The sequence below is a fragment of the Scyliorhinus canicula genome, chromosome 3, assembly GCF_902713615.1.
Source record: "Scyliorhinus canicula chromosome 3, sScyCan1.1, whole genome shotgun sequence".
Classification (NCBI taxonomy): domain Eukaryota; kingdom Metazoa; phylum Chordata; class Chondrichthyes; order Carcharhiniformes; family Scyliorhinidae; genus Scyliorhinus; species Scyliorhinus canicula.
In genome coordinates, this window is record NC_052148.1 from 239956617 (window position 1) to 240100795 (window position 144179).

General features: G+C 47.1%; 1 protein-coding gene across 3 annotated transcripts; it reads right to left on the reverse strand.

The window, feature by feature from the left end:
* Positions 1 to 47186: 47186 nt before the first annotated feature.
* Positions 47187 to 113750, reverse strand: LOC119963391 (interleukin-15-like). 3 transcript variants are annotated; one of them, XM_038792448.1, is made up of 9 exons: positions 113190 to 113750; positions 91297 to 91407; positions 84768 to 84877; positions 67709 to 67811; positions 67588 to 67614; positions 56360 to 56392; positions 54238 to 54270; positions 51840 to 51980; positions 47187 to 50577 (listed from the first exon to the last, which is right to left on the reverse strand). In XM_038792448.1, the coding sequence occupies exons 1-9, from the start codon at positions 113262 to 113264 to the stop codon at positions 50473 to 50475; spliced, it is 738 nt and encodes a 245-aa protein (XP_038648376.1). In that variant the 5' UTR covers positions 113265 to 113750; the 3' UTR covers positions 47187 to 50472. The 3 variants fall into 3 exon arrangements, with proteins under 3 accessions (XP_038648376.1, XP_038648378.1, XP_038648377.1); XM_038792450.1 differs by lacking the exon at positions 91297 to 91407 and having other exon boundaries at positions 67588 to 67637; positions 67717 to 67811; XM_038792449.1 differs by lacking the exon at positions 67588 to 67614.
* Between the last annotated feature and the right edge of the window lie 30429 nt (positions 113751 to 144179).

Consider the following 144179-nt stretch of genomic DNA (forward strand, 5'->3'; position numbering starts at 1 on the left):
CCTTCTCCTCTCTAACGAAAACAACCTCAATTCCCTGAGCCTTTCCTCGTAAGACCTTACCTCCATACCAGGCAACATCCTAGTAAATCTCCTCTGAACCCTTTCCAAAGCTTCCACATCCTTCCTATAATGTGGTGACCAGAACTGCACGCAGTACTCCAGGTGCGGCCGCACCAGAGTTATGTACAGCTGCAGCATGACCTTGTGGTTCCGAAACTCAATCCCCCTGCTTATAAAGGCTAGCACACCATATGCCTTCTTAACAGCCCTATTAACCTGGGTGGCAACTTTCAGGGATTTATGTACCTGGATGCCGAGATCTCTCTGTTCATCTACACTACCAAGAATCTTGCCATTAGCCCAGTACTCTGCATTCCTGTTACTCCTTCCAAAGTGAACCACCTCACATTTTTCCGCATTAAACTCCATCTGCCACCTCTCAGCCCAGCTCTGCAGCTTATCTATGTCCCTCTGTATCCTATAACACTATCAGCACTATCCACAACTCCACCGACCTTCGTGTCATCTGCAAATTTACTAACCCATCCTTCTACACCCTCTTCCAGGTCATTTATAAAAATGACAAACAGCAGTGGCCCCAAAACAGATCCTTGCGGTACACCACTAGTAACTGAACTCCAGGATGAACATTTGCCATCAACCACCACCCTCTGTCTTCTTTCAGCTAGCCAATTACTGATCCAAACCGCTAAATCACCTTCAATTCCATACTTCCTTATTTTCTGCAATAGCCTACCGTGGGGAACCTTATCAAACGCCTTACTGAAATCCATATACACCACATCAACAGCTTTACCCTGATCCACCTGTTTGGTCACCTTCTCAAAAAACTCAATAAGGTTTGTGAGGCATGACCTACCCTTCACAAAACCGTGTTGAGTATCGCTAATCAACTTGTTCTTTTCAAGATGATTATAAACCCTATCTCTTATAACCTTTTCCAACATTTTACCCACAACCGAAGTAAGGCTCACAGGTCTATAATTACCAGGGTTGTCTCTACTCCCCTTCTTGAACAAGGGGACAACATTTGCTATCCTCCAGTCTTCCGGCACTATTCCTGTCGACAAAGACGACATAAAGATCAAGGACAAAGGCTCTGCAATCTCCTCCCTGGCTTCCCAGAGAATCCTAGGATAAATCCCATCTGGCCCAGGGGACTTATCTATTTTGACATTTTCTAAAATTGCTAACACCTCCTCCTTTTGAACCTCAATTCCATCTAGCCTGGTCGACTGAACCTGAGTATTCTCCTCGACAACATTGTCTTTCTCCAGTGTAAACACTGACGAAAAATATCCATTTAGCACAGCCAATCCTCTTAACCCGCAGATCTCTGGACTGTGGGAGGAAACCGGACTGGCACCCGGAGGAAACCCACACAGACACAGGGAGAAAGTGCAAACTCCGCACAGACAGTCACCCAAGGCTAGAATTGAACCCGGGACCCTGGAGCTGTGAGGCAGAAGTGCTAATCACTGTGCCACCGTGCCGCGCTGTTGCACGTCATACAATGGTGTGTACATAGTTTCCTAAGGCGCTCACTGTTACATCTCATGTGACCGGGTGTTCCAACTAAACAGGAAAGATGTAAGCTGAGTGGTGACATGAAGACACGATGGCGCGGTTATATAGGAGGTCACATGGCGGGAGCGCGTGAGTCATCGCCGGGATCTCAGGCACAGCACAACCACTTCTTTTTGCTGTTGAGCTTAGTAATCAACCACATTTATTTGAAGTCCTTGATGTCAGTAATTTGAGGAACCCAGAGCATTCTACAGCAATGAAATCAGCAACCTGTTTGCAATTCTCACGTTCTTTAATACTTAGGTTGGATGAAGTGTAAACCAAGCTGATGATTCGTGATTGCATACTTTGCACCAGATAGTACAAATTATAATTGGTCTGTAGCCTTGGATGCTATGGTCTTTCAAGTGCTCATCTAAATGCTTCTTAAATGTTGTGAGACTTTCCGCTTCTACCACCCTTTCAGGTCCCCCTACTCTCTGGGTGCAAAGGTTTTTCTTCAAATCCCCTCTAAATCTGCACATTACCTAAAATCTATGCCCCTGGCTACTAACCTCTCAACTAAGGGAAAAGGTTTATTTGTTTCCACCCAACTATGTCCTTCATAATTTTGTTCTCCTCAATCAGGTCCTCCCTCAACTTTTTCTGCTCTAAGGAAAACAATCTCAGCCAAACCAGCCTCTCTTAATAGCTGAAATGCTCTAGCCGGATGAATCTCCTCTGCACCCTTTCTAGTGCAATCACATTCTTCCTATAGTATGCCGACGAGAACTGCACGCTCTACTCTAGCTGTGGCCAAACAAGCTCCCTCATAACCTCCCTGCTGTTATAGTCTATACCTCAGCTGATAAAGGCAAGTATCCAATATGTCTTCTTAACCACCTTACCTACCTGTTCTGCTGCCTTCAGGGACTTATGGATATGCACCAGAGGCCCCTCTGATCCCTGATAATTCCTAGTGTCCTATTGTTCATTGTGTATTCCCTTACCCTGTTAGTCCTCCTAAAATGCATCACATTTTTCAGGGTTAAATTCGATTTTCCGCTTTTCTGTCCATCTGACTAGTCTCTCGATATTGGCCCGTAATTTAAGGCTTTCCTCCTCTCCATTTACCACATCACCAATTATGCTACTTACTGCTGAAGTGCAGTTTATCTTAGTTCAATACACTGTTGCCCCTGAATCAGAAGGTTATCAGCTCTAGGCATATTTTAGGATTTGGTCACAAAGTCTGGGTGGTATTTAATGGCGGCTTCATGGGTCTCACCTGCCCTTGCTGGCGAGGAAGACATCGACAGTCCGTGTCACCTCTTTGAGGGAAGGCCCACCTAATGAGCTGCCTTTTAGGCACTTAACTGGACAAGAGTAGGCCCTCCCCAGGTTAAAGGATTTCAGGGGCTGAAGTCGACTGAAGTTCCCAATAACATCACAGTCAAACCGGTCCCTGTAGTCCAGCGTCTCTGCAGGTTCTTGTTGCTGTAAGATATGCACATTCTGCCTGAGGTGGATCAGTCTGAGTGCAGTGCTGTCATGGAGACGCAGCTGTGGTTAAATGTCCTGGTCAACTACATGGAATTGAAACTTGCCTTCCGTGCAGTCCAAGGTGACTGTGGCTTCTGTGAGTACCGTCTCTCCACAATGTGCAACAAAGGTTTACTTTGTTGGTAGAATCGAGTCAGCACAGGACTCTATTTTCTTCAGCAGCGACCTCAACAAATCATTACATTTTGCCCCGGTATCAATCCTGACTTTCTGTTTGGCGTCGTTGTTACCAATGTTGAATATTATGAATATTTCACCTTTTTCAGTGATGAGGTCAACACTTTCGCAGTAGAATTAAGGTTTTGATTCACCTCCAGCTCATTCACTTTGGAGTGCTGGCTGGCCACTGCATGTCTTGTGACAGGAGCTGGTTGACATGACTTTGATCTGCAACACTGGGCAAAGTGATTCCATTTACTTTGCTGTTGCTGCACCTGTTGAGTGCAAAGCATGTTTATTTCTTTGTAGGTGCTGACTGTTGCAGTTTGAGCATGTAGGGGGCGATTCTCCGAGCCCTGTGCCAGGCCAGAGAATCGCGGCAACCGCGCCACGACACCCTGACGCCGGCACACGATTCTCTGAGGTGCGGAGAATCGGCGCCATTTGCGCTGGTGCGTTTGGGGGGCTGCTGGAATCGGCGGGGCTGCCGATTCTCCGGCCCGGATGGGCCGAGCGGTCGCTCCGATACGATAGAGTCCCGCCGGCGCCGTTCACCACTGGTCGCTGCCGGCGGGAACGGCCGAGGGTGGCCTGTGGGGGGGGGGGGGGGGGGGAATGGGGCTCCTTCACCGGGGGTGGGGCCTCCGTCGGTGTCCAGCACGCGATCGGGGCCCACTAATCGACGGGTCGGCCTCTCCCACCACCGGGCCTACTTCTTGGCGCGGCCGGCCCCTGAAAACCAACCCCATGTTGGTCGGGGCCTGCGTGCAAAAGAAGTCCCCCGCGCATGCGCAGGTTGGCGCGGCCCAACTGTGCATGCATGGGTTAGCGTGGCGCCTATTTGGTGCCGCATAAGGAAGCTGGAGTGGCATGAACCGTTCCAGCGCCATGCTGGCCCCTGTGGGGGCTAGAATCGTACGTGACTGGGCCCAGTTTGCGTTCATGACGACCCAAACTCTTGGGCCCAATATTGGAGAACCCCCCCCACCACCACGTGTTTTGAGCTGAAAAGACTCCAGTTTCTCTGCTTAATTCTTTAGTGTACCTCTCAGACTGTTCAGTCAACATGCAAATATTAATGGCAGATTCTAACCTCAAGTTTTTTACGTGGAGCAACTGCTTGCGAACACTGTTGCTGTGTATTCCACGCACTATGGGTCTCTTACAACTTTGTCAATGAGAGCACCGAATTTACACTTTTTTGCCAGAATTTCTAGTGTTAGGATATACGACTGTATCGATTCATCGGGTTTCTGACTAGCAGTGCTGAACACATGTCTAACCATGATTACATATTTTACAGGCATGCAGATCTGTTCAAATTTCTTTAGTGGGAAGGCAAATGGTGAGGGTGGCACCAAAGGCCGGAATTCTCCGTCCGTTCAGCGGGATCCTCCAGTCCCCCTGCTGTGAATGGGGTTTTTTGCTGAGCGCCAAATTCTCCGTTGTCGCTGGCAGCGGTGGTGGGGTTAACTCGGATCAGAGAATCCTGGACACGGAGTCTTCACAGGGATATAGGCAGGTTGGGTGAGTGGGCAAAAGCTTGGCAGATAGAATATAATGCAGGAAAATGTGAAGTTATACACTTTGGTAGGAAGAATAAAGGAGCTGAATATTATTTAAATGGAGAAAGACTGCGGAAACTTGCAGGACATAGTGATTTGGGGGTTCTTGTGCATAAATCACAAAAGGCTAACATGCAAGGTAATAGGGAAGGCAAATGGAATGTTGGCTTTATTCAAAATGGAATAAAGTCTAAAAATAGGGAGTCTTGCTAGAACTATACAAGGCACTAATTAAACCATACCTGGAATACTGTGAACAGCTTTGGTCCCCTTAACTAAGGAAAGATACACTGGCATTGGAGGAAGTTCAGAGAAGGTTCACGAGTGAGATCCCGGGTATGGAGGGATTTTTTAATGAGGAGAGGTTGAGTAGATTGGGCCTGTGCTCATTGGAATTCAGAAGAATGAAAGATGACCTTATTGAGACATATAAGATTCTCAGGGGCTTGACAGGGTAGATGCTAAGAGGATGCTTCCTCTTGTGGGCGGGTCTAGGACCAGAGGACATAATCAGAGGGTAAAACCAGAGGGTGGCATGGTGACCCAGTGATTATTACTGCTCTCTCACAGCACCAGGGACCCAGGTTCGATTCCAATCTTCGGTGACTGTCTGTGTGGAGTTTGCACATTCTCCCGTGTCTGCGTGGGTTTCCTCTGGGTGCTCCGCTTTCCTCCCACAATCCAAAGATGTGCAGGTTAGGTGGATTGGCCATGGCAAATCGCCCCTTCATGTCTAAAGGTTAGCTGGGGTTCGGACATAGGGCGGGGAATGGGCCTAGGTAGGCTGCTCTTTCAGTTGCTACAGACTCAATGGGCCAAATGGCCTCCTTCTGGACTGTAAGGATTCTATGATTCTAAGGGGTCATTCATTTAAGACAGAGATAAGGAGGGATTTCTTCTCTCAGAAGGTCGTAAATCAGTGGAATTCTATACCGCAGACAGCTGTAGACGTTGGATCATTGACTATGTTCAAGGCTGAGCTGAACAGCATTTTAATCAGTAAGGGAAACAAGGATTATGGGGATACGGCAGGAGAATGGAGTTGAGGTTTACCAGATCAGCCACAATCTCATTGAATGGTGGAGCAGACTCAATAGGCTGAATGACTGACTTCTGCTCCAACGTCTTATGGTCCAGTACCTCAGGTCCTCTTGGTCTTCTTCTTCCTGGAATATGAAAGATTCCATTTCTCCACAACCTCTGGGCCTGCCAAGTTCAGCAACATGTAGGATTGGGCTTACTTTGACTTGGTGGACAAGCCGGTTTAGCAGTAAATGCGTCTTTCCTTCTCAAAATTGTTTCAGTTGGCAGCAATGTTTGCATTAAAAGTAAGTGGGTTGATGCACTGGAGGCCATGTGCCATCTCAGACAGCTTCTGTCACCATTTAGTACTGCGTGGTTGTGCGGGAGTAATGATACAGGTGATAACTTCAGCAGTTAAATACAAATGTGCTCTACTGCGTTTACATTTTATGCCTCCAGCCACATGGGGGTAACGTCTGGTCATAGAGGTCATATGGCAATCTGTGAATGGATGCACATTGTACAGACTTCCCTTGCTCGTAAAACCTGACAGTCTTGTTAAGTGGCCATCAATAGGCCAAGTCTGTTGGGCAGTTTGCTGAACCAATACTGTTCCACAGTTGGGAATATACTCTGTTGACACCATTTTAAAAGCCTTCCCGTGTCAAGATACTGTCCCGTATTTTTAAATCCCTGCATGGCCTTGGCCCTCCCTAACTCTGTAATCTCCTCCAGAGATTAGCCTCTGAGGCATCTGCACTTGTCTAATTCTAGCCTCTTTAACATCCCAATACCAATTGCTCCACCATTGGTGCTGTGCCGAGGCCTAAAGCTGTGGAATTACCTCCCTAAACCACTCTGCCTCTCTTTCTTCTTTATGTCGCTCCTTAAAACCTATGTCTTTAACCAACCGTTTGGCCTTCTGCCCTACTTTCTGCTTTTCTGGCTCAGTTTCCTCATGTTCTTCTGAAGCACCTTGGAACAGTTTACTAGGTTAAAGGCAGTAAATGAATACGAGTTGCTGTCGCTGAATGCAAAGGACAGCAGTGATCCCAGAGTAGGAGAGATATGCTGAACATGAAAGAGAGCTGCAAAAAGAGAACAGAAAAGAGTAGTCCTAAAGTTTATACCAGTACATTAAGGGAAAGAGGGAGTAAGTAAAGGGTAATGTGAGTTCCTGAAAAATCGATGAGGGTGATATTGTAATTGAAAACGAAGATATTCCAGTCTTGCTCGATACTTACTTTCTGTCAATCTTCACAGTATAAGGTGAGGATCAGGCACCAGAGATACAATCAAAATTAAAACTAAACCATGGGGAGGAATTGCTACATTTAATGTAAGTGAAATAATATGTGAAGAAGAAAATAATGTGACTCAAGATGCACTGTGGGTGTAGCAACACTACATGGATTGCAGTGATTCAAGGAGGCAGCTCACCATCACGTTCACAAGGGTGATTGGTAATGAATGTTAGCCTTGCCAGTGATTCCCACATCCTGTGGAAGAATTTTGTAAAAGACAAGTCTCCAGTATCTGCTGTTTCCATTCCATTCGAATAAGTAGGAGAGGAAATTGTAGAGTTCTAGCCACATTCTAAACTCTCCCGATTCAAAAATGATCCCTTTTGATTGGATAATTGCCTAAGTCACTCTATTATTTAAGAAGGGAAAGAGACATAAAGTAGGAAATGAGTGACCATTTGTGTTAATGTGTGTTGTGGTGTGATATATTTTCAGGACTGAAAGTGTGCCGCATGGAAAGTCAAGTGCCCAACAAACTAGTTTATTCTGGTTTGACTGTATATACACAAATGCCTACAAGAGGCTGATATGACACTATTACAGTAGGGAAGCTGCTAAAATCTGTTACTAGGGCATAGAGAATGAGGACTGGTATAAATGTAAACTGATCAGAATCAGGCAACATGGATTTAAGGGTAAGTCTTGTCTAAAGGACCAGTTTAAATTTATTGCGCATGTAACAAGCGTGACATATAAGGAGATATCTATGAAAGTTATTTACAGGAACTGCTGGAAGAGTTATTATTCCACTATGGAAATAAACTTTTGACAAAAATTAGAGCACATGGAAATTGAGATACTTGATTGGCATGGGTATGGAATTGGTTAGGAGGTAGGCAACAGAGAGTATGGATAATGGGTAAAGAACCATAAAATCATAGAATGATATGACAGAAGGAAGCCACGCAATCCAACATGTCTGTCTCTTTATTAGCGCTATCCAACTAGGCCCACTCTCCAGCACTTTGCCCATGACCCTGTAATTTTATCCCTATGAGTAGTCATTCAAATCGCTTTTAAATGTTGCAGTCAGATAATGCTGTTTGATCCAGATTCCAGCATATTTTATTAAGTTTACACTGAAGGGTTGGGATCTCTTTAGTTGACATCTGTGAAGGCTCCTTCCTAATGGTTTCTATCATGAATTATATGGGCAGCATGGTAGCATAGTGGTTAGCACAGTTGCTTCGCAGCTCTAGGGTCCCAGGTTCAATTCCCAGCTGGGTCACTGTCCGTGTGGAGTCTGCACGTTCTCCCGGTGTCAGCGTAGGTTTCCTCCGGGGGCTCCGGTTTCTTCCCACAGTCCAAAGATGTGCGGATTAGGTGGATTGGCCATGCTAAATTACCCTTAGTGTCCAAAAAAGGTTAAGTGGGGGTTACTGGGTTACGGGGTTAGGGTAGGTATGTGGGCTTCAATAGGGTTCTCTTTTGAAGAGCCGTGGCAGACTCGATGGGCCGAATGGCCTCCTTCTGCACTGTAAATTCTATGATAATAAATCTCCTTATATAGTTTGTTCTCAAATGTTTTGTTTCATAAAGCTCCTGTGAAGCGTCTTGGGACATTTTATTACATTAAAGATGTAAGTTGTTGTTTTAATACTGATAAAGTAACAGTGCTTGTTGCAATGGCAGAATGGTTATAATGGGTCACACAGACTGGGAGGGAACAAAGCTGCTCAAGTCTCAAGAGTTTTCAACAAACTTTGGCAATCATTCAAGAAGGAGAAGGAAATGAAGATCATATGAGATCAGTGTACAATTTTTCACATGACACTGAAAAAGCTGGGCCTTTGGATGCTTTTTAGGGACACAAAATTCACTCTGTGAGTGGCGTAAAACAGCTTAATCCATTGTCTCTCAATGAATACTCAATGGGCAAGATTCTCTGTTTCTCGACTTCGTAATCGGTGATCGGGCATCAAATCCCTTTTTACAATGGAGGTGTCTGCTTTTGCCTGCATCCCCCCCCCCCCCCCCCCAACAAAATGATAAAATTATGCGAGTGGTCCAATCCAGGGTTCCACTGGGAATCATTACAGGATTTGTCAAGCATCTGCCAACAAATACATTCAAGAGGTTACAGACGCCCTATTTAGCCAGATGTACAATTATGTTCCGTTCTCTTTAGATTAAGCTAGCCAGACTGCCAGAGCAGTGGATTTGCAGCGATCTCTGATTCCCGCAGGTGCAAGGTGCCATTGACTGCACACATGGGGCTTTACGAGCTCCCTGGGTACAGTTACTACAATTCGTCAATAGGAAAGTGTTCCACTCTCTCAATGTGCAGCTGGTCTGTAACCATCAGAAGCAGGTAACGCAGATATGTGTGAGATATCCTGCACACTCCCATACCTCATACATCTTGAGTCACTCACAAATGTCACAGCTCTTTGAGGGCCTTCAACACTGCCAGGAGATGACTCCTCGGTGTCAAAAGCATACTTACAAAAAATGCAGTTGATGTCGCCCATTTTTCAGCCACAAAGTATCTGAGCAGAGAGTCATATAATTCTGCTGATTCTGCAACATGTTTATTGACCGAGCAGACCATGGCATTTTGAAGATGCATTTTTGAAGTCCGGACAGGTCAGGCAGCGTTTTTCGGTACCCTCACCGGAGGATCTTCCACATCATCGTGACCTGCCAGAACAAAAGATGGAGGAGTTCTGTGTCTCTTCCAATGATAAGTGGGCAGCACGGTAGCATGGTGGTTAGCATAAATGCTTCACAGCTCCAGGGTCCCAGGTTCGATTCCCGGCTGGGTCACTGTCTGTGCGGAGTCTGCACGTCCTCCCCGTGTGTGCGTGGGTTTCCTCCGGGTGCTCCGGTTTCCTCCCACAGTCCAAAGATGTGCGGGTTAGGTGGATTGGCCATGCTAAATTGCCCGTAGTGTCCTAAAAAGTAAGGTTAAGGGGGGGGGGGGGTTGTGGGTTACGGGTATAGGGGGGATACGTGGGTATGAGTAGGGTGATCATTGCTCAGCACAACATCGAGGGCCGAAGGGCCTGTTCTGTGCTGTACTGTTCTATGTTCTATGTTCTATAAGGACATATAAGAGGGCTGAGCTCGATGAAGGTGTGCAAACTGAGGCTCCAGAGAAAGAGGCCATAGCATGGGCCAAATGACACAGGTATGGTGGTGACATGCTTATAGCCACCAGTTTCCTGGACAAGGGTGAAGAATTTTCAGACAAACCTTTTTCAGAGACCTCCATGCTAAGTTCACTTTAACAACAGTTTTTGCGATCCTATTCAAGTAAATACAGCAAATCGATCTCCGAATGAGGAGTTATAATCTTGTGTCACAATGTCTACATCCTTGGCCTAGAGTTCCCCAGCCTTCCTTGGGTCACCTGCTGTGGGCCAGGCGCATCTTCCTTGGCCTGTGAAGCAGCAGATATTGGGGTCACGGGCAGCGAGGACTGGGATTGGCTGGACACTCGGAGTGACTAATTTGGGTGCCGCTGGGGTGTCCAGCTAATGGTCCTCCTCCCTATGAGTGCCCAAGGGGCCTTGCCTGAGTCCATAAAGAGAAGGGGAACCTTGAATGAGGTTGAGTTGCCTTGTCCCCCTCATTTAACTGCAGTGGAATGAAGATCCGGCTGTATATCAGGCACAGTATTCTGGACAAAGGCCTCCATGATGGCCTTGCGGTGCGGGGGATTGGGGTTTGGACTGATATCCGGGGTGGGTGGATGGCACGGGATTTTGCTATCGGGCCCCCGCTCAAAATAGCGGCTCAGTAGCGGGATTCCCTCGGGAATCACTCGTATTCCAGACCATGTATACATTTTCACGGCAAGGAATACGGAATTTCATCCCGACTTGCGTTCCTAGGGGATGGTAAAATGGATGTAATTCTCCTCTGGCGGAAGAAAATAGTCTCCAAAGTGGAGAATAGTGCTTGTTCCGTGCCTTTATTATGTGCTGAAGAGATAATGTTGATGTTCATAAAAAATTGTGGATATTACATCCAGTGATAAATAATAGAAACTTTTACAAACCGTGCACTTAAAGGCCTGAAAGACTGACGAATCCTTTAAAGGCCTTTCTACCTGTGATCCTACCGTGGCTTCCTTCCTACCTGGTCTGCATTTCCAGCCTTCCTCTGACCACCTATAAATATCTGAAGGAAACTGCTGTCAGTTTCAGATGGAAAAAGCCTGAAACAATTAGAGTGTCCAAAACCAACATTAAATTCCAGGGGCCAAATCCTAACACAGATATGTTTATCTAATTCAGATTCACACAGAATAGTGCAGAGAGTCCTACTGTCCATTTTGCTGAACTTTGTAATATACAATCTTCTCAAGTTCCAAACTCTGAATGCTGGGATCAGTAACTAATGAATAACTGTTTGGACAGCAACACCTTAAGAAAATGATGTGGAATCGAAGTTATAGGGTAGAATTTTCCTAAAGAATGGCAGTGTCAAGTTCTGACTGAAAAGCAACGTGGTTCTCTCCAGGAACACAGCCAGGTTTTCTGTCCACATCCTCATTGTCAGAAAAAATTTGGTGGCCGTGTTTAGCACTGTCACTCTGATGGGGTGGAGCCTGGTACATGTAGGCAAGCCCGGATCAAGAGAGATAGAGCCGCAATCTATAAAGGGAACCCCAATCAGCAAGACCACTGAATTCTCTTCCACCCACCTCCCCACCTCAATGCCCATGAATGAACCTCCCCCTACAAGCTTTAGGGTGACCCCCCTCCACGGGAGTATCGGGGGGCACTGTACTTCCCCTCCCGCCTGCAGGCTCTCCAGCATGTACCCCTCTTACCCCCCCCCCCAATCACACATTAGGGAGGCCCCTCTTCCCCCATTAGAGAAGGGTTTGCCCCCTCTTAGTGCCCCCTCTTAGTGCCCCTTCTCAGTGCCCCTTCTCAGTGCCTCCAGGCGCCGCTCAGCCTTTGCCCTCAAACTCAAAAAACCATGCCCATAACTGGTAAAGCGTAACTTTAAACATCTCTCAAGCATAGTTGGCCTTGACTTCATGCTGAATCCCAATGACATGAAAACATTTCGCAATAAGGCTTCTCTACAAAAATAGCTTAGTTGAACAAGATGTCATGATTATTGTGTATCGCATCAGTCATGTCCAGTTCCTACTAGTTATTTCAAACATCTTGAACTACATATGGGGCTGGTTTAGCACAATGGGCTAAAACAGCTGGCTTGTAATGCAGAGTAAGACCACCAGCGCGGGTTCAATTCCCGTACCAGCCTCCCGGAAGAGGCGCCGGAATGTGGCGACCAGGGGTTTTTCACAGTAACTTCATTGAAGCCTACTTGTGACAATAAGCATTTATTATTGTTATTATTATATCCTCTGCCAATGGATGAAACATAGCCAAAACTAGAGTAGAATCTGTTACAATCATTCGTGCCATTTCAAACTAACTCCAATAAGTCACAAACCTATTCAGACATGCAGTTTTGAGCAAATCATTCAAAATGATAAATCTCAGAGTCTTGTGGATTAAAGCTGACCAAACTTGTTCCAATCGAGGTAATGCAGCAATTCCATGGCGTTTGTTCCATAAAGTAACAGGGTGTAGGTTTGTTCCTCAAACAGTATGTTTAGGATCTCTGCCATATCACTCAGGGAAGGAACCAAGCAAAAGCTGGCATCTGCTATAGAATTGACAGATAGCCCTGAATGGAGGTTAATATTTACCAGGGTGTTAATACAAGGATAGCTGCTGAAGCAGCCACTTTCGCACTTACGGTGAGTAAGGTGAAAATGATCTTTTCTGCTTCCAAAGCGATTAAGCAATTACATTGAGCAGGTGATAGAAGAAGCTGATGCAAGGAGTAATTTGCAGTCTGGGGAAATTTCAGGGGCACAGGGGCAACGTTCCGAAATTGAAATCAATCCTAATTGTTCTCAATGAGGCTTTCAACATATATTCCATAGAACGTGTATGAACATGGGAATTGTGAGCAGGAGGTGCCCATTCGGCCCCTCGGGCCCTGTGGCAAAATCTGATTGTGGTCTCAACTCCACTTTCCTGTCTGCATCCCATCCCTGCCATAGTCCTTGACTCCCTCGCCAATCAGTAATTGTACCTAACCGAGCCCTGAGTATATTCAATTGCCTGGCCTCCACTGCTCTCTAGGGAAGAGAATCTCACAGACTAACAGACCTCTGAGAGAAAGAAATCCTCCTCCCTTCTGCCTCAGTTGGGAGATCCCTAATTTTTAAACAATGTCCCCCAGACCTGGATTCCCCCCGCAAGGACACAGGATCTGTCAGCATCCACCCTGTCAAGTCTTCTCGGGGTATTTGTTTATGTTTTGAATAACAAAATCTTGTGGACATATGGGGCCACTGAAACTTATTACACTCTTCTTAGTGTAAGTGAAGTTCATCTGTAGCCTTTTGGGTGTTTTTTTTAATAGTAAAGAGCATGAATGAGGAATGCAGCATGAGTAGGGACTGCAGAGCTTTGATCTCATCTGTTGGTTGCGGAATGGCTTGGCTCTGTGTGTCTCATGCTGCTTCCACTCGTTGCGTGCATGTTGTTCTGTATTATAGCTTCTCCAAATTGGTGTCACATTTTTTAGGTATGCCTGGGGCGCCTAACATTCTCTCCTTCATTTCTCATTGAACCAGAGCTAGTCCCCTGGTTCAATACTAATGGCAAAGTGAGGGATGTTCCAGCCCACAGATTGTGGTTGAGTACAATTCTGCTGCTGCTGACGGCCAACATTGCCTCAATTTCGCGTTGCTAGATTTGTTCTGAATCTATCCCATTTAGCAAATTGGTTACACTACACATGGAGCATAGGAAAACAGAAAATGTTGGAAACGCCCAGCACGCCAGACAGCATCTGTGGAGAGAGAAACAGAGTTTGGTCAATGACGCTTCATCAGAACTTGATGGAGGGTATCCTCGGAGTGAGAACAAGACTTTGTCTCCACAAGGACTGTGCGGTGGCCATGCCAAGAAATATTTTCATGGAAAGCTCCAAATGTGACTGGTAGATTGCTGAGGGAGAGGTCAAGAAGGTTTTCCCTCTTGATGGTTATCTCACCACCTGATATAGGCAGAGGGCCGGATTTTCCATTCCTTCCCTCCGGTGGGATCTTCAGGTCCTGCTGAAGACATGCCCCCCCCCCCCCCCCCCCCCCCACCCCACCACCACAACCACCACCATGGCAGGTTCCCTGGTGGTGGGATGGGCCAGATACACGATATATTGTAGACATCGGCAGGACCAGAAGATCCCGCCGTTGGTGAACTGCCTCTGCTGCCGGGAAACGTTGCGGTGGGACAGGAAATCCCAGAGCACGGTAGAACTTCAGGAGCAGTCTTGGAACTCAGCCAGTGGTGGTGATCCCAAGCTACTCTTGGTTATGGGCATTGAAGCAACTCAGCCAGAATATATTCTGTGCTGTTGCCACCCTCAGAGGCTCTTCCTAATGGTGTTCAACATGGAGAAGCACTGATTCATTTTCTGAAGGAGGGCAGTAGGGTGATAATCAATAGGAGGTTTCCTTGTCCATGTTTGACCTGATGGCATGAAACTTGTTGACGGGTTCCAAAATCAACGTTGAGGACTCCATGGGGCAGCACCCAACCCCTCCCCTGCCACCCTTCCACCTATATACCACCGTGTAATGAGTTAGGTGAGTCTGTCCTGTCAGCAGTAATAGAGAAGTCTGGAAGATAGGTTTTAAGGTATGATAAGAAAGCATAAGAACATAGGAAATAGGAGCAAGTGACCATATGGCCCGTTGAGCTGGCTCCGCTATTCAATATGACGATAGCTGATCTTGGGCTTTAACTCTGCTTTCCTAGGACCCGAGTTCAAATACTGGCCCCGGGTCACTGTCCGTGTGGAGTTTGCACATTCTCCCCGTGTCTGCATGGGTTTCACCCCCACAACCCAAAGATGTGCAGGGTTAGATGGATTGGGCACGCTAAATTGCCCCTTAATTGGAAATTTTTTTATTTTTTTTTTAAATTCTGCTTTCCTGCCCTCTCCCAATATCTCTTCATTCGCTCTCCGAACAAAATTCTATTGACATCAACGTAAAATATATTCAATGATGGCAAAAACACAGCCCTCTGGGGTAGAGAATTCCAAAGATTCACAACGCTTTTGAGCGAAGACATTTCTCCTCATCTCTGTCCTGGAACCGTGTTTCTAAGTTCTAGATTCCCCAGCCTGCAGAAACGATCGGCGGAATTCTCCCATCTGGGTACTCAGTCCCGTGGCAGAGGCGGGAAGGTGGAGTGTTCACTGCTGCAGAGGCCGGTGGGAAAACACGCCGCATCTTCCGGGCCTGATCTCATTAATTATGCACTGAGGTATTTGCAGCGTGTGGCAGGGCGGGCCGGGATGGCACGTAGTCCGTCGTCCTATCCAGGCACCATCTTGAAAAAACGCCCAACATCACTGACCCACTATTGAAGAAAGAAGACAGACTTCCTGAGAATGAAGATTGGTCTCCAGGAACACTCTGAGACCAGAAATGGACCCCCTCCAGGGCACCGAATCTGGAAGGTCAACCTGTAGATGCTCCCCCCACTCGGTGCCGTGGTATCCTTGGGCCCAGGGTTGCCATCAGCCACCATCCCGAACTTCAGAGGCAGTCCCAGGCATTGTTCAGGTGAGTTCTGACATCTGCACGCCACATTATTCCCAACGCTTTTTGCTCCATCATATTTTTCCGCCGTGAAGAATCAAGCATAGGTAGTCAGCTCTTCCTCTGTGTCACATTAGCGGGATGCAAATACATTTCACACCTTCCTCCAGCAGATTTCCAGAGCCGCAGTGGTTGGTACCAGTGGAAAATCCACGAGAAATTCACTCTGGCATAAAGCTGACCAACTTCTTCCTCCGATTTAATCAACCTCTCATTCCAGGGCCAATCAATTAAACCTTCACTGTACCGCCTATCAGCAACCAGTGCTCCAAGAAGCCTTTCTCTGATTGGCCTACTTGCTTTCTCTAATTATTTTTAAATGTGGCAAGTTCAAACCAGCGTTTGCCAGTCACGTGGCGGCCGCCAGCTTTGCAGACCCATGGGGGGGGGGGATCCGCAGGCTCCAGTTTGGGAGTCTCTAATATCGAACAATAGGTTTGAAATACAGATTTTTCAGCAACCAAAGTTAGTAAAGTTTTCAGTGGTTCATACCTTAGTCTGTCAATTCATAATATTGTGCATCATATTTTGAATTACCTGAGATAGAATCATAGAATTATAGAATTTACAGTGCAGAAGGAGGCCATTAGGCCCATGGAGTCTGCACCAGCTCTTGGAAAGAGCACCCTACACAAGCCCACACCTCCACCCTATCCCCACACCTCCACCCTGTCCCTGTAACCCCACCTAATCTTTTTTGGACGCTAAGGGCAATTTAGCATAGCCAATCCACCTAAGCTGCATATATTTGAACTGTGGGAGGAAACTGGAGTACCCGGAGGAAACCCACGCAGACACGGGGAGAGCGTGCAGACTCCGCACAGCCAATGACCTAAGCTGGGAATCAAACCTGGGACCCTGGAGCTGTGACGCAACTGTGCTACTATGCCACCCACTTGCATTGATACTTGTGCACCTGATTCTGTTTGAATTTGGCCATCAACATGTTCAGGTACAGACTTGGTTCCTACTGGAGCCTTTTCCTGGAAATGGTGAAGGAAATTAACAGTAGCTGTATCTCTAACTGCTGGCTTGAGGTGGGGGTTCAGCTCGGAGTGGGACATCTTTCCATTGTGCTGCTGGGTCCCTTCAGAGCCACCGATCTGAGCAGGGTTTCTAGCGAAGGCCTCGTTGGCAGTTTCCTGGCACAACAGGAATGCCCCAACCTGGTTTGCATTGACACATTAGCCGCACCTATTCCCTGTTCCACCCTGGCACAACGGGTAAAGTGGGTGAGGACTCAGCTCAAAGCGTCTCCACCCTATTTTTCTAACCGTTCAGCCTAGGAATAGATGTTCTGTTGGCAAAGATCGATAAAATTGATCCCTATTAACACCGGTTTCACAATTATCACACTTGTGAGGTTATTACTATTTTATTCACTTGGGGCCATGTATGTAATGGAAGAGGGAGAATGATAATTTCTTATAGATCATATAATTGTATGCAGAAGGAGGCCATTCAGCCCATCGAGTCTGTACCGGCCCTTACAAAGAGCACCCTACTGAAGCCCATGTATCTACCCTATCCCCGTAACCCAGTAACCCACACTTAAAATTTTTTGGACAGTAAGGGCAATTTAGCGTGGCCAATCCACCTAACCCGCACATCTTTGGACTGTGGGAGGAAACCGGAGCACCCGGAGGAAACCATCGCAGACACAGGGAGAACGTGCAGACTCCGCACAGACAGTGATCCAGCCAGGAATCGAACCTGGGACCCGAGAGCAGTGAAGCAACTGTGCTAACCACTATACTGCCGTGCTGCCTATTCTGTTCTGTAACAACTGAAACGCATACGTCCACACAATGCAGCATCAATATCTGATCACCAAAACAAGAATGTTGGAAACGTCTTAGTTTAGTTCCATTACAGAATATTGGAATTAACTACCAAATCCTGTCATTCCTTTGCACCTATTAAGTGACACATGCGGATATAATTGTTTACCTGCAGAGAATATATTTTGGTAAAACATTGTTCCCTTTGTTCTCTCCGTTCACTGACACATTCTGGGGTGTGACTCACCAGTCACTCTCCTCTGGTATCTAACCTCAGTTGGACAGTCTTTATATGTACACAGACAGTAACAGTTGCCAGGTTATTCAACAGGGTGTGTGTAACAGCTACGTTGCATCTCCAACAAGCAAATATTCCCAGATTCCAGCAGAAGTGGGTGGGTCATGAACAGGACTGACAAACCTGCCTGATGCTCTTCCTCCCTCATCAATACCTCCAAACCAGGTGTTAATGTTTTTCTTCCAAATCGCCAAAAAGTATATAATTTTTAAAAATTCAAGCGTGAAAAATATTCAGCAAAGTGATTTTTTGCTTGACTGATTTAGCACACAGTACCAGAATACCTGGCATACAGATTGTGTAGGCTGTGAGCCAGTATCGTACTAGATTTATTATATACTCTAAAGGGCTTGAGCAAAAAATTCAAAGCGGGCACTTTAGTGTAATACTGAAGGATTATTGCACTGTCGGTACTTCCGTCTTTCAGAAGAGAAGTTAAACCAAAGTCCCATCTCCCTGTTCGTGTGGATGTAAAATATTACATGTCACAATTCTGAGGAAGATCACAGGAGTTATCTCTGATGTCCTGGTGATTATTTACCCCTCAATCAGCATCGCAAGAAACTTCTGGTCATTATCTCATTGTTACTTGTGGGAGTTTGCTGACTGAAAACTGGCTGCTGCTTTTCCTACATTACAGCAGTGACTACCTCAAATAAAAGTACTTTGATGGCTATAAAAGTGTTTTGAGACATTGGGTGATCATAAAAAGTGCTACATGGGCAGCACGGTGGCCTAGTGGTTAGCACAACCGCCTCACGGCGCTGAGGTCCCAGGTTCGGTCCCGGCTCTGGGTCACTGTCCGTGTGGAGTTTGCACATTCTCCCCGTGTCTGCGTGGGTTTCGCCCCCACAACCCAAAAATGTGCAGAGTAGGTGGATTGGCCACGCTAAATTGCCCCTTAATTGGAAAAAATAATTGGGTAATCTAAATTTAACAAAAAAAAAGTACTACATAAATGCAACTCTTTCGCCAAGACTTTCTGGTCCCTCTGCGGCAGGTTTTCTCATGGAGGATGTGGTGATCCATTCAAATCCCCGTTTAATTTGGCAGCACTGGAAAACCCTGCCAATGGGAGAGACTGGAAAACCCTTTCTTTCTATTGTTATGAGCCAGGGTTTGAAAACACCAACGTATATTATGGAGTTCACCTGATCTATAACTGTTTATTGATTTTGGTTACGATGAGCACAAGAGCCTGTCTTTCAGCTATTATTCTACAGAGTTCTTAGGCGCTTTTAATCAAAAAATAACCTTTATTCTATGAATTTAGTTAACCTTTGTATAAACACACACATGCAAGAATTTTTATCAACTACAAACATAAAGACCCCACACAGCTACAGTAATCTATGTATGAGCCATAATGAATTCCCCCTTAACTGTTCCAATTCAAAAACAAAATTCGAGTAAAACCAGAAACCCCTTTTCAAAGGTATGGCCCAGCACACAGCATTTTTACTGGTATAGGACTTGTTAGTGACACTCTGTTTCCCTCTTCAAACAGCAGGTTTGAATTGCTTCCAGAAAGCAATTATCTCTTTTAAGTTACCAAGTAGTCTGGAAACAGCTTTTAAAATGAAGATAGAGGAACACTTCTTTCAACCTGTGCAGTTCAAACCGTCCATACTTAAAGCAAAAGTAAAAACTCACAGAGCCACAGCCCAGCTCCACCCAAATAATGACATCACTGAAGCCATGTGACAAGACTAATACATTTTTTAAAGTGACACTTCCATGACACTTTTAAGATGCAAAGTTAGAATTATGTCCGCAACATTTGTGTTCCACAAAATATTGTTTTATTTCTAATCTCAACAATTTATCATGTGGTTTATCAATCAATGCTATTTCCATTATTTGCGTGAGCCCTTCATTTTACCCACATAGAAGGCCATTACCATTTCTGAAGGTCATAGTTTGTCTTTAATCAACTTTCAGTTTTGATCTCCAAACTTGTAGAGAGAGAACATCTGTGCAAACAATTTTGGAACTCATTGACTTCATGAGCTCAATCGTTCCTGTTTTCACAGGTCCACAAATAATGTACTCTGAGAGCTGAGTGTGGTGCATAGATGGAAAATAAAAGCGAAGTCTGCATGAATAAGGAATGGTCAAAGAAAGCAAATCATTTAAATAGTAGACTGGAATGGAATATTGCACCACTAAAGTGTGAGACCAAAGTAATGTAATACACCACCCCAACTCCCCCTCCAGAGAGCCTCCGCGGGGGTATGCATTCCGCTGGTGGTGAAGATGTCATGGCAACCAGAATCACAATCACAGTGTGAGAAAAAGCTATATTTTTTGAAAACTGTTGAGTGATAGGGATTCCCAGAAGAGGTCAGACACAGAGAGTTGTTGAGAGGTTTGCTACCATAGACAGAGCAGTGACATTGAAGATGGCTGCGGGTCAAGTGTCATGTTCCTCTAAACCTCACAGGACGTATGGTTTGAGTAACTTGTTTGTTATTCTTCAGATAGGCACGTGGAAGAGACTTTACCTGTACTGTCCCCTTTCCGGATAACCCCACACGTTCCCCAATTACCAGATGTGGAGTTAGGACCATGCAGTCCAAACAATTCCATTGGAACTGTACCACTTAGGGACGCTGAGTGAATTCAGTGAGATGACACCCTGTACTCTGTGGCACACAATGATTTACAATGCAGCAATGAGGAAAGTCGAGAAGGTCATTTATTTTTGCTATTCACTTTTTGTCATTTCATGGAGGGCTTGTGGCGCATTGGTCACGTCCCTGCCTCTGAGCTGTGGTGATACGTGCATTATTATCTATGTATATAATATAATAACTAAACCGTATGTAAACATTAGTGCCTGTATGCATAGATTAATATTCTAGTATCCGACCACAGGTGGCGTGACGACAGGAGAAGGTTACTGGAAGATGGCGACGTGGTGAGACAGGAAGCATTCTAGCATCCAACCACAGATGACATGGCTACAGGAGAAGGTCACTGGAAGACACCCACGTGTGGGAGACGTATTCTCCTGGACAGCACAGAAAGACATAAGCTGGACAGCAAGCACAGACTGCAGTCACAGATCTAGCAGCTCCTGAGTCAACAGTAATTAATAATAATTAATCATAGTTATTTGTATTTAACCGTTGTATTCAACTGCAATCTTAGTAGACATGATAGAAACCCTTTAGTGTTTTAGTTCATTAATAAACAGTTTTGTTCATTTACAAAGCCGTATGTTCTCTGATCACTTCAATTACAAAGACCCTGCCATTCATGCATACAGAGAACATTACATTTGCCGGAAGCTCTGGATTCAAATCCCGCTCCAGGACTTGATGGCCGAGGAAGATGTGCTAATAAAATGGCCAAAACTGGTTGATTATCAACCTGTAAATTTTTCCAATACAATGACATGCTCAGCCATGTTTTATGAAAAGTGGCACCTCTCAAGCTAAATATAGCCTCTGGTGACAGGTTGGTGTACCTGTTCCAGAAAAAACTAGCCACGGAAACGCACATAAAGGTGGATTGTCTGCCTCACGTGCCACTAGACAAATATTTCCAATTAAGAGGCAAGAGAGCAGCACAATGGTTAGCACTGTTGCTTCACAGCTCCAGGGTTCCAGGTTCCATTTCAGTCTTGGGCCACTGTCTGTGTGGAGCCTGCACATTCTACCCGTGTCTGCATGGATTTCCTCCGGGTGCTCCGGTTTCCTCTCACAAGTCCCAAAAGATATGCCGTTAGGTCATTTGGACATCCCGAATTCTCCCTCTGTGTACTCGAACAGGTGCTGCAATGTGGTGACTCGGGGCTTTTCACAGTAACTTCATTACATTGTTAATGTAATCCTACTTGTGACAATAAAGGTTATTCCAAATTAATACTAAACAGGTCAAAAAAATGAGGCTTTATAGGTTGAGCTTAGAAATAAAAAAGGGGCAGTGATACTACTGGGAGTATAGTACAGAACACCAAATAGTGAAAAGGAGATAGAAGATCAAATATGCCTGGAAGAACAAGAGAGCAATAATAGTGGGAGGCTTTAACTCTCCCAACATCAACTGGGATTCAAACAATATGAGGGGAACTGAGGGAGAAAAATTTGTGCAGGAAAATCTTTTCAACCAATTAGTAACAAACCAAAAAGAGGAGCTGCAGATCTAGACCTATTCTTGGGGAATGAAGAAGGGCAAATCAGTGAAGTGACAGTTGGCGCCCATATCGGGGATAGTGATCACAATTCAGTTAGATTCAGTATTATCATGGAAAAGGACAAGGTTAAAGCAAGAGTAAAATTTTGAACAGGCGGAAGACATTTTTTCAGAAATTAGAAGGAACTTGGTTGAGGTGGACTGGCCAACATTGCTGGAGGATAAATCTGAGGAAAACCAGTGGGAAGCACTGAAAAGCAAGATCCTAAATGTACAAAGTAGACATTTCATCTCCAAAAATTAAAGTAGATCTGCCAAATTTAGACAATGCAGGGGAAGATCAAACAGAAAAAGAAAGCATACGATAGGCACAAAGAACTAAGAACTGCAGATAGCCCAGACGGGTATGTGAAGTGCAGGGACAAAGTCAAAAAGGAAATCAAAGAGAGGGCATGAAACAAATTAGCAAGTAAAGTTAAAGAAAACCCAAAGATATTTTACCAACATATTAGTGGCAAAAAGTTAGTTCAGGAAAAAGTGGGACCGATTAGAGATGAAGAAGGGAACTTGTGTGTAGATGCAGAGGCTGTGGGAAGGGTTTAAAATTAATATGTTGTCTCCGTGTTCGCACAGGAAATAGGTGATGCAGATATAATAGTGCAGAAGGAAAATTGTGAGATTTTGGATGGGATAATCATAAAGAGAGAGAAGTACTCGAATAGTTGAAATCCTTGAATGGTGAAAAGTCGCCAGAGCCAGATGGATTGTTTCCAAAGTGTGGTAGTCGGTATTAGGGGTATTATGGTACCCAGGCTGATGCTGTAAGACAATTGATGTGGGAGGTACCTGAGACAGCAAGATCATTGGTGAAGCCTGCCTGCTGGTTCCGCCCAGTAAGGCGGAGTATAAGAGCCTGTGTCTCCCCAGCTGCTGCATTCTGTACCTGCGCTGCTGGGGGAAACATCTAGTCCAATAAAGCCTTCAATTGTCATCCAATCTCGCCTCTGGAGTCATTGATCAAGCATCAATTTATTGGACTAGATTTTAAAGAATGGAGCTCCGAATCAAGCCGGAGTGCCCGCAACTCAGTCCCCACACGGCAAGCTCAGCGGCAACCTTCAAATACTGACTGGCGTGCTTCAACGGGTCCCTCAGGACGGCCACAACTACACCCAGGGAGGACCAGAAGATGCAAGTTCTCCACTCGAGGGTGAGCCCAGAGATCTACACCCTCATCAAGGATGCGGACGATTTCGAGGCCGCGATGACCCTGCTGAAAGGACACTATATTCGCCCTGTAAACCAGGTCTACGCCCAACATCTGCGAGCGACAAAGCGACAAATCCCCGGGGAATCACTGGATGAATTCTGCCGTGTGCTCCTGGTATTGGGTAGGAACTGTGACTGCCCACAAGTTTCAACCAGCGACCACACAGAACTTTTAATCCGGGACGCAATCGTTGCAGGTATGCTGTCCTCCCAAATCCGCCAGCGGCTGCTAGAGAAAGAGACACTAGGACTCAAGGAGGCATGGGCCCTTGCTAGCTCCTTAGATGTGGCCTCCCGAAATGCCCGCGCGGACGTCCCCGACTGCGCGGCAGCCCCTTGGGCAGAGTGGAACCCCCCCCCCCCCCCCATGGCTGACCCCGATGTATCCCCCATCCCCCCACAAGCTTATGACGCGCGGCTACCAGGCAACCCCGGGGGGCCCCGCTGTTATTTTTGCGGGCACGCCAAGCACCCCGGCAGCGCTGCCCGGCCCGATGCTCCACCTGCAAAGAGTGCGGAAAAAAGGGCCATTTCGTGGCGGTATGCCAGGCCCGGGCGGTCGCCGCGGTCTCTGGGGGCAAACCGGGACCGCCACCACAACTCTCTCCATGAGCCACGTGCGACCAGCGGGCGCCGCCATCTTCCTTTTCCCGAACCACATGCGGGCCCCGCCATCTTGTTCCCCAGGGACCATGTGCGACAAATGGGCGTTGCCACCTTGCACATCCCCAGCCATGTGTGACCCGTGGGCGCCGCTATCTTGGCTGGAGTCTCAGGACCCCGATTCGGATGACCACACACCGCCTGAGGAAAATCTTCAACTTTTACAATGACTCACCTCGGTGACCCTGGACCAGTCTCTGCCCCGAACGCTCTCGACCGCGACGACGACCGTGCTCATCTATGGGCGCAAAACATCCTGCCTGATCGACTCCGAGAGCACAGAGAGCTTCATACACCCCAACACGGTAAGGCGCTGTTCTCTTCCCATTCACCCTGTTAACCAAAGAATCTCCCTGGCCTCCGGGTCTCACCCTGTAGAGATCAAAGGGTTCTGCATGCACTGCATAGGGTCAACTCCACCTCCACGTGCGCAAGGCTCAGCCTGACGCAACTAAAAGTGGTACATAGAGCCCACTTAACAAGAACCCGTATGAGTAGGTTCTTCCCGGAGGTGGAAGACAGATGTGAACGGTGCCAAAGAGGCCCGGCCAACCACGCCCACATGTTCTGGTCTTGCCCCAGACTCGTGGAGTACTGGACAGCCTTCTTCGAGGTTATGTCCAAAGTGGTGGGAGTGAGGGTGGAGCCATGCCCGATAGTGGCGGTCTTCGGGGTTTCAGAACAGCCAGATCTATTCCTGGGGAGGAGGGCGGACGCCCTTGCCTTTGCCTCCCTGATCGCCCGCCGTAGAATCCTGTTTGGCTGGCGGTCAGCAGCACCGCCCAGAGCTGCGGACTGGCTGTCCGACCTCTCGGAATCTCTCCAAATGGAGAAAATCAAATTTGCCATCCGAGGGTCGGACGACGGCTTCCACAGAACGTGGGAGCCATTCATGCAACTGTTCCGGGACCTGTTTGTGGCCAATGTACAAGAGGAAGAATAGTCGGGGGAAGGTAGCGGGAGGGGGGGGGGGGGGGGGGGGGGCTACAGGTTCGTTACGGGGGTTCGATGGCTAGCTAAGGCCCAAAACCAAACTAAATAAACATGTTGGGGGGGGGGGGGGGGGGGGGCGCAGTTACTACTACGAAGATGCTTACCTGTAAATATGTATGTTAATTTTTGCGTGTTTGTTTTTTTTTCTTCTCTCTCCTAACAATTTGTAATTTGTTCAATATAAAATATGAAAACTGAATAAAAACATTTATAAAAAAAAAAAGGGTTCTGCATAGCGAACCTCACGGTCCAGGGAGGGGAATTAAAAAATTTCCGACTCTACGTCCTTCCTCACCTCTGCGCTGTCACGCTCCTAGGGTAGACTTCCAATGCAACCTCCAGAGTATAATCTTTAAATTTGGTGGCCCTATACCCCCCTCACTGTCTGCAGCCTCGTGACCCTCAAGGTCGACCCGCCTTCCCTTTTTGTGAACCTCACCCTGATTGCAAACCCGTTGCCACCAGGAGCAGATGGTACAGTGCCCAGGACCGGACCTTCATTCGGTCGGAAGTCCAGCGGTTACTGAAGGAAGGTATTATCGAGGCTAGCAACAGCCCCTGGAGTGCTCACGTGGTGGTTGTAAAGACTGGAGAGAAGCATAGGATGGTCATCGATTATAGTCAGACCATTAACAGGTATACGCAGCGCGACGAGTACCCTCTCCTCCTCATATCTGATCTGGTCAATCAGATTGCACAATACAAGGTATTTTCCACGGTGGATCTCAAGTCCACCTACCACCAGCTCCCCATCCGCCCTAGCGACCGCAAATACACTGCATTCGAAGCAGATGGGCGGCTCTACCACTTCCTAAGGGTTCCCTTCAGTGTCACAAATGGAGTCTCGGTCTTCCAACGGGAGATGGATCGAATGGTTGACCGGTACGGTTTGCGGGCCACATTTCCGTACCTCGACAGCGTCACCATCTGCAGCCACGACCAGCAGGACCACAACACCAACCTCCGAAAATTCCTCCATACCACAAAAATTCTTAATCTAATCTACAACAAGGACAAATGCGTGTTCAGCACCGACCGTCTAGCCATCCTTGGCTACATAGTGCATGATGGAGTTATAGGCCCAGATCCCGAACGCATGCGCCTCCTCATGGAGTTTCCCCTCCTCCACTGCTCCAAGGCCCTGAAACGCTGCCTGGGATTTTTTTCATATTACGCCCACTGGATCCTCAATTATGCTGACAAGGCCCGCCCACTAATCCAATCCATAGTTTTTCCCCTGTCGGCAGAGGCCTGCCAGGCCTTCAGCCGCATAAAAGCAGACATCGCAAAGGCCATGATACACACAATCGATGAATCCCTTCCCTTCCAAGTCGAGAGCGACGCGTCCGACGTAGCTCTGGCGGCCACCCTCAACCAAGCGGGCCGGCCCCTGGCCTTCTTCTCACGCACCCTCCATGCTTCAGAAATCCATCATTGCTCCATTGAAAAGGAGGCCCAGGCCATAGTAGAAGCTGTGCGGCATTGGAGGCTCTACCTGGCCGGCAGGAGATCCACGCTCCTCACCGACCAACGGTCAGTTGCTTTCATGTTTGATAATGCACAGCAGGGCAAGATAAAGAACGATAAGATCTTACGGTGGAGGATCGAGCTCTCCACCTGCAACTATGAAATCTTGTATTGTCCTGGGAAGCTAAACGAGCCTCCTGATGCCCTATCCCACGGCACATGTGCCAACGCACAAGTGGACTGCCTCCGGGCCCTCCATGAGGACCTCTGCCACCCGGGGGTCACTCGATTCTTCCATTTCATCAAGACCCGCCAACTGTCCTACTCCATCGGGGAGGTCAGGACTGCCACCAGGAACTGCCAAATCGGCGTGGAGTGCAAGCCGCACTTCTCCAGGCTAGAGAAAGCCCACCTGGTAAAGGCTTCCCGTCCCTTTGAACGCCTCAGTATGGACTTCAAATGGCCCCCCTCGCCACCGACCGCAACACGTATTTCCTGAACATGATTGACGAGTACTCCCGGTTCCCATTCGCCATCCCCTGCCCCGACATGACCGCAGCCACCATCATAAAAGCCCTCCACAGTATCTTTACACTGTTCGGTTTCCCCGCCTACATACACAGCGATAGGGGGTCCTCCTTTATGAGTGATGATCTGCGTCAATTCCTGCTCAGCAAGGGCATTGCCTCGAGCAGGATGACCAGTTATAATTCCTGGGGAAACGGACAGGTAGAGAGGGAAAACGGAATGGTCTGGAAGACCGTCCTACTGGCCCTACGGTCCAGGAATCTCCAAATCTCCCGCTGGCAGGAGGTCCTCTCCGATGCACTCCACTCCATCCGATCACTGCTGTGTACCATGACCAACGAAACACCTCATGAACGTCTCCTTGTCTTCCCTAGGAAGTCGTCCTCCGGGACCTCGCTCCCACCCTGGCTGGCAGCTCCTGGACCCATCCTGCTCCGCAAACACATGCGGGCGCACAAGTCGGACCATTGGTCGAGAGGGTCCACCTACTTCACGCTAACTCTCAATATGCCGACGTGGCGTATCCAACCCTACCGTCCCTGCCACCAGCACATCCCACAGCCGCCCCTTCCCAGGTGGATCGGTTCTCCCACTGGTCCCATCTAGGGGTGATGAAGCTACCGAAGAAGCCGAAGTCGCGCTCCTGGAGCGATGGATGCCCGAACCGGCGCCTGCATCACCGCTGAAACTGCGATGATCGCCGAGGACGACAAGGGTCCCCGATCGACTAATTGCTTTATTTTGAGATGTGCATGTAAATATATACTGTAAATAGTTGCGACATGTAACAAGGCAAAACACTGTACCAATGTATACCGGGTACCATCATAACTTCAACCTCTACCATTGTATAACGTGAGACCACCACCCCCGCCGGACTCTTTTTTTAACAGGGGGTGAATGTGGTAGTCGGTATTTGGGGTATTACGGTACCCAGGTTGATGCTGTAAGACCATTGGTGTGGGAGGTACCAGAGACAGCAAGATCATTGGTGAAGCCTGCCTGCTGGTTCCGCCCAGTAAGGCAGAGTATAAGAGCCTGTGTCTCCCCAGCTGCTGCATTCTGTACCTGCGCTGCTGGGGGAAACATCTAGTCCAATAAAGCCTTCAGTTGTCATCCAATCTCGCTTCTGGAGTCATTGATCGAGCATCACAAGGCTACAGAAGGAGGTCAGGGAGGAGTTGGCAGATGCTCTGAGGATGATTTTCCAATCCTGACTAGATACAGGGGAGGTACCTGGGGATTGGAGAAATGCAAATATAGTTCCAGCCTTTAAAATAGAATCAAAGGAATTGCCAAACAATTTTCAGCCAGCTAGTCTTATGTCGGTGGTGGGCAAACTAGTAGAATCAATCCTGAAAGATAGGATTAACTGTCACATAGAAAGGCATGGATTGTCAGTGATAGTCAGCATGGATTTTTTAAAGGAAGGTCTTGCCTCACAAATTTCAGTGAAAGGGTGGCAGGGTGGCGCAGTGGTTAACATAGTGCTGAGGACCTAGGTTCAATCCCAGCCCCGGATTACCATCCGTGTGGAGTTCACACATTCTCCCAGTGTCTGCGTGGGTCTCACTCCCAAAGATGTGCAGTGTAGGTGGATTGGCCGTGCTAAATTGCCCCTTAATTGGGAAAAAAAATTGATTAAAAAAACAAATTTGATGAATTCTTTGTGGAAGTGGCAAGGAGGGTTGATGAAGGTAGGGCAGTGGATGTTCTGTGCATGGATTTTATCGAAGTATTGAACACTGTACCAAATGGCAGATTGGTCAAGAAAGTAAAAGTGAAAGAATTCAGGGCAATGTGGCGAACTGGATAAAAGGTTGGCTTAGTAACAGGAAACAAAGGGTAATGGTAATGGAAACAAAGTAGTCAAGGTTGTAAAGAAAATATATGGAATGGTCTCCTTCATTGGCAGAGGTATAGAATATAAAGGTAAGGGTATAATGTTGGAATTGTATAAAACACTGGTGAGGCCACAACTGGAGTATTATGTACAGTTCTGGTCACCACATTACAGGAAGGATGAAATTGCTCTGGAGAGAGTGCAGAGGAGGTTTACAAGAATGTTGCCAGGGCTAGAAAAGAATTTACTACGAGGAGAGATTGGATAGGTTGGGTTTTTTATCCTTGGAACAAAGAAGGCTGAGGGGAGACTGGATTAAGTGTACAAAATTATGAGGGGAAGAGATAGAATGGACAGGATAAAACTGTTTCCCTTGGTAGAAAATTCTAGAACCAGGGGACACAGATTCAAGGACAAATTCCTTACCCAGGTCAAAAGATAAAGGCACCAGGAAGATTAATGTTTAATGACTTCGCACAACATGTCACTCAGCGTGATACCAGGAGTTAATGCTAGCGTCAGGAGGCAGAAAGCAAGAGCAAGACAGGTGCATCATTCTATGATTGCCCATCTCATGAACTGAATTTAGAACAATGAATAAAATAAACCAAATTAAGCTGACAGCTATGACAAACTAACGTAGCCAAAGTTTAAAGGAAATGGAAAAGTACTGAAGAAATTAAGTTAATTAGGCACTGTGAGAAATGCAGGAATCATTAATATTGAGGACTAGATTGTGAGTCAAAATCAGTCATGTGATTTTTTTTATGATTTGTCTTCCGTCTCTTTGACAGATGAATGTTCAGCGAGGAGGTCGGTTGTTCATTAGCTCATTCGATAGTTTCTTATATGTGACCAAATATTGATTTTCAGATTATCGTAGAATTTACAGTGGAGAAGGAGGCCATTCGGCCCATCAAGTCTGCACCGGCTCTTGGAAAGAGCACCCTACCCAAGGTCAACACCTCCACCCTATCCCCATAACCCATCAACCCCACCCAGCACTAAGGGCAATTTTGGACACGAAGGGCAATTTATCATGGCCAATCCACCTAACCTGCATATCTTTGGACTGTGGGAGGAAACCGGAGCAACCGGAGGAAACCCGCACAGACACGGGGAGGATGTGAAGACTCCGCACAGACACTGACCCAAGCCGGAATCGAACCTGGGACCCTGGAGTTGTGAAGCAATTGTGCTATCCACAATGCTACCATGCTGATCTGTGAGTATCTGTGAGTATTCTGCATATCACCCTGTGTCTTGGCTATATCTTGGTTGTTCTTGCTGAACCAACCTTGGTGTTTCCATTTCATGAATCCAAGGGCCTCAATTATCCCTTAACTGCTTGCAACAATCTCCGATATCTATGTTATTTTGTGCAATACCTGAAAGATCTATGACTAATCTTTGTTTCAGTTTTTGTCTTTTGGCCAAGCTTTTTAGGGTAGTTATGTCAAGTTTCCTTAGTGGTTTGACTCTGTGTCCTGGCACTTTAGGTTTATCTTCAAGAATATGATGCTCCTGACGGGTTGATAGTCTGCCCAACATTCTGCACCTCCAAGGCAATGATTAGAGCACACATCCTTGTGAAATCTCTATTGTATAATAATGTGGTCCAACAAGTGCCAGTATTTATATCTGAGACACATCCATGTTGTTTTCCAAACTGCTGCACTTAGAGAGAAGAAGCTGGCCAAAGAAAAGAAGCTGGCCATTGAGCTTTACTCTATCAATACCATGGTGTCCCTTTACTCCACTCCGTGTATTACAGCCTGCAGCAATCTGAGCATTGAAATCACCAAGTAGGTAGAGTTTGTCCTGGTGCGGTACTTCTCTGTTCCTGTTGAGATCATTGTAGAATGCTTCTTTGATCTTGTCTGTGCGTGTCATTGTTGATGCATTGGTGCTGAACAACGTTGCATATTAGTTTCTAGCAAGACTTATTTGAAGTACTGTGTTACCCTGACATGGCCTGTGTGCAGGTTTATGACTGTAGACTGTCAGTATCATCCTTATCTTGCCCTGTGCCATGTCTCCATTGCTTGGTAGTCTGATGTGTTGGTTGATTTACTGGATAACCTGCACACTGAGTATATTTATGTGTGTGAGGTTTTGTGGAGAGCCACTCGCACCCTCTTGTCTGAGGCCACTAATTCTGCACTGCTGGATAGGCATGAGTGACCACGGACTATCAGTGATGGTTCTTACATGGTTGCTTCTGGGTGGTCATATTCAGGAGGCAATCCCATGGTACCATCATGATCAGTCGGACTGCCACCAGCATAGTCGATGTTCTTGTCTTTGGCAGACCACCAGCAATAGTCATGTATGTGTTTGCAGTAGATATCCGTGTGCAATGTGCCAAGATCAGCAGCCAGGTCATTTACCTTGTAATCCTGGCTCTCATTGAGGGGGAGACTCTGGAATGTAAGGTTGTGAGACAGGAGTGAAAGCACAAAATGTGAGTGGTCGAATGGATGGCCACAAGAAAGCACTGGGAAACATGAAGCATAATTTCCTTATGCTCACCACTAGTCACAAGGAGCTCCGTGGTAGAAGAAGACTGAGGAATGTGATGGAATGCGCATTACCCTCTAATTAATCTTTTCTCTTAGACAGGACAAAGACAAATGCAGACAGAGCCAAAAATTGGCTCTGAGCTATCTCTCACTGTCATATCATTCCCTGCCACCACCTACCCGAGGTGTTGATAGAGCCTCTGACCGCAGTGGCTGTGGTCAGTCAGAGGGTTGTGTGAGGGCCCAGTGATGCTGAGCCTCATGCTGATTATGTCCCTCTGGAGTCAGTTGCAAGGCAGCAGATACTGGAGCGTTAGTGTGAGATGAGGAAACATCTGGAAGAGTTTCAAGAGGCTACGTGCACCCTGGTATTGATGATGGAGGAGCCCGCCCAGGGCATGAGTGCCATCATGCCTCTGACATTTGCGCACTTGTCTTACCCCACAGAGAGATTGGCGATCCTCATGGTGAGTCAGATGCAGCAAGCTGCCCAGTGGATGCCAGTGATGTGCACAGACATGTATGCATTGGCAGTTCCATGAGCTTTCCACAATAGCTCCTGGGCGAGAGGTGGGCAAGACGCCTGCCCTCACCACCCCCCCCCCCCCCCCCCCCCCCACCCCCCCCCGATCTTCTCACTCCCCAGGTGAGCAGGATGGTACAGACATATCTTGAAAGGGAGGAGGAGCAGCTGGCTGATACATCTGGGGACATCTCAGTCCTTCTGTCAGTGACATCAGCACCTCACTTAGCAGTGAAGACAGAGGAAACTCTTGTACTTGAGCAAGAGGCCCTCAATATGCCAAGGCCTCCAGGCGTCAGGCAGCCAGAGGACAATGGTTAAGGACATCCCAAGCAATGGGGCAGAAAGGTCAACCTGCCTTTGCCTCAACTGCCAGTACAGTGGGAGCACAATGTAGAAGAACGTGTACAAGATTTAGGAAGAGCATGTACCTGGCTGCACTTAGGCCAATATAACAAAAGTAAAATACAGTAGATGCTGGAAATCTGAAATATAAACAGAAAATGCTGGAAAGGCTCAGCAGGTCTGACTGCATCTGTGGAGAGAGAAACAGAGTTCATGTTTCAAATCCGATATGACTCTTCTTCAGAGTTATGGGAGATTGCTCTGTCATACTGGAGATGGCCTTCAGACTTTTTGGTTGCAATATGAAGACATGGAGCTTTGGTCATGAGCTTGAGCAGCACGGTAGCACAATGGTTAGCACTTTTACTGCACAGCGCCAGGGACCTGGGTTCGATTCCCAGCTGGATCACTCTCTGTGCGGAGTCGATACTTTCTCCCCATGTCTGCGTGGGTTTCCTCCAGGTGCTCTGGTTTCCTCTCCCAAGTGCCGAAAGATGTGCTTGTCAGGTGAATTGGACATTCTGAATTCTCCCTCAGTGAAACAGGCGCCAGAGTGTGTCGAGTAGGGGACTTTCACAGTAACTTAATTGCAGTGTTAATATAAGCCTACTTGTGACGCTAATAAAGATTATTATTATTGCGATATTTTGACCACCCCAGCTGATCCCAAAAGGCCAGAAAATCGTTGTCTTGCCCCCCCCACTCCCCTCCCACACCCCCACACCCCCCACCCCCCCACCCCCCCACACCCCCCACCCCCACCCCCCACACCCCCCACCCCCCCACCCCCCCAACACCCACCCCCCCACCCCCCCACCCCCCCCGCGCCCCCCCCCACCCCCCACCCCCCCACCCCCACTCCCCCACCCCCCCACCCCCCACCCCCCACCCCCCCATCCCCCCACCACCCCCACCCCCCCACCCCCCCACCCCACCCCCCCACCCCCCCCACCCCCCCACCCCCACCACCCCCCCACACCCGCCCACCCCCCACCACCCCCCCCCCACCCCCCCCACAACCCCCCCACACCCCCACCCCACCCCACCCCCCCCACCCCCACCACCCCCCACACCCACCCACCCCCACCACCCCCCCACCCCCCCCCACACCCCCACACACCCCCACCCCACCCCCACCCCCACCCCACCCCCACCCCTCCCCACCCAATGCCTAAAGTTAATGGATTCAGTAGGCCAGCTATCCCCTGTTGTCAATCATGTAAATAAATGCTACAGCTCGTCCGCTCACTCCTATGTGATTCTAAAGGATAGAGAGGAGCTGGCAACGGTTCAGGCAGGCAGGTAGCACCTGGAGGTGCAGACAGTGATGACTGAATGTATTGTGTAATGTTGTAGCGCTGTTATTGTAACAAATTGGTGTGCCGGGACATCCCTGTATCTGTAGCGAGTAACTTTTTTTTCTGATTAAACAGTGAGTGTTGAGTGACCGGGATTCCCAGCAAAGGTGGGGCACATTGTTTGATATAACGTAGCCGCTTCAAAAGGCAGTGGAAGCAGGGTCTTTGAATAGTTTTGAGGCAGGGAGGTGATAGGTTCTTGATGATGCAAATGTGGAGTTGAGGTTACAATCAGATCAGCCATAATCATATTGCATGGCGGAGCAGGTTCAAGGTACTGAGTGACCTACTCTTGCTCCTAACTCATACGTTCATATGATTAGTGGTGATGGATCTTTCCATGAAAAAATGAGTCAGAGAGTTACTTATTAAGATTAATCTCTGATTAGGGCAGGTCTCACCAGATTATAGGAACAATTCATCTGTCTAATTCTGAAATAAATTCTCCGCTCACAATATTCAAGGTAAACTGCAGTTACGCCTGGCTCCATTTTTGTCACTGTACGGTTCCTTTAGATTTTCTTGTACAAATACACACACACGTTATTTAAGACAGGACGAGGCATGCATGACTATTGTGCGCAACTCATGCAGCTTAGTGGCAGCATTGTCTCTGTACCTTGCGATATCTGGTTCCTTGATCAGGTTCCTGGATGACAAACCTTTGTTCACGGAGTGAACGTTCAAAAAGAAAACACTGCTGACTCCATGAGAGGAGGTGGCAGACAGGGTGAATGTCAGGCGATCAGGTGCACAGATAAGATAGAAGCTTTTCGGCTAAAAAACACTTTAAAGGTCAGGTCACCCGATATTTTACAATACAATGTAAATAAATGGAGTAAGACACGTATGTATATTGTGCCTCTCATGGCACTCAGGGTGTTCCAAAGTGCTTTACAACCAAATAACTACTTTTTATGATGGACAAAGTGCATGTTATAACTGTTACACCTGTACAGCAACTGCACGCACAATGTCTTTGCTGCCCCTTTACTGCATCATGGTTGTGCCCATTTTGCAACAAGACACACTTTGTCATAGCAACTTAAAACTGGAATTATCACATTAAAGTTGAGCCAATAATACAGGGCTCTGTTGCTCTTTAATGTGATGAGGCTCTATTTATGATATGATGTTATGTCCCAACAGCATCGCCAATACTGTGGGTGTTTCTGTTTCTCTTACTGAACCACAACGCTTTCCCGTATATCAGTCAAATGGCCGCACAACCAGTTAGTCAGTTCAAAAGATGGTTTATTTACACACAAGGGTTACTTTGACATGCAAGCACATTACAAGTTAAACTACACCTATCAGCTACAATATACTTAACTCCAGGGCAACCGGCTTTGTGCAGATGGACCAGTCCTTTATCTTGATCTCACGTGGTTGGTTTGAAGAACTGGTCCTGTCTCTGCTGGACTCATCCATCAGGTAGTGATCGTTGGTCTTGAACTTGGCTGTCTGGTTGTTATGCTGCAGTTGGGCTGGCGCAGGCTGGATCCAAAAATGGCTGGCACAGGCCGAATCCAATAAAGGCTGGCACAGGCCAGGTCCAAAAGAGGCTGGCACAGGCCAGGTCCAAAAGAGGCTGGCACAGGCCAGGTCCAAAAATGGCTGGCACAGGCCAGGTCCAAAAGAGGCTGGCACAGGCCGAATCCAAAAGAGGCTGGCACAGGCCAGGTCCAAAAGAGGCTGGCACAGGCCAGGTCCAAAAGAGGCAGAACACATGGCTGTGTCCCCTTTTACCCCTCTGGGATTTCGCACTCTTTGGGGCGGTCCTTGATCTTGGACCCAATAATTCGACAGGGCTCTGATCACTGCCTTCGATTTTGGCCAATAAAAGGGCGGGTGCCTCGGTGGCTGGGCGGGTCCTTAGTGGCTATTGGCCTTGCCAGTAGGGCTCTCTGAGTGAAGGGAGTGGCGCCAATCAATCTGTGGCTGTACCTGTTTCTTGATTGGAGTCCTATTGTTCTGGAACGGGCCATTAAAATGCAAACGAGCGGGGGTTTCGATCAGGTCTCGCTACCTACGTTTCAAATACACAGAAGCTCTGTATCTGTTTGAGTCCTGGGTTGGCCATAATTCCCATGCTCCTTTGCAGATGGCCATCTCAGATGGCTACATCTCTAACCTATTTACTTTCACACATAAGATGTTCCGTTAATTAAATTAATCTCAAACGTGGAACTGCCTGATTGCCATAAAAACCCATTTAGTTCATTACTACCCTTTAGGGAAGGAAATCTGTTGCCCTTTCATGGTCTGGCCTAAATGTGACCCCAGAACCACAGCAATGTGCTTGATTCTTAACTGCCCTCAGAAACAGGCTAGCAAATTGCACAGTTGTACCAAACAATACGAAAAACAATAAGAATATAATATAATTGACCACTCAATATTGACTGAGGCAGCAACATGACAACGGCACATCCAGCCCAGTCAACCCTGTAAGGTTCTGCTCACTAACATCAGGGGACTTGAGCCAAAATTGCAAGATCTATTCAACAGGCTAGTTAAATAATAGCCTGACATAATAATGCTCCATGGATCATTATATCAGCCTACTTCCCAGACTCCTCCTTCATCATCCCTTGGTATGTCCTGTTTCAGCCATCACGGCAACACCATGGCCTTCAATCTGGAAGGAGTAGCCTTGGGAGTTCTCAACAATGATTCTGGATTCCACAAAGTCTCATGGCATCAGGTCAAACAAAAGCAAGGAAATCTCCTGCTAACTACGACTACTGCCCTCTCCTTGATTGACCTCTGCTATGACCAGACTACCTTTCTTACCGTCCTACAGATCTGCCCTCCATGCACCATCATCAACATCTGCTCCAACCGAACCCCTCTTCTTAGCCTACCCAGTCGACCCCTGCTCTAACCCTTCCTCCTTAGCCCCAACCTGGTTGACCCTCAACTGATCAACTCCGATCTCCCCTCTCCCCCACAAATCAAACTTTGTTCTGGTGAATGCCACCCCTAGGTCAACTACTGCAGACAGTTACCGGAGACTGGGATGAAGTCGATAGCTGGAGGAAGGAAATTTGTAATGAGGAGCAAAGACAATAATGTTTTTCCTTCCGCTGGTCCTTGCTACATTTAGTTGGAGGAAATTTTTGCTCATCCAGTAACGGACGTCAGAGAAGTTGCCACAATAATTAAGCTGCATTGTAAGGATCGCGAGTGGTGTTGGTGAGGTAGAGCTGAATACCATCAGGGTATGCATGCAAATGAATGTTGTGCTTTTGAATGATGTTGCAGCAGGAAAGCTGGTAGATAAGAAATAAGATGGTGCCAAGCGGAGATCCTTGAGGGACACCAGAGGTAACATTGCGGAGCAGGAAGAGAAGTCATTGCAAGTGACTGTAGCTATGATTAGATAGATAAAAACAAAACTACATGTGAGCAGTCCCACCCAACTGGAAGACAGTGGAGGGGCCTTGGAGGTGGATGGGGCGGTCAATCATATTAAAGGCTGCAGCCAGGTCAAGATAAATGAGGAGTGGCAGTCTACCTTTGTCACAGTCACATAAGATGTAATTTGTGACTTCAATAAGAACAGCTTAATGTGGCAAGGGTGGAAACCTGATTGGAGGGATTCAAATCATGGAGTTTCGGGAAAGATGGGCATTACTTTAGGAGGTGGCAACACATTGAGTGATTTGGACAGATGGGGTCAGGTGTGGTTTGTTTTTAAATAAAAATAGAAAATGCTGTAAAAACTCAGCACATCTGGCAGCATCTGCGGCAAAAGAAACAGAGTTAAAGTCTTGAGTCCAATGTGACACCTTTTTGGAACTCCGCTTCGAAAATAAATCTGTGATTTAGCTTCATATGGAATACTGGGGTATGTGCCATTGCAAAAAAATGATCAATATCCGATTTAAAATGAGCAATTGACCTAGCATCAACTGCTGCTTGCACAGCAAGCTCCAAACTTCTCCCAGATGTTAGAGACCATTATAAGAGATATATTAGCGGCGCATTTAGAAATACATAATATGGAACTTCTGGTGGCAGTGATGTGCTGGTCTGTCGCAGGAAAGGTGGCTCTACTCTTGAAAACTCCAAATTAAGCACTTTTAGCCTGAAAATTGGCCGCTGTGACAACAACCCCCCCCCCCCCCACACCACCCCCTCTCCCCCCCACCCCCACCCCGCCCCAGAAAACCACCACATATCCAAAGATATGCCCTCGAACCAACAAGCGTCTGAAGAGAGAACAAGGACAGCAAGAGCTAGGAAAGAAAGGACGGACGGCGGACACAAGGAGTGAGGCAGAGCAAGATATGGCAGAGCGAATGGAACCGCTGATACAAACGGCGGCTTACCCACCAATAGGAGCTCCTTACACAGGACCTCCTAAAACACAAAGACGCCATAAAAAAAAAATTATGGCAACGGTAAAGTCAGCAGACGCCCCGGCCCTCTTCAAAGAGGTGCTGGAGAGGCTGAGCATCGACTGGAGGCATAGGAAACAAGGCTGCGAGAACTCGAGAGGGCGGCCACTGACCAGGGAGACCAGATCGCCTCACTGGAAGCAGAGGTGGCAAGGTCGATGGCGGCCTGGGGTATGCTCTAGGGGAAGGTGGACGACGAAGAGAACATCAGAATTGTGGGACTACTGGAGGGCACCGAGGGCAGGAATCCAACCGAGTACATGGCCTCGATGCTGGGTAAGCTGGAATAAGCTGGGTAAGCTCCAGAAGTGAATAGGGCCTACAGGTCACTCCAGCAGAGGCCCAAGGCAGGAGAACCACCACAGGCTATCATCACCAAACTCCATCGATTTCAAGACCAGGAGCAGATCCTGAGCTGGGCATGGTATAAGCGATCCTGCATGTGGGAAAGGCACATGATCTGTGTGTACCAAGACATTGGGGCCAACCATGCCAAACACTGGGCCGAATTTAACGGAGCCAAAAGAGCTCTATTTAAGATCGAGGTGCGATTCAGAATGTTATAGCCGGCCAAACTGTGGGTGATCTACCAGAACGAGGAACATTATTTTATCGTGCCAGGTGAAGCAGAGGGGTTCATCCGCAAGAATGGGCTGGGAAAGCCACAGAAGTAAAGGGCACAAATCGACCAGGGTCAAGGGTAAATTTGCTTTGCTTTGGTGGAAGTGAAAATCCGAGAGGGGAGGGGAGAGGGCAGAAGGGGAACGAACCAAAAAGGGGGGGATAGAACAAAAATGGGTGGGGAATGGAGGTGTCGCTCCCAGGGCGGAGCCACCACACTGGCGAATATTCTAGCACAGAGCATTAAGTGGAGAGGGGGTGCTGTGGAGCAACTCCCGACAGGGAGGGAGCGCCTGGCAGAAGTGGGGGGCACAACACTAGGCAGAGGGAAGGGGAGGAAACCAGGGTGGGGAGGGGAGGTGGGGAGGGGAGCCCACAGGTGCACCAGGGGATGGGGAACAGTGGGGATAGACAGAACAAGGTGGGGAATCGGGGAATAGAAGGGGGAGGGAGAAGGGGGGCTAGAATGCTGGTTGCAACAGGTTGTTCATGGCGACAGCAGGAACAGAGGACAAATGACGGCCATCTTGGATGGTGCCAAAACAAAGGGAAACCCCGGATGACCAGGGACACATCCACACGATGGGCATGGCTGACCCCGCAGAGGAGGGGGGTGGGGGGGGTGGGGGGGTTGACAGAAACACCCCATCACCCGGAACGTCAGGGGTCTTAACGGCCCAGTGAAAAGATTCAGAGTCTTCGTCCATCTGAAAAACCTGAGGGCTGATGTAGTCTTCTTCCAAGAGACAAACGTGAGGGAGAAGGACCGACTGAGGGTAGGAAAGAATTGGATAGAACATGCCTACCAAATGTGCTGCGGGACCAGGGCTGGAGAAGAAGCCATACCGTTCAATAAGAGGATGACATTCACGGCAACAATGACAGTGACGGACCGAGGGGGACGGTACGTCATGGTAAGCTGTGTCCTGGAAGGGCACCAGTGATGCCTGTAAACGTGCATGCCCCCAACTGGGACAACACAGACTTTATAGAAAAGACCATGGCAGAAATCCCCAACATAGACACCTACTGACTCATCATGGAGGGGACTTCAATTGTGTAAAGGATCCTGGACGGACAGATCCATCCCAAATTAGTGAAACAATTGTCAATGGTGAGAGAACTGAGCACTTTATGGAGCAGATGGAGGCGGTGGATGCATGGAGGTTTGCAAATCCTAGGGAGAAGGAACTCCTCCCTAGGATTTGCAAACCTCCATGCATCCACCGCCTCCCTCTTCTCCCCGGTCCACAAAGTCTACAGCAGAATCAACTTCTTTGCAGTGGGGAAATCAGTGCTTCCAGAGGAAGCAGGGGCGGAATAGTCTGCAATAGTCACCTCCGACCACGCACACAACTACGTGGATGTGAGTTTGGAGACGGGCCGGGCCCAGCTCCCCGTATGGAAGCTGGACACAGCCCTCCTCACTGACAAGGCATTCTGTGAGAGAATGTCACAAGCCATTGATGGGTATGTAACCCTGCACCCAGAATGGGGAGTTCTCACCCTGTACATTCTGGGAGGCACTGAAGGCAGTTATAAGGGGTAAAATAATTGCACACAGGGTACTCAGGGACAGGAAGGAGAGGGCGGCTAGGCAGCAGCTGGTTGACTCCATATTGAGGTTGATTGGCGGTACTCCACAGCCCCAACAGTGGAACTACTGGTGGAGAGGAAAAAATTACAAATGGAATTTGACCTGCTCTCCACCGGGAAAACAGTGAACCAATTCCTGCAGACACGGCGGATATTCTATGAGCACGAAGACAAGGCCAGCCGCCTGCTTGCTCACCAGCTGAGAAAGCAGGCAGTCGCGAGGGAAATAGCGCAGGTGAAGGACAGGAACAGTAAACTAGTCGCACCACCGGACGAGAGCATTGAGGCCTTTGTGACTTTCTACCGATAGCTGTACACCTCCGAGCCCCTGGAGGGGAACTCGAAAATGAAGCAGTTCCTTGACGGGCTGGACACACCAGCTGTGGGGGAGGAGAAAAGGCAGGGCCTGGAAGCAGCACTAGAACTGGGGAGGTCATGGAAAGTATCAACTCCATGCAGACAGGGAACTTACCAGGTCCAGATGGTGGGACTTCTATAAATAATTTGCAGCAGCACTGGCCCCTCACCAAAAGGAGATGTACAATTAATTGCTATCAAAAGGGACCTTGCCGCCCATGCGTGCCACCCAGGCCAACACCACACGTGTGGCGTCCGTGGTGGAGGCATTGGGTGGATTGATGTTTTAGCTGTGGACCAGCATGTCCAAGGCCTGGGGCATTCTGTGCAGGCACTGGCCAAAGCACAGGACAGGGTTGCCACCTCACAGGCAGCCATGTGTGAGAGCCACCTGACAATCGCAGTGGCACTCCTGAGCGTGGCCCAGTCACAGCAGGCCATGTGCCAAGATGAAGGTGTCATGCACACTGTGGTAATATGTCAATGGTCCATATCACAGCTGGCTGGAGTGAGACCTCCAACCTTAGGTGGCGGTACAGACACACCATGTGGTCTCAAGACCAAGGTCATGTGACCTGGGAACCTGGATACAAAGAGAGGCTTGTAGTGATCTTTACATGGGTATGTACAGAAGGGGCTGATGGGAAATGGAAAGACCACTAAGGGGGCAGCACTGGCAGGTATAAAGGGGGAAGCAAGCAGCCCTCAAGGCTCTTTGGCCTTGATTAGACTGAGAGGAGAACAACGGCAAGGATTTAGCTCAGGGCTGCTAGCCTAGTTGTAGTGTATAGAAAAGTTGTAACATTTTGACTAATAAAGCTCTTAAAGTAAGAGCTCACACAGTTATTTAAGTTGTGTTACTCAATGAACTTTATGTAAAACTTCTGGACGACTTTGAGCTTTCTTCCGAAGGCTTTTGCTGTAACGGAATTGAGTAGCACATGTTACCTGCCATACAGGTAACAAAACAAGGCTTATCCGGCCATCTCCAGAAGAACACGATGTCGAGGATAATAAGGATAATAAGGACCTGTAACAGGTCAGCAGAAGTTGCAAGTTCCAGCTACTGCTCGAGGCACAATAAAAGGATCTTGGTTGGACAGATTGAAGTGTTTTGTGAGTTCATTTAAAAATACAAGGGACCAAACACAACACACACTGCCCCGATATCGGGCGCAAATGTGCATGATGGTCACATATCAGCTGCCCGTTCATTGAGCGAAACCCCTTTAGGTTTACGTAGAGCGCCCCGTCATCTGCATGTGCTCACAGGGTGACATGCATCCTGTCGATCACCCCCTGGACCCAGGGCATGTTGGCAATGGCGGCGAACCCCACTGCCCGAGCATCCTGGTGGGCTTGGTCCACATTGAAATGGATGTATTGAGCTGGGCATAGAGGACCTCGGCGGCGGCTGGGGTGCACTTGTGCACCGAGGTCTATGATCATTTGTCAGGCGCTGCTGGGCACACAAAGCCTCGTGTGGCGCTTCCTTGGCACCTCCTCCTCCTCGGCCTATTCAGCGGCCGGCTCTCCATCCTGGGTAGCTGCCTCCTGTTCCTCTGGAGCAGGCTCCGCTGCTGCCCGCTCCGCTGCTGCCCGCTCCGCTGTTGTAGCTTTCTCTTTCTCCTTGAGCAGCTCCAACTCGTATAGTCACAGGGCATCTGCCAGGGCTGCGTCAACTAGCAGGAAGGCCACCATTGCTGGTTGAATTCCAATATCCATTGTCTGCAGGGGGTGAAAGGCTGGCATGTTAGCATGGTGCGTACCCCCGTGCCATACCAGGTCCAACAGACTACATGATGCCCCGGTTGGCACTGCAGGCTCTGCCCTTGCATTCTGCACCCAACCCCAAACCCCCCCCCCCCCCCCCCCCCTCCGGCTCATCCCCACAGTCCTTGTCCCATCGATCCCCGGCACCATGGGGGTCCCTGGCCCCGCCCCTGATGCCAGGGGTACCGTGGTCATCTTTTAATATGCCTTTTCAGCATTGTGCACATTTGTTTTTTGTCTTTGTTCCGGGAATTGTTGTTGTGTGTTTTTTTTATATAAATACTTTTATTCTCGTTTTTCACATTTTCTCCCGTATTTACACCCACCAACAATAAACAATAATCAGCAACAAATATGTCAAACCCCTTAACAATAAGAACGATCCCATCCTCCCACCAAACCCCAGACATTAGCCCACATGTTTACATAACCAAATGACAAAAAGGAATCAGGGATTACCCATAGTCACCCTCAATACACACAGCTCTCCTCCCCCCCAACCCTCCCACCCATCCCCCCAAACTAATGTTCGATGTTATCCAGTTCTTGAAAGTGCATAATAAATAGTGCCCATGACTTGTAGAACCACTCCGAGCTTCCCCTCAGTTCAAACGTAACCTTCCCAAGGGTCAAGTATTCCAACAGGTCCTGGTGTCGGAGCCAAGGTTGGACAGATCACGGCCGCGCTCGCTGGTCCCATCAGCTGGTCCCATTAGCTGGGCTAATGGTGGAAATGGGAGGGGTGGACCCTTGGAGGTTCCTGCACCCAAGGGAACGGGAGTACTCGTTTTTCTCAACAGTCCACAAGGTATACTCGCAGATCGACTTTTTTGTGGTGGGAAAGGCTTTGCTGGCTGGAGTCAAGGGGCGGAATACTCTGCAATTGCAGTGTCAGATCACGCTCCACATTGGGTGGATATGGTGCTGGAGGAGGGGGTAGCGCAGAGGCCAGAGTGAAAACTGGATGTGGGGCTCTTGGGGAACCAAGGGTTCTGTGAGAAAATTGAAACGGTAATTAAGGAATATGTAAGATTCAACTGTACCGGTGAGGTGTCGAAGGCAGTTGTCTGGGAGGCTCTAAAGGTGGTGGTGAGGGGTGAGGTAATTTTGTTTAAGGCCAGGGTGGACAAAGAAGAGAGGTTGGAGCGGCAGAGATGTTGGAGGTAGCTAGGAGTTATGCAGAAGATGGGGACCCAGCGAAGCTGGAAAAGAGGAAGGAACTACAGGCGAGCTTCGACCAACTGTCCACCAGGAGGGCGGTACGCCAACTGAGACGAGCAAGGTGTGCAGTTTATGAACATGGAGATAAGGCATATGTTAGCAGGTCAGCTCCGGAGGCAGCGGCAAGGGAAATTCTTCAGGTGAGGGAGAGGGCAGGGAAGTTGGTGCTGTCTCCGAAGCAGATTAAAAATTTTTTCGAGGAGTTTTATGAGAGGTTGTACAGATCAGAGCCACCCGGGGGAGACCGTGAGATGCAGGACTTTCTAGATGGGTTGAAGGACCCGAGGCTAGGGGAAGGGGACAGGGCTACATTAGAAGGAGCAATAGTGGAGCAGGAGATAAAGGATGCGATTGGGAGGATGCAGTCGGGGAAGGTAGCAGGGCCGGATGACAGAGCTGAGTTAGAATGTTTAAATCCTTGCTTCTTTGTGGTAGCTGGAAGGAGTTAGGTATGACTTTGGACAGATCGAGCGTTGTACCCAAACATTATCCTTTTTCTTCTTTTCCGCTGGGTCGGAGTGAGGACCCCCTGTGGTTCAGTTGATTGACTCGCGTCTATTTTTATATGCCTTGGGCAACTTTGTCATCTGAATGACTAGTTCTGATAGTTCTTGTTCTTTCTCCTTGATTTGTTTCTTCCTTCTTTGTTCTTGATTTTCTCTTGAGCATTTGTGGGAATGTTGAGATGGCCAGTCTCAGTTAAATCATAGAATCCCCACGTGCCGAATGAGGCCATTCGGCCCATTGAGTCTTTACCTACCCTCGGAAAGAGCGCTCTACCCAAGCCCATGACCCCTCCCTAATCCAGTACCGCTTAAACTAACCCACACATCTTTGGACACTAAGGGGTAATTTAGAATGGCCAATCCACCTAACCTGCACAGCTTTAGACTGTGGGAGCACATGGAGCACCCGGAGGAAATCCACACAGACATGGGGAGAACATGCACACGCCACACAGTCACCCAAGGCTGGAATTGAACCCTGGTCTCTGGTGCTGTGAGGCAGTAATGCTAACCACTGTGCCACCATGCCACCCATGTGCCACCATGCCGTCTATATTCCTCTGTTATTTCAGTTCTAAATGAGCGAAACCTTTTGATAAATGATCTTGTGGTCCTCTACCCTATTTTCCTGAGGGTCCTGGTTGTTGAAGAGAGTTCTCTGATGGTGGGGGGTTGGGGGGGGGGGGGGGGGGGGGGGGGGGGTTGGACTGGGATCTGTTGATATTTTTCTTGGTCTTGAGCCTTATGTCTATTCTGGTTGAAGCTATGACTATGATGTAACTCTGACTGTTGACTGTATCCTGCTTGGTGCAGACGGATCTTGTATCCGTGGGAGGAACTCATTGAGGATATTGTCCCTGACTCATCGGTCTTATTTATTCCTATGTTTGCAATGGCTTCTGCTATGTGCAGTCTCTGTTTGGCACTGATACTTATGGGATTTTTCTCTTTTTTTCCTTTGTTTTGATATGACTACTGTAAAAAAATGTGAAAACTTCACTAACAATACATCCTTTTTAAAAAGCACTCAGAAAGGTGCCACACAAAAGGTCTTGCTTGCTTGAAAAGGTCTTGTAGTGGATTGGCTAACTGATAGAAAACAGAGGGTACGATTCGACGGAATCATTTCTCAGTTAGCTTGTGGGAGGTTTTCAGGGAGATTCCCATCGGCTCTGCTGGCAAGTTCCCCGCTGCTATCCAATGACACTCAGTCACGTTTTTGGGCTTGGGGAGTTTCTCACCAGTTTCGCCCACACTTCAAATTTTTTCTCAGCACTGAGATTGGGCCGCCATTTCGAAAGGGTGGCCTGATCTCTAAGTGAGCTTGTGGGTCTCCCACACTCTCCATCCATGAGTAGTGTCTCCCCGTACACACATGGGCACTACCCCTCCACCCTCCCTTCATGGGCATAGCCCCCCTCGGCCCTGAGCCTTAGCAGTGCCACCCTGACACCTGGGTAGTGTTCCTGCCAGCTGTAATTTAGAGTACCCAATTCATTTTTTCCAATTAAGGGCCAATCTAGCATGGCCAATCCACCTACCCTGCATATCTTTGGATTGTGGAGGTGAAACCCACGCAAACACGGGGGGGGGAATGTGCAAACTCCACACGGATAATGACCCAGAGCTAGGATCGAACCTGGGACCTCGGCGCCAGGAGGCAGGAGTGCTAACCACTGCGCCACCATGCTGCCCCTGGCATTGGTATTTTCTGATGCATACTGGGTTAGGCTTGATCAATGATACACATGGGTAAGTTTTAGTTATTTACGTGTACCTACTGTCATGAGGCTAACTCAGAATCCAATTTTACAAAAATAATGGTCATATCCCATCATTATTATTCCAAACTCAAAATGAGTGCATCACAATCATTCGAGGTTTACAGCATGAAAACAGGCCCTTCGGCCCATCTTGTCCATGAATTCTTAGACGTTCACATGATGGGTTATTTAAAAATAATACTCAACTAAATAAATATTGAGATTGAACTTCCTAATTTAATGAATTCTTGCTTGCGTTAATTAATATGAAGAATGCTGAAACCAATGGCAAAACTCTGGCCAGAATTTGAAGTATAAAGTTAGGGGGCGGGATTCTCCGTTGCCCGACGCCGAAATTGAAATCGGCACTAGGGCAGAGAATCCACTCCGACGCAGAAATCAGGGGCAGTTTCTGTTGGACGCCAGTCAGTCACGCTCTGCCCCCTCCAAAATGGCATAATTAAGTCGCGCGCCACACGCCTTTGCAATGATGTTAGCGCTTCACTGGCAGGCCCTCCCACGATGCTCCGCACACGATGGGCTGAGTTCCCGACCGCGCGGGACACGTGTGGTCTCAGTGGTCGGGAACCCGGCGTGGCGGCTGCGGACTGCGTCGGCCAGGATTCACGCTGCTCTCCGGGAGCAGGGGGTTTCCGTGAGGGCTGGGGGGGCTGGTGGGGGATGGCCAGGGGCTGGCCTGTGGAGTCGCGGATGGTGGGTCGGGTCCGCGCACGGCCGGCGCCATGTTGTACGGCGTGAACGCTGCAGGTCGCTGCCATGCACATGCGCGGCCAGGGTCCCAGCCATTCTCCGGCCATTTTTCAGCACGGGAGTTGGGAGTTGCACCCGGCGCTACTCCTAGCCCCTCACCGGTCCTGGAATCGGTGAGGGGTTGACGGCGATTTACTTGTCGTAGAATTCCGGTGAAATTCTTCGTTTCAGTAAGCACTTAGCCGCTGAAACGGACAATCCAGCCCAGGATATGCACCCAGCCGAGAGTATGTAAGAAGGTGTTGGGCTTGTGCATTCCAAGTTCAGTGCGCCCTCACCCGATATTCCGGTCAGTGGGTGGGCACGCACCTGCGCGAGAGTTGGAAGCACACCTGCCGACAATTAGAAGCCAGTTTAAATTAATCAAGCAGCAAATGACTGGAATTTTATGTTATACGGTTTGCAAGGCGGCCTGGATCCAGGGCGGGATGAAAGTCAGTCAGGGCTCCGATAAAACAAACAAATGTGACTGGGGACTGAGGTCAGTCTATAATCGTGGCATAACTCCAACACTGATATTTCTTTTTTCAAAAGTGTGCTTTAGCAAACCGGGAATTAATGGAATTTATTTGGCACTTGGGCAAATAATTTCTTCATGCAGGCCAAACTCAAGAATAGGCCAAAATGATTGAATTCCAATACATATTATAGCTGAACACATTCATGCGAATATTTGATTTTAATAGCATTAAAACAGGTATTTTTGTATGCAATTCCCACATTAGTGGAACATTTTCAACACTAAAGGTACATTTCCTCATCTGCTGGAGTCACATAAAATGATTAATGATTGCATTATCTTTGGCACAGGTTTCGTCATGAAAAATAACACATTTCCGTCCTATTTAAAAATTATTACACATTATGTGGGGAATTATATACTACTGTACAAACATTAAAGGTCAACATTCATTTTAATGTAAATACACATTTTACAAAAAAAAATTATGTTTCCAAATCAGGCAGAGTTTTAAAAATGCTAAGCACAATACAGTCAAGTTGATCCTTATTGCTTAGAGAGCCCTGTTAGCAAAAATAGCTATAATGAGTTAACGGTTAATAATTCAGGTGGCAATTTGAACGGCCAGTTGAAAACGGCAGCACCCCGACAAAATCTAGCTGGAACTATAAAGGAGGAAATTAGCACTGACTATATAATTTTTTTTAAGTATGTGGCTAATATTGAATTATAGACAAATGTGTAGCTGGTTCATCGTCTGGTTACCTCCTTGGGGTTGCATTATTGTATGATAAAGGCAACTTAAGGGAACATTTATTGATGTGGCTAAGAATATGTTCATCAAAAGAAAGCCAAAATTATGGGGTGGTAACCTCCAAAATAGTGGCGGGGAGGTAGAAAGAAGGAAGAATAAAGACAAAGAAAGCAGAAAGTTGCAGAAACTGTTGCATTGCGAAGTGGGGGGAAATGAACACTGATGTTTTGGAACCTAAATACTTTTTTCTACTATGCAGGGTAAAATAGCAACATTACTCCAGATGTTCTACAGCAGGGATTTTCACCCTTTTGAAGCCACAACACCCAAGCCCTAGCCACTGCTATAAAAGTTGCACAGCACCCCTGCAACTGTGCAAGTGTTTTATCAACAATTCTGTCAAGGTGTTCAGGTATCTCCAACAAGCATGTGTGCATTTCACATTCAATGTGCCTCCTTGCTCATTGGTGTCAAGTTATTGATTGTCACCGAAATGGGTAAACTGGCTCCCTGAGGTTGGTAGATTATCACTCTGTGGTGTCACTGGAGCTGACAGAGCAGTGATACGGACGCAAGGAATAAGGGCAGGAGCACCTGCTCCACTTTCCTGTCCTCTATATCACCTTGATTCTCCTGAGGAGACACGTGTCCATGTAACCCAGCCTTAAAAATATTCAACAATGGGACATCCACAACCCTGAGTTCGAAACATTCATCTTTCTCACCTCAGTCCCAAATCAGCCTCAAATCCTCAGACCGTGCCCCTGGGTTTTAGATTTCCCCGACCAGTGGTAACAATGTCTCAGCATCTATCTTTTTAAACCCCTTCAGAATTTTGAAGGTTTCGATGAGATCGCGCCTAGTTCCTCTGAACTCCAGAGAATATTTGCCTCGTGAATGGAATGGCGTTGGCAGCTGTGCCAGCCATTACTTCTCCTCTTGTTCGTTGTGAAAAAGCCAGGTGGAACTTGTTTGCAGAGGCTGGATACTGTCTCCTGGACATCACAGCATTGACCGTTGACTATCAACCTCTGAGGCCAAGTAGTAGCTTCCAGATCCCTGTGTCTTGTTCATGGACAGTGCTGGAGGCTAAAGTGATTCGGTGCAGTTGTCAATTGGTGTTTGAGCCTGGTAGTTAAAACTCTGTGTCCCTGAACAGGCCTAGGGCAGCCCATGTGCCCATTCCTCAATTGAAGCCCTTAAATGGCCAATTATTTGCCAGTTGATGCCCATTTCCCACCTGACCTCGTTTTGAGGGTGGCAGGAAGAGATCAGGATCAGAGAAGCCTGGCAGGTCACCCTGCCAGGGCCTCAGATGTTATGGTGGTGGAGCCTCCCTTAAAGGCCCCAATTCCACATTGGGTGCCAACATCGTCCCAAGGTCTGCTCCTTGCAGATGTTCTCACCCCAACCCACCTGATGTCTGCATCAAGACCGCAGCACTCTCTCCCCACCCCCAACAGACCTCACCTTCCTTCCTCGTTGGAAAACTGCACGATTACCTGGTCTTGGACTCTTGTATTTGAGGGGCGAATGAGAGGATTAAATGGCTGTGGGGCCTCATTGATTGGCAGGGATGCATTTCCTACTGTTTCTTCAGGTGGTGGGGTTCCTGCTTACAATGTAAAGAGCTCAGATTGCGTAGAAATACATTAAAACCTGAAAATGCTTCTTTACCCACAAGTGCTATTAATTGTGTCAAAAGGGAGCCATACCACGTTAGTCATCCAGTGTTTAGTTTTGTCCATTTTTCGAAACCTGCCTACTCCAGCATGGGTATAATGGGTTGAATAGTTGCTTTGCGATTCCATAATCTAATTCCAACATACCCTGATCAGAATCGAATTGGATGAGTGGACCAGGCAGTGGAAAGACGTTTAGACACACTTCATTTTTAACTTTTTTTGCACTATCGAGCAATTTTAAATAAATTGCATATTAGGAAACATTCCAATGTTATCTGAATCTGATTGTTAAGCTCCTAAACATACATCAATTACTTTTTAACTCTTGCCCCTGACCCAGAACCTCATCATAACTCTTGAACTGGGTAAGGTATGAATAGGTTCTTACAAAATCTACATATCCTTAATGATTAGATTAGTGAAGGGTATACAGGATTCAATCCATACAGTTTTAATGCATTGTACATATTACAAATTTCAGATGATCAAATTCATAGTTTCATCATTTATAAAGAAAATAAAATTCAGCAATATTACAGTTTTTATAAAAATATATATACAATATAAACATTAAATTCCGTGCATTTACATACAATACATTGAGGTTAAGTTAAATATAAAATTCACAAAACAAATTAGCATTTCTAAAAATTCATTTCAGCATTGATAAAAAATTCATAATTCACAATTTACATACCATACAATATAGTTTAAGCTAGAAGTGGTCTAACTTTAATAATAAGACTCGTTAGTAGTGTCACAAGCAGGCTTACATTAACACTGCAATGAACTTACTGTGAAAATCCCCGAGTCGCCACACTACGGCGCCTGTTCGGATACACGGAGGGAGAATTCAGAATGTCCAATTCACCTAACATGCACGCCTTTCAGGACTAGTGGGAGGAAACCGGAGCACCCGGAGGAAACCCACGCAGTCACGGGGAGAACGTGCAGACTCCGTACAGACAGTGACCCAAGCCGGGAATCAAAACGGGTCCCTGCCGCTGTGAGGCAACAGTGCTAACCACGGTGCTACAGTGCCGACGGATACCGCTGTTGGAGAAGACGAGCAAAGGCATTTAGAAAATCTTTTACATTTTTTTCTTGGAACTCTTCACATATTGTGCAGTTCTCCGGCTACAATAGAAACACAGGATTAGGACTACAACAACAAAACATCTTTAAAAAGCAATTTGAATGTAATGTAAGTGGCACAAGTGCCATGCTTAACCTAAGTAATATATTGCAATTTTAGCTTTACAATATGGCATATAAACTAAATGGCAGCATTACAAGATTAAATACAGCTCTTAGAACTGCAGGTTTGACAGGCAAGGCAGTATAGGGGAGGGGGTAAAGAAGTAAAAATAAGTCAAGTGCCCAGTACCGATCAAAGACCCAATTACCCAATCGAATACTGAAAAGACACTCAAAGGGGAGATCCAATTCTACTGCAATTTATTTGTGCTGAGGCGTGGATCCGATGTATCAGATCTCGCAGTTTGCTTTCAAAAGCAACTCAGGCAATGGGAAGATTTTTTTTTCCCTAGTCTGGTGGAAAACAGAATGGAATCAAGAAGTTGCAGACATGGGGGAAATGTTCCTGGTCCCTCTGCTTGAAGTGACGTTGTAAATGTGGCCGCTCAGGTTCGGTCCTGGCTCTGGGTCACTGTCCGTGTGGACTTTGCACATTCTCCCTGTGTTTGCGTGGGTTTCGTCCCCACAATACAAAGATGTGCAGGTTAGGTGGGTTGGCCACACTAAATTGCCCCTTAATTGGAAAAAATGAATTGGGTACTCTAAATTTAATTTTTTTTAAAGTAAATGTGGCCGTAATACATGTGTTTATGATTTCAGTCCCCCCCCCCCATTAAATGTGTCATAATTCTATTCAGGTTACAACCTAGTAGAGGCATGAATGTGGAGACAAACAGGAGGACATTTATGAGCTGCCTTTAATTTTTGATGAATCAATCATCTACTTTTCTAGGTCTACATTTTGACTGTAAATTTTACATACTCCCACTGCATGGTGACCATAGCATTTCTTGAACAGCCCTCTTGCTGCCATGACCTCTCCACAATTTTATGTTTGGAAAGGTAGGGCCTAGCCTGACCTGACCTGCCCTAAAATTGCAGCGACCAAAAGCACTTTCAAATAAGTCACTCTGGGAATAAGTACCCATGAGGTAGCTTAAAGGAAGGAAAATTACACAGCTTATTTACTGGACATGCGAGAGATTGGAGAAATGTTCATCAGTTATTTTTCCTGACTAATCCCTGGGTAACTTGAAGAAGCTTGATGTTCCATCACAAAGATAGCACATAGATAGAGGACCCTGCCCTTCATCAAAACCAAAATGTTTTATACGGTATTAAAAACTTACTCAAGAACTTACCCGGATAAATTTAGAAAATACTTTTGCATTCCTATTCAACTTTTCCTGGTTTTTGAATTTGTAAGAATCAAATGAAAATTCACGGTTCAAAACTTTCAGTTCTTCAACGAAGCAATTGATAGCAGTTTCAAAACAGTGATGCTGGGGGAAAGGTAAGCAGATTAAATATTACTTTATTGCGCCCCTCATATTCCCACACCCTCTTCACTGCTCCCCTTGCATCCACCTGATTCCCTTGCTGTTTTCCTTACATTCCCTTCCTGCTCGTTTCCAAAGCTGCTTTACTTCCCCTTTCCCTCCCTGCTGCCTATTCCAGAAGCAGTGATGGGCCCTGGAAGGGAATAGTGGGGATGCGAGACGAAGAGGCAAAGAGTGTGGGGAAGGCAAGGAGAGGTTGCGAGTTAGTTGGCTGTTAGTAAACCACTTTGAAAAGTTAATAAACTTTTTACAAAAATAAAACCAGGCATCTTTTAGTTGATGCAGAAAATTACATGCAAACTGCATTTTCAAAATAAAGAAAGGCATGACACTTTTAGGAAAATTAGCATTACCTTGAACTGCAATATAGACATAGCTGAAATATAGTCATTTTTCTCTAAATAGCTGAGTGATTGCATCGCGCCTACCATTCGAATGATTTAATCAGTGATGTTACCCAAGGAACCGTTGCTGCTAAATTTAAAGTTACAGCCATACTACTACCCAATCAAGTCAACAAAACACATTCAACAGAGACGCCTCATTAAGAAAGATAACTGCCAAAAATCTTTCTGTAAACAGTGTGACAATTACAGCAGCACTGAGTTGGGACAGTATCTGCAAAGGGAAATTCCCTCGGATTATCCAAATTAGCATGGAGTTACAAGTGGTTAATGTAGGCAGCTGCCACAGGCTCTGGACACTGCGTCTACGCATGTTCAGAAAGATCTCCCCCTGGTGCTCAGACTTGTTTTTAATCTCGACCTTCTGCAACCGCATAATTTCCTTCAGTGTTACAGAATCAAAGTTTAAAACTAGCTGTGGCAATGTTTAAAAGGAATCAACCTCAGCCTACAATTCTCTCTTCCCTGAAAGACATCAGTCCCCACACTTCCACATGTATGGCAGACTTCCAGCATCTCACTCAATTCCCGTACCAGCCTCCCCGGACAGGCGTCGGAATGTGGCGACTAGGGGCTTTTCACAGTAACTTCATTGAAGCCTACTCGTGACAATAAGCGGTTTTCCTCCTTTCCTTTCAATTCCTCATGTGAATGTTCTGGCCTTTTCTCCTATTTGAACAATGGGAGTGTTGCTGCAGAGTTCCATTCTGTGTGCTGAATTATGAATCTGATCAGATCAATGAGGGAGAATCGCGAAATATTTCTTCTGTCATAAAATCAATCAATGTCCCCAAATCAAGCCTCGATAGACTCAAAGTTGTGTCAGGTAGTGGGAGGTTCAAGAGATCCTCCCTTCCACTAACTTTATGCACAATACTATATTATAAAGATGTCAAAGAGCCATTGTACAGTGAGTTGGGTCTGCCACAGACAACTCCAGGAGGGGACACACCATAGTATATATAGGTTATAATTAATCCTGCCCGCCAACAGAAATTGCCAATGCCCTTCACTTGGCAGCAGTATGTTGGAAACTACAGAGTGTCACAGTCAAGGAATTCATTTGCAGGTCTGGATATTGATGCCAGATCAACCAGATTGATCACTGGCCAGGATGGCATATTTTGCCCTTTTTAAGAACATTTGAAACACTTCAGTAAAATGACCAACAAACAGTTTAGAGGGAAGGAATCTGACTTTCCAGGATGTAACGTGGAGCGATTACAGATTATAAATCAATTTATAATTGATCACTTATTAATTTATTATTAATTTATAATTGATTATAATTGATTATAATGGGTCACTGTCTGTGTGGAGTCTGCACGTCCTCCCCGTGTGTGTGGGTTTCCTCCGGGTACTCCGGTTTCCTCCCACAGTCCAAAGATGAGCGGGTTAGGTGGATTGGCCATGATAAATTGCCCTTAGTGTCCTAAAAAATAAGGTTAATGGGGGGGGTTGTTGGGTTACTGGTATAGGGTGGATACGTTAACTTGAGTAGGGTGATCATTGCTCAGCACAACATCGAGGGCCGAAGGGCCTGTTCTGTGCTGTACTGTTCTATGTTCTATTATCACAGCCTGTTCAATTTTAAATATGGACAAAGAAACTTGCCCTGCAGCCCAGCATCCCATCTTACGCACACAGCTGGAGAGAAAGCCACTTCTGCAGCTTACTAGTTCATAGGAATGTGTGATCAGTTCATTTATCCATTAATTATTATTCTGCTGGTCAATGAACAACTCAATCTTTCAATTTATGCAGAAAATGATGGCATTCCAATAACTAATACTTACTGGTACAATGTCGGGCGTGTATAATCTTAATTCCTAAAAGAAAAAAATGTTTTGATGAAAATAGAAGGCAGTTATTCTTTTAAAATATCTGTAAAAAATCTTAAATTGTGTAGTAGCTGCCTCATTTCCATATGCAAGTACATGGCAGAATTCTCTCAGCGGCTACTTCACCAGCTTTTTTAAAACAATGGTTTTCTTTAACGCAACAGGACAGGTTGTGGAGTTGGACGGTGAGCGGACAGTGAAGTGAGGTAACCAGTCAAGGTCAATGTGGTTGACTCAACTGCCTGGATGAGTGCAGCTCCAACAACACTCAAGAGGCTCGACACTGTCCAGGATAAAACAGCCCGCTTGATTGGCACCCCACCACAAACTCCCCCCTCCACCATCGACATATGATAGGTGTGTGACTGAAGTAAATTATGTGAATTGATCATTTATAAAAACAAAATTATTAATTTATATGAAGTTCATTTTAAAGTTTCTAAGCATTGGAGTTTTTGAAGTTAGGAAAAGTGCTTGGAGCAGGGTGTCACTGCTGCTAAGAATACCAGCATGTCAGAGAGTGGGAAAGGAGGAAGCAGGGCTGAAAGAAATATACGCAATGGTGATGGGCGAAAGGAGGAAAGTAATCAACTAACATCAGAGAGACACTGGGAATTCAAAAAGTTGTAAAATCCATTTGCCATTTGTAACAAATTTCAACAAAACTATCCAATTCATTCATTTTCATACATTTTTAGGGATGGTGCTCCGCTAAAATAGCTTTTTTTACTTTCTAGTAAGGATAGGAGAGTTATATCACTTCTTCATTCCTATGCTATATTCAACTGTCTTTCGTTTTCTCTTGTTCAGCTTTGTTTGTTACCCACCCTCTTCTCTACTTTTGTTGATCCTCCCCCTCAATTCCAACTGTGCCCAATTCCTGACAATTATTTTTTCACTAAAAATTTCTAGCCGGGCTTCTCCGCTACTGTTTTCTTCAGGCGGGTTTGGCAATGGAAGCGGAAAAGATGTCCAAATTGCATTTCACGCCGATGTAAATATGTGATGTGATTGTCCCCTCTCCCCTGCCAGCACATGTGATGTGATTGTCCCCTCTCCCCTGCCAGTACATGTGATGTGATTGTCCCCTCTCCCCTGCCAGTACATGTGATGTGATTGTCCCCTCTCCCCTGCCAGTACATGTGATGTGATTGTCCCCTCTCCCCTGCCAGTACATGTGATGTGATTGTCCCCTCTCCCCTGCCAGTACATGCGATGTGATTGTCCCCTCTCCCCTGCCAGTGAAGTAGCATGTTTCCCAACGTCAAACGTCAGGAACAATTCCATACATTAGCATCCAATTATCAGGCCTTGAATCCTGAATCATGACCCCCCATACCCCAAAAGAAGGTCCATTCATATCAGCGAACGGGCAGACTGGCGTGAAACCCAACTGGTGTCCCAAGGTATGCACCTGGCGAACAGACTTCCCAGAGGAACTCAGGTGAGTGCATTGCTCGGGGGAGGGGAGGGGCAGTAAAAGAGGGTCATGCCCAGGCACTGCCTCCTGGCACCCAGGCAGAGCCAGGGGTAGTGCAATGGGGTTTCCTGGTGAACCATGATGCACTGAGACACTCTTTAAAAATGATGCCCTGATCTTCCAGAAACCAAGTTGCTGGCGGGGCGGGTTCAATCAGAGTCTGTCCCACCAGAGTACGTTGTGGGACCTGCCCATGAGGTCTTTGAGCCTAAGGCCCATCGCTGTTGCTGCTGGCAGCTTCAACACAGCTTTACTTGCCCCCAATCGGTCTTTATCTGCGAAAATCTTGTCATTTATGTCCACATTTATAATGGAAACTGCTATGTAAATTTATCGCACTGCAACTGCACTCTCCCTGGGAAGGACGCAATTACAATGTGAAAAGTACCATTATGAATCAGTTTTTTGCACGTACCACCTACAACACCCCTGTTACTCATTTGGTACTAGAGAATAGGCTATTTCTAGGATAATAGCAATATAATATAGAAGACTGTATGAACAGTTTTATTACGCCATTAGGTAATAAACTGCATGATAAAAGGGTTCAACATTGAATTTGTCTTAATTGTGTGGAAGAGTATATCCAATACTTACAGGTACACCTTTATGAGCATTCAAAGGCAATTCCTAAAAACAAAAAGAGAGTTACTATTCTACAGTATCTGTAATAAATCTCAGTTGCCTAGCAATCCCTTTATCTTCCTATACAGGTTCAAGGAGGTATGCACAGTATTGTTAAATAAAGAGACATGTCAAAGCTTTTCATCTTGCACTCATCAGAAAACACTTCACAACAATACCAGTAAAAGGAGAAAACAATGTATACTGCATGAGAAGAAACTTTCAACATGCAAGATGGAAAGCTTTCATAGGGATCTTTTTTTCATCAATACTCAAGTTCTGTACGACCAAACAACCAGATGAATGTAAAATTGAGCGGACTGGGGAGAGAGGGCAATCACTTGAAACCACCTCCCTTTATATGTTTAACACATAAAGGGACTACTCTGTTCCACAGTCTTTCTCAACACCTCGATGCATAAGGATCTTGTGTTTAATCCCTCAGCTGTTGGCTTCAGAGGTGGCAGAGATTGAGGAACTGAAACACACCACGTGGAAAAGATGCAAGGTGCAATAAGAAAAAGAAAGGATGATTGTCTTTATTTCACATACAGCAGCTAAAGAAAATCCTAGTTAATATCAGCAAATTAACAGCCTCCCTCAATAATTCATACTCACAAGCAAATTAATAATTCCAAAGCAGTACAAAATTCCAAGAATTAAGCCTGTTTTAGAGAATAAAGGTGACACGGCACTTAACGGCTTGAATGGTTACAAATTGAGAATTGCAAATTTTCCTAGCAACCGTTAACCTGCCAATAGGAATGTTCTTTAATTCAGTTAATCTAATCTGTTTGGAACTGGGGTTAGTCCCTGATCCTGAAATGTTGCCAGGTTTAGTAATAAAACAGATTTTTGTTTGATCTATCTAGGCTGAGAGATATACAAAAAAACAAAGCAGGTGCTACCTTCAGGCCACAAGCAGATTGTGTGGAAGATTTAACAATGTGGGGGCATTTGAGAGCAGTGGTGTGTGGATTGGCTTAATTAGGCAGGTTCAGAAACCTCCATTTTCCAAAAGTACGTTGAGATGCAGAGATAAATTCCATGTCGTGTCTAGCCTCACGCTAGGCTGTGCTGGGTTCATATTTGTAATGCATTTGCATGCCTCGAATATTAATTAGCATAAAACTTTTTTTTACATTACACCGTGCCTTCAAGATAAAGTCAGCGAAGCAAGAGAATCCCGTGGCACAAGGTATATGTTTGTTCAAAGCTGATGTGCACCAGTCGACTTTGTGAAATCTCAGTGGTTTCCCTCATTTAATGCAACAGCACATGCAAGGGGAGCAGGGGCTGGTTTAGCACACTGGGCTAAATAGTTGGCTTTTAAAGCAGACCAAGGCAGGCCAGCAGCACGGTTCAATTCCCATGCCAGCCTCCCCGAACAGGCGCCTGAATGTGGCGACTAGGGGCTTTTCACAGTAACTTTATTTGAAGCCTACTTGTGACAATAAGCGATTTTCATTTGTCATTTGAGGAGAATGACAGCTTGCCCGGAAGCTTGGAACCGGCGAGGGTGAGCCAACGATTGGGGGGGAGGGTGCAGAGTGGGGTCAGTGGCATGAAGTAGTGGAAGAGCGATCCAAGGGAGGACACAGGGTGAGGCTGGGGTTATAGAGAAATGGAAGGGCATTCCGGAGAGGGCAGAGGGGCATGGAGAAGTGAAGCCTGGCATCCTGAGTTTATTGGGGAGAATAGTCAGTCAAAATAATAAAATGAGGGTTCTAAAGGGTGGAGTCAGTAATACCCAAATGTGGGTATTTCTCAGGGTATTGGCTGGCAGAATTCTTAAAGGCTCTGAGTTCATCTACAATACCTCCGTTATCCACACTGAGTGTGATCTCAGAAAATGGCTGCAATTTTCAAAAATTACACAGTGTTTTGGATCAGGAGAGAAAGGGTGTGTGAAACTCGACAGCTTCCCATCACCTTTACTCAGCTGAATAAACAGCACTCTGTGCAATTTTAAAGTGTTGGTGAGAATCAGAAAGACAGCTGGAGGGATGGGGCCCAAGCACACCAGCATCCTCTGAATTTTAAATGGTGTCCCAATCTCAAAGTTAAGTTCAAGGACCCCCTACACGATCATTGGAACCGACCCTCAAGCATCGGGACATTCCCCCCCCCCCCCCTCCCACAATGCAAGCATTGGGGTGAACCTCCCCTTACCCTCCCTCCAAAGCATTAGGTCAGTCGCCCCTCCCCACAACGCAAAGATTGGGGCACCAACCTCCTTCACAGGCTCCATCCCAACCCACCCCCCCTCCCCAAAAGCATCAAGGTGAGCCCACACCTCCCTACGATCGGGGCACTGCTCTCCCTCTTCACAGGCACTGCCCTCCGCACACCCCAATGCAGACACCACCCTCACACCAATGCATGCACCCTCACAGGTATCACCCCCCCCCCAACACATATGGGAACCCCCTAATGGGGCTCACCAGAGGACCTCCCCTTGACACTGCCACTCTGGCACTTCTGGAGGGCACTGCCAAGGGATCCTGCCAGGGCACTGCCCACCCATATCCCACACCACCCAGGGTACATCCCCAGTGTGGTCATCATGATTGGTTTTCATTTTTTTGAAAAGCAGTAGTGACCCACGCTGGAGTGACGCACCGGATGGGTGGAAACATACGGTGAGGGTGTTAAGCACGCTAATCATAGTTACAATAATCTGTACTGATCAGATTTGTGCCCTTCATGGGCGTGAACCCGATCACATCACTGGCGGGAGCGGGGAAAAGCACGCCCGGGATTCTCACCAAAGCAGATCCCATTTTTAACCTTGCGCGATATTTAGCGGCCATTACGGGATTTACGCCTGAGACTAGCGCAGCTGCTAAATTGCAGCAATATCTTTTACAATAATGGAAGGGATGGTCAGCTGGTCCTGCTGGTTCAGCCATATCCGACAGTGTGGCGAGTACACCACTAGATGCTAACATGAACATTCAACAAAGAGTAAACAAAGATGATGTGTTAGGCAGGTTGGGTCAACGTGGACTGCACTTGATGCAATGTAGCGAGACTGGGGATATTGTCCCTTCTGCCCGCCATTTGTAAGGTGCTGCATCACACGCTGTAGCAGAGGATCCTTGGCTGTTTCCTCACGAATTTGGATCACCCACTCGTCAGAGGTCGGAAGGTTGGTGACACACAATTGCACTTGTGCGTCTATGTGGCCGATGAAGTCAGTTTGTTCACACGGTGCGGTAATGGACCTGGATGGGGCAGCTGCAACAATGAGCGTATACACAAGTTCAAAGTCATAGTGGCGTAGCTGAAGAAGAATTTGCTGTAACCGAGGCGTCATGTCATTTAAATCCTTCTGGATCATCTGGACTAATGGCCTGTGGTCTGTCTCTACCGTGAATTTTGGCAGGCCATAAACATAGTCGTGAAACTTGATTATTCCCATAGAGAGGCAGAGACATTCCTTCTCAATCTGAGCATACAGTTGCTCAGTGGGTGTCATGGCTCTGGAGGCATATGCCACTGGAGCCCAGGACGAGGAGTCATCTTGTTGGAGGAGCACCACCCCAATGCCGTCCTGGCTTGCATCAGTGGATATCTTGGTTTCCTTGGTTGGGTCGAAGAACGCCAGAACCGGGGCTGCGGTGAGCTTCGGTTTCAGCTCACGCCATTCCTCTTCATGCGCGGGCAGCCACTGGAATTCCGTCAACTTTTTGACGAGATGGCGGAGGGCCGTGGTGTGGGACGCCATATTGGCAATGAATTTCCCAAGGAAGTTGACCATCCCGAGAAAGCCGAGGACCGCCTTCTTGTCCTCCGGGGTCTTCATGGCATTGATTGCCGAGACCTTGTCGGCATCTGGCCGCACGCCTTGCTGCGAGATGTGGTCACCGAAGAATTTGATATCTGATTGACCGAACGAGCACTTGACCCTGTTGAGCTGGAGACCGTGCGCGTGGATTCTCTGGAATACCTGCTTGAGGCGAGCGATGTGTTCTTGCGGAGTTGTGGACCAGATTATGAAATCGTCAACATACAATCACACCCCCTCGATACCCTCCATCATCTGTTCCATGATGCGGTGAAATATCTCTGAGGCAGAGATGATGCCAAAAAGCATCCAGTTGTAGCAGTAGCGACCGAACGGGGTATTGAACATGCACAGTTTGCGACTGGATGCGTCCAGCTGATTTGCCAAAATTGCTTGGAGGCGTCCAGCTTCATAAAGAATTTGGCATGAGCCATCTCACCGGTCAACTCTTCACGTTTTGGTATCGGGTAATGCTCCAGCATGATGTTGCGGTTTAGATCCTTGGGGTCAATGCAGATCCGAAGCTCCCCTGACGGCTTCTTGACGCAGACCATGGAGCTGACCCAGTCTGTGGGCTCTGTGACCTTCAATATGATGCCCTGGTCTTGGAGGTCCTGTGATTGCTGCTTGAGGCGATCCTTAAAGGGTTCTGGCACCTGGCGCAGTGCATGAATTACAGTGCCCATTCCGTCGAACATGCTGTGGTACTGCGTGATGATGTCATCTATATCAGCTTGGAAGTTTTCATCAGGTGAGGCCTTTGCCTGTGACGAAGAGATGGTGTGGACTCGCTGAACCCGGTTCAGGAGCTTGCAGGCCCGAGCACCGAGCAGGGATGCTCTGTCAGGTCCGACAATCTCAAACCGCAACGTCGCTTTAATCGCCTTATTGGACACCCCTAGTTGGCACGAGCCACTGGCAGCTATGGCATTCCATTGTAGTCAAGGAGCTGGCAGGCCGGTGGAAGAATACTTGGTCTGATGCGGATGGCGTCGAGATCGGATTTCGAGATAAGGTTCGCCGATGCACCGGTATTCAGTTTGAACCGGATGCGAGCCTTGTTAACTGTGAGGACAGCACACCACTCGTCGTCGGGATCCACGCTGAGGATCGAGAGGTGCTTCGCCATCTTGGGGAAAGGCAGCGTATGCTTCGTTATGATGCACACCCGGTCTTGAGGCACTCAGCATCAGGGTCTGTTGGGCTGTCGGGATTGGAATCTGGCATGCCTTGCTGTATTGAATGGACATATCTGCGCCGTGGCTGGGATTGCTGGCTGCTGGGCGGTGATCAGCAAAGGACTGCGCAGTGGCGAGCTTGCCACACTGCAGACACAGTCGTCCTTTTGCCGGATATTGCCGCTTTAAATGGGCGGAGCCACAATTCGGACATGTCATGACGTCAACGTCAGCGCGTGCCGTGCGCCATCGCGCATGCGCAGTGCAGTTGAACGACGTATGCACCTGCGCAGTCTGGTCATCGGTCTAGTCGTCCCCTCGGTCGTGGCACGCATGCGCAGGGGCCCTGGAAAAGCGCGCACAACGGCCACTTCCGTCGATGCTTAGGCCCTGAATTTGTGCGATGGCCTGCACTCATTCCGCCTCATGGGAGGCCAGCTTTGCAGTCTCTGCCGCCCTGATGTGGGAGTAACGTTTGTCAGCATGTTCGTGGACAACGCACGTCTCGATAGCGATGGTGAGGGTCAGCTGCTTGTCTTTCAGGAGCTGCTGGCGAAGGGAATCAGAGTGGACCCCGAAAACGATCTGATCCTGGATCATGGAATCAGCTGTCGAGTGATAGTTACATGACTGCGCCAGGATGCGGAGATGGGTCAAAAAGGACTGAAAAGGTTCATCCTTACCCTGAAGCCTCTGCTGGAAAACGTACCGTTCAAAGCTCTCATTTACCTCAATGTTGCAGTGGCTGGCGACATTCAGCAGGACTGTTTTAAATTTTGTCTTGTCTTCGCTTTCAGCGAACGTAAAGGAGTTGTAGATGTGGATGGCATGGTCCCCCGCTGTGACGGGAAATAGTGCGATCTTCCTGACATCCGATGCGGCCTCGAGGTCGGTGGCCTCGATGTATAGGAGGAACTTTTGTTTGAAGATCTTCCAATTGGCGCCGAGGTTGCCGGTGATGCGGAGCTGCGGAGGAGGCTGGACGTTTTCCATGTCACCGAATGGCTGCTTGCTGTTCAACGCTGATTCACTCGAGGTAGGTCCGTAAAATTTCAGTATCACTCCGGTACCGTGATGTGTTAGGCAGGTTGGGTCGACGTGGACTGCAGTTGATGCAGTGTAACGAGAGACAGATCTCTAACACTGGAGAAGATCCAATACGATTCTATTTAACGTATTAACTAATATACATGTTCAACTGTGGGTTGACACGATACTGAATTGACTGGAGACCTGGTACTAGCCTGACCAGACTTACTAGCTACCGCATGGTGTTTGCACTGGCTAGCTCGTGGACTCTGACTGTCTCAGTGGCTGGGTCCAGAGAGAGCGGGAAACCTAGTGCCCTCTGGCTTTATAGTGGTAGTGTCCTGTCTGGTGATTGGCTGCTCTGATCTGTGTACTTACTGGTCATCCTGTGTGTCAATCACTGCCTGTCTGCACTCCATCATATACATGGATGTACATTATGACAAAAGAAACCAACATTGTTTCTTCCACAATATAGCCAATGTACCCTAACTTCCCATTCCCATCAATGTGTGCCAACCATGTGGCATGCCAGTACATTTAGCTCCCTAAGTCTCAATAAGTAATGATGATGATGCATATGTTAATAAAGTGAAACCAATTTAATGGAAAATATTTACAAGTAACATTTAATTTAGAAAATGTGGACTTCCTGGGGAAGGCAAAAAGACGTTCATGGGGTGTATTGTTAGTGGCACTGCACAGTAGTGAACGAATGGCCTGCCTGTCTTATTGAGGGTGGCGGCAAGGGTGACGTCTGATGCGTCACTTTCTACTTGGAAGGGCAGTGTTTCGTCTACTGCGTGCATCCCGGCCTTGGCGATATCGGCTCTGAACCGGGCGAAGGTCTGTTGGGCCTCAGCTGTCAGGGGAACTGTATGAGTGGGCGGGCCTTGTCCGCATAGTTTGGGACCCACTGGGCATAATATGAGAAGAACCACATACAGCGTTTGAGGGTCTTGGGCAGTGGGGAAGGGGGAGCTCCATGAGGAGCCGCATGCGGTCGGGATCGGGCCCCAGAACGCCGTTCTGGACCACATAGCCGAGGATGGCTAAGCGGTTTGAGCGGAACATGCACTTCTCCTTGTTGTAAGTGAGGTTTAGGAGAGTAGCGGTGTGGAGAAATTTAGCAAGGTTGGCGTCGTGGTCCTGCTGATCATGGCAGCAGATGGTGACGTTGTCTAGGTACGGAAAGGTGGCCCGCAACCTGTACCGTTCGACCATTCGGTCCATCTCCCTTTGGAAGACCGAGACCCCGTTTGTGACGCCGAAGGGGACACTCAGGAAGTGGTATAGGCGGCCATCTGCCTCGAAGGCGGTGTATGGACGGTCCGCTTTACGGATGGGGAGCTAGCGGTAGGCGGATTTCAGGTCTACCGTTGAGAAGACCCGGTACTGCACAATCTGGTGGGAGGAGGTACGCGTCGAGCTGCATGTACCAATTGATGGTCTGGCTGTCGTCCACGACCATTTGGTGTTTCTCCCCAGTTTTAACTGCTACCACTTGGGCTCTCGAGGGGCTGTTGCTGGCCTCAATGATGCCTTCCCGAAGCAGCCGCTGGACTTCGGACCTGATGAAGGTCTTGTCCTGGGTGCTGTACCGTCTGCTCCTGGTGGCGATGGGTTTGCAATCCGGAGTTAGATTGGCAAAGAGGGAAGGTGGGTCGACCTTTAGGGTCGTGAGGCCACACACAGTAAGGGGTGGTAACGGCCTGCCGAATTTCAGAGTTAGGCTCTGGAGGTTGCACTGGAAGTCCAGGCCGAGGATTAGTGCAGCACAGAGGTTAGGGAGGACGTAGATGCAGAAGCCGCTGAATTCTATGCCCTGGACTGTGAGCGTGACCGCACAGTACCCCCGGATCGCTACGCAATGGGATCCGGAGGCCAGGGAGAGTTTTTGGTTGGTAGGGTGTATCGTGACGGAGCAGCGCCTTACCATATCCGGGTGTATGAAGCCTTCGGTGCCCCCAGAGCCCAGCAGGCAGGAGGTTACATTTCCATCGACTTTCACACTGGTGGATGCGTTGGCCAGGTTATGCGGACGAGACTGGTCGATCGACATGGAGGGGAGTCTTGGTTGGTCGTCACTGGTGTCGGATAATGGGGCGGCTGGTGAGCCCGGGTCCTGGAACGCTGGTGGTGCCCATGTGCTGAGGGGTAGACAAGATGGCGGCGCCCGAAAATCTTGAGGATTCCAAACTGGCGGCGCCCATGGAACGCACGTTGTGGGGGTGGAACAAGATGGCAACGCCCATGGAACGCACATGTTGCATGGAGGGGAAGATGGCAGCACCCACTGGGCGGACGTGTTCTGAGGGGGAGGGGGGGTGGTGGCGCCCATTATCCGTGACCGAGGGGGTGGGGGCGATAGTGGAGACTGAGTGGACCTGGCACACAGCAGCTTTACAAAGGGCAGCGCGGGCCGGGCAGCGTTGGCGGAGGTGCTTCTGTTGGCTGCAAAAATAGCATCGGGGGCCCCCGGGGTTCGCTGGATGGCGTGCAGCGCAGGCGTATTGGGTGGGCAGCCCCCCCGGTGTGGCGGCTGTCTGTGAGGTCCACGAAGTGTAAGAGGGGTGGGCCCGCAGCTGGGGGTGTAGGACTGAACGTTGCGCAGGGCGACCATCATGGAGAGCGCTAGCGTTTTAGTCTCTGCGAGGTGGCGCGTGGCCCCTTCTCGGAGTCACTGGCGTATGAGGTCTGACACAATCCCAGTCACAAAAGCGTCCCGCATAAGGAGGTCTGAATATTCCCTGGCCGTAACGCCCTGACTGTCACAGTCCCGGACTAGTGGGATTAGGGCCCGCCAGAAGTCTTCTATGGACTCACCAGGGAGTTGAGAGCGAGTGGCGAGTGCATGCCAGGCGAAGAGCGTGTTCGTTTTCTGTGCGTAGTTGTCCTTGAGTAGAGTCATGGCTTTGGCGTAGTTCGGCGCGTCCTGGATTAGCGGAAAGACTTTGGAGCTCAACCTGGAATATAAAATCTGAATCTTCTGAGCCTCCAGAACAGGGGTTGGTGCCATGTTGATATATGCCTCGAAGCAAGCTAGCCAGTGCTGGAAGTCCTTTCTGGCATCGCTTGAGTGCGGATCCAGCTGCAGGCGATCTGGTTTTATATGGAGGTCCATCCTTAGGAACTTATAGCAATAAATTGAGGCACGATCAATTGGGCAAAGACAATAGTTGAATCCAACTGAGGCTTTATTGCAGTAAGATGTGTGGCCTTCCACAGCAGCTGGCGAAATGGCTGCTGGCTGGAGGACACGCATATTTATACCCTGCCTCCTGGGCGGAGCCAGCAGGCAGGGACTACCGGCGGACCTGTAGTACAGGTCCTCCTGTACATCACCTAATACAGATGCAACAGTGGTTTACCACAGGCATGACTGTCAGCACATTACAGCGATGTTGGACACTTTCTGTACCACCTCTCTCTCCCTCAGCATAACAGTGCCTGTTTCACAATTTTTAAAAGGACAAGTGAACCCTGCCATCGCACATTCGCCCCTGTGGAGGCGAAGCATTGCGGAGTCAGACCCGCTAATGATTTGCCAACAACGTTTACTGTACGTGCGGAATGGAGCACATTGACGCCGGTGTCGAGGCGGCAGAGAATTGCGATTTGGCGTGAAACTGGTGCCTGCCATGATTTTGCCGTCAAAACCGATTCTCCGCCACAACGCCCACCTTCACAACCGCCTCCCTGAACAAATGTTCAAACTGCTGGGGTGCCTTCTCCTGGCTCAGGTATGTAAAGCCAGGAAATGCCCTGACTCTGCACAACTCAGGCCTCAGTTTGTTATTTAGTTTTAAATGTATCATTCCGAGATGAGTTTGAGCATGTGACTTTCACCTTTTTTTTAAAATAATTTTTATTGAGAAATTTTGATTTTATACAACAATAACGCACCTTAGTAAAATACCGAAAATAACAATAATATTAACAATCATATACATTCGCCCCATCCCCATGAACAACCCAGCATTTTAACAACAACGCAAATTAACACACTATAAAGTTACAGAATAAACACTACAATAATGCAACCCCCCCCCCCCCCCCCGGGTTGCTGCTGCTATTGACCCAGTTACCTATCTCTGAGCCAGGAAGTCCAGAAAAGGCTGCCATCGTTTATAGAACCCTTGTATTGATCCTCTCAGGGCAAATTTGACCTTTTCCAATTTTATAAATCCCGCCATGTCACTGATCCAGGTCTCCACGCTTGGGGGCCTTGCATCCTTCCATTGTAACAGAATCCTTCGACGGGCTACTAGGGACGCAAAGGCCAGGACACCGGCCTCTTTCGCCTCCTGCACTCCCGGCTCCACCCCAATCCCAAAAATCGCGAGTCCCCACCCTGGTTTGACCCTGGATCCAACCACCCTCGACACCGTCCCCGCCACCCCCTTCCAGAATTCTTCCAGTGCTGGGCATGCCCAGAACATATGGGCGTGGTTCGCAGGACTCCCCGAACATCTGGTGCAACTGTCCTCACCCCCGAAGAACCTACTCATCCTAGTCCCGGACATATGGGCCCAGTGCAGCACCTTAAATTGGATGAGACTAAGTCTCGCACATGAGGAGGAGGAGTTAACTCTCTCCAAGGCCTCCGCCCAAGTCCCGTCCTCTATCTGCTCCCCGAGTTCCTCCTCCCATTTAGCCTTCAGCTCCTCCACTGACGACTCCTCCACCTCCTGCTTTACCTTATAGATGTCAGACACCTTCCCCTCTCCTACCCACACCCCCGAAAGCACTCTGTCCATCGTCCCCTGCGAGGGCAGCAAAGGGAATCCCTCTACCTGTCGCCTAGCAAACGCCTTTACCTGCAGGTATCTGAACATGTTCCCCTGGGGAAGGCCAAATTTATCTTCCAGTTCCCCCAGGCCCGCAAACCTCCCGCCAATAAACAGGTCCCTCCATTTGCTGATGCCCGCCCTTTGCCATCCCCTGAATCCCCCATCCGTGTTCCCCGGGATGAACCGATGGTTGCCACCCAGTGGAGCCTCCATCGAGCCCCCTGTTTCCCCCCCGATGCCGTCTCCACTGTCCCCAGATTCTTAGGGTACATGTGACTTTCACCTTGACATATCAACCCGTACGAGATGTCCCAAATAATCTAACAGCTAATATCTCACACTTGCGGCATTGTGGGTGTTAAATCAGCATTAACCCTTCTTAGCCTCTTAAGATTAGAGGGTCATACTTACATCCTTCTGTTTTTCAGCCACTAGTTGCTGAGAGAAAAATAAAAAAAAACCTTCAATAAAATGAAGATAATTTTGGATACAATGGCACATAAATGCTTTTAGAAATACACCGAATACTAACTTGCATACTTTTCACTGTTAGAAACATTTCCCTCAATACTGCCACTGTTCCACTTCCATCACTGGCAGTAGCACCTGCTTTTGGTAGACACAGAGCAAGATTGCTGGTAACACAGGGTGGAATAAACAAAATTAAATTAGAATATACCTCTAACCTTCAGACTTGTTATTTTCACACACATCACCCCACCATTTCAAACGCAATGTGATAATTCTGCTAAACCTTAATAATGACATTAAAATAAACACCTTGAACTTGCCTGTGTATTAATTGTGGCAACCAACTCCATTTCACATCAATATGTACAGATGCAGTTAAGTCTTATTCTTCACCCCCCCCCCCCCCCCAATTTTGAAGCAACTATTGGCAAATTTGAAAATATCCTGATTCGCTTACTCATGGGTAGAAGTTCCACCAAAAATGTTTACGTCTAAATGCCATATATTTCTGATTTAAATTTAAAATAATATTCTTGGAATGAACAATCTCTATAAGAAATCACCAACTGCGACAGTATTGTCCAAACATTAACCAAATTAGGAATTCAAATGTGGTTATTTGCACCTTGGATTAGTTAATAAAAATGAATTATATAAATAGTCATCGGGCATGTGATCTCAATACTTATATTTGCACCATATAATTTGACCTTTTTGTGTGCTTTTTGATAATGGGGCAAGAGGAAAAGCATTGAGGGTTTTTGGTCATTTATTTCCTTGGTTAATGCTCATTGGTTACTGATGCACAATCAATGGACACGAAACGTAGGTGACGTCCGAAACGAAAGGCTTTAATTAGCATCAAGTGAGCCCGGCAGCAGACGTACAGGAAATGGCTGGCTGCCGGGGAACACGGGTTCTTATACCCCACCTCGTAGGCGGAGCTACCTTCCGCGTAGCCAATAGGGATAAGAGGCACACGATACCTGGGCCAATGGGCAGCGTGTCCTCTGCACCAATGGCAGCTCACACTCCCAGGTACCGTAATACCCCTAGTCATACTACCACAGTCATCTGTTACAATGATGTGTTTCACATGGGTGAAAATGCTAGTCTTTAGCAACATGGAAAGACCTGCAACATAGTATGGAGAGGAAAGATGTCGTTGAATTCAGCTTGGCTAGTCAGATTGATTGTTCCAGGTCAGAAGAAATCAAGCCAAAACTACAACTATCAACACTGACAGACCACATCAAGTAACATTTGCACCACACAAGTGCCAGCCAAAAACCATCTCCAACAAGAGAGATTCAAACCATCACCCCCAGGGCCGGCTCAAGGTACCGGCAACTCGGGCAGTCGCCCGGGGCGCCATGTGCTAGGGGCACCGCGTAAAAGACTCGGGTACCGCGCATGCGCAGTTGGGCCGGTGCCAACCAGCGCATGCGCGGTGGCCGACCTCCCTCAGGTCGCCCCGCACAAACATGGCGGATGGATCCAGGCTCGCCGGTGGTCACTCCGCCCCCCCCCCCCCCCATAGGCCCCCTCCGCCCCCCCCCCCTCCAGCCCCCCCGCCCCCCCCCGGCCCCTCACCCCCCGGCCCCGGCCCCACCACCCCCCCCTGCCCACCCGCCCCTCCCACCCCCCAAGGGTGCCGAAGTTCAGCTTGCCCGGGGCGCCAGCAACCCTAGGGCCGGCGCTGATCACCCCTTGACATTCAATGGCATTACCACCACTGAATTCCCCACTATCAACATTCTGGGGGGTTACCATTGATCAGAAACTGAACTGCACTAGTCATATTAATACTGTTGCTACAAAAGCAGGTCAGAGGTTAGAAATCCTGCAGTGAGTAACTCACTCCTGACTCTCCAAAACCTGTCCACCACCTAAAAGGCGCAAGTCAGGAGTCTGATGGAATACTCTCCCCTTGCCTGGATGAGTGAAACTCCAATAACATTCGAGAAGCTCGACACCATGGAGGATAAAGCAGCCTGTTTGATTGGCACCGCTTCAACAAACATTCACTCCCCTCACCACTGAAGCCTAGTAGCAGCAGAGTGTACCATCTACATGATGCACTGCAGGAACTCATCAAGGCTCCTTTGGAAGCACCTTCCAAACCCATGACCACTACCATCTGGAAGGATAAGAGAAGCTGATGCATGGGAACACCACCACCTGGATGTTCTCCTCCAAGTCACTCACCACCCTGACTTGGAAATATATCGTCGTTCCTTCACTGCCGCTGGGTCAAAACCTGGAACTTCCTCCCTAATCGCACATTGGTTGTACCTCCACCACATGGACTGCAGAGGTTCAAGAAGGTAGCTTACCACCACTTTCTGAAGAGCAATTAGAGATGGGCAACAAATGCAGGCTGAGCCAGCGCAACTCTCTTCCCGTAAAAATGAATTATAAAGAACTGAAAGTGCATCCAAGCTGGCAACCAAAACATCTGGTCAAGTGAGTCAACATTCTTAGCAATCGCTCTGAAGTTAAAATATGGCTCACAACTACTGGAAAGCAAAACTCAGAAGACACAGAAAGACGGGGTGCATCTGATCAATTTACACCAGAATTCCAAACAGATGTGAAAATTAAATACTGCAAAAAAAGGTTGTTGATGCTCATTAATTATACATACAGGAAAAGCTAAGCATTTTCAGAGTACGAATAACTTTTTAGCAATGTCACTGCTTCTTTTTATTTTAGGAAACCCTTACTCCTAACAATCTCTTGACATACCACATAGAGGCAGTGCCATGTCAACAGTAATATGCTCGAATTTGTGTCACCAACTGATTGATATTGTACATCAAAGCACCGTGCATAGAAAGAGTACCTTTTTCACTGTTTTGCTTTCACAATTCATCGCATACCATTTCAGAGGGATATTGGTACCTCTTGGGCAGCTTCTTATTACATGATACCATCAAGTGACACCAGTGACCCAGAAGGGCAAAAAAACAGAAACCGCATTACCCTCAAGAGAGCATATTTTAGAATACAAAATCTGGGTTGGTGTGGTTCCTTTTGAAATGTTGATGTAACTAAACTGGGTGAGACACATCCTGTAACTAGCTGTGCCAACATTGACTGACAATGGATGAAGATACCGAAATCTGAGATAACCCAAGAAAGCAGAGAAAGAAAGGAGAGGAAGAAATGAGGAGAGAAAAGGGAAAGGGGCAAAGGAAAAAAGAAGGGAAGAGCAAAAAAGAGATCGATAAGAGAAAGAAAAAAAGAAATTGACCCAACTCCAGGACATCAAAACAACATTTGTGGGTGTTATGGTTGCACAGTGGTTAGCACTGCTGCCTCACAGCTCCAGGGTCCCAGTTTTAATTCAAGCCTTGGGTAATTGTGTGGAGTTTGCACATTCTCCCCGTGTCGGTGTGGGTTTCCTCCAGGTGCTACAGTTTCCTCCCACAGTCCAAAGATGTGGAGGTTAGGGTGGATTGGCCCATGCAAAATTGTTCCTTAGTGGGGGGTTACTGAGTTACAGGGATACGGTGGAAGTGTGGGCTTAAGTAGGATGCTCTTTCCAAGGGCCAATGCAGACCCGATGGGCTGAAGGCCTCCTCTTGCACTGTAGAGATTCTATGATTCTGTGATTACAGCTGCACTATTCCATCTGAACCTTTGACTCGGTACACATCAGAGACCATACACCCCATGAACCAAACAGGATTCCAAGCATTAGCCTAGAAATCTGGCTACAGCCATGACTATCTCCATTTTGGATCACTGTTTCTTCCTTGACCCAATTGTCCTCCCCTGTTCATCATCTCTCAGAGGACTGCTATTGCCATCGCAGTGACTCGATATTTAATAGCACTTTTCTGGCTCGATTGCAATGAGGCCTATCTCAGGGCTCACTATCCTGACACAGGTGTTGAACCCTGTGCCAGTGATGTGTCAACATACAATTCCAGGAGGCACGGAGTGAAAGGCCCAATTGGTTTGTTTCAAACTGAAAATAAAGCTGCTACCGTAACACAAAAGACAAACACCTCAGTCCAGGACTATTGGGAACTGCAAGTCTGGATCTGGGAAATACATTTAAACATCCTGCTAACCAGCCCCAGCTGGATGGGCCTCCACTCACTCAGCACGGGATCTAATATTCTATGAAGCCCACGGAGAGATCAATCGGCGATCCCCTGTGGTCCTCGTGAGGGTTATCACAACCCCTCAAGCCTAAGCTGCCAAACAATAAGTTGATTGTTGATCTTCTACTTCATTACTTCTCACTGAGATCAACCTCTCATTCTTCCAAACTCTGGAAAGTATAAGTTCATTTTACACGATTTCTCTCATAGGACAGCCCTCTCATCCCAGAAATCAATCCAGTGAACTTTTGCTGCACTTGCTCCAAGGCTAGTATGCTTCTCCTTCGGTAAGGAGACCTAAACTGCAAACAGCACTCCAGATGTGCGACAGGATCTTCCAGCGCTGCCAAAGTCATTGGAGTTTTGGCTGGTGTGCTGCATTTTCCAATCCCACCAGTGGTGGGGCCCAGAAATCCTGGCTGTGGTCTAATCAACAAGCTATATAATTGCAGTGATACTTCCCTAGTCTCCTACCTGATAAAGGGTAAAACTTATCACTGACCAAGATATCTACTGAGCTGTTCGAGCGATAAGTCATAGAAATTACTTAGCAGCAAAAGCATTTACAAGGAGGAACGTCCCTTCACTCTTGTCTGAACACCTATAGAAAATAAGAACCCACCGGATTTTCATTGTACTTTCCACAAAAAACGGGCCTAGAATGTCCTCTGTAGGAGTTCACCCATCCTGGGTCATCCCAGTCACAACATAATTGATATTCAAAATGAAAGTCAGGCTTGCTTCAGTGGCCCACTGACAATAACTAGGTGGTGCTGGAAAGTGAAGGCTAATGCATGGGTGGTTATAGAATCTGATTTGTTTAACTTCTCTGACAGTACAGTCTAAGTGGTGCCCTGCACAGGGAATCTGGGTCCTGGGCAAACAAGGTCAGCAACTCAGTGTCTCTGGAACCCAAACAGGTTAAAGAATCCTTATTGAAACATACAGAATCTAAAGCAGGAAGCCTAAGATATAGTTAATTCAATATAAAATCATGTACAGAAACAGAAATGAAGTGGGGGGAGGAAAGGTGGAGATAAGAGAGAAAACAAAACATAATTTAATTTTTTTAATTATTTTGAATTATCAACAATAATTATAATCCAAAGGATCCATGGGCCACAACTGAGATAACAAGATAATTCTCAGTGTCAGAGAGGTTGTTCGGCTGTAAGTAAAGTCAGACATGCCACTATACCTTAATTTATGTTTGATCGCTTCTGCCATATTTAGTGGCAGTGGGATACTGCTTTAGTAAAGCAAGACAAATCAGAAACATCCTGGGGCGGGATTCGCCGAGCCTCTGCGCCGAAATCGCGATCGTCACGGGGCGGAGAATGGGCGTCAACCCCGAAATCACATCCAACGTCGCTCCTGCAATTCTCCGGTCCCCGGAGAATCGTCACAAATCGCGCGTGCGCAGTCCACACGGCGCGGGTAGGGGGCCGTTGACAGAGGCCCCTGCGCCGATTCACCGACGTAAACTGCCGGGTTTCCGACAGCATGGTTCTAACCACGTTTTACCTGTTGGGAACGGCCTGTGGCGGCTGCAGAGTCAATCTGCGGCTGCCCTAGTGGGGGGGGGGGGGGGGGGGGGGGGGGCGGGGGGGGGGATCCTTCACTGGGGGGGGGGGCCTCACGGAAAGTCCAGAGTGAAACACCCGCGTTTTGACGCTGGAGTGGAGACATAGCCCCATTATTGGAGAATCCCGCCCCCTGATTTTCACATGTAAGAGCACATGGCAGACACAGGAAGTTGTTCCCAAATTATTCCTTAATAAAAACAATTTCTCATAACCTGTTATTTCTATAATCAGGGCCATTATTTGGAATTTAAAACTGACTGAAGACACAGTGGATGGGATTTACCAGTCCTACGCCGGCGCACAGGTTTCCCGACGACAAAGGGTGCAGTCAATGTGAAATCCCGTTGACAATGGCGGGACTGGTAGATCCCGCTGGTGGGCCACCTCCACTGCCAAAAACGCGTGGCTGGGTGGTCAGTAAATCCCACCCAGTATGTTTTTAGACTGCATGTGTAGAATTTTAAAAATCTTTTTTGGGCATGTGGACCATGTATGGATCACGAATCCGATTGTTGCATCAGAGGCCTTCCTCATTGCCAGAACCATTTAATTAAGAGCCCCCCTCCGGCTTCCCAACTAGTTACAGAGGAGGGCAGAAGGACAAGGCCATTTTGTCCGAGGAAGGAATTCTGAAGAAAGGAACCACACCATGTTTCAGAGAAACTCACAGTCAGGGGACACAGGCCTGGGGTGGCTTGCCCCATTCTTAGGTGGAGGTGCACCTGAGGGTTTGTAGCAAGGTGGGTCTCCGAAAGACAGGAGGAAGAGGGTAACTTCTTCAGTCAAGCGAGATGCCTCTTCAGCTTGAAGAGGAAGAGATGAAGCGAGGGGCAGCACGGTAGCATGGTGGTTAGCATAAATGCTTCACAGCTCCAGGGTCCCAGGTTCGGGTCCCGGCTGGGTCACTGCCTGTGCGGAGTCTGCACGTCCTCCCCGTGTGTGCGTGGGTTTCCTCCGGGCGCTCCGGTTTCCTCCCACAGTCCAAAGATGTGCGGGTTAGGTGGATTGGCCATGCTAAATTGCCCGTAGTGTCTTTAAAAGTAAGGTTAAGGGGGGAGGGTTGTTGGGTTATGGGTATAGGGTGGATACGTGGGTTTGAGCAGGGTGATCATTGCTCGGCACAACATCGATGGCGCCACAAGCAAGACATTAAGTGGCTTCACTTCCTCTTTTCTCACAGCAGGAAGCATTTCGCTGTTTTTGATGTGGTGAGGAGCTGTCAATCATAGCAAGAGTGTTTCTAAACATTGTGGTTAACATCAAAGGAGGGCACTTGAGATGCATTCAAGCATGAAGGAAAAGATAAATAAACAATCCACCAAGCAGCTGTGCCTGAACCATTAAATTGTCAATCACAGACTAGTGAAAGGTATTGCTCTGTGAAATTGAATGCATGTTTTCCACTTCAAAGGGTGTCTGAAGCCTTTTCAGGTGTTGCGGGCTTTCTAGGAAGCCTCTGACACTTGTAAAAGCTGCTGTTTTAACGGCTTTTATCTGAGGGAACAGATGTTGGGAAAGGGAAAGTGTTTCTGTGTTGATTCTTCACTGGATTGTTCTCCAGCTGTCAGGCAGAGCAGTTCAAGCTGATGAGGCCACAGAGGAGGCTGTTCACCAGAGGGCTTCATGAGGTCACCATGCCAAGGGCGATCTTCAGGTTGCCCAGACCAGACAAGAGACTCCCAACCCAGGGGGAAGAGTTCCTGGAGTCCACTCCTCACCCACAATCCGAGCCAACCCTAATCCTTCCCGCAGCAGCCTGGCAGTGGCATAGGGGCACATGACATTTAGCCTGACACCCTTGAGGTCCACCGTGTCAGGCGCAGGTTTCACCACCAGGATGTAGGTGCCATGGTGATGGGGGCAGTGTGCCATTAGCATTGCCAGGGGGTGGAGACTGAAGGGGTGGTTGACAGGGGTGACTAAAGAAGCGTTGATGGGGCTGGCTGATGGGGGATTGACTCACCCTCATTCGAGCGTCGTGTGCTTTTCCTTGTCAATGAGGGGTGGGTCAGGATTTGTGTTGTGGGGAGGAGGGGCCTGTTGCCAGACTTTGTGATCGGACTTCCCATGCAAAATGGCGGCCTATCTCAGCACCCTGATGGAATCCAGCAAGCTCTCCACCATGCATGAATTTGCACGGTTAAGGAGTGAGACTTGCACCTGGGCGCAGCCTCTAGCGTCAGCGGAGACCAATCCCGATTCTCCGCCGGCCAGAGCACTTAGGCTCCAGGCGGGAAAATTCTGGCCAGAGTCTCCCGTTATATGTACATTGTCTTATCTTCAAATATAGAACCCGCATTATCGTTTCACCGATCCTTGAGCATGATTGGTAGCAGAAGAACGTAACATGGTGGCAGAAAAGCTTTTGACGGTTTGACTGCAAAATGTAAAAGCCTCAACTCCTTCAAACACAATAGAATAAAAGAGTTGGTGTGAAAGTGAAACAACTAGCAAGCTTCGCCGTGTATAAGGATTCTGCACACACTGCACTTTCAAACTGGGATCGCACCTCACTCCAGCCAGCAGGCATTGGGTCCCAGTAAAACTGTTCAAAACAGAGAGAGCTTAGTACAAGTTTACAGGTGCAACAGGTGATTAAGAAGGCAAATGGAGTTTTGTCCTTCTTTGCTAGAGAGATGGAGTTTAAGACTAGGGCAGTTATGCTGCAATTGCACAAGGTGTTAGTGAGGCCACACCTGGAGTATTGTGTCCAGTTTTGGTTTCCTTACCTGAGAAAGGACGTACTGGCACTGGAGGGTGTGCAGAGGAGATTTACTAGGTTAATCCCAGAGCTGAAGGGGCTGGATTATGAGGAGAGGTTGAGTAGACTGGGACTGTACTCGTTGGAATTTAGAAGGATGCGGGGGGACCTTATAGAAACATATAAAATTATGAAGGGAATAGATAGGATAGATGCGGGTAGGTTGTTTCCAATGGCGGGTGAAAGCAGAACTAGGGGACATAGCCTCAAAATAAGTGGAAGTAGATTTAGGACTGAGTTTAGGAGGAACTTCTTCACCCAAGGGGTTGTGAATCTATGGAATTCCTTGCCCAGTGAAGCAGTTGAGGCTCCTTCATTAAATGTTTTTAAGATTAAAAATAGATAGTTTTTTGAAGAATAAAGGGATTAAGGGTTATGGTGTTCGGGCCGGAAAGTGGAGCTGAGTCCACAAAAGATCAGCCATGATCTCATTGAATGGCGGAGCAGGCTCGAGGGGCCAGATGGCCGACTCCTGCTCCTAGTTCTTATGTTCTTATATAACTGCTCCAAAGTTTAAGCAGAAACAGAAATTAAACAGCAGACTGCAGGTGGTCTCACTTTCGGTCGACCTCTGCAGACAGAAGTCATTCCTGCCGAAGCTGAATACTGCAGACTGAGCTGGGGAGAAGAATCTATCCAGTAACAGTTCTTAGCAACCAGAGTTTTTGTTCACTATTTGTTTTCACTTTGGATGTCCTGCAGCCATCTCCCCACTGAAGTCACTTTTGTGTGTGGAGCTTAGAGTTAAACGGGAATAATCAGAAGGAGCATAACATTACCCCCACTGCAGTCAAGCAGTAACATATAATAAGCGAAGGCAGGGTCCGCTAAATAGAAATTAACTCTAAAAGCACTGGAGGAAACTTTAAAAAAAATAAATTTAGAGTACCCAATTATATATTTTTTCAATTAAGGGGCAATTTAGTGTGGCCAATCCACCGAACCTGCACACCTTTGGGATGTGGGGGTGAAACCCACGCAGACACGGGGAGAATGTGCAAACTCCACACGGACAGTGACCCAGGGCCGGGATTCGAACCCGGGTCCTCGCGCCGCAGTCCCAGTGCTAACCACTGCGCCACATGCCGCCTGCACTGGAGGAAACCTGATAGCTGTAAAAGTTTTCGGAAAGCATTGAAAATCTTGCAACAACCATAAGATTTTCACCACTCAACAGTAAGACAGCAGGGCTCCTGTAAGGACTTGCTTTGCTCCAGCAACACATCAAGCTATGTTTTCTAGGGCTCAATATTTCCCAACCAGATAAACAAGCCATTCAAGGCTCGATTTAACCAAATAGGAACTTGGTCCCATAGCGAGCGGGTTTGGCCGCAGGCATGTTTCCCGGCGCTTACAGCACCAAGAAGCACATGGCTATTCAATGCGACTCATGTTGTAAAAGGGGCCTCAATGGGGAACGCTCGGCCGAGGCCAGACATAGCCCCGTTTTGTTCACTGATGAGCTCTGCTTGCCGGAACTGCCCAGTGTAGTGAGAATCGGGCGCCATTTAAAAATGGCATCCCGATATCCAAGGTTCCCGAAGCAATCCGCCACAGCCCAAACACACTATGCAAAGGTCCTCAGTCCCGTTCCCCCTCCCCTCCGCAAACACCCTCACAGGGCACCCCCTGGCTCAATCGCACGTGTGCAAAAAATACCAACCTGCCAAATTGGTAGTGCCAATCTGCCACCAAAGCAGTGCACATGTCATCTGGTCACCTTGGCTGTTGTAATCTGGCCTCCTGTCTGACAGTGCCCACCCACTTTATTTTCATGGTGGCTTAGCAGAGGCGGGCTGGAGTTGGGGCCACTGTCACCTGAAGCAGGCTCGAGTTGGAAACGAAGGCGGGCGGATGGTGAAATGTGCAGGTCGGCAGGCCGCCTCTATTCACTAGAACATCACTATAATTTTTTAGATGAGTGCAAGGCCCCCTAATGCTCACCTCCTACATCTTCTATACACCAATATGCCGATCCCATTCCCACTCTTCCCGTATCCAATATTATCAGAAATTTTGGAGCCTTATAATAAAATTGGCAAGTCTTTGATATACCCATTCACAGTTATTCAAAACCCACTTCAAAGAAACATAATTTTATGATATAATCATAAAACTGTCAAGATAAATAAACTGCATCAACAACACTCTACAGAGCTGAATCCAAGAGTAGAATTTGGAACTCAGCCAAGCAGGAATAATGAGATTCATTTATACAACTGTGTCAATAAAACCACCACTGCCAAATACATTAAAATATTTGAAGTCAATGAAACAGCTCAGCCACCTTTTCAAGCTCGAAGCAAGAAAACAGATGGTTGAACAGTCATTCAGTGAAAAGACTGAATCAGAGTGGTATCTGAAAGTCAAATCTTATTATCGATATTGTTCAATGCAGAATAGTACTTTATCCCAAGGATCTTAAAACTTAATGCATGTGAAGACTTTTCCACTTTCATAAAGCTGGTCAATTTTATACGGTCACTTATCTTTTAAGAACAAAGCCGCATCTTCAATCGGTTTGTTAAAAACATCTTTAACTTATAAAGCATTTCAGTCTGACATGTGAAGTTGGCAACACTTTTTGAACTTATGTCAAAAGTTCTCAACTGCAGACTGGAGTTCCCCATGATTAACAACACCTCTGAACTGTTGTGAACCACATTGCCCTCAGAAGCTGACCTGACTATAACAAAATTGATGGGGGGGTCTGAAATGTCCACTGTTGGGATTGCAGCTCCAATGCAACCTGGAATTGGGTCCTATCCACCATGTTTCTGTTGCCTGAGATAGGTAGCTTTCTGACCAGCAAGGGAGCCAAATGTTATGGGGGGGCATCTGGGAAAGTGGAGTTGAGCCACAATCAAATCTGCAATCATCTTATTGAATGGCACAGCAGTCCAAGGGGCCAAAAGACCCGTACTCCTGTTCATATTTGTGATCTGATGTGCAACAACTGTAATGGTTTAAACAGTAGAACCTTACTCCAATGCTTCCCAACATATCTTAATGATTAACTATCCAATTCTTGGGAAATTGCTATGATGTGATCATAAGAACATAAGAACATAAGAAATAGGAGCAGGAGTAGGCCATCTGGCCCCTCGAGCCTGCTCCGCCATTCAATGAGATCATGGCTGATCTTTTGTGGACTCAGCTCCACTTTCCGGCCCGAACACCATAACCCTTAATCCCTTTATTCTTCAAAAAACTATCTATCTTTACCTTAAAAACATGTAATGAAGGAGCCTCAACTGCTTCACTGGGCAAGGAATTCCATAGATTCACAACCCTTTGGGTGAAGAAGTTCCTCCTAAACTCAGTTCTAAATCTACTTCCCCTTATTTTGAGGCTATGCCCCCTAGTTCTGCTGTCACCCGCCAGTGGAAACAACCTGCCCGCATCTATCCTATCTATTCCCTTCATAATTTTAAATGTTTCTATAAGATCCCCCCTCATCCTTCTAAATTCCAACGAGTACAGTCCCAGTCTACTCAACCTCTCCTCATAATCCAACCCCTTCAGCTCTGGGATTAACCTAGTGAATCTCCTCTGCACACCCTCCAGCGCCAGTACGTCCTTTCTCAAGTAAGGAGACCAAAACTGAACACAATACTCCAGGTGTGGCCGCACTAACACCGTATACAATTGCAACATAACCTCCCTAGTCTTAAACTCCATCCCTCTAGCAATGAAGGACAAAATTCCATTTGCCTTCTTAATCACCTGTTGCACTTGTAAACCAACCTTCTGTGACTCATGCACTAGCACACCCAAGTCTCTCTGAACAGCGGCATGCTTTAATATTTTATCGTTTAAATAATAATCCCGTTTGCTGTTATTCCTACCAAAATGGATAACCTCACATTTGTCAACATTGTATTCCATCTGCCAGACCCGAGCCCATTCACTTAACCTATCCAAATCCCTCTGCAGACTTCCAGTATCCTCTGCACTTTTCGCTTTACCACTCATCTTAGTGTCATCTGCAAACTTGGACACATTGCCCTTGGTCCCCAACTCCAAATCATCAATGTAAATTGTGAACAATTGTGGGCCCAACACGGATCCCTGAGGGACACCACTAGCTACTGATTGCCAACCAGAGAAACACCCATTTATCCCAACTCTTTGCTTTCTATTAATTAACCAATCCTCTATCCATGCTACTACTTTACCCTTAATGCCATGCATCTTTATCTTATGCAGCAACCTTTTGTGTGGCACCATATCCTTCGTTTGTTTCTTTTAATATGCGTACCAGACATTTTGCCACTGCAATGAACAGAATAAATGCCATTTGCTACACTGCTAGGGTCCAAATAGCCATCTGCCAAAATTTCCATCACAATTGTACATTTTTGTACAAAGTCCTAGTCGCTAGTCTAATAGCAGTTTTAGTAACCAGATCTTACCATCGAGGATTCAAAGGGAGCACCATTCTCTATATGCTTGGTACTAAAGGGATGACCAATTTCCCCAAATGCAATAACCTGTTTGCTGGATTTACCAAGGACATGCTAATTTACCAAACGTTTGAAAACAAGTTAAATTAAACACAGGGCACAAATCTCCAGCCGCATTAGGCTCTCGCTTGAGCACAAGCGGGCGGAGAATGCCCGGAAAGGCCTGCAGTGAGCCTCCCAACAGGCTCCGCGCCTCCCGGGATTCTCCAAAGTCCAAGGAGACGTCAGAGTCGGAACCCCGCCCCAATTGGGGGGACGGGGAGGGGGGACCGAATGACACTTGTGGACGTAGGTCGTAAACCTACTCAAGACCTACCTGTGCGGGATCCAGTTGCCTCCCTTAATTCTTCGGCCTCCCCAGGGAGGCTGCAGCTGGGCGGCAATCAGTGCTGGTCCACACAAATGTGAACTAGACGGAACGGCACCCGGGGGTTCTCCTGGGACACCGGAGATCCCAGGGTGTTCAGGATAAGTGCAGGGTGGTTCTCCATGGCCCTCTCCCTGGAATGTGGACACCTTGGCACTGCTGCACTGAAACTGCCAAGGTGCCCGGACGGCACTGCCTGGCCAGCAGGAGCACTGCCAACTGTCAGGGGGCGAGGGGGGCCATGCCCATGAAATGAGTGTGGAGGGGGAGTTTGAAGGGTGGGGGAGTGCAGGGCAGTTAAGTAGGTGCCTCCAGGAGGTTGGGTGGGTGATGCGTGGGGGTCCTAGAAGGGAGTGGGTACTAGAAGGGGGCTTGTGATGGACCTGAAGAGGGGGATTCCCAGGGACCATATAGCGAGATGTCCTCACTTGGGGGGTGTGGGGTAATTCCATGTGTGTGGGGGGTGACATTGCCCATGGGTGGGGCTGTGGGGGATCCTCAAGCTCACTTAGAGATCGGGCACCCTTTCAAAATGGCAGCCAGATCTCTAAGTTCAGCTCCCCAGTGCTAATAAAAAAATTCTAAGGGCGCAATTCTCTCTCCCCCCCCCCCCCCCCCCCCACCCCCCCACCACGCCAGGTGGGAGTATCGCGAGGGCCCGCGATCAATGCCCACTGATTGGCGGGCCGGCCTCTCTGAAGGAGGCACTCCTTTCCTCCGCTGCCCCACAAGATCACTCCGACATTTCCTGCAGGGCACCCGTGGGGAGGATGCCAACAGCGCATGAGCGGGTTGGCGCCGGCCAACTTGCACATGCGCGGGTGACGTAATTTACATGGCACCGCTTTTATGTGGCGCCAAGGCCCAGCTCGCGTAAATGACGAGGCGGCACTCCTAGCCCCCCGGGGGCAGGAGAATAGGGGGCTGGGAGCGGCCTCCAACGCCGGAGTGAAACACTACGGTTTTCACTCTGGCGTCGGGACTTAGTCTCCCGGTGGGAGAATTGCGCACTAAGTGTGGGCTAAACTCCCCAGGGCCCAAAAAAGTGACTAAGTTTCATTGCACAGTGGTGGGGAACTCACCGGCAGAGCCAGCGGGAAACGTCCTGAAAAACCCACCGCAAATTAACTTAGAATTTTGGATGAGAATCGGGGCCATAAATTACAAATTTATATATAATTAACAACATCAGTGGTGTCATTTACAATAATTCAGAGGATGCATTGTTTAGTAGCAATACGGAAGTAATGGGCAAAGTGCTAAAGGAAAGGAGTTCTACACTTACATGATATGTGGGCCATGTAAATAAAAGCTCCATTATCAATCAGTCTTTAGGAATGTGGCACAATTTTATGCAAGATTCAGAGAAGATGCAATACGCAGAATTCTTGGCTTGAGCAAAATAAACTCAGATGGTTTTGTTCTCTTGTCATGAATCATGCACTGCACTATAAAGTGGGAAGTGAAATTAAGTTTCTGTCTGATCATCAGAATTCAGAGGACTTACCCAGTTTCAAGTTCCTGGTATTTTTCCCCAGAGGTCATCTCCTTTGATATGGGGATTTCAGCCCAACTCAAGAACACTTCATGCACATAAATGCAGTTAAAGAAAACCAGTGGAAAAGGTATGGGGGCAATTTTACTAAATGGGAACAAAGTCTCATAGTGAGCGCATTTAGCCACGTATTTCCCGGGACTCGCAGCACTGAAAAACATAAGGCGACTCGCGTTTGATAAGGGGCCTCAATGGGGAAAACGCGGCTGAGTCCGCACATAGCCCCGTTTTGTACACTGAGGAGCTCCGCATGCCGGAACTCCTCAGTATAACGAGAGATTGCGACGTCATTTTTAAATGGCATCCCGATCTCCGAGGCCCCCAAGGCGACCCCTGACCCACCCCCAAGCCTCAACCCACCATGGAAGGGATTTACATCGCAACGTCTCGCGAGATCATGTTAGATCTCGCGAGGTGGTGGGGCGGCACGGTGGCACAGTGGTTAGTGCTACCGCGCTGAGGACCCGGGTTAGATCCTGGCCCCGGGTCACTGTCTGAATGGAGTTTGCACATTCTGCCTGTGTCTGCGTAGGTTTCACCCCCACAACACAAAGATGTGCAGGTTAGGTGGATTGGCCACACTAAATCACCACTTAATTGGAAAAAAAAATAATTGGGTACGCTAAATTTAATTTAAAAAAAGATCTGGCGAGGTGCTGCAAGTCAGGTAGATCCCGGCAGTGGGGTCACCTGGCTTTTATCGTCCGCATTGCACCACAGCGGGCTGCATTTCAGGTGCAGTGTAGAAATAAAGTCGTACCCACTAAGTTGATTGTGGAAAGAAATGAACACTGCATTATGACCAATGGGCAGTGCTATAAAAGTGAGCTACTTATTTCAGTAGGAAACAAGGTTGATTATTGAATCATAATAAACACATGCAATTGTTGGGTCAAAAGGCACTGTGAATGTAAAGAACAGTGCCTTTGTGCCTGAATCAACAAAACAAAAACAATGCATCGAATGACATAATCATCCAGGAAGTCCTGAAGACGGTTGATGTGTGGTGTAAACAAATTAAAGTGTGGGATTTTGTGGTTAAGAAAAATTAAGTACTGAGAAAGACAGTTACCATTTGAGCTGTCTACTGTTACAATCCCCATTACAGACCAATTTTTAAAAAAAATTAAACTTCCAGTTGATCGCTACAAAGATAACAGGCACGATTCTAACACTGTGTTGCACTCCACACCGATCCGGGCGCAGCGGGTGCATTGCGGGAGATACCTCAGGCAAGTCACCCCACCCGCGGCGCGCAGCACGATCTAGATCACACCCTCACTAGGCGTGATCCTGATATTCATATTTCAATGAGTCGTTAGGCTTATTCAAATATACTCATTTGGTACTGCCCAGATGTCAGGCTGGCAGTAACAAGGGTCAGGGCCGAAGGGGGGGGGGGCCATGCCCATGTAAGGGGAGGTATTAAGGGTGGGGTAGAGGGGGTATGAAGGAGCAGTCCTGAAAGGGGGGCTGGCGGGCCCAAAAGGGGTCACTCAGCAACCCATAGCAAGGTGTCATAACTTAGGGGGGCAATAATACTCTACTGAGGGTGGCATTATCCAATGATGGGTGGTGTGGGGACCCTCAAGCTCACTTGGAGATCCGGGCACCCTTTCAAAATGGTTCCCCAGTCTCCGAGGAGCCGGTCACACCATGAATTCAGCTCCCTACTGTAGAAAAAATTTCTAAGCATGGGCTAGACTGGGGCGAAACTCCCCAAGGCCCCAAAACATTATTTGGGGCGGGATTCTCCTGTCCACCAGTTGCATGTTCCTCAACAGCACGCCCTCGCCAACAGCGGGATTCTCCATTCCCGCCACCTGCCAATAGAATTTCCCATTGTGGCCACCCACGCTGCCGGGAAATCTGCAGGTGTGGGTGCGCTGCCAGCTGATCGGAGAATCCCACCTTCAATAGAATTTAATGTTATATCAAATATCTGAAACCATTCCCCCGTGTATTCACAGATTTCACCCTAGCAAGTGTTAGCCACTTCTGTCATTTCAAGTTGCCAATTGCAACTGAGGTATATATATTAAGAGGGAAGTAAAGTTGAAATTCTTCCACATTCTTCCACAATTCTTCCAGCACTGCAATAGTTAATCAACTATTCACTCGATCAGTTATAAGCAAATTAACTAACAGTGAAGCATAGGCGGCAAATGTCCGTTTTGTACAGTACAATGCATTATACCACTTTAATAAATGCTCAGCATATTATTGCATATTTCACTCAGATAAACAGATATCCAGAAATAAAAGGTTACCATAATAAGAGCAGAGAAATCCCAGTCTCAGTGTTTATGAATGTGAAAATATGGCAGTCCAGACTAAGATGAAGGTAACAGTAGAAACAAACTCGCTTCTCTTGCCTTCTCTGCAGAAACAAAAACATATAAAATGAAAAATAGCTGTGCAAACACGTGCAGACAAACACCTTCTACACATATCGCATTTTAAAGTGTCAAAATAATTTTTATAAACAATCATTTCCTGCTGTTGCTTTGCTACCTGATATAGTGGCCAAACCAGCTGCTGTTAAACAGAAAACTAAAGGCCTCTTTGAAAACAAAGCAAAACTCACTGCGGCACTCATATGTCCATCCGCTGCTTGGTTTTCAGGGCACTCCTTCCCCAGGACTGTCTCTTCCCATTAAGGTTTTATATCCCATTCTGCTTGGCAAAGGGGGCTACTGAATTTCCCAAACCGTCGGCCAATCGAATTTAGAGCTGGCAGCTCGCTGGTCAAATTTCAAGCTGACCCAACCTATGAAGATGATTCCTAGCCTCTCGCTGAGTGCCAATGAGCGGGCAATGCAAGCACTCAGCCGACTACCTGGCACTCCATATCAAAATTGCTTCCGTGTAGTTCTCCAACTTGCCATGAATAATGCTACCAAAGCATGCATGTTATATTTCAAAACAGAATTTAAGATATGAACTTAAGAATTCCTAGCTTTTTTGGAGAAGGTATAAATTTCAATATTTTGCCTTAGTATTTTGAGGTGAGAGTCAGGAACTGTGATTATTACCCTCAGCACAAAGCATGTGTTGAACGATAAAATACATTTTAATTGGATGTCTCCAAAAATTAAATCCAATTCACTGGTAACATTGTCACAAAGCACGCTGATGTTACCTGTCATTGTTTCCAAACTTGGAACACCGGTTCTTGGGGCTGTACTGTTTTGTTTTGTTTTGATGTGAGGAGGCAAGTGAAACCTCAGCGAGAATAAACAGCCCAGTCATTGTGTAACAATTATTACTGACTATTTTTCCCGGGACCCACTTTTGCCAACTGGCCGGCGTTCGGGAGCCATGCCAGCCAACAGTCGCGGCCCACGCCACATTTTGCTTCCATTAAATGCGAAAGGGGAGCTTGCTTGGTCCTCGCGATCTCAGTCCAATCAGGTTTCTAGGGGGAGAGGGAAATATGCATATCAGGTGCAGACTTCAGCCAGTTCATTCGTGCCGTCTTCAACTTTGCGAGAACGGAAAATCTAACCTCGCACGTGTAGGTCGTCATGAAGGGCAATAGCAACAAAATGAATGTTTTGCATCCCACAGGATACTCTTGGGAGATGCTACGCCTGAATGAGACAACGTCATGGGCTTTTGGCATGCTTTTAATGTGGTATCACATGTCAGGTACGGCAGTGTCGTCTTTTAATTTGGATTCAGCTATAAGTTAATAATGGACTCTGGGTCCACAAGCTTAAAAGGAGCTTTTCACCCACCTGATCTCTTTCAAAATCTGAAACTTCTCTCATTTTCCAGTACTTCCCTGCATATAACACTCATGGGCTTTGCATCCTTATTTTCACTGGCAGAATTGACAAAACCATAACTCAAGAAACCATCTTTGAACTGCTTTGTTCCAGAGTTAAGTTTCTTTGTTGTAGGCTGTTAACCTGAGGCCCTGGAGATCTGTACAGAGCTAACACAAGAACTGCTCTTTCCTGCCCTGGACTCTCCTGCATAGCTCTCTCCAGCAGATTCTGCTGAGACATCCTGGCCAGTAGGTACACTGTCTACTTCGGTCTCTGGCCATTTCCTACTTGTAACAAAATGATTCATCGTCACAGTTCTCTATTAATCATAGAATTTACAGTGCAGAAGGAGGCCATTCAGCCCATCGAATCTACACCGGCTGAAATAGCACCCCACCCTAAGCAGACACCTCCACCCTATTCCTGTAACCCAGCAACCCCATCTCACTTTTGGACACTATAGAGCAATTTAGCCTGACCAATCTACCTAACCCGCACATCTTTGGACTGTGTGAGGAAACCGGAGCGCCCGGAGGAAACGCACGCAGACACAGGGAGAACGTGCAGACTCCGCACAGACAGTGACCCAAGCCAGGAATCAAACCCGGGTCCCCGGTGCTGTGAAGCAACAGTGCTAACCACTGTGCTACTGTGCCGCCATTTTCTTGTCTTGCTTGCTAGCAGCTACGTAATGGAAGCAGCTCTCCTCCATGATTTGGCGCCAAAAGCATGTACAATAGAAGGCGCTTGACGTGAAGTGTATGTGCAAGGGGCGTGACATGCTCACTGCAGACAGCTTCATTTTGTTTTCATCAGGCGGCAGAGGCTGCCATTCTCAAAACAGGTGCTGCTAACAGCCATTGAGCGCTTCCGCCGCAATCAGGACCACATCAGGAATGAGACACCGACTGCTCTTCAACGCCCCCCCCCCCCCCCCCCCAGACACCAACCCACGATCCGCCTGCAGGTCATGACCTGCACTTAGAAAAACCGTGATGTAGACCGCACCCTTGTTCCAAAATATATCTACCATACCTGAACTCCGTAAGACTTTTCCGTTTTCTCAAACAAAATCCCAAATTAATTAACCAGTTTATAGTTACCACACAATACAGGAATGATAATCAAGGCTGGGAAATGTCTTACAGTCAGAGAGGTCGACAGCACAGAAAAGGCTATTCAGCCCATCGCCTCTGCTTCAGTCCAAAAAAAAACACCCAACTATTTTAATCTTTTCCTTATCCAGCAAAGGTATTTAAAACTACCGTTATGATGGTTTTCTGCACTGCTTGGCTCTAAGACTGAAAGAGGTTTGTTTCATGCAAACGTGACCTCTAGGCTGCTGGCTGAAAAGCATTGGCCTTCAGGCTTGGTGGCTGGAAACTGGCTTGTTTGTCTTCTGAGACTGCGAGCTGTTAACTGCCTCCCTGGTTTCTGACCATCTAGCCCATTATACCCTTGTTCCTCTTTAATTATGTCTTCTTTGTATTTGGCGGCCTGCCTCCATCAACTTCCTTGACAATACAGTAATGTGTGTATACTTCAGTAATCTTTTTTAACATCTACAGGCTGTTTCTTCTCATGGACTATTCATACCTGATTATTATCCAAATGGCCTTCGAACATCGGAATTCGGAGAGAGGCATGTCAATGGGACCTTTTAAATACTGTCCACTGCTGTCTCTAGGCAGATTTCTACCTGTTGTGGACATCTCGCATCCTATTATGTTTTGTTTAATTCATTTACTGTTGTTGCTATGCAGATTTATGACAATATATGAATGTAAATGAGTTAGTACTGTGCAGAACTAGGTTAAGGTAAAGCCTCCACAGTCCCAGATGACAATAGGCTGCTTTCCCCTTTGATGGGGAGAGCTGACTGGTCGTGATTTACCCTGAGGATCACTACAACTCAGGCAAGGGGCAAGGTTAAGAAGGTGGGGCCTTCATGAATAACCTCAGCCAGTATGGGTATTGACCCCGTGCTGCTGTCCTTGCTCTGCATCACAAACCAGCTGTCTAACCAAGTGAGCTAAACCGGCCCCTATCGGCAAAACTGCAAAACAATTGAAAGCGTAATACTCCAAATATATGTTTTCCAATAAGAAGCTAATGTATTCTCCATGCTTCAAACTCTACAGCATAGTTAATAAGGGTCCAGTCCTATATTTCTCTCATTGCTTTCTCAGTATTTAGACTGTTAAGTAATGAAGAAGGTGAAGCGTGAATCAGTAGATACTGAGGGGCGAGCACAGATAATAATGAAGTACTTTGCCTCAGTTTTCATAAAGGAGGAGGATCTTGAGATTATAGAACCACCAATGGTGCATGTAAAATAGTGAGTGCAGCTTATCAACCAAAAAAAATGGGCCTAAAGAAATTACTTCAAGCAAACAAATCAACGAGGGATGATGGAGACCCAAAAGATTCTTAGAGAAGTTAGAGAAGTAGAGAAGAAAAGTCCAATTATAATTTTTAGAAATTGTAAGAAGCTCAATTTGTGGCCTTTCTCAAGAAAGAGAATTGGAATAATCCAAAAATTTCAAACCTGGTTAGTCTGTGGATTGTAAAAAGACTAATGTAATGCCCCTATTCAATAAGCGAGAAAGGCAGAAAGTAGGAAACTATTTACCAGTTTGTTTAATGTCTGTCGTTGGGAAATTGTTAAGGAGGTAGTAACGGGACTTTTGGAAAGTCAAAATGCAATCCATCAGAATCAGTATGGTTTTATGAAGAGTAAATTGTTTTTGACTAATTTGCTAGAGTTCTTCAAAGAAATAACAAGCAAAGTGAATAATGGGGGTCCTGTAAATGAAGTACATCTGAACTACCAGAAGGCATTTGATAAGGTGCCGCACAAAAGGTAAGATCACACGAGGTTGGGTGCAATGTGTTAGCTTTGATAGAGGATTGGCTAACCAATAAAAAGCAGAGAGAGGGGATAAATGGGCATTCTTCTGGCTGGCAAGCTGTAACTAGAGATGTGCCACAGTGAGGACAAGAGGGACTGTCCCCTTGTTCTGGGACGGAGGGGAACAGGTGACAGCAGAGGTGTGGCAGATGGGTCGGACATGGTTGAGTGCCCTGTTGACCACAGTGGGTGGGAATCCACAATTAAGGAAGAATGAAGACATATCAGCAGCACCATTTTGGGAAGTGGCATCATCAGAAACAGATGCGACGGAGGCGAAGGAACTGGGAGAATGGGCTGGAATCCTTACAGGATGCTGGGAGTGAAGAGTTGTAGTTGAGGAAGCTATGGGAGTCAGTGAGTTTGTAATGGATACTTGTGGACAGTCTATCCCCAGAAATTGAAATAGAAAGATCAAAGAAGGGAAGGGAAGTGTCGGAGATGGACCATGTGAAGGTGATAAAGGGGTGGAAATTGGAAGAGATATCAAAAACTTTTTCCAGGTTCAGACGGAAACATGAAGTGGCACCGAAACAGTCGTCGATGTACCGCTAAAAGATGTGGGATGGGGCCGGAGTAGGACTGGAACAAAGAATGTTCCGCATACCCCATAAAGAAACAGACAGTACTGGGACCCATGCGAGTACCCACAGCCACACCTTTAGTTTAAATAAATATTGAGATTGTATAAGACCTTCCCGTAGTTGCACAGTTTTGGGAACTCAATCAACAGAAGGATATAAAAGCCAATAGAAAATGTGCAACATTGATTCACTAGGATGTTAAGAATGTAATACAGCTCGGAAGAGAAACGTGAGGAACTAATCACACAAGCTGAGAAGATTAAGGAATAACGCAATAAGAGGAAATTCAAGTTCATAAATTCATAAGATATAGGAGAAGAATTAGACCATTCGGCCTATCTAGTCTGCTCCACCATTTTATCATGGCATGTGTGCTCCTCATCTGTTGCCTACAATGTTACAGACCAAGAGCTGAAATGCGAAATCAGCCAGAGCATCTCCTCCCTAGAACTCGGAGCAGGAGTAGGCAATTTAGCATCCTGAGCCTAAATGCCTTCAATGTGATCATGGCTGATCCCATCCTGGCCTCAACTCCACCATCCTGCCCGCTCTACATAACCCTTCAACCCATTACCAATTAAAAATCTGTCTAACTCCTCCTTAAATTTACTCACTGCCCCTGCATCCACCGCACTCTGGGATAACAAATTCCACAGATCCACAACCCTTTGGGAGAAGTAGTTTCTCCTCAAATGTGTTTTAAATTTGCTACCTTTTATTCTAAGGTTATGACCTCTCATTTTAGAATGCCCCTCAAGAGGAAGTATCTGCTCCACGTCTACTTAACCATATCTTTTAGCATCTTGTATACCTCAATTTGATCTCCCCTCATTCTTCTAGACTCTAGAGAGTATTGGCCTAAACTGTTCAATCTCTCCTCATACGATAAACCCCTCATCTCTGGAATCAATCTGGTGAACCTCCTCTGAACTGCCTCCAATGCCACTACATCTTTCCTCAAATAAGGGGGCTAAAACTGTTCACAATACTCCAGGTGCAGTCTTACCAATGCCTTGTATAGTTGCAACAACACTTCTTTACCTTTATACTCAATTCCTTTTGCTATAAGTGCCAAAATTCCATTCGCTTCTTTAATTATCTGCTGTGCCTGCAATGCTAGTTTTCTGTGACTTGCACGAGGATACCCAGATCCCTCTGCATCAGAGCAATCCAAAGTCTCTCCCCATTTAGATAATAAGTTGCCTTTCCATTTTTTCGACCAAAATGCATGACCTCATCCTTATCCACGTTAAACTCCATCTGCCACATTTTGTCCCACTCTCCTATCCTATCTATATCCATTTGTAAGGTTCATATTTCCTCATTGCAACTTACTGTCCCACTTATTCTTGTGTCATCTGCAAATTTGTCTGTAGAACCTTCTATCGCTCTTTCCAAGTCATTAATATGGATTGTAAATAGCTGGGGCCCAAGGACAGAAAGACCCATTTATCCCGACTCTCTGTCTCCTGTCCATCAGTCAGTCTTCTGTCCAAGCTAATAAGTTACCCCTAATCCAATGTGATCTCACCTTGTGAATCAATCTTCTGTGCGGCATCTTATCAAACACCTTCCGGAAGTCCAGATACAATACATCTACAGGATTCCCATTATCCACTTCACTTGTTACATCTTCGAAGAACTGAAACAAATTAGTCAAACATGATTTGCCCTTCATAACACCATGCTGACTCTGATGGATAGCACCTTGGCTTTCCAAATGTCCTGATATTATGTCTTTGATAATTGATTCTAACAATTTTTCAGCAACAGATGTTGAACTAATTGGTCTGTAATTTCCCACATTCTGCCTCCCTCCCTTTTTGCATCAGGGTGTTACGTTAGCATTTTTACAATCCACTGGAACCTTTCCCATGTCCATGGAATTTTGGAATATCATAACCAATGGATCCACTATCTCTGCTGCCATTTACTTTAACACCCCAGGACATAGGCCATCAGGCCCTAGGGACATCATAGAATTTACAGTGCAGAAGCAGGCCATTCGGCCCATCCCGTCTGCACCGGCTCTTGGAAAGAGCACCCTACCCAGCCCACACCTCCACCCTATCCCCATAACCCAGTAACCCCACCCAACACTAAGGGCAATTTTGGACACTAAGGGCAATATATCATGGCCAATCCACCTAACCTGCACATCTTTGGACAGTGGGAGGAAACTGGAGGAAATCCACGCACACACTGGGAGAACATGCAGACTCCGCACAGACAGTGACCCAAGCCGGGAATCAAACCTGGGACCCTGGAGCTATGAAGCAATTGCTAACCACTATGCTACCGTGCTGCCCCTCAATCCCAAACATTTGTTGAGTACTGTTTCCCTATTGATGCTGATTGTTCCAAGTTCCATCGTTTCTATTACCTCTGAATTGCCCGTTCCTATAGGAATGGTACTAGTGCTCTCTACCGTGAAGACTGAAGCAAAGTATTGATTTAGCATCTCTGTCATTTCTATGTTCTCCACTATTATCTCACAGGTTTCATCTTCCAAGGGACCAACATTCACCTTGGCGACTCTCTTCCTTGTTATATACCTGTAGAAGCTTTTGCTATCCTTTTTGATATTCTGTGCTAGTTTTCTTTGTAATTGACCTCAGCTTTTAAAATTACTTTTCAGTATCCCTTTGTGTATGTTTGAAAGTTTCCCAATCTTTGTAATATTATATAACTTACTTTTTAACTTTATAATGTCCTTGATCTCCTTGTTAGCCATGGATGCTTTTTACCCCTCTTCCCACCCTTCCTCACTGGGATATATTTTAGTTGTTAGAAATTGAGTATCTCCTTAAACAACTGCCAGTGCACATCAGCTATTCTACCTTTTAGCCTTTCCTCCCAGTCTATAAGGGCCAAATCTGACCTCGAGCCTATGCAATCTCCTTTGTTTAATTCCAGAACACTAGTGTGGGACTCCACTTTCTCGCCCCCAAACTGAATCTTGAATTCTATAACACTATGGTCACTACTCCCTAGTGGATCCTTAACTATGAGGTCATTAATTAATCCCTCCTTATTATGAAATACCAAATCGAGAGTAGCCTCCTCCCTGGTTGGTCCCCCAACATACTGATGTGTTATGTACTCTGGGATAACACAGGTTGCAACTGAATGCAGCTTTAACCAAAAGATACTCCAGACCTTGAAGTTAGTTCAATCTGATTTTTGGCGTACTCATGCACTGTGCATGTTTCAATCGCGACTGGCAGGTTCATATGCTTGATTTTCAGTAGCTGCTCTCTCAGTGGAACAGAGTGAACTCCAAAAACGATTTGGTCTCTGATCATGGAGTCAGCAATATCACCAAAGTTGCAGAACAGCGCAAGCAGGCGGAGGTTAGTTAAGAAGAAGTTGAAAAATGCATCTTTACCTTGTAGACACTGTTTGAACATGTAGCGCTCGAAGATTTCATTGGTGTCCACTTCACAGTGACTGTCAAACTTGTCCAGGATGGTCTGAAACTTTGTCATGTCCTGGCCTTCGGTGAAGTGAAAAGTGTTGAAGAGTTTGATGGCTTGATCACCCGCTGTTGAGAGGAGAAGCGCAATCTTCCTGGCATCAGACGCATCCACAAGGTCTGAAGCCTCGATGTACAGCAGAAACGTTTGCTTGAATATCCGCCGGTTGGCACTGAGATTGCCAGAGGTCCTGAGCTGGTGAGGAGCCTGAATCTTCTCCATGGTGCTGGGATACATCCGCTGGTTGTCACTGAATGGACTGAGGTAAACCACCTAGATTAAGCAGTCTCCTGGTAGCATGATGTGTTATGTACTCTGGGATAACACAGGCTGCAACTGGATGTAGCTTTAACCAAAAGATACTCCAGACCTTGAAGTTAGTTCAATCTGATTTATTGAACCAGTAGCACAGTTAGCACAGTTTTCTATGAGTTTGACTCTCTGCTAACCTAAGTGTGGTTACTCTGTCTGACTGAACCAGACTAGCTCTTAGCCACATGCTGGAGGTGTGATACTGTACATAAACCCTGACTCACTCTGTAGATGTTCATCAGTGGAAAGAGGCGGAGTGTGAGTGCCTCGTGCCTTTTATCGTGAGATACCACCCGATTGTCCTGTTTGTTCATTGGTCATGTCCTGTTCTCTGTGTTCATTAGCTGCCTGTCTGTATATCATTATCTGCATGTCTGCATATCATGACACATACTGTTCCAGGAAACAATCTCTAATACATTCAATGAAATCTGCCTCCAGGCTAATAGCAGCATGAAAGAGAAAAATATGAAAGAGTAGGTAACCATGAGGAGAAAAAGTGTGATGCTGTATTATGCTCTCATTCAAAATCCCCAAAAGGGCTTATAATATTGAAACAGAAAAACAGACAGCTGACACTTGGATGATACATTTGAGCAATAAGAGGTTGCTCGATCTAACTGCCAATCACAAAATAATGTTGAACCACATTTCCTTCCATATGTTGCAAAGTAATATTTGCTCTTCATCCTGGGGGAAGCATTGCCTGGTATGGGATTTCCATATTACAAAGACCAGGACAATCAAGATCAGTCAATCAAATGCCAAATGTTGAAGCAGAAAACCAAAACTTAAGAAAGAAAGGTGTGGCTGGAGATAACCAACAGTGGACAATCCTCAACTGCTGAACAGCTGCATTAATGTGAATACATCCTCATAACAGAACACCATAGTTCAGATAGAGGAGGCAGCAGAATAATTATTCATGAGTGAAGTTCTATCATGTGTACAATATTGGAGCTGCTGGTTCCAGGTCTAATATTATCTGCATGCACTGTGTGACCACTTCAAAATATCTTTTATTTTCATTAATTCTAAAGATCATGTAATGACTACTGTACATGGTAAGTGAAAGAATACAATTGCTGTTAAATGCCTACTGCCCTGTTGGAAGGGCAAATATATCTAAATGGTGCATGTGAGGAAGTGTGAAGAAATCAGTGTGTTCAACACATCTTCAAAAAGAAAGCTTTCCTCGTTCATCTCAACATTTTTCATTTCCATTGACTTGTCAACTGAACCAATTTTGTCTGCTTGACACCATCACCCAACGTCAAAACTACACCACCTCCACCCCAGAACTTTACAGTGTCAAATTTGAGTATTGTTGAAAAAAATTCATACAGTCAAAGCTTTCTGTTTTGAATTCATCAGGACAGAGTTTGCAAGAATACCAACTGTAAAGGGAACAACAATATGTACTGCATGAGAAGGCAGCACTGATTGGTTGACAAGTGGACTCTGACTGGTAGAGGCATTGCCACGGAGAATGCACCAGGGAGTAGTTAACTGACAAGCTTCTGTTTAAATTCAGACCAGGCAGGTCAACTCTAGGTCAACTGTCCCGCTAAGCTGTTGTTTAGTTGAAAAAGGTGCAATGTGTGGACATGCTCCTTCTGTCTGCAAAGGATAGGGCCCTGATTGTGAATATATGTAGCTTCCATACTGCAAGCCCCACCGAAACTCTTAAATTGGTTGTCAGTGCATTTCTTAGCACAATCAGGATTGTTTAGCAAGTGCTGTCCAATCATGGGGCCTTTCACAGTAACTTCATTGCAGTGTTAATGTGAGCCTACTTGTGACAATAAGGATTACTATTATACATTACTCATTTGTGTGATAGGGAGAACTAGGACACTAGGATCTCCCTGAATCTCAAGAGCTCCACAATTTCTCACCTTTTGGAGAATCAGCTTTTTTTTTTATTCTCCCTGTCAAAATGGAAAATTTCACATTTCCCACATTATACTCCACTTGCAAGATCTTTGCCTACTCACTTAATGTATGTCCTTTCGTAGCCCCCTCTTGCCCTCTTCACAACGTACTTTCCTACTTATCTTTGTGTCATCAGCAAATGTTACGTTTCTGGGACATATGAGTATAGCTGGAATATATAGATTAAAGGGTTGACTAAAGTAGACTTGGTGTTATGAATGGTCAGATTATGTGAAGTGGTGATCAATTTTGGAGGCTTAGAATTTTTAAAAAGTCACTTTGAAGGTCGCTGATGGAAACTAGGCTAAAGGAATGTGTTTTACAAGTCCATGCCAGGCGTTATATTTTCATGTCAGAAATACCATTAAACCAAGCAAAAAGATGACTACAGATAACTTACTGAAGATAAATTAAAACATGCCAAAAACGTTTTTGATTGCTTCTGTATCTGATGCTTCAGAATTTGCAATGGTCTTTGCTGATGGGTATCTGGATTTTTTAAAAAATGTAATTCATGGGACATGGGTGTTACTGGCTGGGCCAGCATTTATTGCCCATCCCTAAGGGCATGTAAGAGTCAACCACATTGATGCGGGTCTGGAGTCACATGTAGCCCGACCAGGTAAGGGCCTTAAAGGTTTTTATGATAATGGTTTCATGATCATCTTTAGACTTTTAATTCCAGAATTTTTTCGATATTGAATTCAAATGTCACCATCTGCCATGGTGGGATTTGAACCCAGGTCCCCAGAGCATGACTCTAGGTCCCTGGACTGTTAAGCCCAGCAACAACACCATTATACCACTGCCTCTCCCTAATGCCACTGGGTCATCTAACCTGATGGTAAAATCCTCTCTGTCAATGTTTCCAAGATTCAACCATCTAAAGCAGGGAGACTGAAACAGTACAGTGATGAAAGTGTACCAGGATGGACTCCTTCCCCTTCCACCAGCAATTTTTGGAACGGTGGGATAGCATTTGAAGTTGTGCAAGTACATCTGATAAAATGTCAGGGCCTTTCTTTCGTAATTTGGAGCTCACAGTTTCTGTCTGATTTTTGCCTGATCAGTAAGAGCATATAAAGTGTGTAAAGCAATATACTGCCATTTCATATTCCATGGAGAGATGACAGTTTAAGTAATGTCAAGGTTGGCTCATTTTTGTTTCATGGTTGATCGGATTTATTTTGGCATTGACCCAGCCTGAATAATGCCCTCGCGGAAATGTCATCAATTTACCCCATGGACGTCTGCGCTCTGTTGGTCTAGATTGGTTTTGACAGTGACACAATCCTCACACCACATTCTTTGCGCTTGCTTCTTTTGGGTGAACACACTATTGTTTTGAGGTGCAGTAGAATTCACTGTCGGAAAATCCATTCCTGCAAGCCATCGAGACATATATAGAGCTATTCTGATGCTATTTCTGAGCTCATTGAAGTTTAGCAAAACTCCAGTTTGTCTATAATGAAAGGGGAAGAGGAAACAGGTGCATTAATTGGTGAGTGGGAGTTAATGGGTTAAATGAGCTGCAAATTTATTAATTCTCTTTTTGCAATTGGCATATCTGCTGATTGTCCTCCGTCGTCCTTTACTTTGTCATCGTTTTCCAGCTTCACTAGAATGCACGTTTATCTTTAAATCCCGAGGAACAATACACCTTCAAAAAGGTAAACTTGCATTTTTGTCAGTGAGGCCTGACTTTCCCTCCATGCCCCCCCAATCACCCTCTCCTCCCCACACTCACCACCACTGCTAACCACTCGACTCCCCAAAGTGACCAATACCCCACTGATCACCACTGACTATTCCCCCAAGGACCACATCTATGGACCACCTGACCTCCCCACCAACCACCTGACTCCTCACACTGACCAATCCAATGCTGACCACCACCTCCCCTGACAATCCAACCCCATCCCCTGACCATCTGCTCTCCCTGCTGACAATCCCCCCCCCCCCCCCGGCAACTGGCCACTGAACTCCCTAAACCAACCACCCCCATAGGCCACTCAACCCCACCTCCTGACCCCTACTGACCACCGAATTTCCCAACCCCCCTTAAACCCCCCTGACCACCCAACCCTACTGACCAACTGACATACCCAAATGACCCAACCCCATACCCCGACCATCTGATCCCATCCCCAACGTCCGAATCCTACCCACTTACTTTTCACACTTACCTTTTCCCTAGCTTCTCAACATGGCTGGAAGGTTAAACCAATTGTTTTACTACGGCTAGTGCTGTTAAAAAAGGGTGTGTGACTTCTTTACCTCTGACTCAGCTTCCCTCCACACAAGGCATCAGGAACCCTTTGTGCTACACAGTTCTCACCTGGCCTGGGCCAGGCCAGGCAAGAATGGAGCAGCTTCATTTCCAGGTATGTAACTAGAAACAGAATGGCAAATTGACTGTGATCGAAGCTACGGGCCGGTATGTTAAATTGAATCCAGTCTACATTGCACTGACTAATCACTAAGGCTTTCGGTTCTGTAAAGTCATACCAAATATTAGCCACCATTTTGGAACTAAATTAAATAATACATTGAATTGCAGGCTGTGAAGTCCTTGATATTTATAAGTTCAGATAAGATGTCAATTGTAATTGAGTCACCACTGTTTTATCAGCTGGTGGCTGAGCTGTAGTTGTTACCTTACCAGAATTAGGTTGTGTTTGGACTCTGAACAGCGAGATCAAGCACCACATTAAATTCTGACGTACAAACGTGAGTCTCAATCTGATTCCTCTATGGTGACAGCCCACCAACACTTACTATTCAAAGACACACACAAATAATACTTACTCCAAGCTATCTTAAGGGCTACTTGAATTAAATGCCACATTGCAGCAAGATTTACTGCATTCAGGGAAGTTAGAAGTTGATAAATTGATTGTGGAAGAATAATTTGAATGAAATTGGAGAAAGAAAATTTAGCAGTACAGGATAATCTCAACAGAACATAAGGCATCTCCATAATGCATTCACATAAAAAACGTTTTCACCTTACCAGCAAGAGGTACAACCATAAAGACATGCCACCTGCAATATTGCTGCTCTGGATTTTAACAATGTGCCCCAACTGGATATGGCAGGACTGTTAATATTAAGGTTTCTCATCCTGTTCTTGGTCCTAAATCTATCACATTTTATTCGACATGGGCAAGTATATGAAATTTCAAGATTGAAAGCCATAATTGATTTTCGTATATAATGAAGTATTTATATTTCCAATATCCCGGAAAGGCTACAAACAGGATAAGCAAATTTGCATGTCACATTTAACAACTTGTATTATGGCCATTGTTTTAAATAACATTCAAAGTCATTGTTCCCACTACCTTCTGCATAAATAACAATCCTAGGGAGATTTCTTAAGGAATGAACCCTAACACTCTCATGCATATTAACCGATCAACATTATTCAATTCATCACAACTCATATTTAATTTGTGAATCTTCTGGTTCCATTTTAATACTAAATTTGCATCAAATTAAACTAAAAAGAGCCATGACTCCACTGCCTTGCCCTCTTCATACTCCAAAGCCAAACTGCTTCTAAGCTAATATTTTGTTTTATGTATTTAAATTATAATTGTCCCGCTACTTCGCCAATAAAAGGCTGGGTGCCACTTCAGCTCCAATCTATCCATCACTTTATGGTTATGTTATTCTGATCTTCTCTACCCAGAGGCTAAAGGATTCTGGTCATTCCACCTTGTTGAGGTTACAATACAGGTTTGTTTCAATTTTTTTTCCTCAGGTTGGAATGCAGTCGTCTTTAAAATAATTAACTATCATTATTGCAGTTTGCATTAAATCTCCTGCATTAAAGCATCCACGCTTTCATGTTAATTTTGCATTATTCTCACGGTGCTGAGGTCCCAGGTTCGATCCCGGCTCTGGGTCACTGTCCGTGTGGAGTTTGCACATTCTCCCCGTGTCTGCGTGGGTTTCGCCCCCACAGCGCAAAAATGTGCAGAGTAAGTGGATTGGCCACGCTAAATTGCCCCTTAATTGGAAAAAATAATTGGGTATTCTAAATTTTTTTTTTTTTTAATTTTAAAAAATAATAACATTTTGCATTATTCATTTTCTCTCCAGCATTATCCGTCAATATGCTCCTGTAGCTGGTAGTACGAACAACATCTGGGCACCTTGATACAGGCTTTTTAATTTCCCAGACAAAACCTTGCAGATAAATTGGAGCAACAGTGCCCTTGCTTGCACTAAATTGACAGCTTGAATATTACCCTTACTTTTCAGTCACTGTCAGTGGCCAATATACTGGGTGTAGTCTGGCTGCAGCATTACATAGTTTTAGCAGCACACCCTTTAACTTGCATGCGACTATTTTGACCATATCGTTCACAATTTTATTTGCCTTATTGATTTCTGCTTCCTACTGATCGGACATGTTAAGGTTAGAGTCTATTATTTTCCATCCTTAGTTAACTCAGCTGGGACAGATAGGGCGTTCAAAGAGGCGGTTAGTATTACAGAACTTGAGTATTGCTGGAAAAAGACATTTTGGCTAAGCTTTTCATCTTGCACTCATCAGGACAATCGGACAAATACCAATGCCTGGGGAAACAACAAATTTGAACTGTGTAAGAAGAGTGCTGACTGGTTGGCAAGTGAACTCTGATTGGTAGAGCCGTTGCCATGAAGGATGCACCAGTTAATGGTGACTGGCAATTAACTGCCAAGCATTACTTGAAAAATCTACACCAGGCAGCTTTATTCCAATTAGTCAAAGCATTGCCCTGAGGAATGAACCAGCGAATGGCTATCACTTATTTTGTTTAGCTCAAACAGGTGCAATATGTATACATGTTTTTTCTGTCTACAAAAATCAGGTCCTGTGTATTAATATATGTAACTTCCAGTACGCGCAAACGTGCCACGCTGTGAGCCTGACTTACGATCGAAAATGATCATCAGAGTAATTTTTTAGCACACTGAGGATTATTTAGCAAATGTTGTCCAATCGCAGTATCACATCTAATGTTGGACGTTTTGCGTTTTGGTTGGGTTTGGTCTGTACCATTCCCATTGCGAACAGTGTAAGGTAAAGATAGATAGTTTTTTGAAGAATAAAGGGATTAAGGGTTATGGTGTTCGGGCCGGAAAGTGGAGCTGAGTCCACAAAAGATCAGCCATGATCTAATTGAATGGCGGAGCAGGCTCGAGGGGCCAGATGGCCTACTCCTGCTCCTAGTTCTTATGTTCTTATATGCTGTTTGAAACGATTCCCCAGACTTCGGGACATATGGCCTACATTATGTGATAGGCAGAACATCTTTTTAGTTTGATGACAGCATCCTGTTAGTGGCCAATACCATATATGTTGCACCGTGAAATAACTAGCTTCACCTGTTCCTCGAATGTTTAAGATATCTTGCCTTTCCAGGGTCATCTAAGGTAGACTGGACACTTTGCAGGGCTGGAATGATGGCCTTCGGCCCGTTCATGAGTTTGCGTGACATACAGTGCAAAATGATCTGATCAGAGTGGCCATTTTACCGCATTATACCGCACCCACGTAATCACTTGCTGGGGAGGCCGTTCGATCACGGACGGCCTTTAGATAGGGGAATCGGGGATGATCTGCTCCTCTATATCTCGGACCCACAAAGCAGCATGGACGGAATCATCGCGCTCCTGAAAGAGTTTGGAGCCTTCTCGGGCTACAAACTCAACATGAGCAAAAGTGAGATCTTCCCAGTACACCCGCAAGGGGGGGGGGGGGGGGGGGGCAGCACTAAAGGGGCTGCCGTTCAATCAAGCCCGACATAAATTCCGCTACCTGGGGATCCAAATAGCCCATGACTGGAAAGGGATCCACAAATGGAACCTCACCAGCCTGACGGAGGAAGTTAAAAAGGACCTGCAAAGATGGAACACACTCCCGCTCTCCCTCGCGGGGAGAGTTCAGACGATCAAAATGAACGTACTGCCCAGGTTCCTCTTCCTGTTTAGATCCATTCCAATCTACATCCCCAAGGCCTTTTTCAAAGCGCTGGACAAACTCATCATGGCGTTCGTATGGGGGGGTAAAAATGCTAGGATCCCAAAGAAGGTTTTACAAAAAACAAAAACCAGGGGAGGGCTAGCCCTCCCGAATCTACAATTCTACCACTGGGCAGCAACAGCCGAGCGAGTAAGGGGATGGATCCAGGAGCCAGAGGCTGAGTGGGTGCGTGCGGAGGAGGCCTCCTGCATGGGAACCTCCCTCCGGGCCCTCGCCACGGCAGCACTCCCATCCCCACCCAAAAAACACTCCAGCAGCCCAGTGGTGACAGCCACCCTCCAATCCTGGAACCAACTGCGGCAGCAACTTGGCCTGACCAAAATGTCGAACAGGGCTCCCATCTGCAACAACCATAGGTTCACACCAGCACTGACTGACGCCACCTTCAAAAGGTGGAGGCAGGACGGGGGGACACTGACAGTCAGGGACCTATACACGGACGACAGGATCGCAACACTGGACGAACTGACAGAGAAATTTCAGCTAGCTGGGGGGAACGAGCTACGGTACCTGCAGCTCAAAAACTTCCTACGAAAGGAGACAAGGACGTACCCACAACCGCCACGACAGACACTACTGGAAGACCTACTGGACGCAAGTATCCTAGAGAAAGGGAACTGTAGTGACATGTATGGCCGACTGGTAGATAGGGACGACACCGTACTGGACGCAACAAGAAGGAAATGGGAGGACGACCTGGGGATGGAGATAGGGTGGGGACTCTGGAGCGAAGCACTGCATAGGGTCAACTCCACCTCCACGTGCGCAAGGCTCAGCCTGACGCAACTAAAAGTGGTACATAGAGCCCACTTAACAAGAACCCGTATGAGTAGGTTCTTCCCGGAGGTGGAAGACAGATGTGAACGGTGCCAAAGAGGCCCGGCCAACCACGCCCACATGTTCTGGTCTTGCCCCAGACTCGTGGAGTACTGGACAGCCTTCTTCGAGGTTATGTCCAAAGTGGTGGGAGTGAGGGTGGAGCCATGCCCGATAGTGGCGGTCTTCGGGGTTTCAGAACAGCCAGATCTATTCCTGGGGAGGAGGGCGGACGCCCTTGCCTTTGCCTCCCTGATCGCCCGCCATAGAATCCTGTTTGGCTGGCGGTCAGCAGCACCGCCCAGAGCTGCGGACTGGCTGTCCGACCTCTCGGAATCTCTCCAAATGGAGAAAATCAAATTTGCCATCCGAGGGTCGGACGACGGCTTCCACAGAACGTGGGAGCCATTCATGCAACTGTTCCGGGACCTATTTGTGGCCAATGTACAAGAGGAAGAATAGTCGGGGGAAGGTAGCGGGAGGGGGGGGGCTACAGGTTCGGTACGGGGGTTCGATGGCTAGCTAAGGCCCAAAACCAAACTAAATAAACATGTTGAGGGGGGGGGGGGGGGGGGGGGGCGGGCGCAGTTACTACTACGAAGATGCTTACCTGTAAATATGTATGTTAATTTTTGCGTGTTTGTTTGTTTTTTTTGTTCTTTTTCTCTCCTAACAATTTGTAATTTGTTCAATATAAAATATGAAAACTGAATAAAAACATTTATAAAAAAAAAGATAGGGGAATCGCACCCGTTAATTGTATGGAGATTGGGCTTATGTGATGGTTATTGGTTTCTCGCCATGGATTTCACCAAAGGGAGCGACCGATTAGATCGCAAACAGATCGGCACCTGGCGTGGTTCTCGATTTTGGCCTCGCCCCGATCTGACAGCCTCTCGCTTGAGCACAACATGGCCATTAAATGGCACGCAAAGAGTGTTTCCTTTGCGACAAGTGCAAAACTACATCAATATAAGATCGTCACCAAGAAATCAAATAGAAAATTCAGAAGAAACCTTGTTATCCAAATTGGTGAGATTTATTGAGATGAATAAAAATACATTTAAGGGGAAGCTAGAGAAGCATGTAAGGGCAAAATGAATAGAGTGATATGTAGCTAGGGTGAAATAACAAAGGCTGAGAGGAGGCTCAAGCTAAGCATAAATGTCAGCATGGACTGTTTGGGCCAAATGGCCAGTGCCTGTGCTGTATGTTCTACAGAATATTTATCCCTTAACCCATGTCCCTAAATATCTGGTAATTTCTCTATTGCTCTTTGTGGGGTCTTGCAGTGTACAAATTGACTGCCACATTTCTCAAAAGTATTTTAAGAAACCGAATTTGTAGAGACTTTACACCAGGTTGTATGATCTGATTAAATGCTTATTCGTCCATTATTTGAAAGTCAATAGAAAAGACGGGTGTCAAAGGAAACACTTGCTCCCCAGTGGTGGAAAGTAAAAAAAACAATAGCATCAATAACAACTCAAGACATCTAGAACGCTGTTCAACCGAGGTGGTGTATTTGAAGTTTAATTCCTACAACTCACCCATTTACCAAACTTACAGTCACTTCTCCTTTGGTTCAGCATCTGTTATCAACAATCTTTTAAATGCTTTGGCCATTTTTATGCAGTAAAGATGCTTTATAAATACAAATGTTGTTGGAGTCTCTGCAAGAGACGCCTCTCCGACAGTTTATCTCATAGGTCTATCGTATTTTATATCTATCAGGCTGAAAAGGAGACTTCATAGGGAAGATAAACAGATACAGCACCACAATAACATGAAGCAAATCATTATGGGGGCCAGAAGGAAAAACAAACAGAAAAGATTATTTGTGGGGTATTTCATAATCAGAAGGATAGAGAATTTTTTTGCAGCTGCAACAGGTAGTCCCAAAAAGATCTTTCACCTCTCAGGTGGTAAAGTTAAGTTAGGAACATAAAGGAGAAGACGGGAAGGCTTTTTTTAAAAAGGAGGGTAATTGGCCAGCAGATATGCCTCATGTCCAAACAAAAATATGAAGGAGTTCAATGCAAGCGTTTCGAGTGGGCTTCAGTCTAGAGTCTCAGTGGTTCTCAACCTTTTTTAACCCATGGACCCCTTTTCCTCTTAATTTTTTTTGTGGACCCCATAGCCATTCCACAGAAAAAAAAGCTTCTTATATTTTTCACTAACAAAAAAGTAAAGGAATTGTATCAAATATTAAAGAAATAGTAAATGATTATGCTTTATTTTGAAGGAAAACTAATTTATTGCAAATAAACATATTTAACAATTAAATTCTACAGAGCATTATGTACACTAGTAAATAATTCATAATAAACCATTTTAAGATAGGTCTAAGTGAGTAATTAAGGCAGTAATACATCGGCAGCATTAACTTCAAAAGGAATTGCCACCCAAGTTGGTATATCCATCATGAGTAGGTCACTAAACCGAGCTTGCATATTTTCATGCAAATTTTCCAAATATTCAGCATACAATGCAAGGTCATCATCGTGCAAATCGCTGCTAATCGAGGTCAAACAAGGAAACTGTTCAAATGCACGATGTCTGATATTAATTTTGTACAGCGCCAGTTTTCTCAGAAAAGCAGTAATAGCACCTTTACTGGATATGAGATCAGAATGTTTTCCTTGGAGCTGTTTATTAAGTAAATTGATTTTTTCAAATATATCAGATAAGTAAAATACATCACATTTAGCTGCAAGCAGTTGTTCTCCAAGCTGGGTGTTAGCCAGAAATAAGACAATAGAGTCCCAAAGTTCTGTAAAACGATGAAAACAATTCCCCTTTGATAACCACCTCACCTCAGTATGCATTACAAGGCGTTCAAACTCTTCTCCATTTTCTCTGCAGAATTCGACGCTGTCAAATGTAAAGTTTTTTTCCTTCTACTTGATTGCCATAAAAAATTCATAGCTACATGAATATTTCTACTTTTAGTATTTTAATATGGTGTAGATTACTGTACAAATTTAATTCTCAGTAATAACAATTGTTCTGAAGTAGAATTGCTCTGTGGACCACTAAAATATCACCGTGGACCCCCAATTTGGTATTTTTTTTGTGTGGACCCCCAGTAATGTTACCTCGGTTGAGAACCATCTAGACTAAACATTCGACATATGAATTACAAGCAGAAGTAGACCACCTGGCCCCTTGAGGCTGTTCCGCATTCAATAATATCATGGCTCATAGAATAACATCATAGAATCATAGAATCCCTCCAGTGAAGGAGGCCATTCAGCCCATGGAGTCTGCACCGGCCCTTGGAACGAGCACTCTACTTCAACCCACACCTCCACCCTATCCCCGTAACCCCACCTAAACATTTTGACACTAAGGGGCAATTTATCGTGGCCAGTCCACCTAACCTGCACATCTTTGGTCAATAGGAGGCAACCCACAGTGGGCAGCAGAGCAACACTGCTGCCTCACAGCTCCAGAGACCCAGGTTCAATTCTGACCTCGGGTGACTGTCTGTGCGGAGTTTGCACTTTCGCCCTGTGTCTACATGGGTTTACTCCGGATGCTCTGGTTTCCTCCCACAGTCCAAAGATGTGCAGGTTAGGTGGATTGGCCATGCTAAATTGTCCTTAGTGTCCAAATGTTTGGTGGGACTACTGAGTTACGGTGGAGGCATGGGATTAAGTAGGGTGCCCTTCCCAAGGGTCAGTGCAGACTCAATGGGGCGGATGACCTCCTTCTGCACTGTAAATTCTATCAAACCGGAGCACCTGGAGGAAAACCACTCAGGCACGGTGAGAAAGTGCAAATTCCACACAGTCACCTGAGGCCAGAATTGAACCCGAGACCCCGGAGCTGTGAGGCAGCAGTGCTAACCACTGTGCCGCCGACTGGTCTGATTGTAACTTGAACACCTCATTTCTGTCTACCCCGGTAATCTTTCACTCCCCTGCTTATCAAGAATCCATCTAGCCTTAAAAACATTCAAATATTCTGCTGCCACCACCTTTTCAGGGAGAGTTCCAAAGATGCACAACCCTCTTGATATCTGTCATATATGGGCGGGATTCTCAGTTGCCCGCCGCCGAAATCGGGAACTGCAATCGGGCGGAGAATGGCTCCCGGAGCTGAAATCAGGGCAGGTGCCGGTTTAACACCGGGACGCGCACCGCTCGCAGTCGCAACCCCGTTGCAATGTCATTAGCTGGGCCACTAGCGATGCTCCACCCCAGATGGGCCGAGTTCCCGACGTGTGGTCTCAGCGGTCGGTAGCCTGGTGAGCCAGCTGCAGAGAGAGAGAAAGGGTATGCGGACAGTGTCCAGCAGTGCCGCACTCGGCCGTGGGGGGTTTCTGCCAGGACTGGGGGGAGTGGTGGGGGGTGGCCAGGAGGTGGGCTCTGGGGTCAGGGTGGCTGGGTATATGGTCCAGCACGGCCGTGCCATCTTTTCTGGCATGATCTGTGCGTGTGTGGGGGGGGGGGGTGTAGGCCTACGCATGGCTGCATTGTCAGCCCTGGGGACCCGGCGATTTTCCAACCGTTTTCCGCGCGTTCCGTGGGTGTTTCATGCGGCGCCAGTGCTAGCCCCTCACCGGTAGCAGAATAGGTGAGAATTTTGCACCGATTTTCCTGCTGTGAAACACCACAGCTCCTCCGTTGGTGTCGGCACTTAACCTCCGGAACGAGAATCCAGCCCAAGTTAAACAGTGACCCCTAGTTCTAGATTCTCCCACAAGAGGAAATATTTTTTCCACAAAAGGAAGACCTCAAGAATAGTAATCTCTGAAATGCATATGATACCATGTTCTTGGCTATTTGTGCAAAAGACTACAGATACTAATGGACGATTAAAGAAAATTACACAAAATGGAGTGGTTCAGATTTCTTTGGGGAAAATTCTATGAAAAGTAAATGTGTACAGAAAGGATTGCGCTCCTCTGAATCCAATTAGCAACAATGATCTAATGGAAAGAATTAATTGGACAATCAGCATCTTGGGGACACAACTGAGTTGTAACTTAACTGACCAGCCATATGAATACTGACGACAAGTGGTTGGAAGCGTGTACTCCATGGCAAGTAGCTCATTGGTTGAGACCTCAGTGTCCCAACAATTGCAGGTTTCAAATCAGAACACGACAGAATACCATGACACATCTAGGATATTGCAACCATGATTGTCAACAACAGCCAGCTTGTTTGCATGGGCAATAAAAAGTTCACTGTAAAATCTACATAAGTTGCACAGTAATGTGAATTGTTGCATTTAAAGGCATGGGTGCATATACAGCGAATTACACAGCTCTCTGTGTGAGGTACTCTTTGGGTACACTGGTTTGAACGATTAATTTACAGTTAAAATTGGGCCCTTTAAAATCTCTGTGGACCAAGTTAAGGAATAAATAGGAGTATACACAAATCTGGGTGTCCTTTACAGGCTGGTAGATTGAAAGAAATTGAAGAAGGAATGTGTTAGCAGTTCAGAAATATTTGTAGAGAGACGAAAGGCAGTAATAATGGCAGACTTGGGCATTGTGTAGGAGGTGGTTTAGGTGGGGAGGGATCTATAGAAGAAATTCAGGATTATTTTTGACCTAGTACATGACAAGTTCTGCAAGGATCCATGCAATACTAAACTTGGTTCTGCTTAATGAACTATATGCAGGTAGCAGAAAAACTAGACATGGGCTACCATAACAAATTAATTTAAAACCCAAAATAGAGAAACAAAGAAAAAGTCAAAAAGAAAATTGACTAAACAGAGTACAGCAAATTATAGAAAAATGAAAGAGGACTTTGCCTGGGTAAATTGAAGGTAATGCGGGTAGAGTTTCCTTTATCTGTAACTCCGAAAACCAAACGCGTCCAAAAATTGCACTTTGTCTGAACCTCGTCAACCTTTAGCACAGGAAGTCTAGTTGTTCGTTTGTACATTTTTACCTTGTGTCTTTTCTGATGACCATCTCAAAAAGGAACATTTATTTATTATTCAGTGATACATCTTACTTTCAAGCCATTTAATTTACTTTGGGCTATAGCTGGCCTAGGCTTAGGCAATTGTAGTGTAAGTTTACATGCGGTATCCAAAAAAACAAATGATTTAAAATCCAAAATGCAATCGGCCCCATAGCTTTCAGATCAATGATACTCAACCGGTAATGTGCAATTTATGTACAGATTTTACGGTAAGCTCTTTTTGCCCATTTTCTCTGCTGCTTTGCAAACAAGTCACTTTTCAGCTGGTATGCATCTTAATATCTGAGCTATGACATATGGTTTAATTTTTATTCTGCTCATAAGCTCATATAACCTCTGACCTCTTGTGCATATTTTTCATTAGCCTGATGTTTGTTCTGAACTTTGTTCTGAAACACATTTAAATTTTGTAGAACATAGAACATACAGTGCAGAAGGAGGCCATTCGGCCCATCGAGTCTGCACCGACCCACTTCAGCCCTCACTTCCACACTAACCCCGTAACCCAATAACCCATCCTAACCTTTTTTTTGGACACTAAGGACAATTTAGCATGGCCAATCCACCTAATCTGCATGTCTTTGGACTGTGGGAGGAAACCGGAGCACCCGGAGGAAACCCACGCAGACACGGGGAGAATGTGCACAGACAGTGACCCAAGCCGGGAATCGAACCTGGGACCCTGACGCTGTGAAGCCACAGTGCTATCCACTTGTGCTACCGTGCTGCCCAAAATAAAGTATTACTGAAGGTTATTCCTCAAAGTCCATTTTAAAGCAGGAAGCACAGTTTTATCAGGCAGCCAGTCACATAGCACAATTTCTCTCCCATTCCAAGTTATTTTTAAAAATTATTTCATGGAATGTGGACCCATCCTTAATTGCCCTTGAATTGAGTGGCTTGCTAGGCCAAATCAGAGGGTATTTAAGGGTCAACCACATTGCTGTGGATCTGGATTCACACGTAGACCAGGCCAGGTAATGTTCCCTAAAGAACAGTAGTGCCATGGTGGGATATGGGTCCCCAGATAACTAGTCCACTGATGGTGCCACCGCACCCCCTCCTTCCCATACCCCCATTTCAACAATGGAACTGCAAAAAGGAGCACTAAGAGATTCCTAATTGCTCTTTTTTCTTTGTTGATTGTGGCAACTGTGAAGTTATTAAGAACCCATTCTGGAGGAAGGAATGACTGCGTGGTCATGGAACCTACTCCATCAAAACCCGTAGTCTACATTTATGTGAACATAAGAGGGAGAGCTGGAAGGTTTTGTTAGCAGCGACCATACTGCCATTGTGCACCTTATAAAGATTGCAAATAAATCAGTGTCAATAAGGGCAACATGATTTTTTTTTAAATTAATTCACAGGGTGTGAGTGCTGCAGGTAAGGCCAACATATATTACTCATCCCTAATTGTTTTTGAAAAGGTGGCGAACCACCTTTCTGGATATAATGGAGTAGTTTGCTGGGCCATTTCAGAGGGCAGTTAAGAGTCAACCATATTTCTGTGGGTTTGGAAGCACACAAATGCCAGACTGGGTAAGAGTGGCAGATTTCCTTTCCTAATTCACATTATTGAACCAGATGGGTTTTTACAACTATCTTGTGGTTTCATGGTCACTATTAGTGTGCTGGTGTTTTACTCCAGGTTTTCTTTTATTATATTCAAATTTCCTAGCTGCTATGGTGGGAATTGAACTCATGTCCTTGCACTATCAGTGCAAGCCTCAGGATTACTACTGCAGTAGCATAGCCATTGTGCTATTTCACCCCTGATAATAGAATCCACGTTGTACTTTTCCATCTTGGATTCGAGCAGCCATCCACCATTGCCTGCAGTATTTCTGCTCCTAAAAGGAACACCAAGTTTAATCTCCAGTTTTGAAACTTGCTCCCTTTGACACAATCACTTTCAATTTTAAAAGATGTGCAGCATATGTTTCTGCAGTGGCAGAATTGGCAGGGTGGTGGTGGGGATTACTGAGGATAATTGCAGCATTGGGGGAGAGGTCTACTTCCTCACATTGAAGAACCAACATTTTAATCATTTTCATAAAAATTAGCTTTCAAGTTTTGGCATGCTAGCACGTTAGTTTATTCCCCCTCCCCGCCCCAACATGCTGATTTAGAGACTTTCTGTAAACACATCAGACGTTCACTCAACCATTTCCGTTCAGTCCTAAATAATTTGTGCTGAGGGAAACTCCATACTGTAACTTTTCCTGTCTATTAATTTGGTGGAATTTCCAGGACTAGAAAATCCATTCAGCAACTTTCTCTTTGTATTACTCATGAGAAAATTCCAAAAGCATTATTCAACTAAAGGGCCTTAAATATGGAAAGATGTTCTACAATACTTAGGATTTCTTGGATTTCATGTCCTGTCAAAACTGTGTTTGCTGAATGCAAAGTGTTGAATTACTGTGCTTCCATTGCTGTGGGGATGGCTGAGCTGGAGATGCAGGTTACCATGAAATGAAAATTGCTTATTGTTACGAGTAGGCTTCAATGTAGTTACTGTGAAAAGCCCCTAGTCACCATATTCCAGCGCCTGTCCGGGGAGGCTGGTACAGGAATCCGAACCGTGCTGCTGGCCTGCTTGGTCTGCTTTAAAAGCCAGCGATTTAGCCTGATGAGCTAAACCAGCCCCATGAGTACATCAATGCAAATAATGCTTGTGTTTTTACAGAGAATGTCAATTCAGGAGGTTGAGTAAGCTTTTAAAGGCAGATGATCCCTAGAGAAGGGGAAATTGGAAGATTATGGAGATATTAAGGCAGCCTTCTATGCATTAATATCACTATAATTCTCACTTTCTCCCCTCCCAACGGAATCGTCTTCCTTAAGATGCTTACTCGACCTCCCGTACTGATATTCTAAGCAATTGCATTGATGTGATCACCATAACCTGCATCGCCCACCCCATAACCTGCATCGCCCACTCCATAACCTGCATCGCCCACCCCATAACCTGCATCGCCCACTCCATAACCTGCATCGCCCACCCCATAACCTGCATCGCCCACCCCATAACCTGCATCTCCCACCCCATAACCTGCATCGCCCACCCCATAACCTGCATCGCCCACCCCATAACCTGCATCGCCCACCCTATAACCTGCATCACCCACTCCATAACCTGCATCGCCCACCCCATAACCTGCATCGCCCACCCCATAACAAGGACAGTACTTGAACTGATCGCTTCCCACCAACCACGCATCTAATGTGGTAGCAACAAACACAAATTAACAAGCCATGAAATCCATGAACTAAATATTGCAGTGTTTTTCCATATTAAAGGCATTTTAGTTGAATTAATGTTATAATTTGGAATATCCTCTAAAGGAACACAAAGTGAAAATGAACAAATATGTTTTTCCTTTGCCTCTTAACTATTATCAAATTGAAAAAAAAGTTACAGCAAGGAGTTCCCCCTCCTCCACCCCCAAAACATAGAACAGTACAGCACAGAACAGGCCCTTCGGCCCTCGATGTTGTGCCGAGCCATGATCACCCTACTCAAACCCACATATCCACCCTTTATCCGTAACCCAACAGCCCCCCCTTAACCTTACTTTTTAGGACACTACGGGCAATTTTAGCATGGCCAATCCACCTAACCCGCACATCTTTGGACTGTAGGAGGAAACCAGAGCACCCGGAGGAAACCCATGCAGACACGGGGAGGATGTGCAGACTCCGCACAGACAGTGACCCAAGCCGGATTCGAACCTGGGACCCTGGAGCTGTGAAGCATTTATGCTAACCACCATGCTACCGTGCTGCCAAAACAGGAATGAACAGAAACGGTCAACTGATTGAAGTGAGGTTAGACTATGTAATTTGATGTGTTCACTGAAAGCATGCATTTGGGAGTGGGTGGGATGAAATGCCAAAACCTGAAAATTCACATTGGAAAAAGTTAAAATGCTGCTTCTGCCAATCCATGTGCACAGAGAATGTTGGAGTTATCTCCCCAGCCCCTCCTTATGGCAGTCAGCTGTACCGCTAGGCACGCTTCCCGGGCTTGTGGCTTAGATCAAAGTTCAGCTCAAGCCCAAGATTGGGTGCAGTGTCTTTTCTCGTCAGCTTGTATCCAGGTGTCTCTCTTGTGGGGACTGGCAAATTAATTCGATTGGAATTTGAATTAGTTTTTTTTGGAGCAAGCGAGGAGATGGGTTAAGGGCTGGCCTAACCTGAGAAAGGAGTAAAAATTTTGAAAGAAATAAGACGTACACGGGCACATACCTTCCCAGATCAAGTGGTGATTGTCAAAGGGGGCGTGAGTTTCAAAAGTAGACTCTTTAGTGGAGCCTGCATTCGGTCCTGGAACCCTCGCACCGGTAAGGACATTAATGTGAAAATAACACTGACCAAGAGTCCCACCCAGACTCGAAAAGTTGGTTTGTTTTCTCTCTCTCGCCACAGATGCGGAGAGATTTTCCAGCATTTTCTGTGCTTGTTTAACAATACCACAGGCCATTTCCTAATAAGGAGTCGGTAAACACGCGGCGTTCAAAGGTGATCGACTGGACTGAACCCAGTTTACTTTATAATAATCTTTAAAGTCTGCGCAAAAATACTGTGCACAGTTTAACCTGTTTGACTTGGCCGGCGCCTTTCCGCCACGCACAGCTGAGGAGAGGGAGAGAGAGAGGCGAGAGCCTCGTCCCTCAGCTCAGTGGCGGCTCCTGACAAGGGTTTCCAAGCAAAAGGCCAGAGTTTCGGAGCGCCTGCTTGCTGGAAAGACGGTGCGGGGAAAGAGGAACAATAATCTGGACCATAATGTAAATCAACACAATCATGCCTTGTAGTCTGAGATAGTTTTTTACAGTATCAAATGCAGAATGGGATGCAATATATATATATAAAAAAATAACACCCCAATTACCTGTATGAATAGAGCGGACTGCATAAGCGACAGTGTGGTGAGAGTTAGCGCAAAGATGCAGAATAGAGGGTTCATCCGCCCGCTTTCCTCTCTCTCTCTCTTCACGCCAGTGAGTGTTGGGGCCGCGGGCTGGTATTCATGGTGCCGGCAATGTGCTTGTAAATCCCGCTAATCTCCACACAACACCTCTCTCTCTCTCTCTCTCCCTCTGTCTGTCTGTCTGTCTCTCTCTCTCTCTGTCTGTGGATCTTCCGCATTGACTGAGGGAACACACACACCAGATGGGCAACTCTTTACAAAGTTGACAGCGGGCGAGATGAAGCGGCAGCGAAGCAAGTCCCTGATGGAGCCGAACTCACTGGAGGTGTGGGCGCGAGAGCACCCTCTTGCCTGCTCTCTGTTGACAGCTTGTCACCCTCCCCCACTCCTTGTGAAAGTGAAAGTTCAAACCCTCGAGGCACACTGGTGGAAAGAGAAAGTTCAAACCGTCTGTGACAAAAAAGTCAAGGCGGCCCCATAAAATGTCGCATGTTTCGCGCCCAGGCGGCTCAGCCGCCAGCCACCAATTCCCGAACATCGCCAGAGAGCGGGAGTTCCGATGAAAGATCAGCGAGCTTGAAACATAACCCTGTCGGTCTCTCTCTCTCACTATTTCCACCGATGCTGCCAAACCCTCAGCGGAGATACCGGCGTTGGACTGGGATGAGCACAGTAAGAAGCCTTTCAACACCAGGTTAAAAATCCAACAAGTTTTTTTCGAATCACTAGGAGCGCAGCTGCTTCCTCAGGTGAATTTGAGGAAGGGGCTGCGCTCCGAAAGCTAGTGATTCGAAACAAACCTGTTGGACTTTAACCTGGTGTTGTAAGACTTATTTCAGATAGGTATTCTTTTACTGTTCCCTTTCTCTTGTCTTTTTGACCAACCCCATCATTGTCTCACCATGTTCATGGGGCATGAGTTCAATGCATGTTCCAATGCCCGGGTCTCACCGGGTTTCTTTTGGCCCTGCTCCCCTCTCAGCACGGTAGCATGGTGGTTAGCATAAATGCTTCACAGCTCCAGGGTCCCAGGTTCGATTCCCGGCTGGGTCACTGTCTGTGTGGAGTCTGTACGTCCTCCCCATGTGTGCGTGGGTTTCCTCCGGGTGCTTGGCCATGCTAAATTACCCGTAGTGTCCTAAAAAAAAGTAAGGTTAAGGGGGGGGTTGTTGGGTTACGGGTATAGGGTGGATACGTGGGTTTGAGTAGGGTGATCATTGCTCGGCACAACATCGAGGGCCAAAGGGCCTGTTCTGTGCTGTACTGTTCTATGTTCTATGTTAAAAAAGTGTTGCAGTTCACAAGTCGCAATATAGGGGATCAGCCGCCAAATCTATTACGTGTGAAATTAAATTTTAAAACTCATCAACATTTTAAAAATATTCAGCTTACATTGCAATGAAATTACTGTGACGCAGCATCTGTGGAAAGAGAGAGAGAGAAATCGTTGACTGTTCTCTGATCCAGAAACATAAATAGTTTATAAGGAAAAGCCACCGAACCTAACCAAGTGCCTGAGATCGTAAGTGTCCTGAATCTGAAACTCTGATCGTTAGATTCGTGGTTCGAACAGAAATGGGATTGAGAGGGAGATTTTTAAAAAATCTTTGTATCTAGCTAGACATAAACAGTAATTGGCCATCAGATTGAATTTAATGCAAATAACACTGGACAAGAAATTCCAGAAAGATCTACTTAAAATTGAGAATTGTCTCCATGAATGTGTATGTTAAAGCACCAGGTGTGGTTGCCGCCGTCGTGAAACGGTCGCGAACGGCGGCTGCTCAGTCGGAGAATCGCCAGTCGCCGTGAAAAATGGCGAACGACAATACCAACTCCCAATACTTCCAGCTGCACCGGGGCACCAGACAAGGATGCCCACTGTCCCGCTGCTGTTCGCACTAGCAATCAAACCGCTAGCAATCGCGCACAGGGCAGCAAAAAATTGGAGGGGGAACCGAAGGGGAGGCAGAGAGCACAGAGTCTCACTCTATGCAGATGATCTGCTCCTCTACATCTCGGACCCACAAAGCAGCATGGACGGAATCATCGCGCTCCTGAAAGAGTTTGGAGCCTTCATGGGCTACAAACTCAACATGAGCAAAAGCGAGATCTTCCCAGTACACCCGCAAGGGGTGGGGGGGGGGGGGGGGGGGGGGGGGGGGCAGCACTAAAGGGGCTGCCGTTCAAACAAGCCCGACACAAATTCCTCTACCTGGGGATCCAAATAGCCCATGACTGGAAAGGGATCCACAAATGGAACCTCACCAGCCTGACGGAGGAAGTAAAAAAGAACCTGCAAAGATGGAACACACTCCCACTCTCCCTCACGGGGAGAGTCCAGACGATCAAAATGAACGTACTGCCCAGGTTCCTCTTCCTGTTTAGATCCATTTCGATCTACATCCCCAAGGCCTTTTTCAAAGTGCTGGACAAACTAATCATGGCGTTCATATGGGGGGGGGGGGGGGGGGGGGGGGGGGGTGGGGTGGGGGGGGTAAAAATGCTAGGATCCCAAAGGAGGTCCTACAAAAAACAAAATCCGGGGGGGATAGCCCTCCCAAATCTACAATTCTACCACTGGGCGGCAACAGCCGAGCGAGTAAGGGGATGGATCCAGGAGCCAGAAGCCGAGTGGGTGCATGCGGAGGAGGCCTCCTGCATGGGGACCTACCTCCGGGCCCTCGCCACGGCAGCACTCCCATCCCCACCCAAAAAACACTCCAGCAGCCCAGTGGTGACAGCGAGTAAGGGGATGGATCCAGGAGCCAGAAGCCGAGTGGGTGCGTGCGGAGGAGGCCTCCTGCATGGGGACCTACCTCCTTGCCCTCGCCACGGCAGCACTCCCATACCCACCCAAAAAACACTCCAGCAGCCCAGTGGTGACAGCCACCCTCCAATCCTGGAACCAACTGCGGCAGCAATTTGGCCTGACCAAAATGTCGGACAAGGCTCCCATCTGCAACAACCATAGGTTCACACAAGCACTGACTGACGCCACCTTCAAAAGGTGGAGGCAGGACGGAGGGACACTGACAGTCAGAGACCTATACACGAACAACAGGATCGCAACACTGGACGGACTGACAGAGAAATTTTGGCTAGCCGGGGGAACGAGCTACGGTACCTGCAGCTCAAAAACTTCTTACGAAAGGATACAAGGACGTACCCACAACCGCCACGACAGACACTACTGGAAGACCTACTGGACGCAAGTATCCTAGAGAAAGGGAACTGTAGCGACATGTATGAGCGACTGGTAGAAAGGGACGACACCGTACTGGACGCAACAAGAATGAAATGGGAGGAGGACCTGGGGATTGAGATAGGGTGGGGACTCTGGAGCGAAGCACTGCATAGGGTCAACTCCACCTCCAGCCTGACGCAACTAAAAGTGGTACATAGAGCCCACTTAACAAGAAACCGTATGAGTAGGTTCTTCCCGGAGGTGGAGGACAGATGTGAACGGTGCCAAAGAGGCCCGGCCAACCACGCCCACATGCTCTGGTCTTGCCCCAGACTTGTGGAGTCCTGGACAGCCTTCTTCGAGGCTATGTCCAAAGTGGTGGGGGTGAGGGTGGAGCCATGCCCGATAGTGGCGGTCTTCGGGGTTTCAGACCAGCCAGATCTATTCCTTGGGAGGAGGGCGGACGCCCTTGCCTTTGCCTCCCTGATCGCCCGCCATAGAATCCTGTTTGGCTGGCGGTCAGCAGCACCGCCCAGAGCTGCAGACTGGCTGTCTGACCTCTCTGAATCTCTTCAAATGGAGAATTCAAATTCGCCATCCGAGGGTCAGACGACGGCTTCCACAGAACGTGGGAGCCATTTATGCAATTGTTCCGGGACCCTGTTTGTGGCCAACGAACAAGAGGAAGAATAGTCGGGTGGCCAAGAATCAGGGGAAAATGGACGGGAATCGGGGGGAAGGTAGCCGTGGGGGGGGGGGGGGGGGGGGGGGGGGGGGGGGGGGGGGGGGGGGGGGGGGGGGGGCTACGGGTTCGTTATGGGTTTTGATGGCAAGCTAAGGCCCAAAACCAAACTGTAAATAAATGCCTATAAACATGTGCCTCGGCCATATTGGGGAATGTAAAATATGTATGCCGGCTAAAGGGGGTGGCCACAGTTGTTATTATGAAGATGCTTACCTGTAAATATACATGTTAATTTTTGCGTGGTTTTTTTTTCTAATAATTTGTAATTTGTTGGATATAAAATATGAAAACTCAATAAAAAACATTTTTTTTAAACGGCGAGCGGCGAGTCTTCCAAGCCGGGGGGGGGGGGGGGGGAATCGTGGGGGCATCAGGGGGGGGGCCCTCCCGCGATCCTCCCATGGGGAGCGGAGAATCGCACCCTGGAGCTCTGAGATGTGGGGGGGGATCTGAGTGTCCTCGTGTATGAGTCGCAACAGGTGCATTGAACGTTACTCTATATTACAAAAACAATTGAATTATGCTTCAATTCCAGATAAAGCTAAAGCTTCCATAGTCCAAGATGACCGTAGGCTGCTTTCCCCATAGGGCATTAGTGAGACTACATTTGGAGTACTGTGTACAGTAGCCTTATTTAAGGGAAAATGTAAATGCATTGGAAGCAGTTGAGGGAGGGTATACTAGCTTAATACCTGTAATAGGCAGGTTTTCTGATGAGGAAATGTTGGACAGACTAGGCTTGTATCTGCTGGACTGGAGTTAGAAAAGTAAGAGGTGACTTGATTGAGGTGGCTTGACTTTATTGACTTAATCCTGAGGGGATATGTCAGGGTGGATGTGGGTAGGTCGTTTCCACTTGCGGGAGAATCTTAGAACTAGGAGGTCACGGTTTAAAAATAAAGTGTCGCCCATTTAAGACAGAGGATTGTGAGACTTTGGAATTCTCTTCCTGATAAGATGGTTGAGGTAGAGTCTTTGAATATCTTTAGGCAGAAGTAGATAGCTTCTTATTAACCCAGGGGGTGAAAGGTTATCGTGGGTAGGTAGGAATGTGAAGTTGAGGTTAAAATTAGATCAGCCATGATCTTATTGAATGGTGGAGTAGGTTTGAAGGACAGAATGGCCTGCTCCTGCTCCTAATTTGTATGTTTGTATGTATCAGACTGCCTGACTGAGTATAGGTGGAAACAGGCAGTGTACTGACACCTGCCCAAAAATGCTCGAGTTAGCACAAGGCAACCGCAATCTCCACATGTAAAACACTAGACCTTAGCAATTTTCTGATCTTTGGCAACTTTCTGTTGGAGATATCTGATATACGTTTTTTCAGTCCTCTCAACAACATTGTTATAAGTACCCAGTTCATGGTTCACTTTAACATTTTAGAGGTAAGTTTTAGTTCTGGAAAGATTAAAGTTTCACTATACAGAATGCGATAAATGCAACTAAGGAAGCAGACCCTTACACTTAAAAGTCTGAGGCAATGTTGACTTAACAACAGCAAAGGTAAGATCATAAAACAGCAGGCGAGCTTACTTTAGAATCATAGAACAGTACAGCACAGAACAGGCCCTTCGGCCCTCGATGTTGTGCCGAGCCATGATCACCCTACTCAAACCCACGTATCCACCCTATACCCGTAACCCAAACAACCCCCCCTTGACCTTACTTTTTAGGACACTACGGGCAATTTAGCATGGCCAATCCACCTAACCCGCACATCTTCGGACTGTGGGAGGAAACCGGAGCACCCGGAGGAAACCCACGCACACACGGGGAGGACGTGCAGACTCCGCACAGACAGTGACCCAGCCGGGAACTGAACCTGGGACCCTGGAGCTGTGAAGCATTTACGCTAACCACCATGCTACCGTGCTGCCCCTTTGATGAGAATTGTAGCTGGATGGCAGAGTGGCACAGTGGTTAGCACTGCTGCCTCACAGTGCCAGAGACCCGTGTTTGATTCTGCCCTCAGGTGACTGTCTGTATGGAGTTTGTACATTCTCCCTGTGTCTGCGTGGGTTTCCTCCGGGTGTTCCGGTTTCCTCCCACAGTCCAAAGATGTGCAGGCTAGGTTGATTGGATATGCTAAATTGCCCCAGGAGGGCTTACGGGTATAGGGATTGGGCCTAGGTAGGTTGCTCTTTCAGAGGGTCAGTGCAGACTCGATGGGCCAAATGAGCTCCTTCAACACTGTAGGGATTCTATTATGTACTGTACTTGTAAAGAAATGCAGCTCAGGGAGTTATTTTGATTTGGGAGTTGAAGTTACAATTAATTTAAAATCATTCAGTGAGCGCTTCGAGAGCTACATCATCATGAAATTTAAGAAAGTTCTATGTTTTCAATTTATCTATTGTGTTATGGAATGAGTGTTCTGCAGCAGGGAAACGGTGATACTGAAAAGGTTCTGCAGTTAGCAGGCTCCAGGCAGCAACGGTGTTGCTGTTAGTTGGCTCTGTGTAGTTGGCATTCAGAAGTCACAGGAGCCTTTTGATAATTCTGGGAAGTTAGGGCTCATGAAAAGTCCTTGGAAGAAAGTGGCAGAGGTCACAGGCTGCATGCTGTAAAGGGTCAGGACTCAGAAGAAGCCCTGGGAGCCATTTATAGTTTTATATAGCTGGGAGGCTTGGTGAAATTTAGGGGCAGTGTCAGTCCAGTGAAGCCAACCAACTATTAGCCAGCTGAAATTGCAGCAATTTATGGGCCTCACGGTAGCATGGTGGTTAGCATCAATGCTTCACAGCTCCAGGGTCCCAGGTTCGATTCCCGGCTGGGTCACTGTCTGTGTGGAGTCTGCACGTCCTCCCTGTGTGTGCGTGGGTTTCCTCCGGGTGCTCCGGTTTCCTCCCACAGTCCAAAGATGTGCGGGTTAGGTGGATTGGCCATGTTAAATTGCCCGTAGTGTAAGGTTAATGGGGGGATTGTTGGGTTACGGGTATACGGGTTACGTGGGTTTAAGTAGGGTGATCATTGCTCGGCACAACATCGAGGGCCGAAGGGCCTGTTCTGTACTGTTCTATGTTCAATAAGTAGCTGCTAGAGTGCAGACTTTAGAAATCCAATGAGTCTCGGGTGACGAGATTAAAAGCCTGGGATGTGTGCAGTCATGGGGGCAGTCCGAGTTAGATTGGCTTTGGGGGAATTCAGAGGCTTGATCTTCGGAAGTGAAAGGTTTGTGTTTTTTTTGAGGAAGAAAGATTGGTTGACTCACTGTGTTTACAGATATCTGGATGGGTTGCGGAGAAATCCATGGGATCTGTCTTGGTTGCATTTGCTATTTATTGTAAAATGTTGTGCTTTCGATCACAGATTGCCTATCAATTCATATTAGCCCTGATTGTTATGGTATATGATAGATATTGTAAATTGTTTTATATTTTGGACTTTGTGTAGTAAAAGTTTTTTTTGTTCAAAACCCATGAAATTGTGCAGCTTTATTCTCCTAGCAAGTGTCTTGAATCTGAAACTTTGTCTACTTTAAACAAAAAATTATTGGTCTCTAACTAGAACTTACCAAAAACCTGGGGGTTTCCTCCAGGACCATAACAATATAAACACTTTAAAATATTTACAACAAGTAGCAAAGTTTGCGCAGGTAATTTGTGGGAAAACATCGAGTATAATTGATTTTTTTTTTTAAAAGCAGAATTGAGGCGAAGGTATTGTTATTTTTAAAAAGTTGATGTTGTCCATCCAAGGAGAATTATTAAGACACGGGAAGAATGACTCAGAGCAGGATGCAGAAAATATTTTATGCACGCCTCTGACTCACAAGCTGATTGTTCAAATATGACATGCCAGTCCTGTTAGAAATCTGTGCAATTCTGTTCAAGATTCTAAGTTTTACAGCTTTTTTAATACAAAAACAAAATTTAAATCTGCAAAGCATACTTGCTGTGTATTTCCAGTATTTTCCTCCTGTATTTCTGATGAAGGGGTTTAATGGATATTGATGTAATGATGAATATGTTACCAGTGGCATTGGGCCAGAAAATGCTGGGAAATCATGACGCATCACTACCATCAGTTCATTAAAAAATGTAGCAATTTGTGGTGAAGATATATGGCACAAATTCTGATTGTCCACAAATTGCTGAATGATCTGCGCCATTCCACTTGTGTTAGCCTCACCAAAATAAAAAATAAAAATAATTTCCTTACTCTGAGGCTCCCCATTAAAGTTTATTGTGATAATGACATTGCTGGATTCAGAACCTCTGGTGGTGGTATGTGGAGGGAGGGCACGCACAAGGGGGCTCTCGTCAGACAACTGAATTTGTAGCCCTTTTCACCCAGTTTCTAGGGGTACTTTTGTTTCAAATCCTACCTGATTGATGGTAGAAGGTGCCTATATAAGTGCCTACATAAGGGATATGTCCAGAAGGACCAGGGCAAAAAAAGTTGAAGAAAACAATTTGTCAATGGGATTGGGACATCTCGGGGTTCTTTGGTGGAGAAAATGGTGGAGGCTGCTGCTGCAACTCCATCCCCTCCATTAACGGCTGAGATGCTTACCATGCTTTCTCATTTGAGAAGCAAAGGCGGACGATAGAAGAGGCCTTGGCTCCCATTAGGTCGGTGTTGGAGAAAACCAACAAGTTGGGAAAAGCGAATGGCGCTACGATAAAAGGAGTGTACACGGCTTGCTTGAAGCACAGCGAGCAAATTGCCTCTCTGGTAGCTGAGATGTTGCATATGGCCAGTATGAATAAATACTGAAGGCCAAGGTGGACAATCTGGAGAATCGCCCTGGGAGGCAGAATATCAGAATCATGGGGTTGCCAGCGGGAATGGAAGGGCCAACTCCCAAGGAATACTTTCTGAAGATATTTGGGAAGATGGTGGGGGAGGGTGGATTCACATCCGGGTGCAAGTTGATTGGAGTTCATGTGAGGTATTTGGATGTTGGGGGTGGGTATGTGGTTGTGGGGAGTATTGGGGCTTTCTTGTATATGTCTGCATTTCTTTGTTCTTGGTGGGATGACAGATTCGAAGTTTGGATTTGACTGGGGAGCTCAAGGTTATGGGAGGTTTGTGTTATAATTGGTATGGAAAATATGTTGCTCCCTGTTGGAGTACGTTGTTGTGAGGGTTTTGTTCTACTTTGTATGTTTTCTTTTGCTGTCATTATTTTTCTTTACTTTGGACAGGGGCCATCCTGCTAGCTAAATTGTTAGCTAGTTAACAGGGTAGCTGCAGCTCATTATCTTAATTTAGATTTGGATAATGAGCTCAGTGTTTTTGTTCTGTTTGGGGTTAGGATCAGTAGAAATAGGATTTAAAGGTTTTTGTTCACTTCACTCTTGTGTGTATGTGCATTTGGGTGTGGTATTGTTTGGGGGCAGGGAGGAAGGAGGGGGATGGGATAGTTTGATGATGGTGACTGCATATCTTCCTTTGTTTTGTGTTGCTGGTGGGATTGGCAACCATCTTGAGTGGGCCTGATGCGTGTACTCTCTAAGCACCTACTGGATGACCCCTTTTAGTGGAAATGGCTGACTCAGAATTGAGGAGGGGTAGGAGGTCCCCAATTTGGCGATTCACCTGGAATGTAGCACAGTGGTTAGCACAGTTGATTCACAGCTCCAAGGTCACAGGTTTGACTCCTGGCTTGGGTCACTGTCTGTTCGGTTACCTCCCACAGTCCAAAGATCTGCAGGTTAGGTGGATTGTCCATGCTAAATTGCCCTTAGTGTCCAAGAAGGTTGGGTGGGATTACTGGGTTACGGGGATAGGGTATGGGCTTGGGAAGAGTGCTCTTTCCAATGACTGGTGCAGACCCGATGGGCCAAATGGCCTCCTTCTGCACTGTAAATTCTACGATTCTATGATGAATCCATGATGTAAGGGAATTGAAGGGCCCAGTAAAAAGGTTGAGGGCATTTGATTACCTGCAAAGGTAGACTGCAGATGTGGTGCTTCTGCAAAAATCTCATTTTCAGGTAAGGGACCAGACTAGATTGCGGAAAGGGTGGGTGAGTCAAATATTTCACTTGGGTTTTGATGTCAGGACTCCAGAAGCAGGAATTCGCATTAATAAACGTGTTCAATTTCCAACAGCTAAGATCTTGGCACATCTGAATGGTAGATATGTGATTGTTAGTGGGTCCTTGCCAGGCACCTTGGTGGTCCTGGTCAATGTCCATGCACCAAATTGGGATGATATGAGTTTTGTTAACAAGTTGCTAGCCTCCATTCCTGACTTGGATTCACATCAGCTAGACTTGTGGGAGGAGGACTTAAACTGTGTTCTAGATCAGAGGGTGGAACAATCTAAACCCAAGTCGCTGGCTCCATCAGGGGTGGCAAAGCTGTTGTTGGGTTTTCTGTGGCGCTGTTTGCACATGAGGGATAAAGATTTTCCTTTTTTCCCCCACATCCATCAGGTTTACTCACGGATTGACCTTTATGCGGTGGGTAGACCTTTCCTTCCCCCAGGTAAAGAAGGCAGGGTATTCAGCGATTGTGGTTTTGGACTATGTTCTAAATTCTGTGGATTTGGCTTAGAGTCAGGTCCCTCCCAAAACCCGCCATGGAGGTTGGATGTTGGATACGGTTGGACACTGCAGACAAAGGATTTTCAAGCGTATGTCCTCAGCCATTGGGGAGTATATCATATGTAATAAAAGTAAGTTTATCTCACCTTCTACACTGTGGGAAGCCCTGAAGGTGGTCATTAGAGGGAGATAATTTCTTACAAAGCAAACGTGGAATGAACTGGAGGAGCGGCAGAGGCTGGCGCATTCCATCCTTGAGTTGGACCATCAATACTTGCTTGCCCCTACCTACTTGCGAGTAGGAAAATGCTACAGATGCAGTTTGATTTGCTATCAACAGGGAAGGCGGTCAACCATCTGCGACACTTGAGGGGGACATTTTATAAACATGGGGAGAAGGCCAGTAGCCTTTTATCTCATCAGCTGAGGTGTCAGACTGCCGGGCTATGGTACAGATGAAGAACTTGAGCAGCAGTTTGGTTTCTGCCCTGTCTAAAGTCAATGCAGCTTTCGAAAAATTCTATAGGAATCTATTGATTGGAGCCCCAGAGGTGGGTTCGGCCATGGCAGAGTTTTTGGATGGGTTATTCTTTTCATTGGCAGAGAGAAAGATGGGAAGAGTTGGAATCCCCATTGGGCCCTGAGGAAATTATGACATGTATTGGGTTAATGTAAACAGGTAAAGCTCCTGGCCCTTATGGATTCCCCATTGGGTTTTACAGGAGGTTTGTAGGTCAGTTGATCCCGTTCATATTGGATATATGTTGAATGGTTCCTTGTCCTGGGGTTTGTTGCCCATTACACTAGTGCAGGCCTCTATTTCCCTGATCCTGAAGAAGGACAAGGACCCTGCGGAATGTGGATCATTTCAACATATTTCTCTTTTGAATACAAATGTTAAATTGCTTTCAAAGGTGCTCACGCTGCGGTTGGAGCCCTGCCGTCCAGAGGTGATCGTGGAAGACCAGACAGGCTCCGTTAAGGGTTGGCAATTGTCAGCCAATATACGTTAGCTGTTAAATATTGTCCGTTCCCCGCTCTTGTGCCCGAACCAAAGGTAATTGTGTTCATGGACGCCAAAAAGAGTTCAATAGGGTGGAGTAGGGATAGTCCTTTGAGGTTCTTGGGAGCTTCGCTTTAGGGAAAAAGTTAATTTCTTGGATTTGTTTGATGTATAGGGCCCCCACTGCTGGTGTTGGGATATTTTCCATTGAATAGGGGTACGAAGCAAGGATGTCCATTATCTCTGCTTCTGTTTGCTTTGGCAATTGAACCACTGGCCATAGCATTGAGATCCTTAAGTGGGAGGGGATAAGTTGGTGAGAGAGGGAGCATAGAGTATCCTTGTCGGCAGATGATCTGCTTCTTTATATCAGGGACCTTGGTTCCACGATGGATGAGATAATGAACCTGCTGAGGAGTTATGGCTCCTTTTCTGGCTGTAAGTTGAATTTGAACATGAGCAAATACTTTCCAGTTAACCCCCTGGGAGCCCATCTGGGGATGTTGCCTTTTCACCTGGCCAGATCTAGCTTTCGTTACCTGCAAATCCAGGTGGCCCATGACTGGGCCTCGTTCCAGTAAACTATACTAGTCTGGTGAACCGAGTCAAATCTGAATGACAGACCTGGATAACTTCTCCTGTCCTTGGCAGACAGAGTCCAGATGATTAAAATTAATATCCCCTCTCCCTCCCCCCCCCCCCCCCCCCCCCCCCCAAGGTTTTATTTATTTTTCAGTGTTTCCCCACTTTTCTCCTTAAATCCTTTTTTGCTAGAGTTGACAAGTTAGTGTCCTCTTTTTTTGGGGCGGGTAAGACCCCAAGGATCCGTCGGGCATTTCTCCAGAGAGCTAGGTGCTTTAGCTTTGCCCAATTTATTATTTTATTATTGAGCTGCTAATATTGAAGAAGTACTGGGATGGCTTAGTGATCCGAGTTCCATTTGGGGTCAAAGGGAGGTGAGTTCTTGTAACTGCCTCGCTTCCGCTCTCTCTTGCGGAATTGTTTTCGAATCCGGCGGTGGTGTCCACCCCGAAAATCTGGAAGCAGTTCCGAGAGCACATTAAATCTAGCTCCATGTCGTTGTTGGCCCCTATCTGTAGCAATCATCTCTTTGTGCCGGCCAGTTTGGACTCGATGTTTAGGACATGGGAGGGGAAGGGCTTGGAAAGGTTTGGGGACTTGTCCGTGGAGGGAAGGTTTGCCAGTTTTGAGGAGCTGTCGGAGAAATTTAAACTCCCTGTGACCAATTTGTTTAGATTCTTCAAGATTCGTAACTTTTTGCGGAAAGCTTTTCCTTCTTTTCCCTGGCATTACAGCCCTCCCTCTTGAAGAAGATTTTATCTTTGGCCATTTCTGGTGGGGGGAGTATTTTGGGTATTTATGGTCAGATCATATCAGCCGAGTCGGTTCTGTTGGATGGGGTGAAGGTGAATTGGGCGCTATTCTGGATGAGGAGGTGTGGAGCGAGGCTCTTCACAGGGTCAACTCCACATCCTCCTGTGCTCAGCTTCGTTTGATCCAGTTCAAGATGGTGCACAGGGCTCATCTGACCAAGGCAAGAATGAGTGGTTTCTTTTCAGGGATGGACGACAGTTGTGAGTGGTGTTTTCGGGTGGGGTCGGCTAATCACGCGCATATGTACTGGTCGTGTCCCAAGTTGTTAAGCTTTTGGGTCTCTTTCTTTAACACCATGTCAGAGATTCTGAATATGGAACTGGAGCCTTGTCTGCTGATGGCCATTTTTGGGGTCACAGATTCGCCGGTGCTGCAGTTAGGGGTGAAGGTGGATGTCCTCGCCTTTGCCTTGTTAATAGCCCGAAGGCGAGTTCTGTTTGGATGGAAGTCTTCTAATCCGCCCAGTGCTTCAGCCTGGTTGGGTGACCTCATGGAGTTTCCACATTCGGAGATGGTCAAGTACAGGGTTCGGTAGAAGGCTTCTACCCAAGATGACAGCCATTCATTTCCTTTTTTAGGAAGTTAGTCACCGTCAGTTGTTGAGGGGGTTTTGTTTAGCTCAATATGGGGGTGTAGGATTGGATGTATTTTTGAGTGTTGATTGTGTTGTTTTTACAGTGTAACTTGAAGCATCCATTTTGTATTATATTGTTATACTGTTTTGTTCTGGAAAATGGAAAAAGCTTTTAATAAAAATATATTTTTTTAAAACAACATCGCTGGATTTGCCACGTAAATAAGCATTATTCTCACCACAGCTATTATTGGCTGGCAGTTCATGTCAGAAGGATCAGTGAATTCAAAGAACAAAGAAAAACACAGCACAGGGGGCAACACGGTAGCACAGTGGTTAGCACTGTGGCTTCACAGTGCCAGGGTCTGGGGTTCGATTCCAGACTGGGTCACAGTCTGGGCGGAGTCTGCATGTTCTCCCTGTGTCTGCATGGATTCCCTTCGGGCGCTCCGGTTTCATCCCATAAGTCCCAAAAATCGTGCTTTTAGGTAATTTGGACATTCTGAATTCTCCCTCTGTGTACCCGAACAGGCGCCGGAATGTGGCGACTAGGGTCTTTTCACAGTGACATCATTGCAATGTAAGCCTACTTGTGACAATAAGGATTATTATTATTACAGGCCCTTCGGCCCTCCAATCCTGTGCTGATCATTCTAACTAAAAAAAGACTTCTGCCCTTACTCGGTTCGGACCCCTCTATTCCCTCCTATTTCATGTATCCATCTAGATGCCTCTTAAATGTTGCTAATGTGCCTGCTTCCACCATATTCTCCGGCAGAGCGTTCCAGGCACCCACTACTCTCTGTATGAAAAACTTACACTGCACATCTTGCTTAAACTTTCCCCCTCTCACCTTGAACCTGTGCCTCCTTGTAATTGACACCTCCACCCTTGGAAAAAGCCTCTGAATGTTCACTCTGTCTATGCCTCTCATAATTTTGGAGACCTCTATCAGCCTCTGCCTTTCCAGTGGAAACAATCCTAGATTATTTAATCTCTCCTCATAGCCAACAGCCTTGAGATCAGGCAACATCCTGGTGAACCTTCTTTGTACTCTCTCCAAAGCTTCCACGTCCTTCTGATAATGTGGTGACCAGAACTGCACACAATATTCCAAATGCGGTCTAACCAAGTTTTTATATAGCTGCAACGTGATTTCCCAACTCTTGTACTCGGTGCCCTGGCTGATGAAGGCAAGCATGACATATACCTTCTTAATCACCTTGGTCATCTGTGTGGCCACCTTTAGGGAACTGTGGACTTGCACACCCAGATCCCTCTGTATGTTAATGTTCCTAAGGGTTCTGCCATTTACAGTATAATTCATACCTAGATTTGGTCTTCCAACATGCATCACCTCGTATTTGCCCAGATTAAACTCCATCTGCCATTTCTGTGCCCGAGTCTCCAATCTATCTACATCCTGTTGTATCCTCTGACAATCCTCGGCATCCTTGAAACATTGCAAGTAACCTGTAAAAAAGGAAATTATCGGGCGAACAAATCCAAGAAAGGTTGCCCCATACATTATTACCTTACATCATGTCTCCACCGTGGTCCAAATGGGGCTGTACAATTGCAGACGTCTCATTGAGAGTGGACAGACTTGGGCAGGATTTGGTTGGAGGGGCAGCAAGGGATGGAAACTGTGATCGGAGGAACAGGAGCAGCAATATGGGTGAGAGGGAGGACAAGATGGCAGCTGATCCAATGCAAGTATAGCAACTCTGGTTATGTCTGTCAGAGAGAGGAAATGTGAGAGGGAGGGAGAGAGGGAGAAAGTGAAAGATTGTGTGAGTGTGTATGCACGGGGGGGGGGGGGGAATTCAAGATGGAGAGACTAAGGAAGAAGTGAGGGGATGGGGAGGAGTGAAGAGAGAGAGAGTATGGACAACAGGCAACATTGTTCACTTTCACACACAGCGTATTTTATTTCTGTATGTGATTTGCCAACACTCTATTTTTAAAAAAAATTTCCCTTCTAAAACCTTCCCTCCAGGTCTGGCTCTCAAGTTTACAAACAACTGCTGCATCAACAATAACCAAACAGAAAATAAGGAAAAGTTAAATCCTCTCCAATGACTTTCTTCCTCATTTTTAATTTCTGCAGTAAATTGTTTTGAGAGTAAAATTTAAAATGGAAAGATCTGGGGTAGAGGGAGAAAAAATATTGTGAGGCAAATCCAATTTTTTTCCCGCAGGTTTTTGTTCACGTGATGGCATACACATCCCTTTGGCTGTTGTTGTGCATGTGTTCCCTGGATTCACAGGTCGGCGAACATCGAGGGCCAAAGGGCCTGTACTGCGCTGTAATGTTCTATGTTCTATATTCTTTTAAAAGAATTGTTGTGATGCAGAAAAAGTTGGGAGTACATTGGACCCAGAAGAGCTTGACCTTCCGAGCCTTGAACGTATTTTATTATAAGTCACTAGAGGGAGACGGCAGGGTGGGTGAATGAAGGAAAGCTGTTTAATTGGGCTTGGATTCTTTGGTGCCTGTGGAGCACCGAGTCTTTTGTTTCTTTAACATCACTTAATAGAGATGTAGAGAGAGTGTGGTCCATGACTTCCTGGCTCCGCAGCATTGCATTTAGGGGTACCTCAATGATGCGCTGGAGAATCCCTCCAGGATGTTCCCACATGAGGGCTTACCCAGAAATTGTTTAGAAGCGCTAACATTCTCTGGACAATTGCGCTGGGCTGGGAACCATCTGACAGAAGTGATTTAAATCACTAACCATGGGTGGTCCTGCCAGTTTTACCCTGATAGTTACACTGAACGAGTTAGAAGGGGAAAGAAAATCACTTCTAATTCCATATTAAGAATTTCAAAAGTCCAGACTGAGCCAAGCGCACACATGACCTGCCCAGCTGATCCCTCACAGCACCCCCGACTCACTATGGAGCAGCACGGTAGCACAAGTGGATAGCACTGTGGCTTCACACTGCCAGGGTCCCAGGTTCGATTCCCCGCTGGGTCACTGTCTGTGCGGAGTCTGCACGTTTTCCCCGTGTCAGCGTGGGTTTCCTCCGGGTGCTCCGGTTTCCTCCCACAGTGCAGGTTAGGTGGATTGGCCCTGAGAAATTGCCCTTAGTGTCCAAAAAGGTTAGGAGGGGTTACTGGTGTCATGTTCTGTAGACTGGTCGAAGTGAAAGAGGTACTACAGCACATGTAGTTTAAAATAATTTATTATCGAACAAACTGTGTGATAAGATAAAAGCAAATTACAATGGATGCTGGAATCTGAAACCAAAAGAGAAAATGCTGGGGAATCTCAGCAGGTCTGGCAGCATCTGTAGGGAGAGAAGAGCTAACGTTTCGAGTCCAGGTGACCCATTGTCAAAGCTCGAAACATTAGCTCTTTTCTCTCCCTACAGATGCTGCCAGACCTGCTGAGATTTCCCAGCATTTTCTTTTTTGGTGTGTGATAAGATAACCAGGATAAACAAATTAAAATACAACTAACATTAAACAACTCATGTGGAACTAACATGATCAACCCCTGACTCCCAGATCACATGGTGACGTGATGGGTTTATGATGCCACCTAGTGGTCGGAGGTCATGCACAACATTATGTACAAACTTACATTATCATCACATCCCCTTTCCATTGTTAAAAAAAGATATTTACAATCATTACATTATTTTTTACATTATATCATGATGTGCATCAATATATACATGTCCAGATATCTTTTGTTTTATTTCACAGTCTGGTACAAATTCAGTCTTTCTGTCTTGCGCCTTATTCGTGTGGATCTCCTTACTGTTGCTGAACTGGCACAGGCTCTTCACGCTCTTTAATATTTCGTGTTTGATTTTGATGTTGTTCATGTTTTGATGTATCATCCTCTTGTGTTCATACCTCCTCTTGTTGTATTGGTTCCACCTCTTGTGTTGGTTCCCTGTTTTCTTAAGATGTCCCAGGACAGTTGTATTCTTGCTCTGGTGATTGCATCACAAACGGTTGCCATACTTTGAGCAAAGCTCTCCTATTCCACCTTAAAACAACACCTTCATCTGTCATAACCAGATATGAGTTTGGACCTGCTTGTCGCAGTACCTTTGCCTGTTTAGACCATCCGTTGTCTTCGTAGTCTTCTACTACCACCCTATCTGGTGGGGCTGTTAAACAGGGGCTGTTTAGCACACTGGGCTAAATCACTGGCTTTGACAGCAGACCAAGCAGGCCAGCAGCACGGTTCGATTCCCGTAACAGCCTCCCCGAACAGGCGCCGGAATGTGGCGACTAGGGGCTTTTCACAGTAACTTCATTGAAGTCTACTCGTGACAATAAGCGATTTTCATTTCATTCATTCATCTTCTGGCTGCAGAGGTTGAAGCCTTTTGGCAGACCTATCATAGAACGCCTTCTGCCTCTTTTTCTGAGAGGCCAATTGTCTCGTTAACGAGTGGTTCACGGGCTCAGTAGGAACATGAGGTAGAGTCATGCATAGTTGCCTGTTCATTAACAGTTGAGCAGGCAAGAGGCCATTGACTAGCAGTGCCGAATAATAGCTGAAGAGCACAAGATACATAGCCTGATGACTGTCGAGTGCTTTCTTTAAGAGTTGTTTGACAATATGGACTCCCTTTTCAGCCTTGCCATTTAACTGTGGGTAATGCAGGCTGGAAGTAACATGCCACACAAATTCCGTCCATTCATAACAGTCAAAGTAAGAACCATTATCGCTCATAACCACATCCGGAATGCTGTGTCACGCAAAAATTTCCTTGATATTTTTTGTCCCACAACTTGCTGTTGAATTTGATAACTGCGCTATCTCTGGGTAGTTCGAGTAATAGTCTATGACCAGAAGGTACTTCATTCCCTTGAAATGGAAAAGGACCATGCCAACCTTCTGCCAAGGGTGGTGACTGTTCCGCCTATCTGCATAGGTTCCTTGCTCTGCTTGCACTGAAATATTTGGCATGTTTAACAGTTCTCCACCATTAACTCACTGTCCCGGCTGATCCCAGGTCAAGAGACTGCCTCCCTGGCTCTCATCTTGCACTTTTCCATCGCTAAGTGCCCTTCATGCAACTTGACGAGGATCACTGACCGCAGTGTCTGTGGAATCACGATCCGCTGATTTTACAACAGAAATCCATTCACATCACTTAATTCTGCTTGAATGTTATAGAAACTCAAACATGATCCTTTGGGCCATCGTTCATGGATGTACTTTATCACTTTCTGCAACATTGGGTCCTTCTTAGTTTCTTCTCTATTGACCTTTGACTCGTCATCAGAGACTGGCAGAGACTCTGCCATCATGTTTACATGGACATGTACGTCCTTATCCAACTGGAGTGGCTCCTCAGTGCTTGTAGCTCTGGAAAGCGTGTCAGCCATGATAAGATGTTTACCTGGCGTATACACCAATTCAAAATCATACCGCTGCAACTTCATGAACATTCGTTGCAGTTGAGGTGACACCTTCGCTTTTATGTTGGCGACCAGTGGCCTGTGGTCAGACTCCACAATAAAGGTTGGAAGCCCATACACATAATCATGGAACTTCATCATCATATTAATGAGCCCAAGACACTCTTTTTCAATCTGTGTGTACCGTCGTTCAGTATCCGACGTTGCCCTAGACGCATACACCACTGGCAGCCAGTCTTCTTTCAGATTCTGCTGGAGCAGGACCATCCCTAAGCCATCCTGTGATGCATCGGTTGAGATTTTTGTGCTCCTGGTTGGGTCACAAAATGTGAGCACTGACACCATGGTAAGTGAAACCTGCAGTGCCTGCCACTCTTGCTCGTGCTTGCTGGATCACTGGAATGCTATATTCTTTTTCATGGTCTCCCCCAGATGTGCTGTTTTGGCTGCCAAGTTGGGGATGAACTTGCCCACTAAATTTATAATGCCTAGCATTTTTAAAAGGCCTTTTTTGTCCATAGGGTGTGGCATCTGTAGAATCGCTCTTATCTTGTCTCAATCGGGCTGAACTCTTTGTGTGGACAGCTTGTCTCTCAGGAAAGTGATACTATGCACCCCGACTTGACATTTCGCCCTGTTTAATTTTAGACCGTTTTTTCGGATACTCTTTAGGACCCTTAGCTTATCATGTTCCTCCCGAGTCGACCCCCAAATAATAATGTCATCTAGATGCACACGGACCCCCTGAGATTTCTTCAACTTTATGCTCCATGGCACGATGAAATAACTCTGAAGCTGAGATTCATAAAAAAAACAATACCTCCTGAAGGGTGTGTTGAATGTGCACATTTTTGTGCTTTCTTTATCTAGTTTCAATTGCCAGAAGCCTTGTGATGCGTCCAATTTGCTGAAACAGGTTGTTCCTGCCATTTCACACGTTATCTCCTTCCTTTTTGGAATAGGGTTGTGTTCCCTTTAATATTGAGATTCAAATCCTTTGGATCCATGCAGATTCTTAAGTCCCCATTACATTTCTTTCCACAGACCATGGAATCAACCCAGTCAGTAGGGGCTTTACTATGTTTAATGACACCCAAGGTAGTCATTCTCTCTAACTCTGCTTTTAGTTTATCCCTTAATGGCGCCGGCACACATCTCAGCGGATGAATTACAGACTTTACATCTTCCTTCAACTGAATCTTTAACGTGTATGGTAATGTAGCAAAACCTGGGAAAATTTCAGGGAAATCATTCAATATGGAGTCTCCTGGGGGATAAGAGCCTGTTGCAGCATTGTCTTCACTATAGACTCGTCGGACGAGTTGTAGCTCCTCACATGCCTCAACTCCAATTAAAGACTCTTCAGCTCGACATGAAGCTCACATGCTCTCAACGACGAGATTTCGTTACCATTATAATCTCTTAATAGCACCGTTCCGGTCACTATTTTCAGCTGAATTTGCAGCTTTTTAATATCAGACAGGTTGATGAGGTTGGCCCTTGCACCAGTGTCAAGCTTGACCGTTATTACTGTGCCATTTAATTTTGATGGCACCATCCAGTTATCCAAATAATTATCTGCCTTCCAATCACCATTGCTGCAGATTAGTACAAATATACTTCTGTTTGATATACCTTGAGTCTCCTTGACTTTGCTGGAGATCCTTTCTGCAAAGAAAGTGTTTTCTGGACACACCTCATCAATGGTACTGATACTCTTTATTTGGTGGGCTTTTTCTTGTATAACATTGGGCTGCAAAATGATTTCTGCCATTACAGATGGCACATGTTTTTCCATAAGCAGGGCATTGCCGTGGCATATGCCGTTTGCAACATCGCAGACACAGAATGGAGGATCGGTGTCGGTCTCTCACTGGGAGCATGTTTCTTATTCAGCTGCATCAACACACTAATGGTGTCTGGCACCTCTTCTGCCTTGGCACTATGGAGATTTAATGTGTCGAGCTGCTTTGCAGCTAGCTCACTAGCGTGACATATTTGAATGGCACTTTCATGTTTCAGGTCTACTTCTCGTAGTAGCCGCACGTGTACTTTATTATTAGAGATTCCAAAAACGATCTGGTCTCTCATCATCGATGACTCGTGGGTGCTGAAGTTGCACAACTGCGCTTTTAACTGCAAGTCAGTGAGGAAGCTATCGAATGCCTCTCCCGCGTACAATCATTGGGCGAATCTGCACATTCACGTGACCAGACCAGAAACCAAGGGAGAACAGGACAACGTTATAAATACATGATAGGACGATGCACACCCTGCCACGCTGCACTAATCACAGCCATATTGGGTGTACACCAACGCACAAACCCCCCCCCCCGGCTCCAGCAGCGCCACGGGCACCAGCAACCCAACATGGCCATTTCTTTCGGATATCAGACCTTACTGCACCCATTCAAAAGCCAAGCATGGACACATTGGCTGGGATTCTTCGAGTCTCTGCACCGAATCATGCTCGGCGTGGGGGTGGAGAATGGGGCGTCAGACCCGTGATCGGGTTCGATGGCGGGACGCAAATCTCCGGCGACCGGAGAATCGGTGCCAGGCTCTCGCGCGCGGTTGTCGCGGTGCCAGTCGGGGCCACTGAAAGAGGCCCCCGCAGCGATTCTCCATGGTCGACCAGCTGAGTTCCCACCGGCGTGGCTCACCTAAGGTTCCCCCAGCGGGAGCTCACGTCGCGGCTGCGGTGGCCGTCCTGGTGGGGGGTGGGGGATCAGTCTCCGGGTAGAGCCTCCACAATGGCCAGCCCCGCGATCGAGGGCCACCGATCAGCAGGCTCGCGCGATCTGAAGGGGGGCGTACCTTCTTCCGCACCGGCCCGCTGTGTGGCTCCGACATATTGCGCAGACCCAGCACCATAGTATCGGCAGCCGGAACTGTGTGGAGCACTCCGGTGCCGTGCTGGCCCCCCTGTGGGCCACAGAATTGTTGGGCCAAATGGTTCGTTGACTCCGGCATGAAACACTCCGGTGTTTACGCCGGCGTCAACACTTAGCCGACGTTTTGAAGAATCCCAGCCAGTATACCTAGCACTGCAAAAAAAATCAAAGAAAATCCACGACAACCCCAACTCTATGAGGAAGAAACATACATACCTCAAAACACGATCTCACCCTCATCCAGGCCCAAAACAGAACCAATATCGATCATAGAGCCAAAGATTATGAAGAGAGGACCAGCAGCAACAAATCCAACTTGTTCTCAGGCCCAGCATCTCCCATAGAAGAAGAGGAGAAAATGGCCCAGCGCTACCAAAGGACATAATTTCAGACTAAAGGGACGATACTTTAAAACAGAGATGAGGAGGAATTTCTTCAGCCAGAGAGTGATGAATCTGTGGAACTCTTTGCTACAGAAGGTTGAGGAGGCCAAATTACTGAGTGTCTTTAAGACAGAGATTGATAGGTTCTTGATTAATATAGGGAGAAGGCAGGGAAATGGGGATGAGAAAAATATCAGCCATAATTGAATGGCGGAGCAGATTCTATGGTCCAAGTGGCCTAATTCTTCTCCTATGTCTTATGGTCTTATGTTCTTACCAGAATTGACCTTCCGCATAACAAGAGCTCCGGACCCTGCCCTGGTCCTGACTCATCACAGCACTCCTGGAGAGACCATAAGTGAAAGGGACTAGACCACTCAACTGACAAGCGGCCAACACCCTTCCCAACCCTCACCGTGAGGAACTCAGCCCAAAACTTTGAGTAAGGATAATCATTCCAGTCCCAGACAAAGCCGGGGGGGGCGCTCCGCCCCAGAAGAAGGGGAGCCATCAAAACGGCTATCGAAAGGACGCCCTGGCGGGGAAAGGACGCCCTGGCAGGGAGGGCCCTCCCCCACCATGTCACCCCAGCACCAGGGACCCTACCCCACCAACCAGGACTGCCCAGGAGATATTGCTGCCTACGGCGCTGAGGACCCGAGTTCGAATCTCGGCCCTGGGTCACTGTCCGTGTGCAGTTTGCACGTTCTCCCCATGTCTGCGTGAGTTTCGGCCCCACAACCCAAAGATGTGCAGGGTAGGTGGATTGGCCATGCTAAATTGCCCCTTAATTGGAAAAAATAATTGGGTACTCTAAATTTAAACAAAAAGGACTGCCCAGGAGAAAAGCCCCCACCATAAGACTAATACTTAAAATGGACATACTCTGAAACAGTCCGAACACCAAAATCTAGCCGGCCTCAACATGGCCTAGATTGAACTTCACCTCAAAAGTAGCTCGGGGAACAGCAAAGGCAGAGAGAGCCACATTGGAGGCCTCAACCTCCAAGGCAGCCAAGAAGAGAAAATGAAGAAAGAAAAAGCAAGAACCATTGGAACTAATTAGATGGATAACAGGGAAAGAGCATCCAACCCAAACTTCACACCACTTGGACAATTGCCTGACCCATACCAACGAGGAGGAGGACCAGCCAGCCAGTCAACAAGAGGGCACCTCACCTACTCCAGAGAACAAGCAGGATATCTATTCAGTGCAACGCTCAGCCCATCCAAGTCCCCACACATCCGGGGAGGGTCAAACCCAGCCCACCAGACCCCCACCCCCCGAAGGCGCTCCTTGTAGATAGCACCCCTGAACCCCAGGGAGAACAGGATATCAACAATGGTGTCGAGACTGGCCTAGCCCAGCACTGTTCTCAAAAAAAGCACATGAAATTATATCTCCAGGGCTTCTCACACAACCCCATCCCATCTGGGGCAAGGTACCACTCCCACTCACACAATGAGATAACACCCCAGCCCGAGTCAGGAGGGGACCCCAATCTGGAGTAAGAAAAAGTCTAGACCCCCATCAATTGGGCACCTTGGGACAGAGGACCAGTCCTCGTCCCCCAAACCCCAAGAGCCCACGCACCCCCTCCCCCCCCCCCCCCACCGCCTCCGCCGCCATTCCTACAATGCAGAACAGAACCAGGACCAGCATCACACTCACCCAGACAAGAGAAGAAAAAGGAGACTCCAGGGAGAGACACCAAGACCAATTCACGGAAATCGTCATTCAGAGGATACTCAGGTCCACCCTTATCCTCCAGCCTCAATCGCGGATACTAACTCCACTTCAGTCTGCTCTAATAACTGACAAGACACTCTATCAGTTCCATAGTACCGGGAACAGCTAAAGAGAGAGACCCATATATGGAGAAAAGACAAATGCGACCCGAAGGAGGAGTTAGACAGAACCCAGTCCCACTCAGGATAAGAAAACGTCTGTCCAGGCCAATGAAGAGTAAAAGCATGGATTCCTAGATTCCAATCAGATAGGAAAAAGAAAAAATCATGAAACGGATTAGCTCTAACTGGGGGGGGGACCTGAATCATAGCGAGGATGGACTAACCCTACTAACACCAACTGCTCTCCCCACACCAGCGCCACTCGTCTCTCTCTAAACAAGACAAAGAACGCCCCAAGGATTATAAGACACCATAAAGCATGATTAGTTAAACTACTAATTAAAACTACGTACAAATCCCATTTTTCATATTCAACTAAAGATTCACTTGCTAAATCAGGATGACCAATGGTACAGATCATCACATCCATATTATACACTCCACTGTAAGAAAAAGAACAGCATCAAGCAAACAACAACATGATCAACAGAGAGCAATGCCCAGGATAACAACTGAATTTCAGGGTATTTTCAGGATAAAACATCTACCCGGACACATGAAGGAATCAAAAGACAAGGATAAAACAGGATCATTGAGCATTCTTCAGGGTCTTTCCATGATTCCAACGATCAGAGAATGAGACACCGTTAGTTCCACCATGTCACCTAACCAACAGCCAGGCAGTCCACAACCTAGGCCTCGGCCAGGGGGGTTTGACTTGACCACTACGGACACCTCCAGTCCCTCATAACGAGCATAGAGAATTGGATAAACAGTACCAGTAATCGGTAGGCCAAACCGGCCCCAAGCTCGAAGACAGGACACAACACGTACCTTTGAATCTAAAACATCCAGTCTCCAAATCAAGATTACATGAAACATGGAAGCCAATTTTGAAACTCACTTGGGAACTCTTCTACCACCTCTCGTCATGGACTGAGCTCAGTGTGGTGCCCCTCTCAGTCCCCCTCTCCCTCTCCTGAGCCCGTCAGGATGGGCGACAAGCCATATAGGGTGGCACAGTAGCACAGTGGTTCGCACTGTTGCTTCACAGCACCAGGTACCTGGGTGCGATAAACACCTTGGGTCACTGTCTGGGTGGTGTCTGCACATTCACCCCATGTCTGCGTGAGTTTCCTTCAGGTGCTCCGGTTTCCTCTCATGGGTCCCAAAAGACGTGCTTCTTATGAATTGGACATTCCCCCTCAGTGTACCCAAATAGGCGCCATAGTGTGGCAACAAGGGTATTTTCACAGTAACTTCATTGCAGTGCTAATGTAAGCCTACTTGTGACAACAAAGATTATTATTATAGCAGAATCCAACAGTACAGAGATGGGCTTCCACCATGGAAAAAGCTCTCTCAAGTAGAAGAACAGCTTTGTGCGCCACCAACACCTCCATAAAAGTACTCCACAATTCTTGGAAGTGGGCCCTGATGACCTGCGTCTCAGAGCCGAGACTTTCAGCCAGGACAGCATCTCCGTTGGCAGCCATCATCCGCTGCACACAGCACCGGCAAGGAAGAAGCCCGCTCAATAGCATCTGTGCCACCGAAAGCAGAGCCCCACCAACCCCCCCCCCCCGCCCACTCCAGCCGCCATAGACGAACAAGGATTTTAGCATTTTTATCTCTGCTCTTTCTTGCAAGAACAACGACCAAACACTTATCGGTACATTGCACAAACTATAAACCCCAAGAAAAGAGAAATTACAAAATGGGCAACAGGATGAAAAGACGGATTAAAAGATGAGTAGAGCCAGAGCTCGCGGAAACACAGCCACTCCCGCGCTCACATCATATGACCCCACTCCACGGGATTCGTGCAGTTCATTTTTGGGTGTTTGCAGTTTGGATTCAACCACCTTGTCGCCAGTTTTCTTTGTGGTATTTTAAAGAGATGCTTGCAGACCATGAAGGTACAAACAAACAAGAGCTTTATTGGGAAGGTGTTGTCACACAGGCTGCTAGCGTAGCCTTACTGCATGCCTGCCTAAACTGCCAATAATGTCATCAGCCTGTCACGTTATCGAACGATCCCATTCCAACAAGGAACAAACATGAATACACAACACTCAGCATTTTTCATGATGGGGTAATCAGGTGTGGAGGTGCACTATGACTCCAACATGAGATGTACTCCAGGTATGCCAACTTTTGGGGAGCGCAGAATAAGTCACTTGGGCTCTATGCCAACAGAAAGAAAAAAAACATAACATGGCGACGCCAGGGCTAGGCTAGCATACACTCTAGTGGTCAGATATGGAGTAGCATTTGTGGAGTTGCTCTCTGGCTAGCAGGATTTCTAAGAGGGGAAAAAGGAGAAGATAGCAGGAGTCACAAAACCAATTCCAGTTTAGTTCTTAGAATCAATGTTATATTTATTTGACCCTGACAGAATTTTTTACTACCTTCTAAAAGCATTTTTTGGGAAAAACTTCATTCTTGTGGATTTTCTCATTGGAGCAATTTGCTGCTGATGTTTTGGACAACACAACAAATGATTTGCGTTTTCAATTCAAACAGATGGTGGAGATACATAGCCTAATGTTCAGAGTTTTACTGGAATAGTGGAATTGCTAAATTTAAAATCAGGTGAATTCGCAACAATTCTATCGTATCCTCTTCTGTTCACTTATTAATTGCTTAGAAGTTCTTTGCTTCTGAGAATATGACAAAAGATTTTTATTTAGCCCAGCAAGAATTTTTCTTCAGAGTATTTGATTGTCGGACTATTTATCCAACATCTCAGTCTTGCATGTGCTGCCATTTCCTCCTGTTAAACACCAGGAAGACCAAAGAAATTAACTTAAGCCTCCATCACAAACTTTATACAGAACATACAGTGCAGAAGGAGGCCATTCGGCCCTTCGAGTCTGCACCGACCCACTTAAGCCCTCACTTCCATCCTATCCCCGTAACCCAATAACCCCTCCTAACCTTTTTTGGTCACTAAGGGCAATTTATCATGGCCAATCCACCTAAGCGGCACGTCTTTGGACTGTGGGAGGAAACCGGAGCACCCGGAGGAAACCCACGCAGACACGGGGAAAACGTGCAGACTCCGCACAGACAGTGACCCAGCGGGGAATCGAACCTGGGACCCTGGCACTGTGAAGCCACAGTGCTAACCACTTGTGCTACCGTGCTGCCCAAATGATCCTCACACAAAAACAAAAATGCTGGAAAAACTCAGCAGGTCTGGCAGCGTCTGTGGAGAGAGAAAGAGTCATATGGACTCAAAACGTTAACTCTCTCCACAGCTGCCAGACCTGCTGAGTTTTTCCAATGCTTTCTGCTTTTATTACAGACTTCCAGCATCTGCAGTATGTTGCTTTTATTCTACAATCCTCATCAAGGATTCCATTCTCCTCCTTGTCCTTGTCTTTGGTAGAACCAAATTCTTTCCATTTCAGCGACTTATCCAACACCAAACTTTGAAGTAATGGGCATGAGATATAGAGGAGATGTGAGGAAAAACCTTTTCCCTCAGAGGGAGGTGGGAATCTGGAATTCACTGCCTGAAAGGATGGTAGAGGCGGGAACCCTCACAACTATTAAGACGTATTTAGATAAGCACTTGAAATGCCAGTGGATGCAAGGCTACGGACCAAAGTGCTGGAAAATGGGATTAGAATCGTCAGGTGCTTGATGGGAGGTGGAGACGCGATGACCCAAAGGGCCTCTTTCCATGCTATAAATCCTATGGGCGGAATTCTCCGCACCCGCGAAAAATCCCGAAATTGTCGTAAAAAACGGGCGCGTTTTACGACGGTCGGGAAGGGTCCATTTCCCGACGTATTCACGTCCGGGAAATGGGCTAGCAACGCGGCCGCGTCAATCACGTGCGCGATGATGACGGAACGTGGCGACGACACGATCACGCCCACGTGACGCCGCCCGACGCCGTACAAAGGCGCGGGCGAGCACAGAATCTGTCGGCCATGATGTCGGAGCCCAGGAGAGCTGCACCTCGTTTTGTGGAGGCCGATGTCGAGACGCTGCTCGATGCTGTCGAGCAGAGGAGGGGCATCATCTGCCCGCGGAGAGGGCATCGCCAACCTGCCAGCGCGGTACGCCAGGCCTGGCATGAGGTGGGTGCTGCCGTCAGTGCTGTGGGGCAGACCCCCCGCTCAGCAGAGCAGTGTCGAAAAAAGCTTCACAACCTCACCAGGGCTGCCAGGGTAAGTGCCAAGAAGGTGCCCCCTGGTCACAACCATCCCTCCCCCCCCCTTTACTTAATCACCCACCTCCCCCCCTGGCACGGGGGGGTGGAGGGGGATTGGGGCAGAGTTATTTGAGGGTGGTTCACAAAGTTGTCACAGACCCAGCGCTCTGGCCCCGTGGAGAGATGCAATCGTCTTATGACAACTTGACCCCCAAACTGTGCCAGTATCTGAACGGACTGCTGATACCTGCCATATTGTAATGATCTACCTATGTACCCTCCCCCAACAGGCCAAGTCCGCTCACAACACCCGTGAGCGGCACCAGACTGGAGGGGGTTCGCCCAACCTGCACCCACTCACCACCTTTGAGCAGAGGGCACTGGACCTTGTTGGGGGGTCTGCCACCTGGGATGTCGCGCTATGCGAGGTTGGCGGAGCTGCAACAAGTGAGACAACCCTCCTTGACAAACACCCACCCCTCCCCCATCCTCTGTCCCATCACACACCCTGCCCACTGGGATACCTCCCCCATCCTCTGTCCCATCACACACGCTGCCCACTGGGATACCTCCCCCATCCTCTGTCCCTTCACACGCTGCCCACTGGGACCGCCCAGCGGCCTGCCGAGCAAATCTAAATAACCCGTCTCATTCTCTTCCCTAGGACGTGATGCCGAACGACCAGGGCCGTCTGGCTGCAGACGGACACAGGCATCTGCCCCCACCTCACCCGGGGCCGCACGACAGAGGGTGCCCGAACAGCGGGGAGTCCCATCCTCCCCAACCCAATCTGCGGAGCAGGACGCCCAGAGGGTGGCGAGACCACAAGCCACGGAAATGGCCAGCGATAACCCTCCGGACTCTGAGCGGCCCGACACCATTGAGGAGGCGCTAAATTGCGACAACATCGGGCTTGCGGCACTGCTATCTCCCACAACATCCATCATCCCAGAGACACTCACCCCGGCGGGCCTATTTAGTGATGAGTTTCCTGGGTCACAGTCTGGTTCGCACATCACAGCTGAGCAGGTACAGCAGGTGGAGGTCGGAGCAGCCGAGGGCCCAGACTCGCGGAGGCCAGACCAGGCCCAGCATGCAGCTGGCTCCCAGACGTTTTCGGAGTTCCTGGAGTTTCTCAACCCACCCGCACAGCCGATGCCTCAAGAAACCCAGGGAGACAATGACGGGATGAGGGCTGTCTTCCAGACTCTGCAGACGCTGTTAGAGGAGTCGAACCGGGTCCACGAGCAGGGAGTGGTGCCGCTCTTGGCAGAGACCCAATCCGACACCGCACGGATGGCATCCGCGGTGGAGGCAATGGGTCAGGTTATGCAAGGCTTTGGGGTTAATGTGCACGCGTCATCCTCGGCCCTGGACAGGGTTGCCCTCTCACAGGCAGCAATGTGCCAGAGGCAAAACGACATTGCCAGCGCCCTGCAGGCTTTGGCCCAGTCTTACCAGGTCATGGCCCAGTCGCAGCAGTCAGTCGCCGAGAGCATCAACCGCCTGACACATGTGCTGGATGGCGTCGTGCACACACAGGTTGAGGTCGCACAGTCCCTGCCGGGAATGTCTAACTCCCTGGACTCCGTGTCTGCAAACCTTCGGATCCTGGTCGATACCGTTGCAGGCCTCCAGGACTGGCAGCGCCAGGTGTCAGTGGTGCGACGGGGCACTTCCCCGCTCGCACCTCTGTCCCAAAGTGAGGCCCGGGGGCCACCGGGCTCCCCGAGGGAGGAGGAGGTTTCGGGGCCCGTCCCATTAAGTCCATCACGGGACTTCCCGGAATTCTCGGCTTCCCCCCGTCCCATCCCTGGTGCATCGGGTGGGCAGCAGGCAGAGCAGGGTGGCACAATGTCACCCGAGACGCCAGCAGAGCAGCCTAGCCCATCAAGGCCGGGTCGCCCCAGGAAACGCTTGGCCAAGGAGAAACGAGTTGAGGGGGGCGATTCGCAGCAGTCCTCCTCCACTCCTGCTGTATCATCTGGGGAATCACTTAGACGTAGTGGTAGGGCCCATAAGGCAACTAAGATAGACACTGAGTAAGTTGGCACGGGTGAAGGGCACAGTTTAGTTGTAGGGGCTAGGGCACCTGTAAATAATTGTTAACGTTAAACGCACTGTTCCACCTTACTTGTAATACCGTGTGATTGTTCCACAGCCACAGGAATCGTGATGGTGACCGAGTGTCGCTGGGGTTGACGAGCGGTGAAACTTCGGTGCCGGGTGTGCAGTCCCTGCCCCTCCCCCCACCCCCTCCCACAGCTAGACCACGCGGGCACGTGATAGAGTGTCCGTGACGATCTCAGCGACCACCAAGGTGGATGGTTCAGCTATTGCCATGGGTCAGACTCTCTCTAACGATTCTGAGGTCACAGCTCTTCGCAGAGCGGGCTGTCATCATTCCACATGGCACTGATCACACCCGCTGACACAGCCATCAATGTTGTGCCATACCGTCTGGACCCAGTGGTAAGGGTGATGTCTAAGTGGAGCAGTGTACACTGAGAGGGGGTTGGGGGGGTGGGGGGGGTTGTGGTGGTGGCAGTTGTGTGTTGACCCTCTGCACGACTAGCGATGCAGGTGGTGGTTTGGTGTTCAGCGGGGACGTCACATGCGACGCGAGAACCGTGCTGCCACCAAGGCGTTGCGTGCCCGCCGTCCTCGCCTGGTCCGTCGTGCCGCCTCCTGGACATCACCAGCACCTGGGTCGTGTCTGCGTGCTGCGCCTGCCACTCCGCCAGCCTCCTCCTCCTCCTCCTCCCTCTCCTCCTCCTCCTCCCTCTCCTCCTCCTCCTCTTCCTCCTCCTCCTCCTCCTCCTCTTCTGTGCTGGCACCACTGCTACTGGCTTCTCCCTC

Coding starts and splice junctions, on each gene's coding strand:
- LOC119963391 (XM_038792448.1), bottom strand. CDS start 113,264: ATGAACCCTCTATTCTGCATCTTTGCGCTAACTCTCACCACACTGTCG. Junction 91,408..113,189: donor AGTCCGCTCTATTCATACAG/GTAATTGGGGTG, acceptor AATTTGTTTCAG/TTCTTCGAAGATGTAACAAG. Junction 84,878..91,296: donor ACAGAAGATTGATTCACAAG/GTGAGATCACAT, acceptor TTGTTTCTGCAG/AGAAGGCAAGAGAAGCGAGT.